Genomic DNA, 122,637 nt, shown 5'->3' with positions numbered 1-122,637 from the left:
CAGAACTATTTGATCTTCATCCCTCAGCAATAATCCATGCATGTGTTGAATCATTTGCAATGATTTATTTTAAACTTATTACACACAAATAATCACCGTCGTGGATTGTCCCCTCAGTGGGACCCGTGTGAACTGCTGCAGTTCCGGCTGAGGGGGGCGCACCAAGCCAAAGGATTGTGCCGGGGACCCTCAGAGGTCACCACGGGTCAGGGCGCAGCGCCTGACAACACGCAGCCCTCCGCTGCTGCTGCGGCGCGTTTTCAGCGACTTGTTTATGTTTTCTGTAACAAACTTGTGCTGTTTTTTAAAAAGGTGCTACTGAATATTTCAATTAAGCATGTTCACCAGTTGTAACACTGTTAATTGCTGCCCATGACAAAAAAATAAATAAAAAGAAAGTGCATCGGAATGATTCAAACAAGTTGGAAGAATGGAATTGCAAATTATGCAAATATTTGCACAATGTTAGTTTTAGGACACAATATTGATTTTCTGAGAACAGTGAGAGTCTGTGCAGCATGAAAGTCTTGAATATCATGGATAGTATTTGAATGTTTTCATGTACAAAACAGACTGGAGTGGTTTAACCACCTAATTTATTGATGTTTGTTTGTTGTTGTTGTTTTTTTCTTTCTTTTTCTTTTGGAATTTTCCACCTTTGTACGCCAAGAATGTAACATCGTATTGTTACAGAGCTTATTGTTCATTAAAGTTATATCTTTCATTCGGTCATATATTTTCTGTACATAAGGTGTATTTACAGGTCATTACAGTCAATATGAGGGAGCTGTTTTAATTCCATTGCGTTGCCAGGAATATTTACATTTGTGCTGCACCTTGCTCACCTATATTCAGCTTCAACACCCATAAATGGCATGCAAAGCAATGCAGTTTTATTCGTTTGATTTTTATTCAGCATTTTGACATCCAGTTATAAATATTACACTGATTTCAGTAATATTCATTTTTTTTGTTAGTATGGCCACCAGTAATTCATCATTCCTTCATAAAAGTAATTCATGAAACGTCAAGTTTTAAAACTCTTCAGATATACTGGGAGTTAAAGCCATGCGCCTGTGCACACGGCTTATGGATATTTTGGATAATACTGAGAACATTAACTATCTCCCTAAGTTTTGAACTTTATTGATGAAGATATCTTTATAACTACCTAAAATGTACATCCAAATTATTACAATAATGTCATCGAGGCTGTAAAAGTTGTGCAGTCATTGTGCGGTAAATGTACCCAAAAAGTGATTTGATAGATATTTTAACGAGGAGTGTCCCGTGATGCATTACAGTGTTTATTTGTGGAATCAGATGGATGTCAGATCATTTTCCAAAGATGATTTGAGCATTTTTTTCCCCATATCGAGCAGTTAAATAACTATTGTGCACAAACATCCTGACTCATTGGCTTCGTTTTGCGCACATTTGGCGTTACGTTATGTCAGCAAAAACTTCCACTGTGTAATTCAGGTTTTTAAAAAAAAAAAAAAAAAACTACAACACTATGGTCCCTCGATATTTCAAAGAAAGAACACATGCAAAAGTTTTTAAAACTCCACACTCAAGTAATTGGATTTTATGCCCCCGTCCGCTCGCTCGCGCCTTTCTCTCCATGGTGCTCTGAAAACTCTCCAAAAAGCTTCAGATGTCTTGTGAGCTTTTCTTTCTCAATCTCCGCTGCTTTTAATGCTTCGACATCGCTCACAGGATCAAATACACCCGAGCACAGTGAAAGTTTTGAGATTAAAACGTTCTCAGTGGCAAAAAGAAAAGAAAAGAATCGGTGCAAAGTGTTGTGGCGCATGAGAGCAGTGTGAATCTGTGAGAAGGAGCGCACACAATAAACCTGTTGTTAACCTTGCTGTGAAAATATGTTTGAAGAAAACAGCCAATTGTTGTACGAAATGTATTCAAGTATAAAATAATGCCCTTTGTTTGGGGGGAAAAACTTGAGCAATGTGAGGGTACAAAAGTCCCCTGTGGCATTTACTAGCACCCTTTGTGCTGTTTGCGCTTTGGCGTCTCCACTTGGCGCATTACCCAGGCCCCTTTAAACGCGATTGTTTCTTTCTTTCTAATGACATTTACCGGATCAAAACATGCTGTTAATTCGATCAGAAAGCTTCACCCTTCATAACAATGGCAGTATAATTTCTCCCAAAGTTTGTTAAGTTGACCGAAATTAGGCAAATGAATAGGGGTCTCCAGGCTACCCATCTTGCAGGTGACGGGGAATAATGTGCGTTCACACCAGCTGCATTCTTCTTTATTTCTCCCTTTCTTTCACAGCATTATTAAAATTTAGGCCAATGAAACTATTCATTCGAGTGAATAGACATTTTCTTATAGGATAATAGGATACAAATTGAGCCTCTCCAAAGAGTCTCCAGTGGTGGGTAACCCTCGTGTGCCAGAGGCTGCTGGAGACGCTGGCCTTGACGCAGACGACGCTCGTGTGCCAGGGCTAATCACACACCTGCCGAGGAGTCCAACAAAATAAAGAATGTAAACAAAAAGCTTGCCATCTCTCATAAAAGATGGACGTGTCACCAAGTCGTGTGAGAAACGCCGAGAACAAACGGGGGGACTCCGTCTCCAAAAGATCTCCCCTGAACTTGGCGGAACAGCCTATTAAAGGCTTACTTAATTACTCTAATGACACTGGACAGGCCTTAAAACTCGGACCGGGCTTGGATGAGAGTTAAGATCGCTTGCTGGGATTTGTAAACAGGCGATCGTGTGAGAAACGCGAGCTGGAAGAAAAAGGGGTTCTTTTTACGCCGGCTTTGTTTTCAGTGCGCACAGTGCGCCCCGCCGGATCAGGCGAGCCTAACGCTCAGTTCTTATTTCCCGCCTGGGTTGTTACTATGCAAATAATATTCCAAAAGTAATCACGTGTCCTTTGAACAGCCACGTGGATTAACAAAGCAGGTTTGCCCCCCTGCTAGCCCATGGCTTTGGATTTTTTACTATTTCTTTAACTGATCCTAAATGCACACATTTACCCAACGCATGGTTCTAATCCCATGGAATAATTTACGCCATGAATGCCAGAGTCTCTTGGTCGGTGCCTTTATAAAGACCAGCTTTCCCCTCAGACCTCAGTCTGCTTCATCTCTGACCAGATCAACACATCCGTCCAACTTCTAACTGAATCCATTTTTAAGACGTTTGCGAGGAACCCATCGATGGCATCAAAAATGAAAGACAGGAAGGTATGCACTCCGTGTGCGCACTGCATTTTGAGGACTTAAATATTTTGGGATCAATGCTCTTTGAAGTGACTTGATTCATATTTTGGAATTTAGTGACTTAGTATTTTCATCTACCACTGTTGAACTGATACTTTATGGAGTTATTTTTGAACTGTCGGGATCTAAATCTGTGGTGCTCCAGCCTGTTGCGCGCGTTACAGGATGACTGTGGCGCACCATCGATAAAAGAAGGAACTTGCAATTTACGCAAATTCTGATTAGAACACTTTACATCACAAACTTTTTGTGTTATGGTAGCAACGCCGAGCACTACATCATCAACTTCCAAAGTGGCATTAGGTCGATATTAAGTAAACCAAGCGCTGACGTCTGCTGCGCGCTCTGGAGCATGCATGGCGCGCCGCGCGCAAAAGTTGCGCGACTGGAATCAACTGTTTGCAGTTGATTCATCGTTTCATAGAATGCCGGTTGTTTTTATTTTTATTTGCTGTTACTATGAGTCTAAGCATGTTCACGTCCTCAACCAAACATTTTTCTGGTTTCACAGAGAACTCCGATTTCTCACAAAGTCATTGAGAAAAGAAGACGGGACCGCATCAATCGCTGCTTAAACGAGTTGGGAAAAACAGTACCAATGGCACTTGCAAAACAGGTATTGTAAAGATGTAAATTTCTAGTTTATGTTACTAATATTTACTTAAAAAATAGGCGATTTACTAAGTCATATCAAAAACACTAGACAATATTTGTGATGTGAATTGTAATTTATATGCAACATTTTTTGATGTTGGATCCTTTTTTTCTTTTTTTTTGTGTGTTTTGGTAGAACTCTGGAAAACTGGAGAAGGCCGAAATTTTGGAGATGACTGTTCAGTACCTGCGAGCGCTCCACTCAGCTGATTTCCCCCGTGGGAGAGAAAAAGGTCAGAAAACTCTTCACACAGTTCGGACACTTTACGCATTACATCACCATGATGCTGCCTGCGAAGTTAAATGTTTTTCATGTGTTGATCGTTTTAGTTGTGATTCAGGCCAGCCTCAGAGTACCATTTTACCGCAATTCCAACTTTACGCACGAGAATCGCAGACCGTGCTCTACGTCATATTTGCTTTTACGCGATTATAAATGCCACTTTCTTTCACATCAGGTGAACTACTCGCTGAATTCGCCAACTACTTCCACTACGGATACCACGAGTGTATGAAGAACTTGGTGCACTACCTCACCACGGAGGACAGAGCTGAAACCAAAGACATCAAGTACGCGCGGATCCTCGCCTTCTTACAGTCCAAATCCCGTGTGGTCACCGAGCCCGTGTTCGGCTCTGTCGGCTCCATGCCAGAGCCATCGGACTACCTCAGCCAGCTGCACTCCTCCCCGGAGCACCAAAGCAACAGCCCGTCCGACTCGCTGTACCAGCAGAGCCCGCCGGGACACTTCTCATGGCACAGCGCGGCGCGCAGCCCGGGCATCACCTACCCGTCGGTGCCGCTCTCTGCGCACACGCAGCAGCACAGTGGATACTTGTCGCCTGTGCAGGGACTCGATCACCACTATTTCAACTTCATCGGGCACACGCACGCAAACACGTTCAGTTTGCACAGTGCGCAACACGCCATGTAAAGACGTTCGCCTTCTGTCAGTGTTTTTTTTGTGTCTTTTTTTTTAATTTATACAATTAGATCATGTACATGTTGTGAATAAAAACTGTATTTCTAACCAGATTTAATCAGTTTTGTCATCATTTGGAAGTGTTTTTATGAGCGGCAATCTAACAGGTTGGGGATACTTTCTGTAGTCTTAAAAATGTAAGCAAGCAAAGGTTTTACAGACTTTTTAACTTGGAAGGAAACGATACAAACAAGAGTGATTAATACTAATACTACTACTACTACTACAATAAGTAATATTACTAATATCACAAGAATATATAAAAAATAATAAAACAATGTTTTGATTGAGTCGGATTTCCATCATATTATTTTTAAGAACAAATATTGAAAAACACCAGTTATACACTTATCTTTGATGATGTTTATAACTTTACACAAGCAAAGTTTGAAATTCTTCATTTTTAATGTAAAGTGAATGACCTGTAGAAAGCAGGGAGTGCAGATAAACTAACCTTTTTTGTTTAATTGAAAAAAGCTGTTTAAAGGCTGATCTGTGAGTTTAATGGGCAAAACGCTTACAGGGGGCAGACATGAGCCTGCTGGCCCACCCGCCCAGAGCAGACTTAACCAAGTCTGCACTTAACAAAACCAAACAATCCCCCTTCCTTCAGACTCAATTGTGGCATCCTGGTTTAAGTTGGTAGAAGTTTTCCAAAAGTAATCGCAACATGCTTTGTGTTAAAAGTTGCAGTGGTTGATTTTGAAAAAGGATAAAACTTACTTTCGGAACTTTAGCCAAGTTTTTTATTTCCATATATTTAGGAAAATCAAGCTCACCAGAATTAAAAAGAGGTGCTTTGCAAGAAAGAAAACCAAATGAGGTCAGAGATGGACTCATTTCAACAGTAGAGAAGCAGCACAGCATTTCAACAAAATCTACAAAATCTGTGTTCAAACATATTTACTTTCAAGCTTATTTGTCCCATTTGTGAAGCATCATCAACTAGGATTTCGTCACATTTGGAAAGAAGTCTCATGCCTCTGAGACAGAGATCTGATTTGGATTGAATGGGATTGTTTTTTGGCGAGCTTATATCAAGACCACGGCCTCCAAATAAATGAAATAAGGTTCCAGGCCCTATATGTCTTTATTTCAGTATGCTGAATTGTAAAAAAGAAGAATTGGTTCAGAAAGACGGGAAGGAGAAACTATGTTGTTTTTAACCCAAGGAGCTCCTTTGTAGTGCATCTGAAAGGAGAACAATCTGCGAGTCCTTGTGCTTCATCCTTGAGTGATTACGAAGAAAAATAATCAACACCATGAAATCAAAGTTTCTCTGTGAGAAGAAAAGCAAGAAAACACTCTCCACCCTTTTCCCCTCTCTTTTAGCTGAAACTGAAACAATTCCACACATCACTCTGTTATTTCAGGCCTGTCTGGACATTGCATTATAGGAATAAGAGATGCCCTCATATACATGCTGACAGATAAAGAAAATGCAAGTATCATGGATGTGTGGAGGATGGATGGATGGACGGATAAGCCCACATTAATCGCCTGGATGGCTGGATAAACCCACATTAACCGGCGCCTGACCAAAAAAAGACGAGCAACAAGAGAGCAAATGAAAGAACTGAAAGACAGTGTGGCCACAGATGGAAAAGTGACAATGCGATAAAAGAGGAAAGGCTTTTGAGGGAATACTTGGATCCCTGCAGCCTCAATATTGGTTTAAATCCTGACTCCAAACAGGAAAAAAGAGCCATGTTCAATCAGATGAGAAAGATTTAACCACAGCACATCACATGAATAATAATAAATTGAGCAGGAATAAAAAAACAGTCTTCAAAACATTTATTGTCATGTAAAATGAGCCACAGTGCCAGGGCTCCAGTTGAAGAATGTTTATCTTTTGCATTAATATCACATGCTGAACATTAACAATCACCTCTTTCAAGAAATTATTCATCACTGAAACGTCAAAGAAAAACACAACCCCACTCAGATGTGACGGTATGACTTTGATCAGACTGATATCGGCCAGTTCATAAAAAGAAAAAGTTATGATTTCATGAGAAAATGAACTGTGAAGAGACTAAAGACATTTAATCTCAGAATAAATTACAAATAACTGTTGACCAATTAAGCCACACACAAACTTTCACAACCAAAACAGTCCTATGAGCACAATTTCTTTTTTCTTCTCTTTTTTATATCATCTTTGCTATGAAAATAGAACTTTTCTGATTCAGATTCTTGTAGGTCCAACAAATATAAAGAAAGTTATTAAATAATCACATTCTTCAATATTACAAAAGAATTCTGAATGACCTCAATTATTTTTAAACAGTGCCAACGTGTGCAATACACTTTTTTTTTTAGAGTGTAATACATTACTGTTTTTCTTAAATGCTTATTTTCTTTAGATATTTATCATTTGTGATATTCATATTGTATATTTCTGATAATAGCTGTGTCTCTCCAATCTCATTGTACTCTTGATTCTGATTCTGCCTTTTTTGTCACAATGCTTGTTTATAATGTGACTTTCCAGGCCATTTCTGCCACCTCTCACAATATGGATTAAAAAAACAATAGCATGCTCACACTGCAGCATTTCGCTTCAGTCAGTGATCCCACATGAATAAATGGCTGTGATGAGTTCAGTACCTTTACTACAAACACTTGAAAAAAATGCAAGCAGCTGTTACTTTAATTGGAAGAAATTGCCATCGATGTCTTCCTCATAACTTTTATGCTACACAAGGTCATCTGAAGGTCCGTGGTGCACCCTTCACTCTGCCAGGTTTTGACTGTGGGCCATACACGTGACACCCCTGGATTAGAAGAACCATGAGAAGCGCATTTTGCATGCTTTGGTTTTACTCCTAAAAGAGCCTCAGCTGTATTTAAAGTAGCTCCACGTCAGGCCGCTCCAGCGAGATGCTGTGCCAAGCGCCCGATTTCACTCCCCAGCATGATCTTGATAGAGATAAAATCAATGTTGCTGTTGGTTTTCAGACACATTTGAGGAATATACATTTATCACTTAGAATTCCCTTTAAGACACACACTGTATATGATAATCTGATGCCTCTGCTGATACAGCTGTAATGCTGTAGTGCTTGAAAATACAGAAATAAAACTATAAGACTGCAGAAAATAAAATGTTTCATGAAGACTTTTGAATTGCTGGCACAGAAATAACCTTCACTAAATGAGTTCACTGGTTATGAAAAAAAAAATTCAATGTTTTTCCTAACAATTAGATTATCATATATAAATAAACAAATAAATCCATAAGGTTTTGGCTCCCTTGTGGATTAATATTCTTTTATTTCCTTTTTGTTTGTTTTAAATGCCGTTGTATGCATGTCACTGTGCTGCAACAAGTCCTCCAACTCAAACAACCACATTGATCTTTTGTTCATGGCCCAAATTACTATCAACACGTTTTAAAATCAAACGACTCCTAGTGGCTTTAATGGATGCATCAATCAAGTGTTTTTCCCCTTTCTTTCATTTTTTTTTTAAATTGTAGATCAGTTCCTCTTAAAATAGTTAGTCCATTGAATGACTTCAGTCTGATTTTCAAAATGTAACAAATTCTTTAAAACGTTTTATGAAACAGATCAAAAGATCAACCACATTACAAACTATACAATGTTACAATGTAGCAATCTCTGTATTGTAGTTTCCAAAGTAACCAATATATGCTTCATAGTATCCTCTCAGTTTACACATGCAATCAGGAGTTTATGCATTTTGATGTACATCCTTTCAATTTTCTCAACAAAGTGTCTCTATGCCAGTTGCTATGAATGCTGGGAAAAGGGAAGCATCACAGATCGATTTTTTTTTTTTTAACGGACAGAATTGTTGCTCTGAAACTGACTGCATTTCTCCAAAAATACACTTGTGTCCATTAAATAACAATTTCTTTTTGATTTTCAAATCAATATTAATTCACTTTTTTAATTATTATTTCTATAAATATAGTGCTCTAACATTTTTGTTCCTTTTCTGGGGTCAGTCAATCAATCGATAAATCAATCTGTCTGTCTGACTACATTTATTTACATTACAACATTGAGATCATAGCTTTTTAATGTTTTAGTTATATTTCTGAAAATTATTAAAAAAAAGAAATTTTAATTAAAGGAAAAGGACAGCAGATATGTTCGCAATTTATGCAATTTGGGTTGAATAATGAGTGTGTGAGTGTGTGTGCGTGTGCGTGTGCGTTCTCGTATTTCTATCCTTGTTGGGGCCAAATGTCCCCACAAGGATAGCAAAACGTGGAACGACGTGCCTTGTGGGGACCTTTTTCCGGTCCTAAGTAGGAGAAACAGTGTTTTCTTGACCATGTTGTTGTTACTGAAAAAAGTAAAAGTGCAAAAACATTTCTTTAGGGTTAGGCTTTGTTGTGGTGTGGGTTAGGGTTAGGGTAAGGGTCAGGGTTAGGGGCTAGACATGAATGGGAGTCAATGGAAGGTCCCCACAAGGATAGAAATACGAGACTGTGCGTGTGTGTGTGTGTGTGTGTGTGTGTGTGTGTGTGTGTGTGTGTGTGTGTGTGCGTGCATGTCATGAAGCCACCAAGCTGTGAGAAATCCACCAGCCAGGCCTGGTTCATAATCAAAGTGCTCCAGTGGCATCGGATCTCTGCCAGCTCACCTCGGGATGGTCGTCTGATCTGCAGCATGAAAAGACGAGAGGCTGAGAGCAGGGAGGGGAGCAGGGGACGGAGAGGAGGGAAGAGAGGAAGAGACACTGAGAGAGCGAGAAAGAAAGAAAGAAAGAAGAAAGTGAGAAAGAGGGGGAGAGAGAGAGAGAGAAAAGGGGGAAAGGGGATGAAGATCATTCCCACAACAGATAGGAGTATCTCACAGGGTTTAAAGGGCCCCCTTTCTGTACAACCCCCGACCCCTCTCGTCCCCCTCCCCTCCCTCACCAATAATGCCAAAACTTGGCAGCCAACCCAACATATGAGCAACAGTTTCCCATCAGAGAGGAGCAGCCATCCTACCGCCTTGGCACCGGGGACGTCTGAAGAATGACGGGCACTGTAAGACGACGGCAGACACTGAATGGGGTCTGCTTGGTGAAAAAACAGCCCCTATCAATGCCTTTTGATTGTCTTGGAGTGATTCTGGTGAGAGCACAACAATGGCACAGAGTGTAAAAATGAACCCCGTGCGATCAGATGGTGCCGGTTTTCTCAAATAAGCGGATGATCCAAAGACAGTTTTCCAGAAAAATAATACATGTGTGTATAAAAATGATATCAGGGCAAAGATTTCAGCTCTGAAATGCGGCTGGTGAGCTGCTGCAGGAAGATTTTGTTATAGCTGTCGTCGCCCCCTGCCAAGGGATGAGGGCTTCACCTTGTTACACTTGGCACAACCCTCAGTGTGCTCGCCAGCAATGCCATCAGATTATGCAAATCCATCTGGATTTTCTATTCAACAGTACTACCATTTAGAACTAAGATATTTCAGCCAAAAATGAATAGAGTGATAAAAGAGGCAGTGTTTTAAGGAGGGAGAGCACATGAGGGTCAAAGACATTGCCGATATAAATTGAAACATAATGAATACTGTACAAAATATCCCACTGTGGACCATCATTTTAGTCACGCCCTCGCTTTTCAACGCTCCGTGTGCTTTTCTTGTTGTTTTATTTTAAAGTTTTTCTCATGTCGTACGCGGTCTCCCGAGACCACAATGAGATATGAAGCCGCCGAGCAGCATGGGAACAGTCCAACAAGCATCCAGGAACCCTCTGTTGGAGACACAATGCACAAAAAAAAAAAAAAAAAAGAAACAAACTTTTGTTATTCATGAGAAAAAAAAGGGTGAGCTTGTTAACTTGCACAATTAAGGCATCATTTGCCAAGTGAAAGTGCACGTCTTTGTTTTTGGGGGGACAAAAGGTTGAGAGGGAGCGCGTTTTGGATGTTTCACGAGGGTGGGTTTGGTTATCGGGTGTGCCACAACAAGGGGCACTTTTGTCACGAGCACAGACAGTGTGACATTGCAAAGTGCTGGAGATAAATCAGGTAATTTTGCATGGTAGTTACACAAAGAGGAGCACACATTCCAGTTCCTGCGTGTGTGTCTGTGGAGGGAGTTCTGTGTAAAAGACAAGGCGAATATCACACCGTGTGAGTAATTCCACGAGGCGTCTCCAACGGAGCGCCACTGTTTGTAGTTGAATCCCTTTTTTGTTCAAGATTAATGGCATTAAGTTTAACAACATCAATAAATTATTCATATTTCAAAGAATATGATGAATATATTAAAAAACAAATAAAGATATATCAGCTCTTTAAAATATTTCAGAACATATTTAAATGATATATTTCATTTTACTAAGATTGTTTTTTTTTTAAATTTGGTGGATTGAATTAATTTCATTAATATAAATCAATGTGAAACAAAGTTGCCTGTATTCACTGATACAGTGTAGATATAATCAAGTAAAGCAATAGCAGCAACACAATAATCATCATCCATCCATTCATCCAGTCGAGGATCCCGGCACACTGAACTAATCCACATTTATGAAGCATGTTACTTCATAAATTCGTTTTTCTCATGCAACTATTGTTTATCACTGTTTTCTTAAAAAAGATGCCACCTCTTAGAGAATTTAAAAAGAAAGGTGCAATCAGTATTGACTCTGAGCAACTATACCACGAAAAGCAAAAAACTTCAAAATTTGTCTATTCAAATAGGGTAAACAAGTTTAAAATTACAGCAAATGACTTTTGTAAGCTGGTTTTTCATTTTCAGTGTTTTATCAGTGTTGAGCTTCAGATATCTTTGAGAGCCAACACATTTAACACGTCTCTCTTCTCCTCTGCAAGTTGGGTTTCAGACCTCAGTTCTCAATGAGGGGAGCCGTCCTTTCAGCTTCAATCACGCCTGCGCCTGAGAGGCTGCATTCACGTGTGAAGGTTTCTCTAAGGAAGCCTTTAAGTTGAAACCGACGCCGGTACATTCCTGCCAGAAATCTTTCTCCAACATAACGCTTCAGTGGCGTGTGGAAGATATGAAAACCGACAACGTGAATCAGGAGAATTCAACAGGAGGCTCTCTGGGAATCTGAAAGGGTGTGTGTGTGTGTGTGTGTGTGTGTGTGTGTGTGTGTGTGTGTGATGTGGTCAGACGGTCACAGCAGAGGCACCTGACAAACTTGACGCCCCAGTCGACTCTTTGCAGGAATAAAAAAACAAAAAAGAAAGGGGTAAATAAAACCCAGAGGTCCTAATGTGCTCCCTGTGCGCTTGGCTGGACTCATGAGGGGCGAGCATGGTATGTTCGCCCCTTTTGTCCGGCAGGATGACGGCCGCTGCCCTGTGTTTAGCTGCTCCTGGGGGCCAGCGTAGGGCCAGCGAGGGGGGACCTCGGGGCGCCGCAGGTCACCCTCTGAGGTCACGATCCGGGCAACCAATCAACAGAAGGAACTAAAGCGGAGACGAGGCCGGCAGCCGGAGAGGGTCGAAGACCTCATCTCAAGTGACGGCATGTGCTCAGACTGAATGAGAACCAACAGAGAAATGTTCTCATGAGAATGTTTCAGTGAGACCAAACTGAAGGAGGGGTTTTTTTTTTGTTTTTTTTTTCAGAGGAAGCATCTTTTAAATAATCTGAGCTTTTTCTAAGTGACGACAATCTCACACTGAGAAAACATCTGACTTATGAAAGGTATTTTCAAATAAAAACGCACGTTTTGCATATTTAAAAGGGAACCTCTTCAGTCTGTATGTGACCTACAGCGGCGTGACTGGTCAAAAATCAGTGGTCATCCTGGCTGCGGGTGATGCAGTCATAACCTCTCTGACCCCAGCGTGACCTTCACAGCAGGACGCCGTGTCGGACACCGAGAACATGAGGCAGAATCACAACACAGAGGGACTGTCAACAACAACCACACGCAGCAGCCAACAAAAGGATGGCTCAGATTGGCGAGGCAGCCCGCGCTGCCAGACAGCTTCCTGGATAAATCTGAGTAAATCTGAGTAGGGCTGATGTTTCTAACATATCATTATTAACCACAGCCACATGCTCGACGAGTGTAATTGAACAGTGTGTGTTATTTCTGCACCGAGAACACATACATGCGAAGGAGTGAAGCACTTTTTAAACCATAATTATGATAACTGTGGTTTACACAGACATACATACATACAGGTGTAGGTTTTTTTTTTCCTTGACACTAAAATTTCGTTCTGATTTTGATTCTTTTGTATTTCCTTACATATATTAACAGAGTCAACAAAGCTTGAAATATTCTATTTTATGTGGTAAACATAAAATATCATGCATTTTTTTACTCTTTGAATTCAATCACTAAAGATAATAATGCTCTGATTGCATTAAGTTTTTGAGATGCATCTGTGTTTAATGATTGCAAAGTGATTGCAAATGTAATGATTGGCTTCTGTTAAGAAAGAAAGAAAGAAAGAAAGAAAGAAAGAAAGAAAGAAAGAAAGACAGAAAGAAAGAAAGAAAGAAAGAAAGAAAGAAAGAAAGAAAGAAAGAAAATAGTTTTATTTTTATTTTTTAAAATAATTTCAGCTGTAGTTAGAGACTTTATTTGAAAATATTTAAATCTCTAACCTCAAACATATATTCTTTAACTAACGCTGTTTGCGTCACACCCGGCTGCTAAGATCGTTTACTTTTATTGTCTTCTGTTCATTTCTGTCTGGTTGCTGCTCTGAATTGGCAGCAGTGTGGAACCAACAGCTCACAAAGGAGTGTTTTTATACCCGACATTAGCAGCCATTAAGAAAACAAACAAGGCCCTGAGAGTGCATCATTCAGAGGTATCTGCTGCTCTCAGACTTGGCAGCTCTCCCTGCCAACATGCCAAAAACAGGGATGACTCTCAGGCTCCCCAATGTAAGGCACGATCTATTCAAAGCACCAACCAAACTGATTCTGTTGATGGAAACAAGCCTGGTTTGGTACCAGAGTCTGATCCCAACGGAACAAATCTTTAAACTTTGTTAATGTTTATTTGAAATGAAACTGAGGCAATTTATGTTTTACTTGATAAACTGCACAAGAAATCTAAGCATGAAAATGCAAAAGAAATTTTTTTTTGATAGCTTACTTGTTTCCCCATATTGTTTTATTCATAAAAGAGTGAGCACAAAGAGAGCTGTTAACGTATTTGGACAATATGCTAAACCTTCTTTCGGAGAAATTTATAAACATGCATCTTTTTAAAAACTTTATCTCCGCCGAGCTGAAATGTCTGAGGACGGCTGAGAAAAACCCAAAATCCAGCGACAGAGAGAAAAAACAGAGAGGATTAAAACAGCCACAGAACAAGCCAGCGTTTGTGAGGAGAAGACACCCACAGATAACTTTCTGAATGGCCGCTTACGCTTCTCCTTTTCTTTCTTCATCCCGAGATAGGAGAGGAGAGAAAAAGGACTAACAAGATGCACATTTTACATTGAAAACTGTTATTGTTCCCTCCTAATCTGGCCCACCATCTGAGAAGAGGGTTGTGCTAAAGAGCGTATAGGGCTTTAATGGGAGGACGACAGCCAACTCAGAGACAGAGGAGGACAGGGGAGGAGGGGAGATGGCGGTGGCGGGGGCTGGTCTTTGGCTTTAAGGAGGGGATCAGTTGGGAAGTGTAGAATGGATGTTTCTTTTACGCCAAAGGGGGGAACTTTGTATTTGACTGTTGTTTGTATCTGTCTTTCAGTGGCCTGATCCCCGTGGGCCGGGACAGGGAGATGCCTCTATATGTGTTTGCATGCGTGCATGTCTATATGTGTGTGCTCGTGTGTGTGTGTGTGAATGTGTGTGCGTGCGTGTGTGATGCAGAGAGAGAGAGAGAGAGAGAGACTGATGGTGGGATCTACCCTCTTCTTTCCTACAGCTGCAGCTCAGCGGATTAGCCGTCATCCACAAGGCAACATTACACAAGTAGCCTTTGAACAAAAGTCATGGATACTATTAATGATATGGTAATCCGTAATGGAGCTACCTCCCAGTAGTGATTATACTGACATGGGAAGAATGTCCAAGAGTCCTGGACGCAACTACCCAAACAACACTGTGGCTATTGTTGGCAGGCCTGGTCTGAGGCCTGCACCTACATCGACTGGCATTGGCCGACTAACAATCCTTTCCTCCTCACACACACACGCGCACACACACACACACACACACACACACACACTGCCCCCTGCTTTCTTGACACCCTTCCCTCCACCCCGATCACCCTATGAATAAAAATGAAAACACAAAAATGGATGGACAGAAAGAGAGGGAGGGAAGGGGTGGGAGCGGAGGGAAGAAAAACAAAGTGTCTTGGCCAGGATCAGCCAGGGATTTCTCCCTATGTGGTTCCCACACACTGACTGGAGCTCGCCCGCTTGTCTCTGACGCTCTTCCTCTTTCTCTCTCCCCGGTGCATCTTCTCCCCCCGCGGCCGGAGCAGACCACACAAACACTAAATGATTTCATGATTTAATCTGGGACGCTGGTGGAGAGGATGAGCGTTGAGTCAGTGTTCCCTTCTCGGGCGCTACAGGCCAATGCGGCGGGCGGGTGGTGGGGGGACGAGCCACTGTTTGCCCGGGTAAGTGTTCGCTGTTGGACTGGCTGCGTCACAGCGGGGGTGATTAACCCTAAAATAATTGTTTCTTTTAGATACAATTACCAATTTCTCTGTGCAGTCCCGACACTAATCCAGCCTCACGTTCATCAGCTTTACACAGTCAGGACAGCTTGAGTGGGCTCAACGTCGTGCACGTAGGACGAGATTTATCCATCAGGTGAATAAATCAAAAGCACGGTGAGAAACTAAACTAATAACAACAACAAACTAAACAAATATGACTCTTGATATTTCACTTGTGTAACCTCAGGGATTCACTCTGTTTATTTCATGTAAAACAGAAGCTTTTGAATATGATTGTTTTTTTCATGTTTGCAATATTGTCCAATTTGAAACACTGTAAATAGCCCTAGAAATGTATTTTAGACTTTAAATAAAGTTTTGTAAAAATTGTTTGTTAGTAAGTAGGTATTAAGATAAAAAAAAAAAAGCTCAGAATATGACCGAGAAGATTTTAAGAAAGAGTTAAAACAGTCACAGGAAAAGGGAAATGGAATTACAAAACCCGACTGAACTGATGGTACTAATTTTAAGAAAAATACTAAACACAAAAATACAATCTTATATTTACATAATTTTTCATTTTTACATTTGCATTTTACTATATGTTCACTGTCTGATTTAAGTGACTAAAATAATTTCCCAGCATGCATTAGGGGGAGATAATTGTAAGCAGATAGTTAGTTTCAGGAGGATTGTATGTTGTGTCTCAGACAGACAAGCTCTAAGATAAACAGCTGTTTTTGCTCTGTTTGGAAAAATAATAAAGATTCAGGAGTGTTAAAAGGTTAAAACATGTCAGCTTTGACTTAAAAAGTGCTAACAGGGATCAGAATGGAAATCTGACGTTGTACTTTCCTCAGTGTGGGAAGAGACCGTGCATTCTAAAGGTGAGGAATATTTGTTGTGCATGTTCTCTGCAGCTTTATCAGACTTACTGGAGTCGATCACAACTGAGTGTATGAGTGAAGGCAGACTGCACCCTGGACGGTTCACCAGTCCACCAGAGAGAAAACACAGCCTCTCACACACTCACATTCAAACCGTTTGGACTGTGTGATGAAACTGCAGTAGCAATATAATTTACCACTGCCGGATATTAACAGGAGCCACTGAGGATGATGATAATTTATATCATCGGTATATTAACTTTGCAGACAATGCAGGAATCCATTATTCCCAAAGTCAAAAAAATGGAAATTCAAATCTGGAATCAAACAGCACAAATCACCAAATAACCTATTCTCAGGCACCAACAGAAAGTTTTTCAAAGATGGATTGATTTAAATCAAGCCAAAAACAGTTTTTTCAAAGGCGTGAAATAAACTAAAGGCTGAACTAACTTTTAAAACTTCATCTGCCTGCACAACCTTAAAAAACATCCAGTATTTCTATTTGTAGAGTGAAACTGTGGAACAGTTAGTTAAAAACACAATGTTGGAAAAATTCAAAGAGATCCATAAAAATTATTTATGAAATGAAAGAAGGAAATCTTTTCACCGGTTCATTTCAGCATATTTCTGCAAATTAAATCCTGGTTTGTTTTTATATTTGAGGCCTGAACCTGAATCTGTAATGATTTAATGAAAATGACATACAGTAAGTCTTTTCAAGCATTTGATTAACTCTGTCCAGCTAGGTTACACGGACAAGTAAAGCGACCCTTGCGAAAGTAAATAAACAAAAAACATCTGTGTGATCTACTGTTCGATTTGGAAGTCAGTCTGAAAAAGGGTGCAGACGTTTTATATTTCTTGCCTAGAAGACATTACAGTTAGAATATGACTAATCTGCTGCCAAAAGATGATCATGGGCAAATATGCATGTGCAGATTTCAAAAGTTGACAATAGATTAGATATTTGTGATCTAATCTCATCTGAGTTATGTCAGTGATTTGTATTTGACCTTTAACTCTTTAATTACCTTTCCCATATTTTTTGGTATGAGTGACATTTTGCTCCATATGGCGCTGATTGAAAGCACTTCACTGTAGATCACTGTGAAGGGCCGTGCTTTCGTTCTGCCACATTTAGCTTGAAATGTTCTGAATATCAGGCAACAAGTGGTTTGTTTCAAGAGGGCTGTTAATTTATGCAAATTTGCAAACAATATTAAAATGCCACTTGGTAACCATTAGGCAGCCTCCGGTTCAGTCCTTTTTGTAACGGCGCTGTCCTTGCTTGACTGATATGTCAAAGTTGAGGACACAACGGAAAAGAAGAGAATGAGAATACCACACAGGCACTGACACAGGGATCAATCCTATTGGAATGATTTAGCATTTCTACATTTTGAATAAAAATGAGAGCGCTAGACGGTGGAGCAGTTTGATTAGAGAGATCCCTAAGTCCCCCGAAGCCTTCAGGGCCCTTTCTCTCTTCCTTCACTCCAAGAAGAAAAGTCTTTTTTCTCTCCTTTCAGAGGTCCCTTGGTACCCCAGCTTTTTCCTCACTGTTGGTATTACAAAATCCCCATTCACAACAACCCTTGTCACCTGTCAGCTAAGCCAGGCTGGTTTGCTAGGTCTTTATCCCCAGCACATACACTCACACGTACGCAGAGAATGACTCCCAGCCCCCACCTATTAATGCACATATCCCCTACATTCATACAGATACATAGACACAGACACAACTGCAAATCCCAACCGCACACACACACACACACACACACACACAAACACACACACACACACACGCCCACCCACTCACCCATGCTCGCACACTAAAAGCACATGTCTGAGAGCTGTTACTATAGCAGTTTAAAATTCATTACCCTGTTCGCAGTGACAAACCTCCACACTGGGACGGGCGACTTTCAGCTGGAGAATCAAGCCTGTTGCACCAAATCTGCCGCGCAGGAAATACGAAATACAAATAGAAAGACTTATTTTATGCTGAAAAGTCAAATGCAAATAGGAGTCAGGTAAACTAAAGGAAAATAAAATACAAGTTGATTTAGAGACAGGCAGACAAGCATTATGACACAAATCATATTGGGTATCAAACCTGCAGCTCATCAGTTTTTGTGTTTTTTTGTGTGTGTGTGTGTGTGTGTGTGTGTGTGTGTGATCAAAGCATGTATCTGTATCAGATTTTCAGTGATTTCAAATGCAATTAGAAAATGTGCGGCCGTCTCAGAGGACATTTCCTCTGCTGAGCCGTGAAAGCTGCTGCAGCAGCTGTGCAAACCTGAGCCTGAGTGGGGGAGGAAGGGCGGGCGACCGTTCGGAGGTGGCGTGGAACCCTCGGCTAACAGAGGGCCGCGGGAGTCAAAGCAGAGGGTGGTCATCCGGTGCGGTCAGTCGGCGTGCCCCGAGCAGCCGTCGCTCATTAACCCGCCGGCAGTGACAGGAGCTCCGGACACCGAGGAGCGCCGCCCCGCACCGGAAGGTCAAAGGGTCAATCGGCCCTCTCTCCGGCCATCACATCCAGCGACTTATCCCCCAAATCAAAGGGTCAGTGATGCATTGTCAGTCACACTAACTCACTCTCACACGGGAAGGCACATGAAAACAAATTGATTTATCAAAGGCCTTGAAGCTCAGGCTCCTCTAAACTGATCTACTTTTAAGGTTTTCAGACTTTCTAAAACAGCATCTCAGTGGGACAGAGCAGTATGAAGACGCTGTGTTCCACTAAACTATGGTGACATTTAGTGGATTTTTAGCTTTGAAGTCATGCATTAGGAGAATAAACCACAATGAAAGCTTAAAATCAAATTTAAAATACCTCAAAAATGTATCAAAAGCCCATTTGAAGAGTATATTTATCAGAAAAATGAACCAAACTCGGGAATGACATGAAACTGTCTGTAAGACTGTGACCCATGTCAAAGTTCTAGTTTTCAAATATAACTGATAATTGCAAAGTGCTTCTGGCAATTGTACAAAAGTGCTGCAAGAAACAAACATTTAAACAAGGAAATGCAGTAATTAAAGACATAAACACTGAATTAAACACCAGGGGAAATCAAACATTCAATTATCCACTTCATAACCAAATTACGACATCCTATATGGCAAAACGTGAAATTATGAACTCCATTGTTTTTTTCTCCAGTCCAGCATATTGTCACATCATGCCGTCATCCCCAGTGGGACTTCACAGAGATTTTGCTCCCATCAAATGCATTTTTTTTAATTGTCAAATATGAATTTTAACTTCAGAATATCTTTTTTAAATCCTTAAACAGTTGTTTTCCTTTTGCAAGAGAACAGCTATTGAAAAGCTGCCGCTGTAGCGCTCACTGTGCCTTCAAAGATTAAGAGGCAGATTCATTAAATCAAAACCCTTCAACAGAAGAAGATTGTGAAAGCATGGGGCTTGATTAGTCTTTCCTTGAAGAGATTAATGCTAAATATCTATCAAAACAAAGTCATGATGTTACACTGACACTGTATCCACTGCTGTACCCCATTGAAATGATTTTCCAAACGATTATATATAAGAAAAACATTTAAAAGTTTGCACCTACTTATTCTTTTGTGGATTTTTATGTTTTTGAAGGTAAAAATATGAACAAACGTATGAGGAAAAAGTGATGAGTGGTATTTGTTGTAACTTTATTTGAGAAGTAGGAAACAAATTCCTGAGAAACATCCATTTGCAATGAAGAAAACACACATCGACCAAAGTAGTTTTGATGTTAGATATCCCACTCTGTGTCTTATTTTCTTTCTTGTGCTCCAGTGTGGCTTCAAGGAGAAACAGGCCTCTACATACTCAATCTTTTTTTTTTCTTTTTTTTTTGAACAAAGTACCTTCAAAGGATTTATTGAATACTTAACACCTCAGAAGGAGGCTTATTTACAATCTCCAAAGGCTTCCTGTGCATAATTAGATGAAATAATCTCTTTTTTTCTTCTTTAAAAGTTTAGTTTTTTCTGAATGCAAGCTGTGTATAATAGACGTGATCGCAGTAAAGGATAAAAACCAATACATTTTAAATACATACCAGCATAATCGCACAATGGAGAATTTATCCTCGAGAAGTTATTTGACAAAGTCTTCCTCATTAAACTCTCTAATTCTAGATGAGATTATTTCACAGCGAAAATGACCCCACTAATTTGGGACTAGGGGCTGCTGAGAGGGCACTGAAGTTTGAAGAGGTAGTTGTCTTTCTGAGATAAAAAGAAGAATGGATGAATGCCGTTCACACACTTACGTGAGAGGGACCATCATCTTGAGGGTCCTACAAGTATATTACGGCTCTGAATACATTAGTTTGTCTTGAGCGACCACCGGTTCAAGTGGAATTCTTTTATACGGAGCGAGAGATGAGTGCCACTGTTTGAAAATTTTCAACACTTCATCGCAAAGAAAACAAAAGAGACTTAAACGTCAGAGGAAAGAAATGAGAGGTTTTGTTCTGGCCTCATGTGGTTTGTATTTATACGGCCTTCTTTAGCGAGATGCGTAGGATTACACCAAAATTACTTTTTCCAATCAATAGAAGTGACCATTTATTTTATAGGACATGTGCAGACTTTAGCCAGGATTGCAAGACTTTTGTTTGAAATGGTCATGAATTGAGAATTTTTAATGTAAAACTGCTGAAACATTCTCCATGAACAGCAAAGTCACGGAGGAGCAGATAACGCTGAATAAAGACTGAAGTGAATCTTCATGTGTACACAACGCTTGCTTTCTCTCTCTCGCTCTCTTACTTTCTCAAACGCTCACATATTTTGAGTGATCCAGTTAAAGCTCATCCAGTGATAGAGCCTCCCTAAATCCTGAAAATAGACTGTGGACAAAGTTTGCTAAAGCCTAATTTATCCAATTTGGGGAACTTAATCTGGGGAAAAAAGGTTTCCTGCACTGTTGCTCCAGAGTCCCAGTTTCTCAGCTGAAGTATAAACAGCGTGACCCTGCTGAACCCCGAAAACTCACAGATCTCTGCAGCAAAAAGCATAAGGATTTGTTTTTTTTTTAGTCTTTACATAAAGAGCATACACATAGTCAAAGTTAAAGTTATAACTTTTTCACTAGTTAAGTGATAAAAGTGAGTAAAAATATATTTAGCTTGTTTAAAAAGAATATTTTCCTCACTGATTGTAAATATGACCAAATAATTTTCTGCCCACATGTCACACACTTCATAAAACACATCAGACAAATCAGGTAAAAACTTACTGAGATGATCTGCTACTCAAGAATGAGTGAAACATGGTGAACAAATTTTATTAATGCCGAGAGACGACCAGAGCTAGTGTTTGGAATATGTCTTCATAATTCCTTGTTATCACAGCAAACATACTGATGCAGAGTGAAAATCACTCATCATTAGGTCACTCAGTGTTGCTCAGTGTTTAATGCCAGCAGTTTTACATTTAATTTATGATTCCTCCCGTGCTGAGGAGTGATGCTGGCCTTATGTTGTGCTATGGCTCTTTGACTTTGCTTTTCAGCTGATATAAAAAAAGTTTCCCTTCTGCTCCAGGATCAAATAAAGCACAGCAGAAAAGAATCTGAGTCTTAATTCTCCTCATCCTATAGACATGCATTTACCTTGAGATGAGACAAATTACTGATGTCATCAGAGCTGTCCAGTTTGGTATCGTCCCAGATTAATTTGACCTCTGTTATTCAGAGATTGTCATAGCTGAGCAGCAATCAGCACAATCAGCCAAAAGCTTTATATTTACTTCACCATCCTCAACATCACTGACTTCCTCCTCTTAGCACTCCTCTCTCTTTACCAGTTTTATGCTCATATTCATTGTCTTCTGATCCTGATGTTCATCTCACTCCTCTTTCTCATCAACCTCTTTTCATTCAGTCACTCTCCCTCATCTGAGAGTCTCTCACCCTTCTGGCCCACTGCCCTGTCCATCCCTCCGTCCCCCACTGACTGTGTGTCTCCAGGTCTTCCTGATTGGTCATGGGGATTTCTACTTCTTCCCCACTGTGTGTGTGTGTGTGTGTGTGTGTGTGTGTGTGTGTGTGTGTGTGTGTGTGTGTGTGTGTGTGTGTGTGTGTGTGTTTATCCACCTTGGGCGTCATGGGTACTGCCCTGACTGCAGGAGTGTAAAACATCAGCAGTCGGACACTTTGTGTGTGTGTGTGTGTGTGTGTGTGTGTGTGTGTGTGTGTGTGTGTGTGTGCGTGCGTGCGTGCGTGCGTGCGTGCGTGCGCGCTAGCTCATGATTCTGATACATTTCATCCCAGTCAGTCTCTCTTGATGAAAACATGCTGAAAGCCACCGGGGAAAAGTGAAACACTTGAGTAATCTCCTGAGCTTCAGCTCTCTGTCTGCTCAGTGTGGATCCCAGTCGGCTCCACTTAAAGCTTGAGGGTTTTATTAACATGGCGACTTGCAGCGGATGCTCACAGAATTGAGTATTGTTAGGGAGTGAACAGCCAACACGATTTACTTTCGAAAGGCAGGTCAACATTTTTCATTTTAGGCCCTTATCTTTTAGTAAGAAATCGTCTGTGTAAAGCTGCTTGTAATCCAATCCAGTACAACTATGCTGATAATGCAGGTTTGCTTGGATGTTATCAGAATTTATTGGTTGCATAATGAAGGTAAAGTAAAGATTTTATGTTGGGCTGGATCAGATGTGAAGTCAAATGCAGTGCCTGGACAGCATATATCCCAAATATAAGCTGAATTTAAAGTATTACATCACTCTGGAAATGAATGTTTGGTTGTTAGTTTAAGTGCTGTCTCTTCTGAAGAATGATTTTAAGCTGTAATGATTTGTAGTTTAGAGCTCAACTAAAGTCCCATCATTTGCAGATGTTTATGAGTTCTTTCTTTCCAGCAAACATGACCCCTTGTGCACAATGCTTGTCATTTCTATCTTAAAAACAGTGCAATAAAGTGCCATAAAATTGTATCTGCTCTTGATAACAGAAAAAAAAGCATTTTGGACAAAACTTACTGATTTTTTTTTTCCAAATGGTCAGAAGGTACTGTGACATGTAGAGTATTTAGGCAATATCATCATAGGATATCAACTACTTTTATGTTGTGTACAATAGTGGATTTTGATTAACCTTTTGTCATCTTTTTAGACAGTCAGGTCATTTAGTATATTTGTATAGTGAGAAAAGCAACAGAAACATTTCACCATATATTTCAGTCCAGCAGGAACACTATATCTGAAAAATAGAAGCACCAGGATCAGCTTGAACAAAAAAATCTTCACTTTAGGAGTAATAAAAGTTGCAGTAAAATAATGTGTGATTGTTGGAATTCTGCGTTATGATTATTTATATTGTCCCAAAAAACTGTTGCAGTTAAACGAATACAGTCCTGACCATGGCCTACAGTGAGCGCTCATTATGCTCATTAATCGCTGTGACTAAACTCTTTTATTCAAACCTTGAATTATGCTGGATCGACGTGAAAATCACAGAGTCAGAAGCAGCCAATGGTCTCATGCTGCTGAGTTCAGACCCTAATATCAGCGGTTTTAACCCTGTCTGACATTCATAATCTCCATTCTCTTTGAGCCTCTGCTTGTCTGACCGAGACAGCGGGGGACCCCAGGAATAAAAAGATCCCGGTGACAGTTGCTTCTGAACTGATAAAATCAGCGACTGTATAGATGCTGGAGTGGTGCGTAACAGACATGTGTATGTGAAGGGAGGGGAGGGGGGGGCTCACTGTCTGACACCTGCAGCTCTTCATACTCAAAATGCAAATCCAAGCTCAGCCCCTCTCGTGACCCCTCCCTCGGTCTCTGCAATCCAAGGTTACTGAGCAACGACTTTTGCAGATCTTCAATCAGATTCAAACAATGGTACAAAAAGACATCTGATGAATGTAAGTGCAGTGTTAAATGTCACTCTGTTATTTACAGATGATTTACAAACCAGAAAAACCTAATGTTATCATCAGGTGTTTATTTTAATAATTGATAAACATGAAGGAGTGTTTAGTCTCCAGTATTCTGAAGGGGATTTGGAAAACTTCTAATGTTATGTTAGAAAACATCTTCAGAGTCTTTAACCACATATTAGTCATTTTATGAATTACATCCATAAAAACTGTCACACCACTTCACAGCAAAAAATGTAAATGTTTCTTAATTTGAATGAAAGTCAGCTTCTGCTTCAATAACAATAAACAGAAGCAATGACATAAACTGAAGAACATCAGAAAGGTGTGAAGAGTTTTTAAACAGAAAGTGTTTACTGGGAAAGCAAACACTGCATAAAGCCTGTGGGCTTGAAATCGCCAAAGTACAACTTTTTGTCCACCCAAAAGCAGTTCCACGCCCTGACGTCAGCAAGCATCTGCTTTACTGAAGTGCCGAAACGAACAAGATGCTGAATCCCTAACTAGTTCTAAGGTTGAAGCCCTGCAGCAGAGCCTGACCTCTGACCTGGCTGGTGGGAGCTCCTCAGAAGTGTTTCCCTGTGGGGAACAAGTAAAGTGCTGCATTATTTTTATTCTTGTGTGAGAAGTAAATGAGGAGAAGCACCTGTTTTTTACTGGGCTCCACAATAACACTCTGACAAGGATAGTGATGCTCTTCATGAAAGTAAGCTCTTTAGTGCCACCCACTGACTCTGTGCAGCAGAACACCGCAGCAGGTGGATGGAGAGGCTCCACATCCGAGATGCCCTCTGGATCCCAAGATTAGATTCATGAAGGAAAACTGAATTCTAAACACAGGTCTGCAAAAATAACATATTCTACAAATAACATACTAATTATTTAAACTCCAGCAAAATGCAGCTGTTTTATTAACAATAACAATTAACTACATCCTATGCATGATGCTTTCGAGCAAAGGTTTTCCTGTGTAGCAATTATTGATGGACTGAATGAAAATAGAAAAATATTATATACTTGCTACTACTTTGTTTATTGTGAAATTGTATATCCATTGGTCTTCTAGGAAAGCTTTTGGCACTGTGAGATTACTGATGAATCCAAACATCCACGAGCGCCACCGAGTGGCAATGAGTTGGTATTGGGATACATTTCTGCACAGGGAGAACCTTCACATATTATATATGCACATATAAAGGTTTTTATTCGTTTTTTTTAAAGAGCTGTTGAACGTTTTGTAAATGGCAGATTTTTAAATTTTTGTTATGTGTATTTTTCTTAATAGCAAAAACCGGTTTTAGTTCTGAAGTTGATATTGCGCATTTTACGCACAGCCGCTTCAGCAAAGCCGATTTGGATGCGAATTCCAATGTGTTTCTTAAAAAAGGAACTGAAACAGACACACCTCACACCAAAGGCATACTCACGAGGACAATGGAGTGGTTTTTGAGTCCAGCTCAACCCGGGGACGCTGGGGATGCAGTACGTTATGTCCGGAGCGTTTACAGTGGAACAAACTGGAGCCAAGTTGGCAGCTTTTCCACTGGTGACCATATTATATTTCCATGTCTCCTCTTGTGACAAACCACGTCGAAGGTCAGTCAAAATAAAATTTCCGGTAGAAAATTTCAGAACAAAATCAGCCAATGGCGTTGCTTTGACAAAAAATGAAATTGGAACTAGTTGTCTATAATAGACGAGTCCCGAACAAAATTAATGAGTAAAATCAGACTAAAGTCAATCAGTTATAAAATTGTCCACCTTCCATTCAATCTGTGACCCAGGACACCTTGGTATATTTATTTATTTATTTAGATAGATAGATAGATAGATAGATAGTGATGCTCATTTCATATTTCATTTCAATAATTTCTGTCTCTGGTCAAATGTAAGGAACATTAACGTGAGGAATAGACTTTGGGTTGAACGAACACCTGTTCCATAAGGAAATCAAGACACGCTGATGCTCATCACTAATCAAATTATACATATTGTGTCCTTTAAACGTCCCCAGGTTGGCCGACTCTTGACTTAAGAAAAAACATGGCGCACGGCTTGAACTTCAACCTCGGAAATTTATTCAACCTCGCTTATCTGTTTGACAAACTGCAAATCCATCACCCAAAATTCTCGCGATAGATGACCCCCATATATTAGGACGGATGGGGGTGCTCCGTCCACTTGGAGGGGCGTAGGGTTTCCTTGAGGACCTTGGCGAAGTTGGGAGCAGCACAGTGTCTGAAATCCGCACAAGGAACATCCAACCATGTCGGACGCGGTGGTTAGTTTTATGAAGGACTTTCTGGCCGGTGGTATAGCCGCTGCCATCTCCAAAACAGCTGTCGCTCCCATCGAGAGAGTCAAGTTGTTGCTGCAGGTAAAAATATTGCCCACGGCGTGGGCGCATGTGCGCCATTCTGTGCGTAAAGTGTGCGTAATTGTTAAACAACTAATAAAATAATACTAACAAATTAAGTTCGTGTTGTTTTTGTACAAATAAAGTTTAACGATGAACTAAAAGAGTTTATGGAGTGTTGAGCTTTGTGCCAAGGAGCACGTGCAAGGCTCTGTTTCAATGTGGAGTTGGTTTTACGCGCAGGGAAGCGATCTATTGATGCAATGACAGCAGTGATGACATGACCCCCTATAGGTGCTCGATTAAATTCACCTCAGTGCTAGTTTATTTATTATTTGTTGGTGCATTTTTAAAAAAATTAACACTGCTCTACAACAGATGACCGCAGTGATATTTAGTGAAAGTGAACTGCTATATTTAACTTAAAGTATGAAATCTAATCCACGGTGCAGTTTCAAGTGACAGCGTGCCCTTACTCTGCCGGGCCTACACCGGCATGATGCCATCTAAAGCATACTGCATCCTCTAATGCAGTGTAAAAGGCTTAATGTATATTTCTTTTCTTTCTTTCTTTTTTTGAATATTAGGAATTTCATGCAAAATGAATTATTTGTTGGTTGTTTTTTTTCACAAAAATATCTTAATATTACTAATTTATTGACTGTTACTTGAAAATTCAATTTTAGTTTGGGTGAAGTGCAATTTTAACTTTTCCCCTTTGTCTGCAGGTTCAGCATGCCAGCAAACAGATTACAGCAGAGACACAGTACAAGGGGATCATTGACTGTGTGGTGAGAATCCCCAAAGAACAGGGTTTCATTTCCTTCTGGAGAGGTAACCTGGCCAATGTCATCCGTTACTTCCCCACCCAAGCTCTCAACTTTGCCTTCAAAGACAAGTACAAGAAGATCTTCCTTGGTGGAGTGGATCAAAAAACACAGTTCTGGCGTTACTTCGCTGGTAACCTGGCATCCGGTGGCGCCGCAGGTGCGACCTCACTGTGCTTCGTCTATCCCCTCGACTTTGCCAGAACGAGACTGGCCGCCGACATCGGGAAGGGCAACGCCGAGAGAGAGTTCACCGGTCTTGGAAACTGCATCTCCAAGATCTTCAAAACCGACGGCCTCAAGGGTCTGTACCTCGGGTTCAACGTGTCCGTGCAGGGCATCATCATCTACAGAGCAGCCTACTTCGGGTGCTTCGACACAGCTAAAGGTTTGCGCACCTGTTGATTTCAACCATGCTTTTAGCACTGCATTCTGGTATGTAATAGTGACGAGTGGCTCACTGAACTCCTCCATCATGCAGGTATGCTGCCGGATCCCAAGAACACGCACATCGTGGTCAGCTGGATGATCGCCCAGACTGTGACCGCTGTGGCGGGTCTTATTTCATATCCCTTCGACACCGTCAGACGTCGTATGATGATGCAGTCTGGACGCAAAGGAGGTGAGTCCCACTGGTGCACACAGTGGACTTTGTGCATTTATGTATGAACATTATGCGTCACTTTTTGTGTTTCTATTCCCAAAGCTGACATCATGTACAAGGGCACAATTGACTGCTGGAGTAAGATCATCAAGGACGAGGGAGGAAAAGCCTTCTTCAAGGGTGCCTGGTCCAACGTGATCAGAGGCATGGGCGGCGCCTTCGTGTTGGTGCTGTACGACGAGATCAAGAAGTTCACAAAATAAACTTTTTAATCTCCAAGTCTCCAAGGAAACCCTTCACCTTCTTTAAGTCTTATTTCTTGCGATACAGTGATAACAGCCTGGTAACTTACAATGTGGGCATGTGCCACTCCTCTGCCACAGTCTGGTGAAGGTGAGAAGGTGCCGTTGACCCGGGTTAACGTGCCTCTGAGGAACATGTATATATAAGCAATCTATGACATGCCAAAAGGCAGTCCATCAGTAGGACAGAGTCACGCTGGCAGAGATGTTGAGATAACGCTGACCACGACATGACTTCACGTTTATAGGCTCCTCATATTATTCAGTTTGTGAAGCAGTTGCAGTGCTCGTGCCGTATGTTGTGACCACTGTGACCCTTGTATCCAACCTCTCATGCATTATTTTATTAAGAATAAAGATTTCTGTCGAATGTCTTGTTGTCCTGTGAATCCAGCACGTTTTACTTGTCATAGTAAATGGATTTTACTGATATGCCTCCAAAGTGCTCAGACAGTTAATGACATTGATTACTCACACTCATACCTTGTGGTATAGATTTACGTGGCTTTTATCCGTCATCTACAAATTTTGCTCATCCTACTCCCACATAAAGTCCGTGGATGTCGATTAATTCATTTTAAAATATTGATAAAAATTAGAAATGATCTTTATTAGTTTGTCATTTGAACAAAATAAATCAGAAAATAGTGAAAGAATCAGAATATATACACTCTTTATTTTCTACACTTTAACCTTTATTATTAATTCTGTCATAATTCATTAATAGACTCATTTTGCTCTTTGCAATGCATTGCTGACACAGATTTAAAGTTTAAAAAACACTGGAAACTAGTATTTGTTGTGAACAACCAAAGCAAAATGAAAATAAACTTGTCAGTAACAACATCTGAAACAGTCAATTCATGAATGCATATCAAAACATTATCTGAAGCTGCAAAATAGCACTTTTTAAAATTGTTTAACAAGCATCTTTATCATACAAAGACCAGAATAAACATATTACAAAAATATATACAGCTACTTAATTGATTTAAAAAAAAGTGAAATCTATCTTGAGCAATGGAAATCATAAAAATATGAAAAAAGAAACATTTGATTTAAAAAATCCCCTTGAAAATAAAAAAAAGGCATAAACTTCACAATTTCAACAGAGACACTGCTGTGTGAGCAATAATTGGTGCAAATGTAATATAAGCAGACTCTTATCTTCAGAAGATATATTTAACTGTTGGAATAATTGTGACTCCTTGATATTTAATCTATACTAAGCAGAAAAAAGTTTGCATTCTAAATAAGCTGAGGAGCAGATTCTCTGAAACCACTGAGCCCTGTACCTTCAGAACCCAACTTTCTGTGATCAAAGTGGAACAGCAGACAAAAGTGAAAGACCCCAGTCGAGTGCTTCATTGTAGATGGAATGTCATCAGTAAAGGGCCGCGTTTTCAGCACCAGGCCGGCCGGGCTGCGCTCATTTTCTTTTTCCTGGGTGCGGGTGTAGTGCTGGAGTCAGAGGTGGTGGAAGCGGCTCTGGAGCCTGCTGGCCTCGGTCCTCCTGCTGTGGACACAGACACCTTCTGATGAAGAATTCATGCTTATATTCAAATAAAAAAATTTGTATTGTTTGAATTTCCCTTATGTGTAATCAACACATCTCCATCTAAACAAGTCAAAAGATGACAAACTGAAATTTAAAGCATCAACCGATCATCATACTGAGCTTGCATTTCAAGAGGTGCTAATAAACTAGACATCATAACAACATAAGGCGGCTTAGACTAGAGTAATGAGAGAAGACCGAGTGAAGTGTGACTATACTGACCTTTACAATAAGAAGTGATTATCACGTGTCCTCAGCTGCTCTACACTGTCTGCACATCAGCTCTTTCTCAGAATCAAATCCCTGCAGCAACTTCAGCCGGACATGTGATCAATCTGCAGCCTTCAACCCTGAGAGCGTGGCGCCACAGGCCGATTCTCATTGAGCACCTTGATTAAATCAACATTGGCTGCTTCAAAATAGCAAGGTGCACTGCTGCTGTTGTCAAACTGTTTTCATGGAATCAAAACACTAAGTGGAAGTCAATCTACACCACCGAGTCAATGTGCAGGGGTACAGAAACAAGCTTAGTTATGATGGAGCCTGTGTGTGGTTGTTATTTAAACTGCTGTTTGGCTATGGGCGGGAAGCACAGTGGAATCAAGCAGTTCGAACTGCTGAGATGTTTATAGAGAAGTGTTAGAGACATTGGATGTCTGGGTAGAAACACCCACCTGAGGACGTCCTGCTCCTCGGCCTCTCTTTCCTGCTGGTGGACGTACAGACGGGATACAGTGGAGCTCCCAGGTAACTGGCGTGACGCTGGTAATCTGCCAGTTGTTCCGAGCGCCTGAGACCCGGCGTAGGCTTGACTGACTCAAGCCTCTTCAGAAAAGCCTGTAAGAAAATCAAACCGATGACATTTAAATCCATCCATCTTCTGCACAAACTCCATCCTGAGAAAAACAAAAGCCCATATCAGCCTATGCTGGGCAACAAGTAGTGGCACCACTGTGGCCGTGCTTATTCTCATGAAGCAAAAGCGCATCATCTTCTAAAGGAAAATTGTAATATTCAAAATGGGTGTGAATCGAGCACACATCTTTACTTCCTGACAAAGCAAATACACATGCAGCAAAAACAAGTCTTTAAATCAATAAATTTAGGTTAAATAGTAAATTCTGACTTTTGTTTGTTCTGCATGTGTGCATGTGCTGTCAGGAAGTAAAAATGTGTGCAAACAAGACAAGAGCATGAGGATAAAGAGTGTCAGCAAGATGCGAAATATTATACGTGCAATCGCAATCCAACACGCAGATTCTGTAGAAATCTGTCACGTTTCATGAATAAAAATCAAATAAAGTACAAGTTTTAGGAGATTGTTGTCTTTAGGTTAAAAAATCCTTCAGAGATCCTAAAATGCACGATCTGTCTAAATGTAGTCAGATTTGTCACATACTGGATTCCAATGTATATTTTAAATTAATCTCCCTGCGTAATACTATCCAACCAAAACAAAAGTAAGTAACTGACCAATCTTGAAAAGCACAAAAGTGGCAGGAATGGTTTTACGCATGTGTGACGAATACAGTGTGCGATGTGCAGGGGGAAAATACACTGATCACACGGGAGATTCAATTACTTCTCTAAGAATAGAAAAGGCAAAAAGAACCCCTGACAGAGGAGTGAAATGGACTCATGAGAGGGAACAGTGTGTCCTGTGAATGGCTGAAACACATTTTCTCAGAAAACAGCCGCTGAAGGGATTATAGGAAGACCTGCAATCTGTAATAATATGAAACATTAACAATAAAAATGAAGGAATTACCACAAATTTTCACGTAGGAAGTGTAATAGTTGGCATGAGCTCAATATTCTCATTACTTAATCACATTTTTACAACACTGCCACTTGTGTGTTTTCACTTCTGAGTGGTCAAGCAGAGTTAATATATGTGGTGGGCAGCTAAAGCCTGAACTGTCCTCCAGTGTCAGTCTTCGACACTGCCGCTGGCCTCCCACCTGCTGCCATCCGTCCAAACCCATCAGTGTCTGTTTTCAGGAGCGTTACTCCCAGACTGACACATACTTCACCCAACTAATTGGCAATATTCAAACCACTAATACATATTTGCTCAGAGAATAGGGTAATATCTATTAAATTGTTAGGTAACACAACGGCAAAAACCTGTTGACCATGTTAAACATGTTGACAGTTTGTATAAGATCTTAAAATGATTTATCTTTTTTTTTTTTCAAAAATGTGTTTTTTATTTGCTTATAGAAGTGAATGAAACCTAACTAAATACATTTTTTTCTGAAAGCGCAATCAACATGTAGGACATATCCATATATATCATCAGTATGCAAACCTAGGGAAGTACACACTGGTGGATGAAGTAAACTGAAAAAATATTCCTTTTGAACAATGTTCCTAGAAACATATGCTTAATATAATATATATAATATAAAGATATTTGTAAAGGTGGCTGCAAAGACTGATGGGAAACAAATGAGAACAGAGGCGGAGCGTGGGTCTCAGTACAGAGGGGGCGGAGCATTCTCAATGGGCCCTTATGATAGTAATTTCACCATTCAAACAATCCCTCATCCTACCATCAAACAACACACTAATGCTCACTTTTATTAAGCCAAGCAAACCTATATGCCTCAGAAAGCAGAATAAAGTCACAAACCAGTTCACAAACTTGTTCTGAAGAACAAATACACATACGCACGCACACACACACACACATACACATACACACGCAGCCTGACAGCTGTCAATCTCCGAGCGTCCGCTGTCCATGGTGCTGAAAGCTAAGATTATAAACTCACGGGCTACATCTGTACCATCTTTGATACAGCTTAAATATAAAATGAACACAGCTGGTCTAAAATTACACAATCTATTCAGATAGATATAGTAGACACAGCTATCTATATCTTTTGGAATTCACGTATGTTAGAAAAAAAAATAGACTCGGCGGTCTCTTATAGTTGAGAGCAACACAAGGCACATTCAAATAGGCAGGTGTTTAAAGCGATACTTCAACATTTTGGCAAATTGGCCCATTTAGCGCAATTCCTTAGTCATTTCGAACAGCATACTTATTTTTTTTGTGAGGGTGAGCTGTTGTTTATTCAGAGGTGAGTCAGGGAAGGTTTTCGGGACGGACACAATGGAGGTGGATGGTATTTTTGTTTCCCCTCGTCAAACTCGTCAAATACAAAATCCAACAACCCCAAAACACTTTGGTGGACACGTAATAATCCACACATTCACTACACTGTGAAATATTAATGCAAAATTACCAGATTGAGTTGTTTATGCAAAGATTGCTAAGATGGAACTACTTACTAAACATGGCGTCTGGGCGTAGTGATTTCAAAAGAAAAAGTAGTTCCCAGTATTTGCTTCAGTGTCGTAACGCTACAATATCATTTGGTGGTGTTCCACAGCGTACTTGAATGTGCGGATTATAACGTGTCCACCAAAGTGTTTTGGGGTTGTTGGATTTTGTACTTGATGAGTTTGACGAGGGGGAACAAAAATACCATCCACTTCCATTGTGTCCATCCTGAAAACCTTCATCTCTTGCCCTCAAGCCATCAGCTCTTTGCCAACATATTTCCTCCATATAGAATCCTGCTGTGTGTCAAAGATCCTTTTTGATTACACAGTTTGACACAACAGCACACTGCTTGAGAACTGGAGAAACAACACTGTTTCAAAGTAAACTATGCCCACATTCTGCAGAGTTTCACACTGGCCAGACTGGATATCAATGAGAATTAAACAAAAGAATCAATTTAAAAACTGTAATGATTCAGTCCCAGATTTTTATTTTCAGAGTTTTGTGGATAAATGTGTGAGTGTTAACAAAAATGCTTGAAGAGAACAGAATTCACTGATAAATTATGTTACCATGAGTAAAGATCCTTAAAGAGTGATGAATGTTGAAAAACATCTAAACCAATAACTGAGTTTTAAGCTGAGAAGCTAAACTCACCAGGTTCTCTCTCTCGATTCGTTGCTGGTCCCGCTGCCTGTTCAGAGCGGAGTGAGACAGGCGGACGAGAGGAGAGGTGGTGGCCACATGGGATTTCTTCGTCATTGCGCTTCCTGATCGCGGCCCTGGGGAAAGGCGCGACAGCTCCCGGAGAAGTCGCTGGTTCTCTCGATCTATTCGCCGGACCTCATCGTTGGTGAAGGAGTAGTTCTTCCTGTTCCTTCCTCCTGGATAGTGGATGACCAGTTTGTCTCTAAGCTCACTTTCTAAACTGAAAGAACCTGTTTGATGAAAAGGACACTTATTACAATACAATCTACTGCTTTTTAAGTTCTTCAGTTATATGGGAGTTGTTTTTTCGTGTTTGAAAATAATCTATAAAACAAGTTTAAAAAAGAAGAAAGCATAGTCCTGAGCCATTTAACTGCGCTGCCATTATTGACATTTCTGCAAAACTAAGATAAACTCCTTACTTTGCAAATGAAATCATTACCATTCACAGCTCATGCAGTACAATCTCCAATACATTCTGTATGTAAAAACCAAAATAAAATAGGTGGTTTGTTGCTACACAATTCTAAAAGTTGAATATTAATATAATCACACAAAAACTACAGTGTGGTGTCTTTTGTGCAAGCAATATGAAAATATAATGTGAAAATTGCAACAAACTTGATATCTATGAAACAGATGTTATTTATCTGGTTTTGGACAATAAACAGCTTTGTGGACTCACACTCGTCCATGTCCCGATCTGAATCCCCTTCATGAATGTTGCTGAGTCCACTGGAGGGCACGCTCTCCTGGCGCTGCTCTTTTTGCTGAGTCTCTTCAGCTTCTCCCTGGTTAGGATCCAATGACTGTCGAGGGCTGGAGTGAGGAGAGGGGAGAGGGCTCACGTCGGTCACCGTATAGTCCGATTCGTCTGTAGGGGTCGTCTGTGCTTGCTGTGACACTGCTGATCCCACTCTGGTCCTTCTTACTTCAGGACATAGAGAAGCCTTGCTGGGTTTAGGGAGGGTGGGGGACTCCAAGCTGCTCCGCTGGCTGGTACTACTGCAAGAGCTGTCCAAGTCCGCATCTGCACTGTTTTCAGTGGACGAGGGCAACGGACTCTGTGTGTGTCGACATCTTGCACGCTTTCTAGTGGAATGTTTAGTTCTCCTTTTCGAGCTCTCATTGAATGTTCTTGTTTCTTCTTCAGTCTCATTTCGACTCTTGCTGGAGACATCGTTATCTTCCACGTCTCTGGTTTCAGCAAGTAAAGCCAACAAAGATCCTTTGGGTCTTTCGTGATGCGCATTCAAATTGTTTTCACCATCACTGCTATCAGTGCTGACTTCATGCGATGTACAAGAAGTGGATGACCCGCTGGGCCGCCGACTGCTCTCTCTCCTCCTGGCTCTGCTGTTGGTGTTGTTATTGATGTTGTTCTCCACTCCATTCAGGTGCTTTCCACTTTTATTGTTGTTTGGAGAGAGACCGTCCTTTGCAGTTGCAGTGTACTTTACATTTGGCTTTTCAGGAGACGCTGGGTTCTCTTTTTCAGCCTTCAAACCTTCCTCCACTTTCTTCCTTCTGTGTACGCTGCTACTATCACAATCACTGTCAAAAAAAGCGTGATCCACTTCACCTTCTAGTTCACTGGGGTTGAACATGGTGGTTTTCCACAACACATGAAACCTGTAATCAGAATCAGAATCTTCACTTAATGCATGCATCTGTATAGGCACATTAAAAAACATATGCAAAAATAACATAATTACAATTTTAAACTATATGGACATTTTTTTTTTCCGTCCTGTCTAAAGGAGGCAGGATGTCTACAGGACTTTGTCTGAGAAAGGGGGCTGCTGTAGTGTTTGGTAGACCTGACAGAGACAGTCTGGAGCCTGTTTCTGGACGGAGTGATACTAGAGACCTCTCTTCAACCACTGTCCTTGTGAGCTTGGTCTGCTATATCAGAAAGAGAGACCTCTGTCACTTCTGTATTTCTTTAATTATTCTCAGCAGAGCTTTGGAGTGAAGGGTTGCAATGTGATAGGTTTTACCCAAGTTCTTTATAAAATCAAGTCACAGAGAAAAAAAACATCAGATCATGCTGCACAGCATGCTTTCAGAAACTGGATAAAAGTATTCGTGATCATGTTCGAGTAAGTCTACAAGGCTGGTAAAACACCAGCTAAGTCATTTCAAAATGCAACTACAGCATTAATTCGGGCATCATTCATCTCAAGCAGATTATAAGAATTTGATAGAATGTGTTTTTAACATGGAACAAGTTTTTACATGGACAAAATTGAATTTTAAATCTTTGAGTTGCAGTCAAATTCAGCCAGTGATTTGAAGAGACGAAGCAGCAGGGAATCGCTAAATATATATATCCCAAAAATGAGGTGATCGTGAACCAAATCTTGTGAACGCCATGGAGAAAAGACAAAGCTTATAAACACTGGTTTGAAGCATAATTGTTGACAAACGACAATGATCACGTTTACAACCCTTCAGCTAAGCTAACATTAGCCGTGAAGAACTGTTATCTTACCTGTCGAATTAAAGTGCAAGTAGCTTGGATGACGTCAGCGTTCTATTTATGTCTTCACAAAAGATTCGAATAATCACAAAAACGCTCCAACGGACCTCGAACTTGCGTTAAATGAATGTTTTCATGAGCAGACTGCATTCTGACAGCTGCGTGGTGCCTATAGCAACTAAGTGACGTCACTTCCTGGCAACGGTTGCGACGAATGAGACAGGAGAGCGTTTTTCAAGCCCGGAATTACGTCACTACGATTTTACAATCACTAAACATGCAATAAATAATTGCATGTTGAATAAAACTACCAAAAATCTGGTTGAAAAATAAAAAAACAAAACAAAAACAAAAACAAAAACACAAAACCATCCTGAAGCTTAAGTCTAATGATACAGCTTTTTTGAATGTTTTTCTCAAAACATTAAAAAGCGAGTCTTCATTTTATTCTTTAATAAAGTAAAAACATCCGTCATAGCAGTACATTTTTTTTAATGAAATTCAGGACCTCAATGCCACCCATTAATGGACTGAAAGGAGGGGAAACTGAGACTATAAAGGGATAGAAGGATGACGTTTTATTGTTGTTTTTATGTATGTTGTTGATTATACAGTATAATACATTTTCAAAATCAAAATAGGTATAACACTCCTTTATGACTGAGTGATTGACTAGAATAATAGACAGGTGAATGGATGTATAAATGAAACTGACCCCTCTTATCAACTGCTTATTGAGTTCACATGGTTTATTTGTTTATTTAATTATTTTACAAACAACTCTTGATTTTACTATCAATTGTTTGAAGATCATTTCAAATTCAAATACCTCAAAAAATGGACACCTGTTTAAAAAGAGAGAAGCATTATAGGTTTATACTTTGGTAAATAGACAAAAAAATGTCAATTTTAGAGATGCTCTACTGTTAGCCATCACAGTATTATATTACATATTGTAATGTATGATTTATATTATCCATAAATTTCATTGCTTGCACAGTCCTCATCTTTATGTTCTCAGATGTGAATGAATTAAAACACAGCAAAAACAGTTCAGGCAATGATCTATTTGTCTATTTTAAAGTACAACACATCAAGGAGCACAACTGTTATCGGAACAGAGGGGAGGTCATTTAGTCCTTCATTGAGTATCTATTATGCCAAAGTAACTGCTCCCTCTAGTGCATCTCCATTAACAAGAAAGAGGATTATCTGGAGGCGCGTCCCCTGAAATTACAATTTGTCATGGTTTTGCTCTTAATAACATAGTTAGACCTAGAAGTGACACACACTAATGAAATGCCGATGTCCTAGGACAATAGCTCGAGGGTGAATCTATCGTATAAACCTGTGTCTGGTCACTATCGTAGAATTTACATGTCAATGCAGGATGGGTAAAGATAGGGATAGAATAGGGCCTTTTTTGTGTCCGCTCCATACTCACACAATCAAGCCATAGATAAGAAATCACAACTAAGGCATGCAAAAGCCAGATTTGTGATTTGCTAAAGCTATAAAATGACCTAACAGTGTACACATTTTTGACAAAATTTACATTTTCTGCACATCTGCTAGTGGGAGGAGAAAAGCCTTTATTTTACTGTGACAGCTGACTGGCTGTGAAACCTAAATTGCAGGGAATAACCGGCTTCCAAGAATGTGTGCGTCAGAGGGATCAGTGCAGATCAGGCTGCATTCAGATGCTGCCTTTTTCTTTTTTTTCTTTTTTTAAAACCCAACGAGCACTGAGAATGGGGCCAAGGATGCCCCAGTGCCTGTTTAGTGTTTGTAGCAGTTTAACAGAAAAAATAAGACACTGATCACATAAACCATGATTCTCAGCAATTTCACATAAGACAAAAAATAAATACAATTAAAACAACAATTGATCCGGCTTCAGTCCACATTTACGGTGATGAAATGTTGTTTTCTATTGGAATTCTATTCCAGGTGATTCTTTCCCACAGAATAGCAGAAAATAAGACACAATATAACCATAGGAATTCCATGTGATTCTTGTTTTTAACTACAACACAAAGGCCCATCTATCAGTCCCTCCTCTTCTATAAAACTTTACCCTGATCAGGGTCACAGAGAATCCTGGCTGACTAAGGGTGAAGGCAAAGAGACAGACAACCACATTCTCATTATTCTCATTACAAGCTTTAAGAAGATTCTTCTGTTTCTCCCTAAAACAACATGTGGAACTCTCTACCAGCTAAATTCAACCAGATCACCTTAAGTCAGCGGTTTCTAACGTATTTCCATTCAGGGGTCAAGAACATCCCATCATCCCATTAAAAAAGTAGAAATAACTTCTCTTTTTTTGAGTTCTAAAAAGTTTGAGAACATTATATAAATATTAGTTTAATGTCTAATACACAAAACTCACAAACAACTTAGCTGGAAACAAAAAATTTTCTCGTAACTCTTCTGTTCTATGCTGTAAGATCTTGCTGTGATTATCTTTCCCCTCTAGATCTCTGAGTTGTGCTATGTTGGACAATTTAAGTAGAACCAGCAAGAGAAGATAATACTTCTGCATGTAGCGTGTTCAGTATTTAACATGTGTTAGGATCATATGACTAACAGTAATTTAAAAAAAATTATGAAGACATTAAAAAAATAATTTCAATTCTTTTGAAAATGACACAAGCACAGTCAATATATTTCACTGCTCTTTATTAAAGTTGCAAATGTGAAGCACAGAGAGAAACGTGCATACTGGATTTCTATTTTCAGTTCAAATATTTCTGCTGTCATGATCGCAACCAATTAATTTGTGTGGGACTGAAGCAAATTACAAGATTTAACATCATGAAACAAGAAACATACATTTCAAAACTCCATTGCATTTACACAAAACAAGAAGATAATCATTTTCACCTGCATTTTTTAAAAGCTTAAAGCGCTACTTTGGGAGATCTCAGATGACCTTCGGCCTCTGAGGCAGACACAAGTTATAATATGCCGTCTGATCCCAAAACTCCGGTCCTTTCCATCCACACCACCCCTGAAAAACAAACAACAAACCCACTGAAGTCAGAACTGTGCATAAACCTTTGTTCACAGTTCACAGCTGGTGAAGTGGTTTTTCTGCAGTCACCTTGTCTGTAATGAACTGTAAGTCCTCTGCTCCTGTGTAATGAGGATCCAGGATGAGGTAGCGGATCTGCCCTGTGGTCTCACTCCATGCAACACCAAGGATTGTGTGAGCTAACACCCCCCCTCCTGCAACACAGAGGTCCTTCACTTCAAACTCTCACCAAACTCTGAACAAGCAGGAAAATCTGAGTTTTTTTATAACATCTTTTAATGAATACATTATAGGTTCAAGGGTTGAAAAGCAAATCTCTTGACAAATTAAATACATGTAAATTTAAATGTATGGACTAAAATTAAACAATCTTGCATCACATCTCCAGAATATCAAATCAGTATTTCAAGCAATATCGAAAAGAAGAGCTGTTTGCTCTTGTGCTTACAAAGGTTGCTAGAAAGGTATGAGATTAAGGTAATTTCTAAAGTACTAAAAATGACTGTTTTTCAAGTATTGCTTAAGTTCAAGCATATAAAATTCAATTTGAATCAAAGTCGCCAGAAATGGTCAACTGTATATAAATACTATTGGCACTCAACTCACCGATCATGATGGGAGTTCCTTCAGTAAGAAAGTGGTTTGCCAGCTCTCTGCCTTTTGATGCCAGCTCAGATCCCTGACTGATAAAGAACACAAAGATTAGAATTCAAATAACACTTGGTCACTAACAAAATGTTTCATACTGTAAAACTAACAGGATTCAAGCCACACCTCACAAACATGATCTTGGAAGTGACGTTGAGGAGCTGGTTCAGAACAGCCTGAACCTCAATGGACCCAATCCACTGACGCGACCCGACAAAGGAGGGCTGCTTGTCTCCAACATCCACCAAAGCCTGGAGAACAGAAGTCATTATAGAAACGGGAATCCAGAATGCAGAAGATTCAAAACTTCAAAAAACAAAAATGTTTATGTCATAATTACAGTGGACTACCTGTTGGATTTCCTTATGCGTCGGCACAGAGCGCTCTATATACCCCTGCTGCTGGAACCAGGAGCAGATGGTCTGCAGGGAGCGATACGCGCAGCCCCAGCCATTGTCATCAATACGATCCTGCATGTAGTGGTGATAGCTGTAGATCCCCTGGACCAAGAACACCTTTGAACAAAGACCCACGATAAAAATGTGATTATATAAAAAACGATATTCAAGTTAAGAGATGACATTTGTTCTCACAAGAGAGAGCTGACTTCAGATAATGAGACACACCTTTCCGTTGTCCAGAGTTGGATGCGTCAGACTCAGATGAGGGTTTCGGAGATAACCATCTCTGTAGGGTTCATTGGGGAAGTGGTGAGCATTGGCTCTTCTGAAGTAAGGCCTGTCTTCTAGCAGCTCATACTGCTGATGCAACTCCTACACAAACGAAAACAAATATGTTGAGCAGACAAAAGAAAACACATTTTCAAATCTACATAAAGCATTCAATGACAGTCATTTTAGAAGATTTTACAGTTTTAAATCAGCAAATCGGTGGATGAACTGAAGTGCGGCTCACTTTCTACACTTCAGCCCAATAATGCTGCTGACAATGAGATCATCCAGGTTTGGGATTTTTAAAAGTTCAATTTAAAGTTCTTACCCTACGTTTTGTTTCTAGCTGGCTGTCAGGCATTCCTGCTGGGAAAATCACAGTGACCAGTCCATTGGGCTCCGGGAGGAGGAAGTGGAGTGGCTCAGGGACCAGTACTGTCGTCCCATTCATGTGCTGCAGGATCACTTTCTCCATTTCACCCAGTTGGTTTATTAGCGCCTCCATCAGTTTCTCACAGGCACTGCAAAATAGAGGCAAGCTCTGTTCAGTGCCTGCGAATCAATAGAAAGTCTGATGATTTCAAAAGACTGGAATGACACCATGTTGATTTGAATGACAGGACATACTCTCTGAGCGTGTCACTGCAGCTGGTATGGACAACACAGTCCATGGGAAGAGTCGCAGTCAGGAAGTGGGATTTCGTCACGGTTTTGCTGAGAATCGGGGCTGACAGTGGGCCAGGCCTGGTCACTTCCATCATCAGGTGAAAGTTGAGGACACTCTGAATGAACAGCAGGAATTTACATTAAACAAAAGCACACAGACAACATGAAGACAAAATAAACCTAAAACAGTTGGTCAGAAGAGCAGCTGAAAATATATTTGCACATACTTCAATATTGAAGCCATTATTTGTTTAATATTTTAAATACTGTGAGTTTACATTTTTGCTGTTTTATCTGTCAAAACTGATGTAGCAGCATTCTTGATTCTTGAAGTGTCCCAGTTTCTTAATGGATAATGCACTGGCCCAGTACACTAGGTGGGTTTAATTCCCATGTGGGGTGGATAAGAAATTGATGAAGGATAAACTGAATGCGAGAGCAGCAATTTTTACTCACTATCACTGGGTTTTGGACAGCGGAAGAAAAGGAATAAAGACTGGTGAAAATGTGGACTTAAATGCTGCAGAGAAGTATGAAAGGCTTTTCACCCCATTTTTCTGACATTACTAAATAATTCATCTACCAAGTAAGCCATGAGCCATGAATAAAATCAGGCTGGCACACAAAGAAAGAAATGAAATAAAATGTCATCCCTCAGCTGTAATGGTCCGCTAACTGAAGGCTCATCCCAATCCATTTATCTATTTTATGTAACATGTGAATTGTGCACTTTTACATTTTATTTATTCTCTTGTGCAGCACTTTGGTTCTCTGTGGTTATTTTAAAGTGCTTTATAAATAAAGTTAATGGTATGTTATCCATCCTGCTCCATCCTGCGCAGGGTCATGGGTGCTGGAGTCGATTCCAGCTATGGGCAAGGGCAGGGCACATTTTGACTTTTTTTTCCCCCACTTATACATCAGTGATTCAAATCCCAGATGGTGTGAATGTAATGTAGTGTAGAAAAGCATTATTGCAAAAACACAATTTTATATTATTAAACTATAGTTTCTGTTTGAAATTAGGACAAATAACAGTAAACTCTTGAGAAGATGACTGGGCTCCAAAAAGTAACAAAAAGGCAGATTAGCTGTTGACAAAAACAAAAGCTCCTAAAAAAAAGAAAAAAGTGCTTTATCCAATTGCCTTGTCAATAACAACCATCCACCCACCTTTTATACCACTGTATCAACCTTAGAGCCACTGATTGCAGCTGACTGTGCAAACACAGGATGCACTGGACAGGTTGCCAGTGCATCAGAGGGCGAACACACAGAGGGATTGGCACAACACACACTCACACAAGAGCGCAATTTAAGAGTCAACACTGAAATTAAAAATGCATAACTTTCTACTTTGGTGAAAAAAAAAAGGGGTACCTGAAGAAATCCACAAATGCAAAAGCAGACTATGCAAACTCTGCACAGACAGGTCCCTGTGGATGTGAACCCTCTCTCTGTATTTTCTCTGTGCTGGATCTGGATTACAACCTGTTCAGCTGTACCTTGCCTTCATCCACAGTCAGCTGGAATCAGCTCCAACAACCCATGAGTACAGGTTGAACAAAGCAGGTGATGCAAAACAGGCCGACGACACTTTGGCAGGTCACTAGTATCATGCTATAAAGTTCTGTTTTATGATTTGATGTTGCCTTATTACCACCGCTGGCTTCCCCCCCAAAAAAAACAAAAAAATCATAATATAGCTGTGATCATAAAGTGAGTGTGTACATACTGGTGACAAGCTTTTTTTGATTTTCTTTTTTGCAGATCTCTTTCCAGCACTCTCTTGTTCATCTGTCCTGCAATAAATAATAAATAACAAAATAAATTACAATTTAGCCAAGCAAAAGGCAAGCATATTTCATGTACATCAACTTTCAGTGTACATAAACACACATGAGGAAAAAGTGAACTGATGAAGATAATGAAGATGAAAGTAACTACACAGAAAACCTCACAACTCCAACTGAACAAGTGATTCCAACAGGCATAGAAAACTCTGATCCTAGTGCAGCTTATGAACACATGCATTTACAGTTCTAGGTAACTAACAAAATGCAGGCGAATAAAGAACATTTTAAGTTGTCACTTCAGGACAAGAGGTATAGCAGATATCACTTTCTCAGGAATCATGGAGATTTAATATAATAGTCGGAGTTTTGCATCAAGTTGCCAGAGACACATGCACTGCTTTAATTCATTTTTTGGATAAAGACTCAATAAATCCACATTAAACCGCCTTTATTTTCTTTTTTTTGAGACAGAACTTACTGTATCCACGGGTATAGATCCTCACACGATGTATCTGGAGTAATTTCATCAGGTGTTGCATGAACACATTTGTTCGGCCAAATGAAAACTGGACTGTCACAGATGGCGAAAACACAGGACTCGGATTTCACCTGTGAACGAAGGCTCTCAAATGTTCTTGAGATTACCTTTCGCATCAGTGCTGTAAGAGAAGAAAAAAAAAGTCAGTTACTTTCACTGCCCTGAAACTGTTATATACTGTTAAATCAAATTTCTAAGCATTTTATCTGACACTCTGCTATTGTCATGGTTTCCTTGACACAGACGATTAGCTCATGTATTTTTTTCACAGGACAACAAAAAATCATGTGCAACAACTATTTCATGAAAGATTGTTACATTAGCTGGTCAGCTGGATCAAAAGGTTGGTGCTAAAGGACATAACATTACAAAACATGGATAGGAGTGCAGTTGTGTTAATGAACATCCAATTGGACTAAAACTGTAACTTCAAAATACACTATATTGCCCAAAGTATTTGCTCAGCCAATGAAATCATTGAATTCAGGTGTTCGGATAACCTCAATGGCCACAGGTGCATAAAATGAAGCACCTAGGCATGCAGACTAATTCTACAAATATTTTTGAAAGAGTGGGTCGTTCTCAGGAACTCAGTGATTTACAGGATGGTTCAGTGACTGAAAGCCACCTGTGCAGTAAGTCAAGCCATGAAATGTCCTCTCCACTAAATGGTCCACCATGATGAATTAGGGTGGAGACTGTGAGTCAGGCCTTTTCCTCCCACATCAGTGTCGGACCTCACAAATGCCTTTCTAGAAGAATGGGCAAAACCCCCATAAACACAATCCTAAACCTTGTAAAAAGCTTTCCTAGAAGAATTGAAGCTGTTATAGATGCAAACGGTGGAACGACAATCTATTACATCCTATGGTTTATGGCAGTGGTTGCCAAAATGGGGGTACTTTAAGTTATGCCAGGGGGTTCAAAAATCCTTTATAAAATGTTAATGTAACATCATATACTAATTTCATATCTAGTCAGCACTTCCATTTCATTACAATAAACCTAGAGTTTCCCTCACACCAGGACGGTTTGACCTGACCTGGCATGTGCCACATGTTCATAATTAAGATCATGAATCCATATGGTTTATAATCCCAAAAGAGGGCACTTTACAGTGATGATTACTTCTATGAGTGGAAATCTTTATTTAAATGAATCATTATTTGACTTAGTTATTTTTATATCTTTTTCCAAAGACCCCTATAAATGATCAATTAATTTGCACTGTCATAAAATTTAATAAATCATAAACTGATTATAGTGCTGTATTTTATGTCTTCATCTCTTTAGCAAAAATGCTTTTCCCTGGTGAGAGGGTACTTAAATTACAATTTTATTTATGGGGGGTATATCACTGAAAAAAGGCTGAGAACCACTGGTTTATGGGATGTCACTCAAGTTCATATGCACGTGAAGGCAGAGGACCAAACACTTTCGGCAAAATTGTGTAAAATCGTAGTTATGCTTGAGAATTACTGAGACTGCTGCAGAGTTTGAACTACATCCCCTGAATTCCTGCTGACATCTACAATCCTGAAATAAGTACTGTGACTTCAGGACAGTTCAGCTTAACTTTAGCTGAAATCCTGTGAGACTGTGGAGGCATTCAACTTCAATACCTTCACGTTCAAAGATGTTAAAGAAAGGGTCCGTGAACGTACCATCTGTGTTATCCAGCTGACATCTCAACTCCAGAGGACCTTTAAGGCGAATAATGGTCGCAGTGTTCGAGTCAACAACAACCTGGTTCAACACAGTAAAAACCCGGCAGGTTATAAAACAAGCAGTTTCCAGATTAGGACGCAAAACTTTAAATAACTGACTGGAAAAGAGGAACTGTGCGAGGCAGCTGTTATTGATACCAGGACAAAGCAGGATATCATGTCACGCAGAGCGGAGAGGGACGTGACAGCTTGTTTTTGTTACCTTTTCTCTGAATACGTACCATTGTGGAGTTTAGTCTGTGTCCAAGTCACGTAAACTCAAATATTTATCCGTAGCTGTCTATGCACAGGAGGCTGACATATCTGCTGCGTCCACTCTTCAACGTGTCTCTCTCTGCTGCATCCTATTGGACAATACTGGCTCCGCCTACCCGTGTTGCCTTCACTGTGCCTCGTAATTCTAGAAAACCCAGCTAGAGAGCAAAACATGCCTGTCTTGAAAGATTTGACTTGATTTTTCTTTTATTGTTCTTTCTCAGCCGAACAGTATCTCTGAATTGTTGTACCACAAATGGAAGTGGTATTAAAGGGTGAAAATGTTGATTATACCGACAAAGAGCGTATTGTAAATGCACTTGGTGATTATTTCATGTTTGTATGATTTCACTGAGTGAATGGGGCATACAACATCTAATTATTCCAGCTTCAGTGCCCATGCCATCCTTATTATGCAACATCTGACAACATGCATCCACATTGCTGTTTTTATCCTCTTTTGCAAAACTTGTCTTTATGATGCTGATTTGTATAGTTAAATTGGAAGGATTAAAAAAGACAAGCGTGTGGAGGGGTTGTAATTGTTAGAATTATGTGTTTCTCATTGTTTTTGCCTTTTGGCCTCAGGACAGTCCTGGATACTCATGCATGCAAAACTGGCCATGGCCAGTGCAAACAGGGTTAATGATACTGTATGTTGTTATTATGCACTCACAAATGAGGTCTTTTGAACTTTCATCTGTCGTCTCACGATCATTTGTAGCAGAAATCATCAATACAAATCAGCTGGCCGAATAGTAATGATACCATTTCTAACATAATAAATCAGATGAGCAATTAGCTGTTCCTTAACTTGCTGTGACATCCAAAAGGCATTTCAGTAATATTAAGCAAAATATTTTTTTTCTCTCATCACAAAAGCAGGTCTAGGTCAATGCTACATGACCCCAGAATCCAGAAATTATGGGTTTATCAGGATTATGGGAAAGAGGGGTATGAGTGGCCCTTTTGTTGAAAGAATTTAATAAAAACACAGAGGACTACAATGCACTATGCTGTAATATCAACTTGATGAACCAGTTTATTGCTTGAATAATCAGCTACAGATGTATAGCCTATGCTAATGTACATATAGATATATTATTTACACATCAGATGTAATTCTTGTATCTTTTAAAAGCCTCAATGAATCAGAATGTTGCAATCCTCTTCACAAGGATGAACTATACAAACAGCCAAAAATCATGTCTGTGAAGTTCCCGTTCACTGAGTGTACTTGGCTTGATTTGTGATGAGATTAGTATCTTTGCAAATGTTTGCTGGACCTTGACAAACGGCAGGCACTGTGGAAACTCTTATTGCGAATGCACATTCATCATATAGCCATAAGAAAAGTTTATCTTTGAGTTCTTTTGCTTGCATGACACAATGACAGATTTGGCAGGATGAGGCAGTGCTAATGCAGAAAAAGTAGCTTGAATATATACAAATATTTTATGTGCTGCTGTAAGTTTTTCCATGGACAACTCATTTCAAGTCATTCAGAAGTTTGATGTGCGCTATTTTGGTCTTTTTTTTTTTTTTTTTTGCTCATTAAGAAAAAAAACATTTTTAATATTTAAAGATTTTTAGGCTGCTGAAAACAAGATTGAACTTTTCAAAAAATACAAATTGTTTCATAACCATTTTGAACTCAGACGCACACATGAACTCTGAAAAAGAAGGAAATATTGCTGTTTTAAAAATCACCATGAAACAGTTTTATGTCAACACTGGACTGTCTTTGACAGTTTTGTTCACAATAAATCATCGGGTAGAATATACAAAAACATATTTATTAGAACATCTGTAAAGGATGTTTTTAAGCCATGTTTAATCACGACGGAAGATTACAGGAAGACAATCATATTTCACTGAGTACTTCAGCATTAAACAGTTGTTGTAACCACATTTTTTTTCAACAAAATCCTGTAACCTAGAAGCATGATGAAAAAAAAAAGTAGAATTATTCATACAAAGGGTTTATGCCAAGAAGCAGGATTAGAGACAGGGTTATAAGCATTAAACAAAACCCATCCATCCATTATACCACCTTATCCTGTTTATTGTCATTGCACACTGGAGTCAATCCCAGCTGGCTGAGTGGGGAGGCAGGCAGGGTACATCCCGGACGCACAGACAGACACTCACAGACACTTCCACTGATATGCAGCTCCTGGCTCTCCAGTTAACCTCGCATACCTGTTTTTGAACTGTGGGAGGAGACCGGAGCATCTGGACAAAACCCTTGCACACAAAGTGAGAAAATCCAAACTTCACACACTCAAGTCTGGCCCAGAGGTGAACCCAGGACCTTCTCACTGTGAAGACATAGCACTGAACACTATATTATCAATTAAAAGAAAAAAAAAAAAGAAAACAACAGAAGAAGAGGTCTGATCTGAATGACCCCCCCAAGCCTGGACTTTCACCTGGGATAATCTCACTGTAATGCAAAAGTGGTGAGATTGGTAAGAACCCATGTAACAGTGATGTTTATGATCAATAATGAGGCTTTGCCAGATAATTTACATTGTAAACCTAAAGAATACTGGGCTAACATATCAAGAAGCAAAGACATTATGTTTTTAGTCGAGCACCTGTCCTTACTGTGGATTCAGACCAGTGATGAGAAAGTGAGAAACAGCCTCAGACTATTGCTGCATGGCTCCTCTGGGTCCCAGTGGGACGTGACCTGATGGAAGCCCCAAGAAAGCAGGTTCAGCTTCACAAGGTCCCTCTCCTCGCTCCCACGACTCACAAATAAAAAAAAAGAACATAAAAATAAAAGTATTCTCTCCTGGCATTTTACTTTGATCTTACTCATTATCATTATCAGCGGAGATCTTCAACAGTGAGTGCAGAAGAGCTGAGATGTGAATCTGAAAAGTCTTCAGAAGCTCACCTCCACTTGCTGGAAGCAAATAGAAAGATTAACCATAAAAACATCTGGTACATTAATGCATCATTGTGCCAAGACAGTTTTTTCTTTTTGATTTGCAGCCAGAAAGGAAAGTGTGTGAAATGTTTTCAAGCTTTTATTAGTTCAGGATTTGGCCCCTAAATGCATTCCTGTTTGACGGGCCCATATTTTGGATAAAGAGGGTTTAAAGCTCGCTCTCTCAAACAAGTTAAATTATCCCAGGAACTTAAGAGGGAAGTTTTTCTTGATTGGGTGAAAATGTGTGTGTGTGTGTGTGTGTGTGTGTGTGTGTGTTCTCGTATTTCTATCCTTGTCGGGGCCAAATGTCCCCACAAGGATAGCAAAACGTGGAACGACGTGCCTTGTGGGGACCTTTTTCCGGTCCTAAGTAGGAGAAACAGTGTTTTCTTGACCATGTTGTTGTTACTGAAAAAAGTAAAAGTGCAAAAACATTTCTTTAGGGTTAGGCTTTGTTGTGGTGTGGGTTAGGGTTAGGGTAAGGGTCAGGGTTAGGGGCTAGACATGAATGGGAGTCAATGGACGGTCCCCACGAGGATAGAAATACGAGACTGGGCATGTGTGTGTGTGTGTGTGTGTGTGTGTGTGTGAGCGTGTTTGTGTGTGTGTTTGTGTGTATGTTTTAAAGATTTCTTACTATTGTTATCATCAATCTATGATTCCATCCATTATTAATATAGTGCTTTATTACAATTAACATTGTCTTAACAGCAAGGTGCACCCTGGACAGGTCACACTCCATCACAGGGCTGATGCAGAAAGACAGAACAGTTCTGTTCTGAACAGTCCTGCACAGACAGTTTGGGTCACACCAGAGGGTCTCAGTACAGAGGGGGGCGGAGCATTCTCGACTGGCCCTTACCATAGTAATTTCACCATTCAAACAATCCCTCATCCTACCGTCAAACAACACACTAATGCTCACTTTTATTGAGCCAAGCAAACTGATATGCCTCAGAAAGCAGAATAAAGTCACAAACCAGTTCACAAACTTGTTCTTAAGAACAAATACACATACGCGCGCACGCACACACACACACACACACACACACACACACACACACACACACACACACACACACACACACAAATGCAGCCTGAGTGACAGCTGTCTATCTCAGAGCGTCCGCTGTCCATGGTGCTGAAATATCAGATTGAAAAGTCACTGGCTAAATCTGTACCATCTTTGATACAGCTTAAGATAAAACGAACACAGCTGGTCTAAAATTACACAATCTATTCAGATAGATATAGACACAGCTATCTATATCTTTTGGAATTCACGTATATTAGAAAAACAAATAGACTCGGTGGTCTCTTATAGTTGAGAGCAACACAAGGCACATTCAAATAGGCAGGTGTTTAAGACCACAGCATTCTGATTAAGACAATATTTTTGAAGGTTTCACTGACTCACCAATGGCTCCGATGTTAGGTTTTGGGTAGTACCGCTAGCGGCTAGCATAGTGTTTAGCATACTGTTTAACTTCCCTCCAAAGTTCAGATCAAGTGCAAAAGAAAAAAGTCGTTCATGCCGCACAGCCAATCAGCGCTGGCTTACAGCTCTGATGCATTCATGGACAGTCGTAATGTAAGAATTGGCAAATTGGAGCCCACAATCATATGCGTATACCTTCTCGCACACACTGCACATTTTATCATAATAATTTATTTCTCATTAAATGTAAACACATCACATGAAACGGGGCCCTATGACCTTGTGGGCCCTGGGGCAACCGCCCCCTTGCCCCCACTCTGGCTCCGCTACAGGGTCACACCTCAGGGTTAGATGTCTTTTGGATTTTGGGAAGGAGTCTGAGTGTCCTGAAAACCAAATGTGATGACAAACCTGCATGATTATAAATGATGTTACTAAAAGGTGTTTTAGTAAAACTGTTTTGACTTCTTCAATTTGTTTGTTGGGATGAAGTAAATGATAAATTTTAATATGAAAATTCTTTTTATGCTTTACACATCTGGTGCACCATCCACAAAAAATAACACTGATGCCTCAATGTCCCAGAAACAGCGGTGATACTGCGGAGAACCCACAAGTACCACCTTAGAACGGTGAGAGGGTGAGTTTAATCTATGGATATACTGTTTAAGGGGCCAAAGCAGCTCCCACAAGCCATATATCAGTATTGACCACATCCTCATCACTGTAATTAATGCAACATTAAAGTGTTACAGATAAATTATGACACACATTTCAACCTTCAAAGAAAACCACAATCTGATGGACTACTTTGAAGGTTGCAGCTATCCTAAAGCCTTATGGAATATTCCTCCTTTAATCTTTAACCTATAAACCCAGGATTTTTACATTCAGCCACTATATTCTGCCTTTTGCTGCTGAAGGGAGAGCATAGGAGTTATATAACAGAGTAAGGATATGCAAGAGAGCAGAACACACTTAGGTATGAAGGAGTTCAAGATATTAAATCTGAAAAGAAATCTAACATCCCAAAGAACAGTGCAGCAGTCTCATCAAGGCCAGTGAAATCTTTTTTTGCTATGAATTTAATAGATTGTCATCCAATGTGCCAAATCATTCCTGAACCATTTCCCGAACCTTCCAGAATAAACAAAAATATTTCTCAATGGAATAATTAATAATTGAAGTCAACTTTTTTTTCTGTTGACATAAGAATCTGTTTTAATGATGCTATGTTTTACTCCTGCATGAACCAAAATCATATATTTAATGTAGCAGTGTTTGAGGTTATGTGCTATTTCAAGCCAGAGTGGAATGCAGGGCAACAAAAAGCAGTATTGCACAGGGAGCAGGAGAAAATAATTACAACTGTTCAGGAGAGAAAACTAAGCCGCTCAAAATAATTGAATGGATTTAATTCTTTAACACAAAAGCTGTTTTGTGCAACTTTCTGAAAGTGTTCAAATGTATTGCCACACACCAAATTTGTTGTGAACACGCTGGTGCACCCTTTGGGGGATATTTATGAGGATATGCATGTGCATTTTACCTGTCTATGAAAGGTTCGTATAATTATACTTGAAATTATAAGTATGAATATTATTATTACTGCTTAATGCAGTGATACATTATAAAATAGAGGCATCCTATGTTTAATGATTTATATTTAAGATGTCTGTCAGTCCTTTAAAAGGGTTTGTCCTTAATTATTTTTTTTATTTCTGATTAAAAAAAAAACAGTGGATAGTTACATGATGGACGTCCAGGTTGTCCAAGTGTAATTGGCTTTTGAGATGTGAGCAAAACAGAACACCACTAAGCTGTGCATGTTTTACGTAGATGATTATCTGCTTTTAAAGTTCCCACTTTCACGTGATGACACACGGCCCAAATGATGATCTGGAGGAATAAATAAATAAATAAATAAATAAGAGACCATTGCATGTTAAGAGTCGTCTGGAAATAATTTCCTCTTGCTGATAGGTTGATCGGCTACACCAGCCCCACTTGCTCATGGATTGGCCTATTGCTCTTTTTCCCCCAGTTTCTCATTGGCTTTTGGCGGTGATAGTTCTCTGCCATCATTTGCCCGTGCAGTTTTCAATGAATATTGTATGTGGTCTGTGGTTTTTGGTGCTGATGATTTGAATCGGCTGCCGTGGAGCGAGAAGCTGCGTCCTGGATGCGCGCACCAGATGATGGAATTTCTTCTCCCGGAGACCGCAGCTGCTCGACCACCGCCGTCTCCCCCCGACATGAGATAAAAGAGGAGCGGAGCCAGGAGATCGCAGCCGGGAAGATGTTCTGCGCCAAGCTGACGGACCTGAAGATATCCGGAGAGTGTCCCTTCTCCAGCGGCGCCAAAAACACCGAGGATGAGGAGCTCGGAGACTTCGAGGAGCGTTCCTCTGACGCCGCGGATTTGCTGCCCGTTTCTAAGGACGTGCACGGGAAAGCAGGTGAGGACCTGCCTCGACAGAAGACCAGCAGAGCCAAAGTTAACCTGCACACGCTCGGAGAGAGCATCCGAAAATTGGCATGTCCCGAGGTGAGTTGCAGACGCATATCATAACAAATCATTTGACTTCTGTAAAAAAAAAAAAAAAAAAAAGAAAGGTTCGCGCGTAACTGCAAATATTGATAATGAATTACAACAGGATCACTTATTACGCCTACAGTTGTCGTTAATGGTTCATTCCCTGGAAATGAAGGAGTCCTAATCCTATTTGGTTTGAACATCAGAGCCTCGGTAATTTGTGATGACCTTTAACTTGATGCACACTTTGTGATCCAGTTAGAAAGGCTGCATGCTGCCCTCCAACGAATGGTGTCGGTGTCAGACCACAGCAGAGACTCTGAGAGGTAACTTGTGTGTGTGTGTGTGTGTGTGTGTGTGTGTGTGTGTGTGTGTGTGTGTGTGTGTGTGTGTGTGTGTGTGTGTGTGTTTTAAATACATCTGCCTCAGAGACATCAGCAACAACACCGCTGCCCCCTGTAAATCACAGCTGCAATTACTACTACTGCTGTGGAAAAAAAAAAAAGAATACTGATCATGATGCTACAGTCTCATCTGTCTCTCTGTTTTTCCATAAATCCCCCCTGTCAGCCTTTCTACAGACTGATACTGACGAGGATAACAACAATGGGGTGTGATGCAGACTCAGGCTGCTATGGATACGTGCAGAGAAAAAACAGAAATCCCTTCACAAACCTGATGTTAGACACATGACCTGAAAATGGCAAACAGACAATGACATATTCTCCCTGGATTTAGTGAATATGGTTGACTGGAGCAAATAACTGATCAGTACGTTGGCCAATTAATTGAAAAATTATATGCAGCTCATAATGTCTTTAATAATTTTCCAGTGAATGTGTTATTTTTCTCTCAAATGAGACACTGCTGGATTATATTTGAGCTATTTTCTTGCTCATCAGCCAAAACATGTCTGAAAATGTCACTAAGGGCTCAAGGACATGCAGAATAATTGAGAGGGAACAGATTTCGCTGCTGATTTCAGCTCATGTCAGATGGTTTTCAGTGATGCAGCTGCAAACTAAGATGCCCTGAGCTCTGGTTTCTCTGTCTGACTTTGATGCTCGTTGAATTTCCAGTTCTGCAATTTGCTGCACACACTATCAGAGTGGCAGTGATGACCCAGAGCGTTTAGTTGAGATGATGAACAATTACTCTACCAAAACAGGTAAATGCAGATCTGAAACATTATACAAATCATGTCTGGGACTTTTGCTTGTGGATTAAATTGTCCTTCTTTGTCTTTGTTTGTGACCAACAGCAATACCAATGGAAGCGTTACAAGTCGCTCTGGGAGAAGAGATCTTCAACATGTGCTATGAAGAGGACAGACACATCTTGAGAGTGGTGGGGGGAGCTCTCCACGATTTCCTGAACAGCTTCAACGTCTTGTTGAAGCAGAGCAGCATGCCGCCCAACCCCGATAGAGAGGGTTGTTTAAACGAACCCTCGGTGCTGTGCTTAGACAAGGATCCGGATCTGCTTACTGTCTATTTCTTCAACCCCCGCCCAACCACCGAGCTCTTCTTCCCCGGAGTCATCAAAGCCGCTGCTCGCCTGCTCTACCACACCAGTGTGGACGTACTGAAAGACCCCCCCAATGCTAAAGACAGCATCCTGCAGTCCAGCCCGCAGCCCAGTCTGCTGTACACCGTCATAGTCAAGGATGCTAAAAATCTGAGCCCCAGTCCGCTGCGGGCCACCTCAGCTGGGACCCTTCCTACCTCTCTGTTCTCCACCATCTTCCCTTTCCACCTGATACTGGACCAGGACCTGGTTCTGGTCCAGATAGGACACGCGCTCAGAAAGAGACTGACCCGGAAGGATGGACTCAGACGGCCTGCCACCTTCCAAGATCACTTCACGATTGTCTCCCCACAGATCAAATGTACTTTTCAAGGTATTCTGACCATGCTGAATGCACAGTTTATCATTCGGATCACGCATGGCGTCTCCACCGCAGAAAACACAGGGAAGGTATGTCGACATGTGAGATAAGTTCAAAAGTGATGTAATTGATGAAAGTTTGGAAAGGTTTCTAGGCATTAAATTTAGAGATAGAAGGGGGGGAAGATAACAATCTAGTTGCTTTTAAACAGTCAGGCTTATTAGTGGCACACTTGGGTGTACTTGGCCTGAGGTAGAGATCAACATTATACCCCCAGTGGAGATCAGAAGCAAATGTCAAACCATTTTATCCATCAAAGGCACAGCCATGCTCGTGCTATTTCTGTAAGGGTGCACAGCGATCGGTCGCACAAGAAAGAAGTATCAGTGAGTAGACGTGACAGTGGTACAGTGACTAATGACGTTCAGTCAGAGGAGCTTCCAGTTCTCATCCCACTTATCCTTCAGTAGTAGATCTACTATCAGGAAGGGATGAAATGAAAACAGTGGGATGTTGCTGAGTGTGTGAACAGGTCCCGTCCACCTGGGGTTGAGGATTCGTTCTTGAAGGTTCACCGTGCACAAACAAGACTAAAATGTCAGTGGATGAGACATGTTTAACATTCATTATGTTACACTTTCAAAGCACTCCTGTGGCTATTTATAAAAAAACTAGAGCACACAGTCACAATACTGTGAAGCTAAAATAAGAAAATGAGAATATTAGAAAGGCAGATAGTTGTTTTTGATCTTCAGAGACACAATTACATGAATTCAGTGATTAAAACAAAACATCAAAACAAAAAGCAGCTTGATAACAATAACTAAACATCTGTTAATGTACAAATAGGTCAGCATTTATGTATAATAGGCATAATAGATAAACAGTATATAAACAATTTCAAAATAGTTTGGGGGTTCGTGAAATCTTACGTATGAGCATATCGACCTGTTATTTTTATTGTTTTGTCCCTTTTTCGCATGAAAACACTGATGCTCATGGTCGCCCAATGTCAACATCTGACCCGACAGTATTTGAACTCTTAAAAATATGACGGTAAATCATGCGATATTGGTTGAGATGCTTTAGTCTGGACGATAGCCCTGGCTTGTCTGACCTGCGGACTTGACCCATTCCCATGGAGCCATGCTGCTATGGATATAAATATCTTTGTGTGCTTGATCTCCCAGAATTTAATTTTGGCTCAATAAGCAAACATTTTCTGGCTTGTGGCTGATAGAAAGATGCGTACAGCTGCTTTTTGACATATCGCAAATCTTTGTTTTCTGCTCATGTTCAAATTTCAAAATCAGGAATCTATGTTAATCCTGAATTACTTTAAAATTGGTTCTGACTTTCACGAAAACCAACTTTCATCTCTCCTTTTGTTCCTTGTTTCAGGTCATGGACCTTAAAGGTCAGATGATTTACGTTTCCGAGTCGAACGCCATCTTGTTTTTGGGCTCGCCCTGTGTGGACAAGCTGGAGGAGCTCACGGGTCGCGGCCTCTACCTGTCGGACATCCCCATCCACAACGCGCTGCGTGACGTGGTCCTGGTCGGCGAACAGGCCAAAGCCCAGGACGGCTTGAAGAAGCGTCTGGGGAAGGCGAAGGCGGCCTTGGAGCATGCGCACCAGGCACTGGAGGAGGAGAAGAAGAAGACCGTGGACCTCCTGTTCTCCATCTTCCCGGGCACGGTTGCGCAGCAGCTGTGGCAGGGCGAAACCGTCCAAGCCAAGAAGTTCGACCGGGTTACGATGCTCTTCTCGGACATTGTGGGCTTCACGGCCGTCTGCTCCAGCTGCACGCCCATGCAAGTGATCACCATGCTCAACGAGCTCTACACCAGGTTTGATCACCACTGTGGAGAGCTCGATGTTTATAAGGTGGGTTATGGGAGAGCACCCTTTACATGAAAAGCCAAAAGACAGAAATGGAAAATACTCCAGGAACAAGTCATACAATAACATCTGTGCCAGCAGGCACAGGATCAGTAAAACATAAACAAATGCTGAGATTTCTGTATTAAATGTTGTTATTTTCAGTGAAACTTAACACCATGTTGAATTATTATGCTTCAAATGGCTCAAACTCAATGACGTTTTTTGTTTATTTTTAACTGATAAAAAGAAAGTTTAGTCTTTAATCTTCTATGTTGTTGAACACATGAGTTTTATTAATCTTAAAATGCAGGAGGTTTTTCTAGGCACAGACGATAACATTTCAGATTTTATTCATTATTTTGAAGTACAGTTATGTCTTTTAATTTGTTGCAAGAGGCTCTTTAAAGTCATCCCAGTGCACCACCAGTGTTGCAGCAGAATCTTAAATGTGGCTTATTTACATTATTTCCCCCTTTAAAGTTTCTGACATTTAATTGCTTAAAATGCACTTTAAGCATGATTTACCTTGTCCTTTAATTCATGAAGGACCTGAATTTTTCAGACGTGTTAATCTTACTTCAATGTTCATGCTGGCAGCTTTGGACCGGCTCATTAAGAATTAGTAGCTGGTTAAAATGCTGACGATGACCTGAAGTAACATGTTTAATTACTGAGGAGCTGACATTTTCTTTCTTGAGAGAGAAACTGTTTTACAGGAAAATAGCACCAGAGGTTGTATACATAGAAGGTTAAGAAATGCCTTAAATGCTCTTGCATCTTTGCGAGCTTTGACAACAAATTGTGCCGCTTCGCATTGAGAAAATGGAGCTCGGCCGTAATTCACCAACAACTTTGATGTCTGCCAAAGGCTGCTAATCTGCAGGGAGGTTAGATAATGTAATCAAAGTGTCATGGAAGCAAAACAGAAAGCGAAGCATGTTTGAGAAATATCTCGTAAAATGCTCTGAAGTCTGGGGACCCTGTTTCCACTCCACATGTATAAACCTAAAAATAGATTCACTTTGTCTCACTCACGTAGCCACTGAGTGCTCCCCCAGCCCCGACTTACACAAACAAAGACAAGGGTGAAGAAAAAGCAGAAGACTTTTTAATGTGGCCCGGGATCAAGTGCTATTAGAGTTTAAGTTTTATTGTTTCACTTTTTTGACCTTTTTGTCTTATATACCGCTCTGGTGATGACAGATTGTAAAAAAAGAAAAAAGAATTTGATGAAAATCCAGTTCACATTCATCCTGTTGTGGTACATAGCTTAATTAACAGTCTCACATCACATTATTAGAAGATAATGCTTGATAAATTAAGTAAAATCTGGCTCCTAAAAACTGTCACTCTGTTTTATGCTTCTTTGATTTCACTGTATTTAGGTGGAGACCATCGGAGACGCGTACTGTGTAGCTGGTGGCTTACACAAGGAGAGTGAGACTCACGCCGTCCAAATTGCTCTCATGGCTTTGAAAATGATGGAGCTCTCAGACGATGTCATGACACCAACTGGAGAAGTAATACAGGTGAGGGTCGAACACTTACTTACAGGAAAACCACTGATTAATTGTGCTTTAATAAAACCAACCAAGAACATTTTTTATTTGGGTATTTTTTGTCAGAAGAACCCCCAAAAATCTGCTTTGTTGCTGCCACAAAAAACATTGATATGACATGACTGTTGAGCATAAAGCAAAGCCTATATGGTTGATATAGCTATATCGTAATCTAAAGTAAGGGTTTATTATTTCATTTTTGCTGAAACTAAACTGAGCAGTGTTAATTTCTTGCTTCTATATGGAGAAAAACAGCCATCATTATCACACCAAAGAAAACCATTGACATCTTTTATGTGCTTGGGATACTGAGCTAAACAAATGCAACGAATAAAAGATGAAAAAATTATTTAAAAAAAAATAATAAAAATACTTAGGTCTGTTAAATATCTGGGAAACCAGGTCACTTTTTGTTGGATGTTGTGATCTTGTCTGTGTCATTTTCCATCTTTAATATGCTCTGGAAACTGAGAATCAGAATCAGAGAAAAAAAAAAACCTAATTTATCCCAGAGGGGCTGTAGCTGTTCATGCAAGTGAAAAGAATAAACAGGTTATAGAGACTTCAGATGTTTAGATTGCTATTCATTATGCAATACCACCGCAGAGGCTTCTGATAGATTACAAATTCATTTGACAGCACATTGCCTCCACGGAGTCGGGATCTGAGCGTCACTCAGTTGGTCCAAGACTCATAATAGCCAGAATAGTTCTTGGGTTTAAAGGAAAGCCTGGACAGTCACCATGAGTGAATCACAGGGAATTATGAACATGCTGAAGGAGAGATTTTTTTTCTTTTTTGTTATTTAAAGAAGTTTCTTGATGTAATGATCATTGTGTTTATGGTGGCATTTTTTACCATTTCTAGTTGTTTCACTTCATGTTATCATTTTGCAAGGGCTAATATTTTCCCAGTGTCCTTTGCAAGGTTTTCTTGGACTTCCTGTTAAACCACATATTGGAATACATACAGATGGACATAAAAACAACAAAAACAATAAATCTTTGCTTTTCAAAACAGACATTAGGGGGTATTTTACACTGTAGATGAGATGCGCTGCTCGTCTTGATGATCTGTTCCTTGCCGTGCTTGTTTGCACATTGCTATGTTTGTCCAGACCAAACCGCGCCAACTGCTGCTGAGCATAATCACATGAAAACAAAGCCAGGGAAGTGTATTCCACTGCCCACAAGCTTCTGTCCATTTATGTGGGTTCTCAAGCATAAACATGAAACAAATCAAGTAAATTATTGCTCCTTTTGTTGTTTTTCAGATGCGCATCGGCCTCCACAGTGGATCAGTACTGGCTGGTGTCGTTGGGGTGAAGATGCCACGTTACTGCCTTTTTGGGAACAATGTCACATTGGCTAATAAGTTTGAATCCTGCAGCCAACCTAGAAAAATCAACATCAGCCCTACAACCCACAGGTGAGGCAGCTTTAAAGAAATGTTCTCATTACTGTGACGAAGGCAGCAGATTGCATTTCACTCCGGTATCATTTGTTTCTGCTAGTCTGTTGCAGACACCAAAAAAAAAAAGAAAAACAAAACAGTGCTTAGGACAGGAAACTTAACTTTTAGCAGAGTGCTGTGCTTCCTCTTGTGTCAAATAATTTGCCACATTGTGTTTAGACTCGTGCTTTATCTGTGTGCTCTGTGTCCCAGATTGCTGCAGGGTCGCCCAGAGTTTGTCTTCGTTCCCAGGAGCAGACAGGAGCTTCCGGCCAACTTCCCAGAAGACATCCCTGGTGTTTGTTACTTTTTGGAGGCGTCCTTCAAGACTTAAAAAAAAAAGAAAAAAAACATGGCTGTGAAATTAATGCAACCTATGACAGAATGCGCACACGTGGGATATGAAAAACATAAACGTGAATACAGTGTGGCTAATTGTATATTTTGATCGGGGTTGTTGGTTGGTTATTGATGACTTTGTCAACCAAACTCCTGCAGCTGCTTCGTGACAGAAATGCCAGTTTGCTCTTAAACTTGAGTGTTGTGTCCGTACAATTATCCATTTGTACAATTGTAGTAGAGGGAAACTCACTCCATCTTTCTTCCAGAATGAGTCATCTCTGCTTTATTGATATGATTTATTAAAAAGTAGCGTGCATTTGTAGCTTCCTTCGGAGATTCAACCAGACTGTCAAAGAAAGACTTTAGGACTGTTTCGTTCTTCTTTATCAGTTTTTCATCTACAAGGTACAATAAAGGCAAAACAAATGTGGCCAAAACGTGCACAAGTTTCAGAAACAAACCACTTAATGTATACTCTGACTTGTGTTGATATGTTTCATATGTACATTTTGGATGAAAAGTTGCTGAACAGATTACATTCTGTTAATGTTACATAGCTGTCAGGCTGTGTATCTTCTAACGCACCTTTGTCAGAAGAACGCAAGACAAAAACTCAATTGACTTTAAGTGTTTTAGTTAAGAATTTTTAATGACAATTGAATATTTTACAGAAAAAAGATGTCTAATCAAGTTTTAGCAATGCAAAAGCAGAATCAGGTGCCTTATATGTACTCTATCAGGAGGATCATAAATCTTGAAAAATGGATAAATTGTTAAATAATATCAGTATTTTTCTTCATTAATTAAGAGTAACATGCCAAGATTTCCTTCCACAAGCAAATAGCCAGAGGCACTGTTTTGAGGGGTGTGGTGTGTGTGTTGACATAATGTGTTTCCTGACACTTTCCTAACATAAAGTGCATTTTTACTTTTTCCACAGAACACATTTATACTATATTTATTACATCAAATTCATAGTACTCCTTTCCTACACAAAGATATAGAACACAGAAAGAATACAATGAATGTTTTACTATTGTCACTCATTATGATGTGCTTTAATCATTATTGTAATGTAATCAAAGTGCAATAAATATTAGCATTAATAGATTTAAGTGACTGATTTTATTATATGACATAATGGTTATATGTGCATCTGTGAATGATAATGTGTCCAGTCAAGAGTCTTGACCCGAAACCAAATTTGAAATTATGGGAAACAAGAAGAAGTAGGTAATGTTTCTCATTGTGTTTACTATTTAATTTTATGTACATTTATCATCCCTGCTTCCAATTGGTCACCTCTAAGTTTGAACAGGTTGTTGTGAAAAAAGTCTAACCAGCTTGAATAAAGTAAATTAAACATTGGATAGGCTTGAAATTGAAACTAACCATCCCTAAGAATCAATGCCACAGGTGAAATTATGTGCAGAGATGAATGTCTTCATGATGATAAATTAATAATATAGACACTGGTACTGTGTGCAACTACAGAGAGGGATTGGGACAACTCAGAGGCCTCTGATGATACTGCCTCGTGAATAAGCATAAGTACATCTTTTGCACAGTACACACAGATGGATTCTGTGCTGGGGTTTTTTTCCAGTTTGATCCAATCAAATCCAATTTAGGATTCTCGAATTCTTCTCCCATGTAAATTAAAAAATAAAACTAAAAATTAATAAAAACATCATGAGCCAAGAAAGTGATTCCTTAAATTTTTTTTGTCATCACTTAATTTGCTAGATTACAAAATTGTTTATTTAATTTACTGGTTATGTTTACCCACTTGGATGTACAATTGATTGGCTGGAGAAGTGATTGAGAATTACTTGAATATACAAAAACGATTTCTCTCCAATAAGACTATTAAAATTCATGCGTGAAACAGGCTGTGCAGAAACTTTATGTGCGGAGCCTCCAGGTTGGTCAGCATCACTTGGAACGGCAGCAGCTTCGTTCCTATTGGACACGGATGTGTTACGTAAGACGCTTCGCGGCTTCCCATTGGCCAGCTCGGCTGTCAATCACAACCTGACGGACTGCGAGGGATGGACACAGAGACGCTGAGCATCTGTACCAAACGATGAAGGTTTTTCTCACATTTAACGGATTTTATTGAAAAAAAATATAAAGAATCCCGAGCCGCCATGGTACGTATACGCTTTTCTTGAATTTACCTTTGTCTTAAATGTCAGTGCGCGAGCCTGATTCTAGCGCGACGCGGTGTATGTGACATTTCCTGCTGGCTGACTACTCCAAACAGCGCATTTCCTATGATTTCCATGATTTTCATACCATTCCTTATAATATTCCCCCATCCTGTAATGTTGCATTAACAGGTGGACGGGGTGTGCACGTGTTTTCAGCTCACGTGAAGTCTAAAAACCATGTATTTGTATATAAAAGAAAACATGAGTGCATGAAGGACAATTTTCTCCTTCCATAAAATAATTATGCCAACGATGCTCGTCTGTTCCCTGCATTTACAGTACGGGTTTGTGAATCACGCCTTGGAGCTCCTGGTTTTGAGGAATTATGGCCCGGAAGTGTGGGAAGACATCAAGTGAGTTTGCGATTGTATTTGCTTTTCAAGTTCGTTTTTTTTTTTTTTAGAGGTGGTTACATTGTGGCCAGTGACCACAGCGCGCAGGGCCTGCTGTGCAGGCACTGTGTGGCCTGGACAGCAGGACATTTGCTTTTACAGTAATCATTAACCTTCACACAGGCAAAAATAGAAATCTCTCTCATTAATACCAAGTCGAACAACGCATCACATTTTTACTCGAAACTGTTGACTTGCCTTATTCATGGGAAAGTGAAAGAACCACTAACTTGCTGAATATAAACACACCAGGATCTGACTTTAGTAAATTCTCACTATTTTGTTTAGCAGAAATGTAGTTCCTAAGTAACTATTGAACTTATTTGATGGATTTAAAGTTAGAATTAAAGCTAAAGTGTTTATTTTAGGGGAAGTTTTTCCTTGTAACTGTTTAATACAATTAATTGTTATTTAAGCTTTTTTTTGGGCCTCTCCATTGTGTTTTTCAATAGTCACTTTATTCAACATTAAATTTGAGATCGGTTTTTACTCCACATGGACTAATTAAGCTACTAAATTTGAAGTTTTGACAGTCAAATAATAACAGGACAGAAGCTTTAAATATGATAGTTGATAAGTAGTTTGTTCTTTGATGAACTGGAATCCTCCATGGTTAAAAACTGTATGGTTTCCTCCATTGCTGTTGTTTTTGATCTATATTTACAGAAAAACTGTTGACTGTAAACTGACTAAGGTCTACTCTGCTTTTGCAAATGGATAAAGAAGTAGATAAGATGGATTGCTGGCTGCTAGTGACAGTTCAATTCATTGATGCTTAACCCTGGGCGGGAGACTTTCCTTTTGAAATTGTAGCAAAATCTCTCCCTGAAGAATAAATTAATATAAAATATTGTATGTAACTGTATATAGCCTTGGTTTGTACTGCAATTCTGTAAGGTTTTCTGTTTTTCATGCAGAAGATGGGTTGCACTGCACTTCATAAATTAATTGCAGCAGTCAGGCCGTATGTCTCATCTCTAAAAGAACTTCATTCGTCATCGTAATGGTGCATTTCTTTTTGAGTATGTTGACATATCTTTCAAAAACTATGTTTATTTTACATTTGTGCTCTAAACTGCCCACGGCTTGACCCAGCCTAAAAAGAGAGAAAGGGAAGAGACAGCTGCAGCTGCCTTGTGTAAATGTTTTCCAAAGTGGTCATTTTCCATGCTACCACAGAAAAAGTACTGCGGGGCAGGGTTATGTGTAGTGTCTCCAAAAGTAACTGGTTGTTATTACATGCTCAATTTATCAAGTTTGTCCTTTTGCTCTTTTGAGGTTTGCATTAGGCAGAGTAATTTAAAGCAGAATTCCTGTTTTGCAAAACTTTTCAGGCTTGGTATGTTTTTCCAGCTGTACCACAGAACGAAGAAACAGCGGCTGCCGCTCGGGCCTGTAAATCAAGTGTGTTTTCTCAGTTAAACATTCTTAATCAGAATCTCATTAGGTTTTCGTACAATGCGGTAAAACTCGTGCTATCAGATGGATGAGTGTTTATTAAACAGGCTGCAGTCGATTGAAAGCTGATTATTTGTGTATTCTCGCAACCACACAGTCACTTCAAAGTAATGCTGAAACTTTTTCTTATATGTGTGTGGAAGACATATCAGGACACTGAGAGGCCACACAGGAGGCCCCAGAGCTGCTGCTGAGCTGTTCATGTAAACACAACTCCGAACATGATTTAAACAACAACAGATAGGCAATTTCAAAAAAGCAAAGCTATTGGTTGCTCGTGCGAGTGTCCTCCGATTACTGTTTACTGCTGCTGTGACATTTTGCTGTGGTCGAAGAGTAACTGCTTCCCTTTGTTTTCAGGAGGGAGGCTCAGCTTGATATTGAGGGTCAGTTCCTTGTTCGAATCATATATGAAGATGGAAAAACATATGATCTAGTTGCGGCTGCAAGTAAAGTTCTCAGTAAGTAACAGCACACTTAGAGGCATATGCAAGATGATACACAAAACTGACGAGTTTCTAAAATAGCCAGCATTTCAAGCTGGGAAATGAAGTGTTTTTTTTTTTTTTTATTTCAGAGATCGATGCAGGAGACATCTTACAGATGTTTGGAAAGATGTTTTTTTGAGTTTTGCAGGAATCGGGATATGACACCATCTACGGTGTGTTGGGCTCAAATGTTCGTGAATTCCTGCAGGTAGGACCTTTGCTTTTAAGAGGTAATACTAATTGAAGTTGGTGAGAAAAGGTTGAATAGATGTTCTATGTTTGCATAATGCCATCTGAGGCTTGGATGGAGTTGATTTATCAAGCTTATCATTTCAACCTTGAGGCTTCATCATGAAAAACCTGAATTACATATGATTGGTTTCGGGGTTGGAAGACAGGAGTGTTGGAAGAGTTATTGAGAACCACCTCATAGTAAGATTTGAGGATTTTTGAAGGTTAAAGCCCAATAGATACTATAGCTAAACAAAAACAATTGGTTTTATGCAGAAAAACTTTCTTCTCAGAATTTTCCATTTGATACTGGACCAAACTGGTTCTGGTTCAAGTGTAACTCACAAATCAGATTTAAATAGAACTTGAAAACAGTCCACCGGCATGCTTCAAGAGAACGCGAGAGACTAGATTTCAGCATATTGTTGGCTACAGTGGGTGAAACAGTGCTTCATACTATGAGCATGCAGCCACATGAAGCCATTTTACTGTCACTTCAGGTCCATCAGTTAGCTGTGGGGGAATTTCACGATTCAATTTGGCTGGTTGATTATATAATTTGCATTAGATTTGTATGTTTATGTATAGATGGGAGTGTCTGGAGCCAAGTCCAGCACCGACAGGAGAACACTCTGTTCATTCCATGAACAGATCTGGACCACTTGTGAATTTCTTTCATAGTGAAACTTCACAATGTATCACAAAGTTGATGAAAGCCATGAATCAACTGATGCTGCATTAGTGAAGAACACGTTTGTTTGAACAGCTGGTTCCAGCAGAAGGTCCAACATCTGATTTTCCACAAAACAAACTCCTGAAAAGAAGTCAAAGTAGAGACAAATCTGGGTTTTAGGGAGATGAAGTTTCCTCAGCAGGGTGATTTCTTACAGGTTTGTGTCCAAAAAATGCTTCATTCTTAAATGAAAATGTATTGCTGTTATTTATGGCTGTGGCCAAGGCATCATGTTCAACTCAACAAAGACACACCTGTTGTTTTTCACTGCCTCTGTCACCTCACCTTTTAAATCTCCTTCGTTTCTGTTTGAGGTATAATTATGCAGAAACAATATACAACCTCTGACATGCCAGCCAGCATTTAATTAGCTTGCTTTCATTTCCTTGTTGCATATTTCATTTTTAATCTGCATTTTCAGAATTTGGATGCCTTGCACGACCACCTGGGCACCATTTATCCGGGAATGAGGGCTCCCTCGTTTCGCTGCACCGATGCAGAGAAAGGAAACAACCTGATTCTGCACTACTATTCAGAGAGAGAAGGCCTGCAAGACATTGTGATCGGCATCATTAAAACCGTCGCCCAGCAGATCCATGGAACTGAGATAGAGATGAAGGTTTGCTTTGTCGTTTCGGCTCTTTTTGCGCCCTGATAGTGAAGATGACTGAACAGTGAGAGTTCCTCTTTAATTCAAACCCCCGTTTCCCTGTGATGCTGGAATCTAAGAGCTTGTGTCTCAGGATTTAATTGAAGAGGTTATATCGTCGTTAACAAACAACAGAAACTTTCTAACCACCCTGATGGGAGGGCTGTAGCAGCCGCAGTTGAGCGTGAGTTTTTGGCAAACGTCTGTGAGTCAGAGTGTATTTTTAGATCCAAGTTATAGAGTCTGTTGCTGAGATGTTGAGAGTCTTTCAGGGATTTAAACCTGCTCCTCAATTTTAATTTAACGTTGTATCCATGGACTGCATATTTATTAGTGAGCAGAGGACAGTGCTGTGTCCTTTTTGCCTCTACCTTAATAAGATTTTGAATAAACCTCGAATGGAATGATTAATTAAAGACCTGGTGCCCTAAAGTATTTAATGTTAGTAGCAATTATATGTTAAAGCTAAGCTCAGAAATTAGAATCAATAATCGAAGCATGCTTGGATGGAGTACTCTCCTCATTTCATCGGTGACATTTTCACCCAAACCTTATCATATTGTTCAGACAAAATAGTATTTTTTTCTGCAATTGTGTGTATGAAGAAAAGAAGAGAAATGGCAGACGCTCAAAACGTGACACCCAATTTCTGGAAATATAGCCGGCGTTGCTGTGGCAACAGGGTGCAGAGACAGCAACTTGACGTCAGCAAGTCATTTGCCCATAAACCCACAGGATAATGCCATTTGTTTTTTTGTTTTTTTCTAATGCTGTCATTGAATAATGATCATGAAAGTCGTAATGCAAAATCAAGACATTTATTTATGTCCATTTGCAGCAATTTTGTGCAAAAGTATAATGACATCCTAATATTGGGTTGTTTTATAGCTCTGTCATCTATTTCACATCCTTTATTCAATTTCACTTGATGCAGATGATCCAACCAAAAAGTGAAGAGTGTGACCACATCAAGTTCCTCATTGAGGAAAAGGACTCGGAGGAGGAGGCGTTCTATGAAGACCTCGATGGTTTTGAGGAAAACGGCACACAGGAGACTCGGATCAGCCCCTACACATTTTGCAAGGCCTTCCCATTTCACCTCATGTTTGACAAGGACCTGATGCTCACGCAGTGTGGAAATGCCATTTACAGAGTCCTGCCACAGGTGTGCCCTCAAATCCAATCACCGTCATTTCTGGACACACAGTCTAATTAAGTCCAGACGCTTTATCAGCCCTGCAGGGCATGCTGTTTTTTTTTTTCTTCTGGATATTATATTCATATTCGTTTTTCAATTTAACTGATTTTTTTTTTCATATATGTCTTTTTCTTATATGCCAGCTTCAACCGGGTATGTGTATCCTCCCTTCAGTTTTTTCTTTGGTCCGTCCTCACATTGACTTCAGCTTTCATGGCATCCTTTCCCACATCAACACCGTCTTTGTTCTGCGAAGCAAGGTAGATATTATATTTAACTCTCCTCTTCTGTCCTTGTCACAAGTCCATTGCTTGAATTGATGTTCATGTAGATTTGCAGCACATTTAAATTGGTACAATCATTGTAGTTGACAGAATGCCTTTACGGTGTTGTACTGTATATTATGATGGGTGAGCTTGGTGATATTTTAGAAGCTGTCTAAATTGAGTTCAGTGTGGGGTTTTTTTTTTAGACAGAATGAAGAGAGAGTACACGACTGTTATGCAATGAGTGGAGCACAATAGCCGAAGGGTCCCAATGTCAAGGGGGCTCTTAAGCTTTTTTTGAAACAATAGCCAAATTCAGTGAGATATCGAATGATAACTTTCAAGGTAAATGTTCACCCAAAATAGAACATTTCTGGTAACTGGATTGCATATCAGGGCTAAAAAAGTATAAGACCTTAAAGATAAATCTTGCTCTTCGTTTTATGAGCACTGAAAAGATGTTTGTTAATTCCGCCCATCTATCTTCTTTACTGCTTCATCCTGTTCAGAGCTGTGGATTTCCCGGGGCCAATTAAGCAAAGGCACGGTGCATCTGGGCAGGTCGCCAATCAGTTTATCTTAAAAAAAATAACATTTGTACATTAGTAACTATCACCATAGACCTGCCGAGTTTGTGCGGCAGCTTTCCTTCCTGCCACACGTGCGAATTGAACCCAGATCTCCACAACCAAGTTCAAGACAACCCAATGAACTGCCATAGGGAGAGTCAAACAATCCTGAGAAAACTAAATGGAACTGATTAAGAAGATACTTTTATACTTTGCTTTATCACATTGTATATCAGCTTGCTTTGTGGTAAAAATAGATTGTATATAGTGAAGAGACTGATTCTCTCATGAAATCTAAAATAAGTCTGTCCTACAAGGAGGGTGATACATTCACCCAATCCAAAGGAAAAAAAAATCAGGTTTAAAAATACAAGTGAGCTGAACTGGTGCCCAGTTTTGAGGCAGATTAGAGAAGAACATGCGAATGAAATATTCATCAGTGTGATGTAATCCTGACAGGAGGGCCTGCTGAATGTGGAGACGGTGGAGAATGAGGACGAGCTGACGGGGGTGGAGATCAGCTGTCTGAGATTGAAAGGACAGATGATTTACTTGCCAGAGCAAGAGAACCATCCTTTTCTTTGCTCACCCAGGTAGGCCCACAGTGTAGTCTGTCCTGAAAGAAGCGCTGAATGAGTATGTACACCACTGTTCCGACGCGCCTTAAATCCACTGAATTAGAAACATGCATTTTCTGGAAAAAAATGAAAGCTAAAAAAAACAACAAATCTGAATTCTCTACATATATGAAGGTTCATAGAGATGGATGCAATCACTGCTACACAAAATAGTACTGCATTGAGGAAATTCATTTTAAAAATGGTTTTGAAAATGCTGTTAAAAATCCTGAATTCACATTTTCCTATATCCACCCGTCTTCTGTTTAGATCCCCGTCCGTCACATAAAAAGACCGGATAAACCTGTGAGCCAGTACTTACTGTTCACATCCGTGGCCCTTATGTAACCAATTACGCATTTAGTGAAATACTGGATTCAGGCAGGGTTCAGGAGATCTCGTCCTCTGAGTCTCAAGGCACTTAACAGATGACAAGATCAGTGTTTTCACAAAATGTTGCGGCCTGAAAGGAAGTGAGCGATAGGGGTTAGAGTTAGAAACACTATTCATGATCTGACGACAGAGAACCTGTGGAGCACGGCGGTGACCTCTTCTCACCAGAGGCACATTTAGCAGGAGACAGTCGGCTCTGGCCCAACGGGAGGAAGGTGATCTCATCGCTCCCCCGCTCATCGTTTATACTCACTTGATTTAGATCCCTACTTAATGTGAGCAAGAGCACCAAGTCGCTTTTGTAATTTTCTGTTTTAAGGAAATGTTATTAATGCGTCGCCTCGAGATGATCCGTCTTGTTTTTCGGAGATCCAGCATGAAACATGCAGTCACAGTACCGTACACCACAACAATAAAAGAAAAGATGTGATCATATATGAAAAGAGTATGAGCAAAATGTTGAGAGACTGTTCTCTGCTGTGTGATCAGTGTCATGAATCTGGACGATCTCACGCGGAGAGGGCTGTACTGAGTGACATCCCACTTCATGACGCCACGCGTGACCTGGTGCTGCTGGGTGAGCAGTTCCGCGAGGAGTACAAGCTGACCCAAGAGCTGGAGATCTTGACGGATCGCCTCCAGCACACGCTGCGGGCCTAGAGGACGAGAAGAAGAAGACGGACAGGTTGGACTAATTGTGTTAATTTTTTAGCCTAAACTCAGGGAAAATGCTGGCATTGATTTTTAGTGGATGACAAAGTATTGATATAGCTCATCAAGGGTAAACTTATTTAATATGCTTTATTAACCAGGCGTCTTTGTCCCAGTGCAGGGAGGATATGCATCCCTCATCATTCGCCTGCTCAAAATAATAGCTTACTCATTTACTCTGTAATTTGCAAAGTTTTACAAGCTTCTCTCCCTGAGTCTTTGTAAACAACTTTTGAAATCATGTATAATACTTGCCACAGCCATCTGTAATGTCAGCTTTAAACTAATTATGATAAATGTACAGTTATAATGCTGTGATTTAATTCTGTCTTCCTTTGTCCAAAGATAATTTTAAGGAAAAGGCAAAAAAAAAAAAAAAATCCTTTCAAGAGACACAGAGGATGCAGTAGAATACAGACTCATCAACCGGTTACACTGACCATGGCAGCATGTTCTGCCTGGGCTCCGTCTCTGTTGACTGACCTGATATATGCCTAAGTTTGTCTTTCGGCTGTTGTGTGGTGCGGACACTCGGGCTTGACTCACGGTTTCAGAAACGGACCCTTCATTGTAATCTGGCACAGCAGCGGTGGCGACAGCTGGAGATGAGCAACAGGGGTGGAGCGCGGTCTTTATTAAGACGCTGTGGCTGTCCTGTGTCTTCTGGTAGGAGGACTTCTCCTCTCCCTGTATTATTATTCGAACCGTTCTCTGGTCTTAAAGCGCCTCGGGCCACAAACATTGATTAGAATTCATGGCTCCTCTCTAAATATTTAAGGGAACTGCTGCTGCACTGCTGAGAGTGTTTATGAGACTATAGTTTTTTTCACAATAGCAACATATTTTCATGCTCGTTTGGCTTCTTTACATGCACTGAAAAAAAGGACTTTCCTATATGTAAAAACATTTAAATCTGTATACTTGTTGAAGATGTAAACACACTCTATTTGCATATGGTGAGACTCAGGGTTGTTGGCCATATGTAGCATGTATTTTGGTTTTACGGTGCATCATGGAAGGTGTTTGGTATTTTGCTCGTACCAGGCAGCCATAATCTGACCTGTTACCATAGAAACACCACCCTCCGCTCTGAGAGCAGTTTGCATAGCAAGATGACCAAAAAGGTGGTGGGTGAGCAAATAAATCTCCGGGACAGACCAGCGTCTGCCAGCCCCGGCCTGAGAGAGCCGCCGCTTTGCTCCGGCCTCAGAGAGGCGAGTCATTTGTTTCCCCTCTCCTCCTCAGGTGCTCTATTCCGTCCTGCCGCCATCTGTTGCCAATGAGCTGCGGCACAAACGGCCAGTCCCGGCGAAGCGCTACGACAACGTGACCCATTCTCTTCAGTGGCATCGTGGGATTCAACGCTTTCTGCAGCAAGCACGCCTCGGCCGAGGGCGCCATCAAGATAGTCAACCTGCTCAACGATGTTTTATACGCGCTTCGACATCTTGACGGACTCACGGAAGAACCCTTATGTATACAAGGTTGGAAGCTAGGAACATTTCAATTCCTGTATACCACTCAACAGAGGAAAAACCTCTCTAAAAACTCTCTAAAAAAAATAATCATGAGATTGGAGAAAAAAACAAATCACTTGTGATTTGGAGTGCTTCTAACTTCCATCCTCTTCCTGTTCTAGTTGAGAGGCACCACTCTTTTGAAACTGGAATAAAGTTACACAATTAAGCAAATGCAACTTAGAAGAGAGTATTTCTATCAGTTGGCTTGAGTTTTTTCCCCCCTGGGGGGTTTTGCTAACTTCTAAACAAAGTGCAGTTTTACAGAGAGACTCCAGTATTTTATAGGCCTTGTGCAGCAGATTTACACTCCGGGCTTTCAGATAAGAATGCACTTTAAGAAGTCAAACAGACCTTGGCACTTCAAGGGGATCGGCCTCAGGCACTGGGTCACCAAAAGAAGTAATATTTACTCTATGAGCTGAATGGCTAGGTGGTCCCGGGGCTTTGGCTGGACTCAGAGAGGCCCTGAATGTCTTAAAGCTGATGTAAGTGTTTAACTGTTTATCTGTGGGTGTTTCAGTTTATTTCTGGCTCTATCGTATATTTAAAAAAAGAAAAAAAAACTCCTTCTGTTATTTGGTTTTGAACGGATAATCCTTCATGAAGCAAAAGTGAAGCAAAAGCAATGGTGAGGTTAGGAATTCACATGCACAAATACGTGTGTGTTGTGTGTGTGTGTGTGGTGTGTGTGTGTGTGTGTGTGTGTGTGTGTGTGTGTGTGTGTGTGTGTCTTTAAAGGTGGAGACTGTTGGCGATAAGTACATGACAGTGAGCGGGCTGCCGGAGCCGTGCACTCACCACGCCAAGTCGATCTGCCACCTCGCTCTCGACATGCGGAGATCGCCCGGGCAAGTGAAGGGGGATGACGAACCTGTGCAGGTGTGGTTAAATCTGTGGTAAAGAAAAGTGAAATTGTTCAAATCCAGAAGAAAATTACGTGCATCCATATGGTGAAATGAGGTTTGAAGGCTTTACTGTGGACAACAGTACAAGAAATGGTCAGTGAGAAATTCAATTGGTTGAAAGAAAAAGGTTTTTTCTTTTTGGAAAAAAAAAACCTTAAAGAAAAGCGATAATAGTCAGACCGAAATAGTGTAATAAAAGATTACTGTAGTTGCATATTGTTCAATATATTCTAGTTCCGATCATAAGAATTTGATGCATTTTGGACAGTATTTTTTGAAATAACATTGTTTGTGTGTTTTGTGTCCCTGTTGGACAGTGTCTGGTTGATTTGTCTGTGTTTGCCTCTTGGCATGAATTTCTGCCTGTGTCTCATATTTATTAATTTAACAGCTTTTGTTGAAATCCATCTGTTCTTTTTTCCAATTAATTAGACTTTTTCAAATTCTGGCATTCAATTCCGTTTTCATTCATTCATTCATTTATTTTTTCTATTATCATCAATTACATCAAGCTGTCTCATAGTATCTTACATTTAAATCTATATTTTATTATTAAACGTGTTTGGTTTTCTTTTGAGTGCAGTATTTACAATTGTATGAAGCAGTTGCACTAAATATCTGCTGAGGAGTCTAATTCCAAATGTTTTCTAAAGTACAGACACAATTATGTATCAGTGAATTAGAACGGGAATGTTTTTCCGGCTGAAGTAATGAGCATCGAAAAGTTGGATGAAAAAACTGAAACCCTTGTTTGACTGGCTCTCCAGGATTGTTATTGTGTCATTGACTTCGGAAATCGCGTCTGGTTAACAAAAGCAGTGTTTATTTCATGACATGGCACCAGCTGAAGAGGAGTCGGGCTTTGCCGCAGCACAGGCTCATATCATCTCATGATCCCGGAGACGAAATAGATTCTCATTTGTCTGAGACCACTCACGGCATGTTCATGTTCTGAAAACAACAAGGCTGAAGTGCCTACGAGTTGGAGTGTAAATATTAGTCTCAAGATTGCAGAAGACTACTTTTAGAACTGTTTATTGCAAAACCCTGAGAAAATCATTTGTGTTTATGAAAACACTCCTGGCAGCCCGTCTCGTATCCACCCACCCACTGTTGCACCTTTTCAGTCCAAAGAATCAAGAATTTGTGTCAACAGACTATAGAAACAATTTGTCCGTGTGTAGAGCACAAATATTCATCAAATCTTTTATTTTATGTTCAAACTGGATATTTGAAGTTTTGTCTTTGGCTTTAACTGTCTCGTTTTTTTTTTTTATTCATCAGTGTAATGTCATGGACTAATATCCGGTTTAATCAGTGGCCATTATGGCAATATTGAACTGTTTGTTAAACTGTTTCTTTTACGTGTTTCCTTATATTTTAGATACCATTGGGATTCACACAGGAGAAGTGGTGACTGGGGTCACTCGGCCAAAGGATGCCCAGATACTGCCCTTTTTGGAATACAGTCAACCTCACAAGCGTACCGAGACAACTGGAGAAAAGGGAAAAATAAATGTCTCTGAATATACTTACGGTGAGAAACAGCCACACCTTTACTTCTATTTATTTTTTTGTTTCATGGAAAAAATACATCATTTCAATACAAACGAGGACCCTCGGGTTGGTCTGTGCTGGAGCTGCCAGTGAGCACAGTGACGACATGTGTGATTTGTGACCGTGCTGCAGGTGTTGCAGTCTGCCGAGAACGCCGACCCTCAGTTTCAGCTGGAGTATCGGGGCCCCATCACCATGAAAGGAAAGAAGGACCCGATGAAGGTGTGGTTTCTCTCCAGGACGCCCACCGACGGCACGGAGGCCGCCGCAGCTAAAGCTTGAAGGATAATCGCTGAAACGCCCTCGCTTTGCTTCTGTGGAGGGATATTTGAAGGCAGAGCCCAAGAGAATCAACGAAATGGACTATCCAGAGACGTAGAGATATTTTTTAGTATGATGGAACGTTGCTTCAGCGTGTATGTGAAATTAGTATGACCCTCCCTCCTTTTCAGTTTGCCTTCTCCTCACTAGATTTAATATTTTGTGCAGTATTCATGGATAGTCTAGTGAAATAGTATGTGGTACCTTAAAGTTGATACATTTTGTTTAGAAAAAGTCGCTTATTATATAGAACAGGATATCCTCTTTCAAAAATTTGATATACAAAGCCTTTTCCATCTATTGTGAAATTTTATTCAAATATACAAAGAATAATATGTCTCAGCTTAGCCAAAATAAAACATTGCAATATATATAGTACGGTTTATTTACAATGCATTACTACACGCTTTTAGCTGTGATAATTTTTCCATCTTGTGAGTGAAAATGTAACTTAGGAACAGGAATATTGTACAATGTGTGGATCGCTGTGAATTTAGATCCCATTTTCATTACTGTTCTACTTCCTACCACTTAAATATGAGGAATATTTAGTTTCTACACTGAACTTTAGACACTGGCACTGTAAAGAGAGAAATGAGAATCTAGATTTTTCGAGCTAGGTATTTAACTATATTATTTCACTGCGTCCAACAGTTATAAAGTAGTGTATTATGACTACATTTCTATGCTGCGTTGCCATATAGATTTGCTATTTTATGAACCATTTCGAAACATCACAATTAATACATCTGAGCCAATCAGTGAAACTTCTGTAGTTACGCATCTTCTATTAACTCATTGAAATATCCCCATGGTTAAACATGTCTCCTCCATTCTGCTTTATTCATGTACTTATTACGCATCTGTAATCAACTGCACAGTCACCATTAGGTGTAAACAAGATTTTTAGTTATCTACACAGTGTTGTGATATTCAATGTTTTTTTTTCACATTACTTTGTCTTTATTCTTTTATCCTGAAATAAACCTCTGTTGATTGAAATATATTGATTTTTTTCCAAACAGACCACCATTGAACTCTTTTATGGATCAACTTCTGTATGTGCCTCCATGATATTATCAGTAAAATAATCTTAATCTATAGTTTGTTGTGTTTCATTTTTTCTAATTAATCACTGTTACACTTACAGTTTTTGTGCTTTTTATGTAAAAATATAAGTTGCCTCATGTGATTGCAGAATATATTTTTTGTTTTTTATGTAATGTCCTGTGAGAGGAGACACTGAGTCTGGAATGGTGTGGATCTTTTAGGTTGTAGAGGTCAGAGAAACCCAATATCAGGATCTTTTTACATAGTTTGCAAAAAAGTTGAATTAGTAGCATTAATAAAGAGAGAATAACTTCATTGCTAATTTCTTGTAATATGCTCCCTCTAGTGGTGCAATATTAAATTACCTCGGGAGGATTGAAGCGTTTCAAACTTACTATAACAAACAGAATATTATGTATTTTTTTTCAAATAGGAAACTTAGTGAATGAGTTAGGTTTGTGAGTAAGTTAAATAGAATGATATTTTTAATACTATATGTTCTTACACTTCTTTCTGTCTTATCATTGTTTTGTTACATTGTTGTTGTGTTTCACAGTATAAGTGGCCTTAGAAAAAGGGGATTATAATGTTCTGATTTGCAAATACTTTATCCTAAAAAAATGTAGGTTTTCCAGAATGGGGCACTATTGGTGAGATTTTTGCTGCACATTGAGATCACTATCCATGGTTTGAGTTCAGTCCAGTTCAGTGGACTGGTGCTGGAGCTGATCGCAGCTACACACCGTTTTGCCTCAATTTTTAACTTTTATGCTGAGGCATTTCTTTCTGACAGCATTGATATGCACATGCTGGTGATGTAACCACGAAAACCCATGGGATACAGCTTTTAAAATCCTGGCAGTGATCAATAGGATTTCATTAATGAGTCCACAGTGTAGTACAGGCAGAGGCTGAGCGTGGGTCTCAGCACAGAGGGGGCGGAGCATCTTCAACAGCCCTCATGATAGTAATTTTACCATTCAAACAATCCCTCATCCTACCGTCAAACAACGCACTAATGCTCACTTTTATTGAGCCAAGCAAACCTATATGCCTCAGAAAGCAGAATAAAGTCACAAACCAGTTCACAAACTTGTTCTGACGACAAATACACATAAGCGCACACAGGCACACACAAATGCAGCCTGACAGCTGTCAATCTCAGAGCGTCCGCTGTCCATGGTGCTGAAAACTCAGATAAAAAGTTACGGGATACATCTGGACCATCTTTGATACAGCTTAAATATAAAATGAACACAGCTGGTCTAAAATTACACAATCTATTCCGATAGATGTACAGCTATCTATATCTTTTGGAATTCATGTATATTAGAAAAAAAATAGACTTGGTCTCTTGTAGTTGAAAGCAACACAAGGCACATTCAAATAGGCAGGTGTTTAAGACCACAGCATTCTGATAAAGATAATATTTTTGAAGGTTTCACTGACTCACCAGTGGCTCCGATGTTAGGTTTTGGGTAGTACCGCTAGCGGCTAGCATAGTGTTTAGCATACTGTTTAACTTCCCTCCAAAGAGTTCAGATCAAGTGCAAAAGAAAAAACTTGTTAATGCCGCACAGCCAATCAGCGCTGGCTTACAGCTCTGATGCATTCATGGACAGTCGTAATGTAAGAATTGACAAATTAGCCCACAATCATATGCGTATACCTTCTAGCACACACTGCACATTTTATTATAATAATTTATTTTGAGTAAATGTGAAACACATCACATGAAACGGGGCCCTATGACCCTGTGGGCCCTGGGCGACCGCCCCCCTTGCCCCACTCCTGGCTCCACTACAGAATACAGGAGAATAACAGCCTGTTCAACACACTACAGCCACTGAGCATCACTCAACAGAAGTAGCAGGTTTATTCACAGGCCTTTCAAATGCCCCTAAAAATGAGGAGAAAAATCAAGTTATCGGCATTCTACATTACTTTCCAGCTCAGTGATCAGGGTCACAGCCTCCTCCTGCTAACAAGTATCACACAGCCTTTCTATCCAACTCATTGCATTTTTTTTTTTTTTTTTTTTTTTGCTTAATCCACAAATGTTATCTTTGGTATGTGCTGATACAATTGATACTACAAATCTGATAAACCCCATGGATGGCTCTACGTTGAAGATAACACTTCAGAGGACTCCATCTCGTATGTTCCAACACAAGCTGCCAGTTGGAGTCCATAGTGGCAAGGTCTTTCGTCTGATAAGAGGAAGATTCATTAAGGTGGAAATGGGGGTCAGGCAAAGGTCTGTTGGAACTTTGTAGGATGATGAGCTAAGAGAGATAAGAAGCAGATCTGATATGCTGTCCATATCTTATTTATCCCTTTTTCCGATATGGAAAAACTGTTTTATAATATGCACTATTACAATAATGCAGTTAGAAATGTGTGTCTACATCATGCATTCATCTTTCAATAAATAGGCACCGCTACATCAACTCAAGATCAAAGAAAAACACCCCACGCATGAGACAAATACCGACTGTGCAAAGTAGTGTTTGCTTAACCTGTTCACCGTGGAGGTCCCCGTTCCACTCCAGACCTCCACCGTCATAAAAGTGACTGCAATTGCTTGCAGCTTTAAAAACGGTAGATAAGAGTGTCACCTTCAGTGTGGAACGGAACATCGCATGAGTGAAAGCATGCAGCAAGTATTTTTGTTCCTAGTTCCCATCCAGTAAGTGGATTCAGTTTAAAATGCTAATATTTCTAAGAGGAAAATACTGACAGTATTACTAACTTCTTGTTGTTTATAGTCAGAAATACACATTTGATGAGGTTTAACTTTTACTAATGCTGGCAGTGCTTTAATTCAATGCCTTTTGATGAGGAATATAAAACTTACTGCTTGTTTTGTGAAAAACACTTCACTGCATAGCCTTTGCATCCTTTATCAAATCTGTGTTGTACAGTTCTCAGCTAAGAAAGACAGAGTGTAGGGGTTTTTCTCTGGTGAAAATTTCCCAAAATACTAAGGACATAACTGTTAATATTAACTTCAAATATCAAAGGTCTTGTTTATCAGTAATCACTAGATTAAGGTCAAAGGTATCACTAGTAACACATTATCAACCTCAAAGATCGTTATGTACAAGCAAAGCAGAGACATCTGACATCATGGACCCTCTGATAAGATTTTTTACGCAATGTTTATGCAGTAAATTTGTAGTAATGTACAATTTCTTCTTTTTCTTTTTTTTGCATGTGCTTCAGCAGATTTATATTACTTTGACTGCTCAGCTTAAAATGCAGTCAACAGAAATGACACAGAAGTCTCTTTTGCATAAAAGACATCTACTCAGTGTTTGGGAATTTCAAACATACAGGAACATAATTACTGCAGGCTGGTACTGAATGGAGTTAATGCTGTGCAACAGACTGACACCCTCTGCAAACAGAGACACAGGTTTAACAGGTTGTGCAGCTATTGAAAAGCACACACTACGGATCTTGCCCTGTGAAAATGAGCTTTAAACTTCCACATCAGCAATCACATTGATGTGGAGATAAGGGGACGTGCGGTTTTAAAAGGCGCAGCGGACCCTGATTGAGACACTGCTCTCCGCAGAGTCGTCCAGCTCAGCTCGCACCGCCACCATGACTTCAACGGCACCTGGAAGGTTGATCGCAGTGAGAACTATGAGAAGTTCATGGAACAAATGGGTGAGTACTGCCTTACACTGTCGGCATGCTTTTGTGTTTGTTTGTTTTTGTTTTTTGAATAAAGATGCAGAGTTTCGAGTAGTGAAGTGAACCTTAACCTGTAGCGGCTCCCTGTGCAGACAGAGGCCTGTGATGTAATCTGAACCTGGATAAGATTTACTACACAACCACTGACAGGCAGTCTGCCAAAATACATATGCATACATCTCTTATTCATGCAAATTCAATCTAATTTAACACTTGCATAATTCTAATTAAATATAATGAAGCAAGTATAAGAATTTTTTTTGTGAGGATCTCTGTGATCTGACTTTGGCATCCTCTACAGCTCTACAGATACAAAGGTTTCTGTCAGTGTACACTTAAAAGATGGAATTCGTACAAATTTCTGCCATGTTCAAATTCGGTTCTTGTTCTCGACAGGCGTTAACATGGTGAAGAGAAAGCTGGCCCGCTCACGACAACCCTCAAACTCACCATTGAACAGACCGGAGAAAAATATTCACGTCAGGAGAGCAGCAACCTTCCGCACATCGAAATAGATTTCACCCCGGAGTCACGTTTCGACTACAGCCTGCAGATGGAACAGAAATCTCAGTAAGCAAAAGAGCATTCAGTGATAACACTGAACTCGCTCCCAAACGATTCAGTAAAATACTCAGTTGTGACATGAAAACACTGCTCTACTTCTGAGTTCCTCCTGTTACTCATAGCTCCTTGACACTCAGGCAGTCATCACTGTTATTAGCTGGACAAGCGTTCTGCCAGGAACTTGGCTTAGTTGTGGTAATTCTGGTTCAGCCGATTTCAGCTCACAGCTGCTAATGGACACAGCCTCCTTCAGACTTTAGCAGAATGCCTCCCGGATGCTATTCTTCTCGACGTTTTCTGTTTGAACTGTGCAGGGCGCCTGGAACATGGAGGGAGACACCCTGAGGGGTTTTTCACCAGAAGGACAACGGGAAAACATTGACAACAACCAGAATCATCGAAGGGGCGAACTCGTACAGGTACGGCTGAAATCAGGACAAAAAAAAAAAATCTAAATTCAAAGTTCCCATTGTTAAAACCTGGAGCTCTGTGTTAGATGGATTTTCTATGTTGGCGTTTTTTTGTGCTTTGTAAACCCTTTTTTCAGAGTGTAAAATTACATGACTGAACCTGACATAATCTTTCCCCCCACAGAGCTACAGCTACGAAGGCGTGGACGCAAAGAGGATTTTCAAGAAATGAAGCCAACCGACTGAGAGAGACGTGCTTGACATCAGGATTACTTATAGTATTGTGTTGAATTCTCAACTACTCACATGGGCTAACTTGAAACAAGTGCATTAGATGGAATGCATCAGCTTTGATACTTGCATTAAAAAAAAAGTTACGAGTGCGCTGTGACTTTCATTTGTCATTTTTTGCTGAAAAAACAAAAAACAAACAGTATTTTGTGTGAATTAAACCAACACAGTGAGGGGACCGGTTTGAGAGTGATACAGTAATTGAAACTTTATTCAACAATGAATAAATAAATATATATTATCTACAAACAATATAAAAGTGTAGACACGATTTCATGTTTCTTTAAATTGATCTGTTCTTACACAAGTCATGAAGCATTCACTGAAACGTCAACACTCAACTCGGCATTAACGTCAGGCCACATTCACAGACCGGACCACACAGAGGTATGACGACAGGGTTCAGTGAGCATACGAGTCCGACACTACAGGCCGCCAGCCCGGAACGCAATGAATATAATCGGTGCACACTTTGAGAGTTTCTCTTTGTTTCTCAAGTGTTGAAGCAATACAGTGTAATTATACTCCTGTGGGATCATATACGGATCGATGCAATTGCCAACTGTGATGTTATGCAGCACAACAGGGGAATCCCTCGTTTCTCTGCGGCCTCTTTGATATAAACCTATAAAATGAAGATCGTGCAACACACTGAGGTTTTTACATACATGCAATAACCCAAGGAGAGTTTTTAGAATAAGACACAAGGGTTTGCTGCTCTTGCTACATGAAAAAGCTCAGGTTTTCTTAGTTTCTCTTGATATATTTTAACATGTCAAACATTGTAAGTTGCACCTGAAAGCAAAGAAAACTGCTTAGACTGCTGCTTGGAGAGTAGAATTGGAGATTCCAGGTGTGAAAGGGTTTTTTTTAAGGATCACTTGGCCTGGAAAAGTCCACAGTACTCCTAATTTTACAAATCCTCTCCATCCATACCATTAAAATTCATCAATAAATCGATGAGCCTGATAACACTCCTTGATGAATTTGCTCCGACTCATGTATTTATATGAAGAATTACAAGAGTGGTACACACACAGTTAGCACTGCATACTGAAAAGGTTTATCATGATATCCACATGTTCACTGTCAGTCACTTCCTTCAGTTGATATATACTGTATATGGTTCACTCAAAAAAAAGGTTAACACTGAAAATTTCAAGGCACTATCGATACAACTGAAGACACAACGCTTAAGAGTGTAGGGCAGAAACTGAGTTCCAAGTGAAATAAAACCAAAAAAAAATATCGGAAACATAATAATGATGTAACTGTGTTATATAGTCTGCAGGGGGACGACATGAAGGTCATTAATAAACTGGAACAGAGTTCATCCAATACTGATTAGTGTCATATCCAGTGAGCATACCTATACGTTAAACAACATTAATTTATCATAACAGTACAATCAGGTGGATTAAATTAAGCCTTATGTGTGTTTTGTGTACATATCGGTGAGATCTGAGCCTGCTCCATAAGAAAACCCAAGTTGCCTGTGTTTCATATTGTGCCCACTTCTTACTATATGCTTAGTCAATGAACAAATGCCGGCAAAGTTTAAGTGTTTTTCAGTGTTTAGTTGAAGGGCAGGACACACGTGCACAGCGGCTCAGAGTGAGCATGTGTTTCAGTGAAAAAGAGTTGAAAAGTAACAGTAAAAGGTGACTGACAAGATAAATGTGACAAATGAGGTGGTTCAGGATCTTAGCATTAAAAGAAAGCTGAGTTCTATGTGTTCTTGGGAATGTTGGACGCTCACAATACAAAACAGAAAAAGGTGCATGTAAAACTTCAAAGTAGAGAATGCATAGTGCCTCTTGGGACAATTGTTTGTTTTTCCAGCTCATTGTTTGCATCATACATATATATATACTTTTTTTGTTAGACAGATGCATAAAATCGTATATTCTTGAGTGAACAAGAGAACAACATTCAAGTATTTTAAAAAAAGTATTCAAATCAACCGTGGTTACAAACTGCTATTTGCTAAATTCGCTTTATTACACCGAAATCAAATCCACTAGGATGTTATGCTTGTTGGACTCGCGGTCCAGTGTCCATGCTCATGCTTATGCTGTACACAGCTAGTAAGATTTCGTAAAGGCCACATGCAGGTTTCAGAACATCATCGTATGAAAGAGAATACTTGTCCGTCACGTCGTAAAGTCAATAGTAATGACGATTTCAGAGATATATCAATTACACTGTCGTCATTATGAAAATACCGCAAATACAGAACCTGTTTAAATTGTCTACTTCAACAGGACGACTGGAAAAAATACATTTTGACATCACTTAGAAGTACAAAAAAATGGTTACAGAACCAGCACGATTGAAGGTAGAACCAATAAGGTGGTTTGCAGTGACCGACCGACCCAGGCGTCGCAGATACCTCTCTTTCTTTTAGACTGCTGGGACTGAACGCAAGTAGAGCACAATCATGTTCAGATACACATGGACATAAAAAAAAGCATATCAACGTTAAACAAATCAGGATTTCCGTTTTCCTCATTTTAACAGCAGAGGTGGTTGACGGACACTGGGCAGCCCGCAGTTAGTCATTAACACATAAATGCTGTAAAATAACTGATACGGGTAAACCGTTTCAAACAAATCAGTAACTAAACACGAGTAATTGTTGCAGCATTTTTTGTTCCCCCCGGTGAGCTAAAGCCTTCAATGTGCATAAAGTCAGTGAGCTGCCCAGATATGAACGTAAAACATTTTCAATCTTACTCTTTGACCTATTTAATCTGATGAACTACCTTCAACCTGCTCTTCGTGAGGCAAACCTTCCGCGTCACTGTGGGTAGAACGACATCGGGATCACATAAAGTACATTTAAATGAGCGTTTCAAGTCAACATGCTGGTGATTTTACATCACAATTCATTCATTTTCATAGCTGCTGTACCGACCGCAGCAGCATCCGTCTCACTCTCATGCCCGACCCTTAATATATATCTATTTTTTTTATTCTGTAGTACTTCTGCAAAAAAAAAAAAAAAAAAAAAAATCCCCAAAAATCTTTGTGCAAACTGAAAACAAATCTTCTTGCAGCCTTGCACTGCAGGAGCGTGGAAGATAGAAGGGAGAGTTCATAATCCATCAAACAACTCAAAACAGTATTTAGAAACAGCTTCTACGTATGTGACAAGCTTGCATAAATAAGCTCCCTCCGTTTGGAGACGTCCCGGCTTCTCAACCTATTTCCATTCTGTAAACTCTTTGGCATCCAGTTAATACTGTCCGACCATGTAAACAAAACTTACCAAGTCACACTCATAAAAAACCTCGCTCATCCAGTCCTTTGGCTGTCACTGGGTTCCATTTGCAGTGGGTTTATTGCTATTATGGCCTGTAAAGAAAAAAGAAGAGAGCGATCTTGTTAAAAGAGACTTTAAGATGCCACTCTGTGTGTCACATTGACACACCATCAAAGAAGACAACTGGGTATTGTCTTTTTAGTCCTTTCCAATACTTTTCTACAGAGGCTTACTTGTTTCAGGTCTGGCTTTTGGCACGTCTTGTGAGTGTGTGTCAGTGGGGAGTGTGTGGCTGTTGTCTCTCCGCTCACTCACAACCGCGGTCCGTGGCACGGTGGCGGAGGAGGACAAGAGGCCTCTGGTTGTGGTACTTGAGACGGTACGTCTCCGTCATGCAGTTGTCACGTTAAAGTACGTGGTGAGGGAAACCTCTTGGGCGGGCGCCGCCTGCTCCGCCCTGCAACCCGTCAGCCTCTCCTCGCTGTCGCACGACGACGGGGGTGCTCCTCTCCGGGTCCGAGCCCGACTTGGGAGCTTGCATCTGAGAAGGTCCGGAGGGCCGACATGTCGGGCTTCCGGTGAGGGCTGACGTAGGACGCGGACGGGAGGCGGGGGCTGGACGAGAAGGATTCCTGAAGCTCCGGAAGGAAGCAGCGTGGCCGGCCTCGCCAGGTGTGGGCGGTAGTCCCGCTGGTTCGTCCGAGTGAGGCGACCCCTGTCGTACCGAGCTGGCTCTGGCTGTTCTGCTGGAGAGCTCTGCGGTCACGTTGGCGGGCGGGTGGTGGGGCGGGGTGGCGTGAGGACAGTGGGAGTCGGAGGCGACGGCCTCGCTGTTGCTAGAGAGGTAAGTGCTTTCTCTGTCCCTCGGGCTCAGAAAGCGCAAGATCGTCGGAGCTGTTCCACTCGGAGCTACTGGTTTTTTTATGTGCCTCAGGGCTGCGCTCTCTCCGGTGTGCCCTCTACAGTTTGTCAGCTCCTGCTGCTCAGCTGGTCTGTTATCTGAGCCAGCACAGCCTCCTCTCTGAAGGACACTGCTTTCCTGGAGGTAACAAGAAGTGTACTTGGACTTCCGTCTACAAAAAAAGAAAGTGACGAAAATGATTATCATGAAAATGGAACGGAAAAATATCATGGAATCTCTGTAAGTCGGTCATGTTATTTTCCTAAAATATGAGTGAGTCTCATCTGCAGTCCGCCCTCTGTTGCACGTTTTTGTCAATATCTTTACTACAGTAGTGAATATTTAATGGAGCCAGCTATTTAATCTGGTTTGTGAAGTTTGATCAAAAGTGGGCAATCATGCAAAAATACTCCAGTCATTACAACACTGAATTCCTCCTATTTGCAGACAAGTCAGGAATGAGTGAGTCCGATTCTATGCAGCAAAGCTTACCTGTGGAGAGAAACGACCGCAGGAGCGCCAGCATCTCCCGGGACTGACCGTGGACTCTCTGTCTCCGGCCCTCGTGTCCTCCTCTTCCTTTGGATTTAGTTCCACGTTGAGCCCACATCAGTTGGATAAACTGATTTACCATAAAAAAACAACGACTCATTCTTGGACAGTTCACAGAGCGTTTGCTGATAGTTAGCTCAGTGTATGAACTTTATGAGATATTATAACGAGTCACCCCTAAGACCACAAATAAGCTGGTGATTACAGATAACTGTAGGATAACATGGAGCTGGCACAGGGCTCAGAATTACCATCTATTGCACAAAACTGAAATTCTGAACAGAAAAGAAGAACCGGCACCTTGAACTTGGACTGCTGCGTCAGATGTGAATGTGAAACTTGGTCATGGTTCTTTCCCTGAGGCTTGGTTGATGTGTACCTATTGAAAACAACAAACGAATGGGGTCCATGAATGAGACAAAGCTGTCAATTCAGTTTGTTTAAGCAGCATTTTATCGTTAACACCACAAAGTTGACATTGAAAAATACCATAACTATGTTGGAGGGTAAAAACTCTGGATCACAAAATTCATCCTCCAAAGGTAGAAAGAGGGAAAAAAAAATCTAATGACGACAAATAAAAAAAGAGAAAAACTTTAAATACAGAGATTAATCTCAGAGGATGTTTTTTTCTCAGAATTTAGCAATTTAATTACTCTGAATCCTGAGAATAAAGTCCGAATTCGGCTGAAACGGAAATGTCAGCATTTAATCGGATAATTCAGTCTGATTTCCTTTCTCTGAACTCCGAGATTATTTTCAGTCTGATCTCCTTCCCTAATTATGACAGACAACACACACACACACACACACACACACACACACACACACACACACACACACACACACACAGACATAGAGGAGCTGTGTCGTCATCACTCCATCAGACTTACTCTAGCTTCAGTCACAACTACAGAACAACAACAACAAAAAAAAAAATTTCCAGATGTAGCTTTAACTTTTCCTCTTACAAGTGTATGTAAATCCAACATAAACATAAAAATAAACTAAAAACTGAGAGATAGACAAAACCAGCTGCAACATGTCTGACCGAGATGATGTTTTGCTCTCAGGACACTAGGGAGCAGCAGCTGAAACCTATTTCACTGCACTTTCTCACAGCTGATAAATCAGTCAGCGATCTCAGTTTGAGCACCAGTGTGCTGCTGAATTCTTCCCTTTATAAATAGATGTGTGTTGTTGTTTTTTTTATTTCTTTTGCTGTGCCTTGGAGAGGTCCGTGCAGGGATGAAGCTCTGGCTGTGTTTGGTAACACCGGCTCTGGATCACACAGACCAGATAGAGTATCAGAGCCGGACTCACCACAGAGAACTGCATGCAGCAGAAAATATTTATTACAATGCCATCACCCTGTCCAGCTGTGCTCCCTGAACGAGCTTTGTGGGATTATCATCAGATTAATGCCTGAGCACGGCTGACTGGGTGAAGAGGTTAAATAACCAGCCCAAAAGCTCAGAATCAACGCTGACATTAATTGATCTTCCTGTTACTTTTACATTGCGGGTACCAAAGTATCAAATTACAGACACACAATCAAATAAAGAACACCAAAAAACGAATTAACATAAAACACTTGTGTAAAGCCTCTTCCCCACGAGGAATTGTGTAGAAAATAAATGTTTTAAAACAGCATATTTTTCAGTTAAGCAGGAGATGTTAAATTCAGCACTTCATTTTTTGAAAATACTCACTGTAACTAAATCCTGTTGAGCAGCTTCTTTTCTTTTCAAATGTATATTACCTAAGTGCAGTCCGACATTATGTAATGTACGTTTCTACCCTTAAATCACTGTTTGCTGAGAATATCCAAAATTTAAAAAATAATATTCAGACATTATCTTACAAGTAATTCTTTCAACAGAGAAAAGTCATGTTGTTGTCAATCAAAAAAAAAAAAAAAATAGCCAGTTTGATACATTTCTTTATATGTATCACGTGAGGACTGAGCTTTAAGCAAGGACCCATAGAAACATTTCCATACTCACCATTGTGTGAGGGTGAGGATGTTACACTTGATTTTGCGTCGCCTCCCTTTTGAAGAAGCTGGCTGAAAAATTAAAAAACCGCAAACACAACATGTTCAGATATATAACAGTCGCTGGATATTGTTGTTTTAAAATGCCTCATTAGAACCACGGCTTTATTTGATGAAGCAAACAGGAAATGAAACAGTAAGCCTTTAAATAAATTAGAGGTAGAGTGTCTGTACTTTAGTGACACCTAGTGGTGAGGTTGCAGATTACAGCTCGTGGATACAGATCTTTCTACCTTCGCCAGGAAACTATAACAGCTTTGAAACATTTTAGAGACAGACACAAACAACCTCAGCTGAAAGACTGAAACATGAAAGAACAATGCTGAAAGGCCCTCAGGTCTGTGCAGATCAATACATTTCAGGATCATTTGTTTCATACAGCACTGTGATTTGAATGTCAAACTAAAATGCTTTCTATAATAAACTACTTACATGTACTCTTTCCAATCTGGGTTTTAGAGATATTGACAGTCACAGAGGAAATTCTGTCCTGACACCAAATATGGACTTCAGATCACATTATGACCCACTGTGAGCCCTGACCACATTCCTACAGTGTGACACTTGATATTACTTGCATTTAAAAGATAAGCACTCCAAGTAAACACAAAGAATGTAATCATGAAAAAGGTCTTAGTACCATTTAGAAATAAATAATAAAAAAAAATAACATTTTCATTTTTTTACTTGCAACAATGTTCCCATTGCTGACTCCAACAGTTTATTCCCACTAAAACCTATTTTCTTTTACTTGACCTTTTAACAGTACGTTTATGCTGTTAGACTCTATTTACACAGTTAAAAAATATTGCTATCTCCAATCAGACATTGCAGCTTAGAGTTTTTTTTTCCAAGCATCAGTGTTTATCACTACTACAATGCTACAATGTGTCTGTCCCACATTCTGCCACGCAGTCAGTGACAACTTCTACTGAGAATACACAGCTAACAGAGTATAAAAACCTCATTACAGCCATCCAAAACAGAGCCATTTACACTAAATTTCAAGACTGCTGCTTCTGCAAAGCCTGGAAACACTTTAAAGCATTTTCAAGATGAGTTATCCTTTATAACCACCAAAAACAATCATCGATATCACTATGAAATCATTAAAAAAGTATTAAACTGCTTTGTACAATTCAAGTTTTTGTCAATATCGCAGTTTCAGCTGCCCTTCTGATGAACTGATACTATATATGAGCAAGCTGTTTAACAGTAATGTCAGGGGAACAAGCAGTGTGACATTTCTGGTCCAGTTTTACCCCAGTTTTCCAAAGAAATTAAAGGTATTTGTGAGTGATGAAGCCAGTACGTACAGTAGCATCATCAAACCTCAGAAGCTCAAAATAGCAAACTAAAGGAAACTAAAATAAAAGAAAAGCTCGGCTGCAGCAGACCATCAGCTGCTGTCCTAGTAATGTGTAATTATATGGTATATATATGGGGATCGTGTCTTGTTACTGATTTTGTCTTAAAACTGTATTGTAGGGCTTTCATTATAAATATATATAAGACAGAAAATTAAAAATCAAGGAAAAGATGAAAAAAAACCAAGTCAACAAACTTCCCCTCTTCTGAAACTGAGCTGTAATCGATGTACTGATATTTGTACAAGTCTGAATCAACAGAATCCAATCACAGTTGTTGTTTCTACTTGCAAATCAACAATATTTCAATCAACAAGAACAACACTGCATATCATATGTGAAGACTTTACTGTGGTGGGAAAGTCACTTTTATGGTTTATAACAAAAAGGAGCGAAAGACAGAGAAGGAAGAGTTTGTTTCCGTCATGCACGCTTGATGACCTGCACATGAACTCACCTCTGCAGCTGAGCCTCTGGCGTTGATCTCTGGTCTTTAACAGCGAAGCCATCAACCCCAGGCGAGTCAGGATTGGTGGAGCCGCTGCTGAGTCTGTCGCTGCTCTCATAGCCGGACTCCGTCCTCTGGATGGTCCAGGTGTCCGCTGCGCAGCAGGGTCTTGGCCCCCCTTTGAGCCTGCTGCTCCTCTGCTGGCTGGGCCGCTCTCGGACTCCACGGAGCGGTGACTCTCGGTCTCGTGCCAGCTGCTCGTCCTCGTAAATCGTCATTAAACACTTCTGTTTCCGTCCTCCCTGACTCGCCGGCGTGCTCCCGCTCCCCGCTCGCGGGTCTCGGCTCTGTTCGGCGTGCGCTCCTTTCCTGGGCCGAGGGCTTGCTGCACCCGCGGCTGTCATGCTGCTGCTGCCGCCGCTGCTTCCAGCTCGTTCAGCACGGTGTCCACGTTTAAGACTTCCCGAATGGGTCTCCAGGTGGACTTGGGCTTATTGCGGCCTCCGCCGCTCCCGCCTTTTCCCCACTGCTCGTGGCTGCCGTCCTGGTCATAGCGACCCGGGGACGTGTTGGTTCTTCGACTATGTCCACTCTGTCCATGTGACTCCTGAGGCGCTCTGCTTTGAGTGGTGGATGACTTCTCGGGACGTGGATGACCTTTAGTTTTCCACAGGAGGCTTTGGCCATTCTCTGGTGAAGATGAAGACTTTCCATGTGCCATGTCTACAAGACAAAACAATTATTTGCATTACAACTTTTTTTTAAAATTTTTCACCAGAAATACAGTAAAGGAAGAAAATTGGTAATACAAAATGATTCCCCTTTGGGTAGCAAAGACAATCCTCCAGATTTTCAATTTTATTTGATTTATAGCACTAAACCCAAATACATCTTATTTCTTTGTGTTTATCTTATCTGAAGGTAACATTCCCTCTTAACTTCCACAGAACGGTGATTTTCTAACCTTTTTGCTGTGACTGCTCAGTTCTCCGATGTCCTCTGTCCTTTTTTGATGTTTCCGCCAGTCCTCTGGATATTCTCCATGAAAGGTTCCTGAAGTTTCTTTGGACTGCCCATGGGATGTTTCCCGGCGGAACAACATGCAGTAGATGAGTAGTGGCTCAAATCTTCAGAAAACAACAGTGAAGCTAAGGCAAACAACTGTTTTTTGTTTCTAAATCCCATTCACTGATTGTGGGAAACCAAGAATTAATAACTGCAAATGTATGTAAATTTACACATATTGCTATAGTGTACTCAGCTCTCTTGGAAACATCCATAAGAGAAAGTAGTTGCAATGAATCCGCAAATGGGACGAGAGAGACAACAACACGAAAACCTCACCAACAGAACAGATGTTGCATCATTAATTTTGGCGAAACGCGCTACACTGCTGCCACGTCTGTCAACCCCGTGGTGCGCTGCTCTGATCCTAAAGCAGGCGGTTCACTGTGAGAACAGCGAGGAAGGGAAGGGGCAAAACATCTGCCTTTTAAATGAGCAAAAACCTAAAGGCTTAGACAGAGGTGCCTCAACACTTCTGTTAATGAGGCCACGTTCAGCATCGCTTCCTCCTGTGAGTGAAATCTAGTTCAGTTATTACTGCGGTCGGAAGGGAAAACTACAACTACAATAATTTAAAGAGATGTATGAAAGGCTCTCCAAGCTTCCCTGAAAACAAACAGCAGCATGCATGTGCTAAACCGCCGGATGTTGCAGCAGCCACGAGTGACAGCAGCGAGGTAAACGGCAGTATTAAAGATTTTCAGATCTACTCATCCAGTCTAATGCCGTCGTTTAAGCAGTATCACAAAAAAAAAAAAAAAAAAAAGATGTGGCTTTGGATAAAGTACGCCTTATACATCTGCCAAGTAAATTAAGTAATGTACACTTCATCATGCTGCCTGAAGTTACGCAGAGACCTTGTACTGCTACAGCCCACCGCCAGGCAGCTGTCTCATCCTGCTGCAGCTGCAGGCGTGAACATAAGGAGACTGCAGATCCTTTGATTTAACAAAGGAGAAAAGCGCGCCAACAATGCTCGTGGTCCTTAACAGGTTAAGACAACTGAGCGGACGCGTCAGGTACTTACTCCGAATGTCATAAAAACAAGAATCCCGTCCCATGCCAAGGTATCAGGGACGCCACATTAAAGCACAACAATCCCTCTAAAGAGGCAAGACGCCACTGCCAAAAGCCAAGCCGATAATTAATGGAGGCAAACATCGGAAACGTCTAGGGGAGGAGTGAGAACTGTGGAGCCAGAGCATGAGAGCGCGCTTGGCCACAGAAGCGGGGATTAGGCAGGGAGGCGTGGGTGGTAATCTGCGTGCAACAGAGGCATCATCCTCATGTCAAGTTCAAGCCAGCACACAGGGCAGGACAATCTCTCTGCCCGCGGTTTAACAGCACAATCCCAACGCAAACCATATCTGCGATCCGCGGAAAATCACCATTGACACGGTTTATTTCCACCGAATGACATGTTCATCAAGACACAGCAGCAGATTGTTCTGTCAGATGAAATTGAGGAGTCTTTATCCATAATGAAGCAGTTTCATCTCACCTCAAGTTTTCTGACAGGTCGAAGGATAATCTCAGTGATTGATGTCTGACAGCAACCTACTTTCACCATCAGAATCAGTGTGACGGTGACGCACACGTCTCACTGGACAAGTCGGCCACTTACGACATAAGATAAATATTAAATTCATGCAAACTGAGATCAGACTCCATGACCACAGCATTTTTGACATGAATCCACAGTGGGAGTAACCGCTTGAGGCGAGAGCGTACAGATTCAATTACAGATACCTTATTATTTAGTGAATGTGGCCACAAAAGTGGAGCCATACTCAAGAATAGAGAAATGGGGTTGTTTTCGTGAGGTGGAAAAAGCGAGAACAATGTTAGTTCTGCCCAAAACATTTCACACTTGTCGACAAAAAATGCTTTTTTTTCCTTTCAGTGCATTAAGAGAATGCATTGCTCTTTACTTACAGAGTATGTGTTCATCTTTAAAATGATATTACCAACTTAAAAATATTTTTCCAGTTTTGAAAGTCTGTTTATACAAAGTAACATAAAAATAATCTCAATCATTAGGCGACCTTGAAACAAGGTAACACAATATATAATGTAAATGTATAATGAAGAAATCAATACAGTCTGTTAGAATCTGCATGATTCCACCATAGAGCACTGGATCAGATATTGAAAAGTCATCATAAAAGAAGTTATGTTTGTAAAATATATCTGAATACAGTGTTACATACTGATGACTCTCTCCTGAAAGATGTGCCTCACAAATTTACATTTCTGCTGATTACAATCAATAACAGTGATATCAACCAGATAAACCGCTCTGTTGTGAGTGTTATGAAAAAGCCTTACATGGGATTTTTATTGTTTTCGCGTCTGCACAGCTCATTGTAGATTATCCCTAACCTGATCCAGCTGAAGCAGCAAGGTCATTCATTCATTCTCTGCTTGACTCAGTGACTCTCTGACAGCATTTGCACATAATCCAAAGCTTCCAAAACAACAAAAAACATAACCGCTTTAGTAATTTTCTTAGTTATCAAACAGAGGTGATTAATTAGGTTTGTGTTGATAAATCAGTACGAATTGTACAAAAAATAAAACTACATTTAAGAATTTAAGCCCAACCAAGACAATGTCACTATGAGATCAATCGATAGTCAATTGAACTTTTCTTTTGCATAATTCTCTGTGTTTAAAGCTTGTAATTAAAATAAATTTCTAAATAACTATCTTGTTAATGTAATCAGGGGTGAGTTGTACAAATACGTGGAGGAAAATCTTACCGGCTGTGTCACCATTAACTTGAGCTTTGTACCGCGGACACATGCTGGTTTGTCTCGGCGCATCTTCATTAGACACCGGACTCCCTTCAGGATTGGTGTAAAACAAAAGAAGTGGCTGAAAATGTCCCCTGATGCATTTGGACGCAACGTCTTTCCACTTGGATCCAATCTGGTGAGAACGAGAAAAGGTGAGTTGAGCACATACCAGCATGTAGAGGATTCATAAAATGTGGTAAAACAAATTAACTTGCGAACCTCCTTTACTGTGGCGTCGTCAAAAAACATCCATTTTGAAGATTTGGTGTGATAGGCAAACGCTGAGTAATGTTTACTGGAAAAACAGATCATTCCCACCAGAAGAAGCTCACTCCGTTTGGCGTTTTCATCGGTGACTCGGTTGAAAAGCTGAAAGACAGAAAACCGATGTCTTTATTCCACATTAAATCCTACGAGAATACAATCTCTGCATGTGGGTCACTGTGATTTTACAGACGTGCAAATTTGTTTTTAACACAGCTGACAAATCTCCCAGTGTGTCCCGAGACCACGAAATGAAATGTTTCCTTTAGTTATCTGGCGCTCGCAAGCAGCGGATAAGGAAACGCCGTCTTCACAGCTCTCACCCCACACAGGTTCAGCCGGGGGCCGACGGACCGAATCACATCGTCTGTCAGGTCGGACTGCTCGGCGTCCCACACGAACCCAATGGTGACGATCTCTGGACAGTTCATGAGAACCCGGCGGATCTTAATGCTCTGACCACAGTCACTCTGCAAAAGTGAGAACAAAAACACACATACACGCACACACACACACACACCCATTGTTGTTGTGATACTACAATCAGAATAACACCAGAGACATCAGAATAATTGTTAGTAAATGGATCATAACTCGTCTTGTCCTGAAGTTCTGAGTCAGTAACAGTTTCTTCAAATTGACAAAAAAAAAAGAAAAAAAAAGGACCAATTTCTACTACAACTACGTATTTTAATTATAAATGTTCTTTAGAATAAGAAAAAAAAATCTATTTTTATATAACTTTTTAAATCCTTTGCTTTGACAGTAACAATGATATTGCTGATTATTTAAAATAAAGGCACTGACAGAGAAACAAAGCTAAAATATCTAAACCAGGCAGATTTTAAAAATCTTACGTCAAAGCAGGAATAAACGATGTCAGTGTGTTAGGAAAAAAAAACAAAGTTCCAGAGATATAAAGTTAATAAAGAGTGAAATTCCTTGTTCAGATACTGTCTGAGGCTTTCTGTTCCACTTATATAACAATCCCTGAAACAGGCTCACTAAAATCTCAGAGATAAAAAGAAAACTTGTTTTTTTTTCTTTTTAAGTTAAAGTCATAAATAAATGAGCATATTTCAGAGGAGTAAGTCGCAGCTTTGTCTCTCTCCCATTTTTAAAGGATTACGAGTAAATGGAAGTAATACAGCGAATTAAAACTCAAGTGCCTTTTTGCTTTTTAAAGTATCGTCACTAGTGATGTTTGGAAAGTGGACAAGAGGCTGGGAGTCATCATTATCCGGAGAGTCAGGCCTGAAGCTTGACAATTCTGGAAGAAGAGGAGTGAGTTTCACCAAACTGGCGCACAGTGAAAAAGAATTCAGCAGCAGCAAATACAGATGAGAGAAAAACAGTGGATAAGCCCTTACTGCTATTTATATCCTAACACTAGTCTGGCACTGTCTCCTTCCGGCCGCTTCAAGAGCAGTGTCACAGCAGAAAGCACAGAGTGTACTCCACACAATCACGGGAATCATCTTTCTGTCCACTTTGCTGTTAAACTGTTAACCGAACAGCTGAATTATTCATTCAAGGCCCGCGCTGACGAGTAACCGTCACTCTGACAGATGTTTTCATTGAGCCAGTGAAACAAACTGAGCCTGCGCTGTGTGGTGAGATTACAAAAAAAAAAAGAAACTTTGCATTGGAAATAAGAGGACGGATGAAACGTGACATACCGGGCAGCTCCGCAGGTCGCCCGTGTTGTTTGCTGCCTGCAGCAGTTCTCCGAACATGTCTGACCTCAGCCGCTCGCTCTTCCCCAGCATGCGGTCAACCTGTTGGCTGTGAGGAAATGCGCGCATCAACAACATGGATAAAGAAGTTTGGCACTTTTAACCAAACGTTTTCTAACTTAGCATCGTTCATGTATTTGATGCTGTTGTGAAATCCAGTGGTTTTATGTAAAATATCTAAAACAAAATGAAGCAAACAAATGTAGCCTTTCATAACTTGAAGAGACATGTGTCTCTTCAGATGATAAATCAGGTGTGAAATACAACTGCTTGTCAGTTAAATTAAGTTTTTTCAACACACTGGTAAAAATGACCGAAGGAGCAAAACCTAGAGCTAAATGTCATTATGATGATACATAAAACTTATGCTTTCCTGACAGAAAAGTCACTTTTGAATAAAGTAATATAGAAGATGCATTGAAAAGCCAGGTGGTTTTCTAAATCAGTGCCTTTTTTTATATTAATTCCTGACTAAGAGATGTGAGGTGTAAAGAAACAGGTAAAAAAAGAAAAAAATACAAATACATTCTGATGTAAACTGAAACTCTACACTAACAGCCACAAAAAAAGACATTTACCAAGCATAATTTTGCACAATGAAGATCACAAATATCAAAATAAATAAAAATGTCAATCACACTGTTTTTGATGGAGGGAGGCTTTCAGCTGAATTCTATTCGATGCTATCAATAACATTTCCAAAGAGCAATTGCATAAAATAAATCAGTTTGATCAGGAGCATCTGTGATACCATGAAGACTACTAATTTTAGCAAAAAGTATCTGATGACTGAATTTCACACAAAACATGCTGCATACAATACGTTTAAATCATAAAAAAAATGCAGCCGCAATCAGCAAACCTCAATAAATATCAAGTAATATAAAAGACGAATCAGTGACACTAATACTTTTAGACGGCAGGCGACTTCACCTTAATTCCATCTGAATTCATCAATAACCAGTGAACAGTGTCAGAGTGGCTGACAGCATACGAACAGTTTAATCCATTAACTGACTGAATTCTATTCAGTAATATGTCAAATCATCTAAAATGCCACCAATCAGATACTTGGATAAAACTTGTATGAGAACCAATAACACGACCCACTAGAGTTTGATCCAGAATGTGTGTGCAGGAAGTCAGCGCAGCATAAATAAACTGCATACTTGTGACATTAAGGAGTAAAATTAACAATGAACATTTGACACTGTTCCACTTTGGCGACTTTACATTGCAAATTAATACAGTAGATAACCAGTTGTGAGTGTTTTCAATGTTTCAGTGCAGAGGAAAGCAACATGACAATAAAGTGTTGAAGGATGAAAGACCAGCGAGACGTTAAAAGAATGAAAGTAAGTGAAAACACATTAGCATGCTTACAGTACATGTTCGCAGCACAGCAGTGGCGAACTGCAGGTCGGAAACTGATCTAAGATGCTTGGGATCACAGGCAAAAATGTGTTCCTCGTAACCTTATTTAATACTTTGACTTTTAAATCAGGATTAGCACTCTGGCCTGATTTTTGTATCCTGTTTTTAAAGCCGTGGCAGTCGTTCAAGTACTCACCATAAAGCAGTGGTGGAGACATAATGTACGAACTCTGTGAAAGGGTGTGGGTCTGAAGATGCTCCACAGCAGCGGCACACAAACTACAAAATGAAAAATGTGCGTTAAATAACTGCAAAAAGTTAGATATTCTTACAACAACAAAAAAAAAACCAAACAAAACAGAAGTGTGCATTTGTGATTCTCTAACACTTACATTCAGTTAATGCTACATGGTTTGAACTGTACAACTCAATACTCATAAACTGGTGTGTTTGACAATAGAGTGAAAAACACACATTACCTGCTCATAAAGCATCATTGCAAACTTCTGGTGGGTGATGCAGGATTTGGATGAGCAGGCGTCGGTTGCTGTGTCCGAAACTATGTGTAAATGTATTCGCTCCAGGATGTTCTCCTAATGCAATGAGAGAAAATGCAACAATCAACACGTGCGCACAAGCATGACATGATGGCAACACGGCAGAGCTGCACAAGCACAAGTGAGAAAACAGAGATTCTGAGTTAAATTGTGATTTCAGATTATTGTGTCTCACCAGTCTCAACTCATCAAGTCAAATACGATCCACATGCATGTATGTAAAGCAGTTTAAATCTCTCTCAGTGGTGACACCACATATGCTATCAAAAACATAGTTATAAAACCTTTACATAAAGATGTCTCCATACTATCATAGATAAATAATGTAGCTTAATTAAGCAAACCCCAGGAGCCTAAATCATCTTAACAGGCAGAAGACACCTCCACTTTAAGTTGTTGTAGCTGTGACACACAGCAAATCCATTAAGCAGCATTACAACAATGGCCTCTGCTTCTTCTCTTTGCCCCTCAGAGGAAGAATCATAACGTTATTTAGTGCATGGCAGCAACGTACAAAGCACTCAGCAGCGTCATCCATCAGGCCCAGCTGGAAGCGCTGCTCATCCTTAAAAGTTTCGGCGAGGGCGTTACGCAGGCTGTCGGACGGAAGCACTCGTTCTCTGCTCTGCTGAAACTGGCTGAATATGCTCTGAAACAGAAGCATCGACAGTTAGCAGCCTAAACTTTTGCGATCTATCTGGTCACACCATGAACGGTTTTGATGAGCACATGCTGCAGAAAGTACCTTCAAAGCACAGAAAATGCAGGCGTCACCGAGACAGAAGTGACCTGAGAGCTGCCTTAAACTTCTCCTGAAAATATCCAGCTGCCAGAGCACCTGAGGGAGAACAAGCGCACACACACCGAAACACTGACGAGAGGCGATTTTAAATGTGGATGAATCATAAATAAAAACAGCTGATAAGACAAGTAACACTAAGCTGCTAAACACTAAACACGCGCATACTAAACACTGCAACTTTTTGTATTAATAATATTTAGTTTGAATCAAGGGGTTACCTGGACAGCGCTGTTCAAGAAGCAGCTGTTTTGCCCGGGTTCGTTCAGCAGGCCTTTGGTGAGGGCGAGAGACAGCATACTGCCAGGCTGGTAGGACTTCTTCAGGCCTCCTCCGGGTTTTTTAAACATCTTCACCCATGCCATGGAGTTAGAGCCTGCAGCTGGAGCCACATTGTTTCAACGTGTATCAGAGGAGACTTGTTTCAGTCAGTGAGTTCAAATGTATAAACACCTTGTAAATACAGTCAGAAAATGAATTTTACTTTAAATAAATGAACTCTTGGAGGTTAGAATGGCTTGAGAATGTTTGTACGAACACAACAACTCTGTGATGAAAAGCTACAGGCACATTTGTGACTCACCATGAACCAAACAAAAACACAAATTACAATAAGGACATCATATTTTTAGAAATCTTACTGCATCAGTTCTTTATCAAAACACATATATTCGTACTAATTTCAACATCTATCATCACATACTAATGATAACATGTTTTCACAGCGCAGGAGACCCGCTGCATTAAAATTCAGCCCGTCTTGGACAGTGTTCATTGCATCACTAATCCAAATGGCTGCTTTGGTGGAGCGCCAGATGAATCCTATCATCGTCTACCTTCTCCAGAGTTGGGGGGAGACTTGCTGCGGCTGGACATGCCGGGACGCGGGAGCTGGTGTGGCGGTCTGGCCATGGGCTCCATCCATTTCATCCCCACGCACCTCCGCAGCGGTTCGTTGAAAGCATTGTTGGGATCAGCCACAGGGCAGCCTCAGCCATGTGCCACTGGACATTGAACAGCAACTGGACAAAACGCAAAGAATGAGGCAAACCATAAAGAAAATTCTGAATACTAACTTTAAAAGATAAAACTTAGACATCAGTAAATTAAAGGTAAATAGTCATGTTGTAATATATTCATATTTTCTTCTAACTGAAGCAGTAATTGCCATACTGGTGGTGGGAACAGAACATCTGCACGAATACAAAGGTAGAGGAACAAAACATTGGACTATTTTTAGATTCTAATAAAATGTGCCATTGCTGTTTCATAAACCATCCGCAATTCTTTGTTTTAGATCACTTCTTGTGAATAGGGAAGTATGTCATTTCAAGGAAATATGCATTATTGAGAAAAGAAAGATAACAGTAAAAATTACATAACGTCAAATGTTGTTGTACAGATGTCAGTCGACTGAAGCAGAGGCTCATCCAAAGCACCACTAAAGGATCAAAACAGAGTTATGACTATGAAATCTGCAACTCAGCCACTGTTTTTCATCTGATGTTCTGGTATTTGTAATGGTTATGAATGTGCATGCAGCTTACTGATTACTGTAAAAGTACATGAACTGTGTGTTTATAGGCTGGGTGAATGCTGATTTAAGGCCCGCGATGTCAAACGTCAAGTCAATCCGGGTGTGATGTGATGAGTCTGGTAAACAATGCGAGCCCTTCGACCTGCAGATTCACACCTAAAGCCTCGTCTTCATGTCAGCGGCCACATGTGTTTGTGCGCCAGCCTCGCCGCTGACACCACGGCGCGGTGCCCTTATAGGCCTATACGGTCTGACACAGCGCCAGTCACTGCGGTCGGGTTCATGAGGAGGGCACGCATGATGCATCCCGCATTGACGAGCGCATCTTTTTTTATTTTTATGCCTTTTAAACACCCGCAAAATAAAGCCTCGACAGGCGCGCTGGCAGCGTGTGAGAGCCGCTCCGCCGGCCCCGCGGCGCTGCTGCGTGCGGGGACAGTCCGCTCCAGAGCCACAGATATGCCGCAACTTGCAATTCATGTGTGCTAAGGGGAGGGAAAAAAAAAAAAAAAAAAACAAAAAAACAAGTGCGCCTCGCACTCACCTTAAAGGGAAGCGCCGAGCGGTCCGGGCTCCGCTGGAGGCGCGCGGCGGTCCAGCTGTCAGCGCGCAAATCCCACCGCTTCCCGGAGAGAGCCGCGAGTCGCACCGGGCGGGAATGACCGCAGATATGTCCAGCCGCATGTAGCGCGCTGCCCGTGCAGCAGTGCCAGCCCTCTTCTCCGACACACGCACGCACACACAGGCTGCAGCTCGAGCCTCTGCTGGAGAGCGCACGCACGCACGCACGCACGCACGCGCTCACGCTCCGGGCAGGACGGCGCTTCACTGGGAGAATCCTCTCTATATATTTTTTTTCTTTTTGTTTTCTGTTTTTGCAACGAACGCGGCCGTTGATGGCCTGCACCAGAATGTCCGACGCGGATTAGTGATGTGTTGATACTTGAGAGGTCAAACTCCGCCCCTAGTGTAGCCCCGAGTGCACTGCTACTGCTGCTGTATCGCAATCCTCCATCCCTGCATGGCAAACTGTGTGTGTGTGTGTGTGTGTGTGTGTGTGTGTGTGTGTGTGTGTGTGTGTGTGTGTGTGTGTGTGTGTGTGTGTGTGCTGGCGGAAGGTCAGACTTCCAACTTGTCATGATGATGATGAGAGAAGACATCACATGACTGCACAGGTTTCATAATCATGCAGCGCAGTGGGGACTAACCCCTGCCTGCTTTTCGTAAAAGCACTCACTTAAATGTCAAATACCGCAAAGGAATAATATTTTATGCTCAAGCCGAGAGGGCCAAGTGAAACGTCAAATATCCCCAATACATCTATAAATCACACTAAAGCAAAGGGATAATGTATTTTTAACCTTCTTTCTTATTATTTGTTCCTCTAATGCTTGGTGCACTTCATATAAAGAAATTTTTTCTGCCACCCAACACTTAAAAATACTGTACATGTATGTCATGCTGTGTGTGGCTCTCATGCTGCAGTAAACAGGACACTGAGTTGCAGGGATCGGGGCAGATGGAGGGCCTGGCAGGGGAAAGCCCGCAGAGCCGAGCAGGTTCTAAGTGTAGACAGGAAGACTAAAAGAGGCTGATGGTGCATCCAAGCCGGAGTCAGCAAAAGTGACACTTAAGTAATTGGCGCGTCTCCCCTACAGAGCTTTTAGTGGGTCTGTCCAAATCCAGACGCAGTTTAATGCAACGATAGCTCCGCTGATATTCCAGGGAGTTTAGAAATGAAGCAGCAAGACAAGAAAAGCTGAGACACCCATGCCAAGTGCTCAGCAGCTGCTGTTGTTCTCACTGTCTTTGAAGACAGTGTGACAGAGAATCGTGTGTGTGTGTGTGTGTGTGTGTGTGTGTGTGTGTGTGTGTGTGTGTGTGTGTGTGTGTGTGTGTGTGTGTGTGTGTGTGTGTGCCTCCATAGCCACAGCATGTGGGCCAGCATGTGACGAGCTTGACTAAAAACACTGTTTGTGAGTTGTTACACTGAGAAGTCCTCTCTGAGTTTGAGTCCAAGAATAAAATCTGTTCGGGAATATTAAGCAGGCACTTTGTACTGTCAATCACACACACACACACACACACACACACACACACACACACACACACACACACACACACACACACACACCACACACACACACACACACACACACACACACACACACACACACACACACACACTCGTCACTGCTCCAGAAACACACTGCGACTCCATGTTGTACGAACCGTTGCCTTTTAGGAGTAATATTTTAACCAGGATAATGAGATTTTTTTTTTAAATCTGGCCATGGTGTCATTTATATCTTCATTTGTAGAGAGACGATGTGTTTTCAACATGAATATTTCATGCAGTTAAATGGAACCCAGGCCTGTACAAGTGAATGTGAGTGTGTGATTGTCTGTTTCCTCTGCTCTGAAATGTGCAGAGTGTGATCCTCCTCCAGCCCCATGCGGTCGGCTTCATCAGCTGTGAATGCAGGTTGGATTATAGAGTATAATTTACGCTCTGTAATGGTAGCTGTACTTGACCAAAAGTTTTTTTTTACATGTTTTAGCTCTGTTTTAACTTCTATGTACATGACCCACAGTGTCGTTTAAAATACTGCTCTGACCGGACCTTAAGGACACTGCATGCATTTTTTTCTCCAGGGTAATACATTGTGGTGTTGCTCCAGCAATAGCACTGAATCCTCCCCAGGGACACATGAAGGGTTCTTGGAGATTTATTTATTTTTCTAAATCTGAAATAAAAAAAAGAAAAAAGAAAAAGAAGCTTCGTGTTTCTCCTGCTGAATGTGGTGCAGCTGAGTTTTGTTCAGACGAGATGTCGAGCTCGGCTCAAACGTTCTTCAGGTTATTTTTGGAGCTGGATGTATCTGTTTTCTTTCTATTCCAGCTTCCTGCAGCTGTAACTCTCTCTCGCTCTCTTTTTGTCACCGTAATCATCAGTTATAGGTCAGAGTTACTTTCATACAGCCGTTTATTGACTCGGAGTTTGATCACACTTTGTATCCAACATGTAAGATCAGAGTATTTATCTTCACGTGTGACGAGAAGAAAACAAATTCTTCCAAATATAGCTTGTGTTTCCTATTTTGTCTGTAATGAAGCAGTAAAAGAAGCCACGTCCTCTGCGGCTCAAGTATCATTCACTGGAGGCCACAGAGAATGAGCGGCATGCACATTCTCTGGAGTGCTGAGGTTTGAGAGAAATGATGGTCTCTGCATTATGTTTCTTCATGAGTTTCCTCCAGCCTCGAACTCGATCCTGTGGGAGTTTTCTCTCCGCTGATTCTCCTTCCCCTTGGTGTTTCATATCTGAAAGGAAAACATCCTTCATACCGTTTCTAACACATGATCACATGTGACATGAAAGCACAGTCAATGCCATCCTCTGAAGACGACAAACAACTACAGTGATTTCATATAATTAGCATTTGAATCCACATTTTCGAGAAAAAAAAAATCCGTATATATTAAGAGGCTTTGAATTTACACTTTTTCAGATGTGAAAGCTTCCGCCGCTGTGGTACAGCTGCATGCTGTCAGGAGCAGCAGGTCATCTGAGTTCGGGAGTCTCTCTGTGATTATCCCAAGTGAAATCTGACTCCTCAACACTCGAACTGTGAATTATGTTTTCGAGATGTTTTACTTTGACGCATTGGCAACCTTCTGCTTTCAGGAAGTCTTTAAGGAAAATCAGAAAGAAATAATTTACCTGAATTTATTTAATCTGTTAATCTAGAAATTAAAATTCACATTTTTTTCCATTTTACTGTCCATTTATAACACAGTCTAAATAAAAACAATCTGAGCTTTAGTTATCACAAGATCTGACTATATTTTGGTCCTAATGAACGAAATGGAAATTAGAAACTGCTCAAACCTTCTATCTTCCTGTGTGTTCTGCTTTTATACTACTAATCAAAGATGGAACCCTCAACTTCTGATTTATTTTCTAAGAATCTTGTATGTAGATTTATTGATTCTTACTATTATAACTTCTATTTCTTTATTTTTTTCCCCATTTATTGTTGAAAATATTTTGTGCTTTATTTTTGTGTGAGTCTACCTCTCCAATGTCATCAGAATTAATGAATTTTCTGATATACTTGTATGTCTGTTAGAATATTGTATTTAAACCTGGTCAAACATTTGTTTTTGTTTACACCGTCTCTATAGCAGACTGGGTCTCCTTATAAAACTCTGAAAAACATTTTTTGGGGTAACTCTAATTATTCTCTATACAAATTACACTGCTCATAGCACCAATAAATCAAGTTGCACTCTTTATTTACATTACATATTTGTCCGTTCCTTTGATAATAACACAACACAAGTAAGCAAATCCTTCTAAAATAACGTTCTGGATCACACATTCAATTTGCTATTTACATGATGTTTCTTGTAGTCTTTGCACTTTTCTTTTCCAATGTGTGGCAAAACAAATTAACTCAACACCAAACGTGAAACATTTTATGTCCACTACATTGGAAATGTTAAGATATTGATGAGATATTGCAACTAAGTTACTAACTGACTGATCTGATGTAATGGAGTCAAAATACAACAAGCATCGACGTTAACGTGATCTACAGATCATCAGATTCAGGGATTTTGATGGGCTCCAGTGTGATGGTGGGGAGAATCAGATGGGTGCCCTCCGATATCCATCCCTGAGCCGTCCTGTTGAAGGTGGGCCGCTTCACCCCCTGCTCCTGGAGTTCGGGGTACCTCGGGGGGTTCAGGTCGATCTCGGGGAGTTTGAATGTAATTCCCCTGGGAGCTTTGTCAAAGCCTCCATAAGGAGTGGCAACCCTGAAATTCAGATCAGTCATTACAGTTACTCTCTGTCTCTGGTTTGAGCCGGTTCACTGAAATCTGATTTGGTGGTTTTCTCACCGGTTGAAGCACTTGTACTCAGGGAGATCTGGCCGTGGGTCGAGCTCGGGCATTTTCAGTTTGACAGTCTCAGCCAGTTCAGGGTCATTGAGCATGGCCTCATCCCATGGAGAGTGATAGGATTTGTGCAAAGTTGAGGTCTGCTGCTGATCTGCTGCCGTCTCTGAAAGGGAGCGCACAAAACAAAAGTCAGCACGAGCTCTCCGGTGTGAACAATTGTCTGTACACTGCAGCAGGGGTTGCTGTTCAGAGTTTACGGGTTAATGCTGAGCTGTTTTCTTTATCCCTTATACGTCAAAGCGGAGCTGTTTTCTTCTACCTTTTTTCGAAGCTAAAGTCTTAAAGTGGGCAGGATTATGAATAGACACTGTGCTTTGAGAACACTTAACGCAGGCAGACTTAGATGTCCATCATTGCGATCTCAGGCCTTAAAATAGCACATAGTTGGAGTGTGTACTCATCATATAATATATCTACTTGGGACGATTCCCCACCGAGGCATATTAGAGTGATCACAGCTCTGCGTGTCCCTGTTAAAACAACATAATTTACAAAGTTACTAAAACTGTGAAATTGTCCATAGTTACATTCAGTACATAGTTTGACTGAAATCCCAGCTGTCAGTATTATGGCATTGTTACATAACCACCACCTTTTATTTGACTGTGCAGCATTAACAGTTCGATTATCGGACTGAAAGAGAGTAAAATAAACCATAGCTTTTGAAGCAAAATTTACACATATTCGCACTTTTATTTGTTTTTGTATTTATATGTTTCACAGTTTTTGGCAGTGAATTACACAAGAACTGTATTGTGGATTACATTCATACCTGAAACAACATTTTCTGCGTTGGTGGTCTCTCCGTCCGCTGGCCCCTCCACTTTAATTTCCACAATTTGTGTATTGTCATTTAAAATGTTGTTCTGAAAAAAAAAAAAAAAAAAAAAAAAAACAATAAGTATTTTCAAAGTCAAATACTGTAGTTACATCATGTACTTACTCCTGATTCAGAGACACATAAAGACGGGTGACAGTAAAACACTCGTCAACATGCACTGATAAACATGGAAGCAGCTCCTCAACAAAGTGCCTGAGCAGCCTCTCAGAGGATTCAGTGGCAGGAAGTCGGAGCACGAGGCACATGTCTCTGTTATCATCCATGTGCCTCAACACATTTTTTTCAAGATCACAAATTCTTTGTCAGTGATAAATCCAAAGATCTTCAACACAGCTTATTGCTTAAAGTCATTATTGTGGAAGGAAATGATCATGTGGATAACTTTAAATAACAAGTAAGTTGACTTACATTCAGCAGAACGTTTGCTTCATTCTGAATACTTTCAAACGTGTATTTCTCAGATCTCTTCTGTCGCATTTTGAATAGCCGGGAACCTCTGTTGGAAAGCAGCGATAACTCCTCCAGCATGATGTCTTTGGGAGTGCACAGCTTCTTTCCTAGATCCATAACGGCGCCTGTCAGGAAACCAGGATGGCAGAAAAATGTAGACATGAGCAAACAAGTGTAAAAATCTGTTAGATGAAGATGTGTTGTCACATAAATCACTGAAAACACTTTAATCATTAATTTTGTGTTCAGTGTTATTGAAAATTAGTGAGCATGAGTAGAAATCTACTATTTTTATTCTTGCCTAATCCTTTCTCTTGAAGGGTTTATTTAAAAATCTGAAGAAGTTTTGGTGCTGCATATCCCTGTAAAATGTGTGTAATCACAAAATAATTTGCATTGTAAATCATGTGATGTAAATCATCATGGAGAGTGATTTGTCATTGTACTTGAGAATCCCGTATGGGCGTGCACAGTATTTCTTCATCCACGTGTGCAGACAGAATGTACACCAGCTGTCACAGACCTTCACCCAAACAGCTACACAGTTGTCCTGACTGACTTTTCCTCCCCTCTCCCACCCACCCAGAAATAGACTTTTGAAAAGGACAACGACAAAGGATTCATCGCCATCGGCACTAAATCATCTGTTTATCTTATTTATGGCAAGTGTCGCAGAGTAGCCCTGATATTTTGAACCCTCGTCGGAATAGAACATCTTTTTTGCAGCGCTGTGTTTGTCCGCCCAGCCCTCAGCTTTAGCATCATACCGCTGGTACCATGGACCTCTCGGCAAATAGCTGCTGCACACTTCTTCCGCTCTCCAGTTGGCATTGTACAGAACTGTGACATTGTGGCTTGGGCGAGGTTGGCAGACCTCAGGAGGACTGGAAACACATACAGGACACAGGATGTAGTCGCACTTGCCAAGTTGTAAAGAAGTAACTTGTGCTCCTCACATCGCCCAACAGTGTTGGTTATATAGTGCCAGTTCATATGGCGCTTGTTGGATTTAAATGTACGGCCATATTTTATGATCTGACGGAAAAAAAATACGGATTTGTAAATGCACAAAGTCCATCACTAATGGAAAACAAAGACGGGATAGAGATTTATGGTCTCATTCTGGAGTGTTACATAATACACTTGCACATGATACAGTTTTTTAGTCTTAAGTCTGTCTCCGGCTTGGTGTCAGCATAAAATGAAACCACATTTAATGATCTGGATTGAGCCTTATGAAAAATATAAACGAACTGCCAAGTCAGCATTTTTCATTTTATGATAATCTTTGCAGACATCACATTGAGTGATTACAGCACATTGCATAATCCTTAAATCCCTATTGTACTTGCATTGTTACAACACACATACACACAAGTAATTCTTAAATCTCATCCTACGTCACTGCGCTGGTTTTCGAGTCTGTGATCTAATGTTGGTGGCATCCCCCTTCACTGTTGTCACAAATATCGCCCGAGTAAAGGTCAAGGATGAATGCTGCCCTAAGTTTAAATCCTCAGGTGGAGGACAGAACAAATGCTCAGAGGTGCTTCTACGGAGCTCAAGCATACCTTCGAAAATAGCTTTCAGACGGGCGACTGACATTGTGTTTTTGATTTTTATCTATTCATTTTTTTGTGAAATTGAGGAAACAATGTAGGATGACACATCTCTGGATATACTTCTCAAATGCTTGTAAAACCTTAATTTGCCATGCACTGTTAAACTTGGCAGGAGTTGCATTCAGGGTTAAAGTTCAAATAATTAAAATGTATATAGTAAAGAAAAGCAAAGCAATACACTGAAAAAATATACTTCATAAACAGATAAACCAGTAAAACCATTTAAAATGCGCTGTTGTTTCAGGATTTCCCAAATTTAGGATGCAAACCAATTTGTCGCAACTTTATCGAAAGCTCTCTCATCAAATTCAGCATAATTTAAATGTAATTCTACACACAAAACACACATCGCAGTGGTTCCTCCATACCTGGGAAGTCGTCCCTTAGTGTGCAACCTGTATCCTTGACAGCGAGACACAGAGGCTCAGGGGTCAACCTACAGTAGGTAGTTTGATCTTCGCTGATCTTCACACTCCTGGACACTAAAGCCAAACTGTGAGTGTGCCTCTGTGTCTGTTGTGTGAGTGGAATGCAGCTTACATCAATAGGCTAAAATTAACCTGCCAAACACTCAAAACCCCTCTCAAACACCATGGGGCCAGGATAGCTGCCCGGCAGACAGAGGAGAGAGAAAGGGGAGAGGATGGACAGCGCATGCATGCAGACGCCCATTGGTGTTCTTGGTGTGAAGGATTTCCCTCCGGAGAAACGCTCCTTCCACTTGTTTCTGAATCCTGAAAGTCAACATGTCCGTGAGGGCTGACATGACCTCTGAGGGGCTGCGCCTTCCTGCAGGAGAGGTCACTGATACAGGACGCAGCTGCTGCACCGTGACTTTTTTTTGCTAACCGAGTCAAGCCTCTGTTATCGCGTACAATTACTGACTTGGGATAATGATCGACAGTGAAGTGAGGAGGGTTTTAAAAGGGGATGGTGTTTCCCCGAGAAGATTTACTGTGGCAGCATTGAGGATTTTCTTCTGTTAGTTTACGAGCTGAGACGCCTCAAACATACGACACAGTTTCAACATAGAAACAAATAACAAGCTGACCCATAATTATATGCATTTGTTTTTTTTCATCCATTCATCTTCAGTGATACTTTATCTTAATATAAGTTAAGGGTTGTGAAGTGCTGCAGCTGATCTCAGCTAAAAATGGGTGAAGGTCGGGTTCATCCCGGACATTTCAGCAGTTCATCACAGGGTAAACAGAGAGACGGACAGACAAACACACACACAATCAGTCCCACAGCAAACTCACTCACACAAATTAACTTCAAGTGTGTGTTTTTGTATTGTGGAGAAAGGCCCTCAATCTTTGACTCAAACCACAATGTTCACTGTCAAAAGAATAAAATGTATTACTGAAGGATATGACTACACTTTCAAAGGATTTGAATTCTGTAAAAGCTAAAGATATCACAAGACATCCCTGACTATTTCACTGTGATAAGTAACATAATATAATATAATATAATATAATATAATATAATATAATATAATATAATATAAAACAAGACAACAAATTGTTTGTGAAATTCTGACTCCTTGCATTGAGAAAATAACACATATCTTTTTAAATATATATTTTAATGTTTGTGTTTAAAAAGTGAAGAAAAAAATCTACAGCACGATCTCAAGAAAAACCACAGTATGGATTGGTTACATGCGAACAACACACAGTGTCACCAAAGTGCCATTATCAAAAGGTTAAATGTCTTTACACATGGAACAGTCAAACATCCTAAAGCAAAAATATGTTTATGACAATGCCACAACACCTTTAATGATTTCAGACTTCCACATGCTGCTCTTCACTTCGAATAACAACTTCACGGTTGAAATGTGTGCCAGTGATATTATAATACAACATCAGTCATGGAATATGCTGTATGTGTCACTGCTGCTGCAAAAATAGGTGAAGAAAAATTAAATTCATGACATGATAAGTGAAATCTGTACAGCTGAGCTGATTGTTTAAATGTGAAAGAAATCACCGAATGATCATTCAGCAACCAGGATCGTTCTCTGTCCCATAATGATTTGTTCATCATAATATAAAACTAATTAACTTTTCTTCAGTTAAAAAAAAACACTTCTCCATTTACTTGACATTTCCTTCTCTTGTAACACTTCCACGTGCGCTCACATAACACATGTTAATGCAGTTTATCCACAATGTCTCTCACATCACTGTGACGCCTCCCATTGAAACTGTGTCACAACCACAGCTACACTGTGCTGGTATTCCTCAGATCAAATCACCATTCAAACTTCAAAATAATCTAAAATGTGCCAAAAAAAACTACAAATAAAATATTTGTACAGTGAGCCAGGTACTTATTGAATCAATTCTATGACGCAGATCAACCACAACAAACCTCATTTTCCATTTGCACAGAGTGACTCTTTTCTGTTATTCTGTTTATTTTCCACTAATACTACATACACCCATTAAATAAATATGGCTGTGGATAACCCTTGGTGTGATGGCTATATATACATATCTGAGTGGTTTTTAACTTTACTGGACTGCACTGTACAGAGAATACTTTGCTGGACTGAGGCCTTGTGCCATGTAGCCGGCGCCGGCCCTGCTGCCCAGCCTGAGAGGCTGGGCGGGTTTGAAGGGAGGCCCATAGAAGGCTGGTTTCTCAGGTGAAAATGTCCTGCTTATGGACAAAGCCTGAAAAGCTGGTGCTGCACGGGGATGATGACCCCTGCCGACAGCTGCAGGATCAAGAGACACCCGGCGCTTCCATTCATCTGGAGGCTCAGGCAGAGACCTGCGGTGCCCTGCAGCTTTGACACCCGAGGCAACAGATGACGTGAGGCCCCGAACCAAAAAGGCCTCGTCCACTGAGCCAATGGGGCTCCGGGACGCCGCCTCCCATGGCGTCGGTGGCTTGAAGGCCGTTTCTTGAAAGGATGCTTGCCTCTGCAGAGGTGTGCTTCCGGGAGCAGGACGTCCAGGCGGATGCAGTGAGTTCAGACGTCTGGGCAGACTCAGAGAGCGGCTTCGACCGAATGCCTGGAAGAAAAGCAGCTCTGTTGATGGAACAGCAGTATTATAGGCTTTGCTGCCACCCTCTGGCTTCATCACAGCATACATAACTCACAATTGTTGCCAAATCACAGGTGATGAATGTGAAAGCTAGCATCCTTTTTTTCTTTTTTAGAGAAGACTGCCCTCAAGATAATTCGCTATTGGTGTCAACTAGTTTACATTGGTTCTGGTTCTAATAGAATGTTTGAAATAAATACGACATACAGTGAAAGTCTAATGTGTGAAAGTCTAAATAGGCATCTCTTACCATTGAAAAAAAAATTAATTAAAACAATTTCTCAACTTACCTGATTTTGGTGCAGCTTACAATAGTTACAGTGGAGCATCACGGCAAATTACTAACACAATTTAACATTTTAATTAAAATCTCAAAAAAATGGGAATATACCCATTCCACACTGAGGGACGTTGTGAGGCTGATGCCAAATTACTGTAACATCAATCAAACACAGTCACTAGATGATGGCTCAGCTGTGATGAGGCCCTCGAGAGATGCAGTAATTAATGATTGTGATGTTTGATGACTATTTTTAAATGTTCAGTATGATGAATAATGAAATCCATCTAGTGTTATCAAACCATTGTCTGAAGTCATACAGAATTTGACTTTAAAAGCAAATGCAGGGTTTTGTGTAGGTTTTGATACTATTCATATAAATCATTCACCCATCAAAGCAATAAAATGCAAATACCTACTACTTCTGGGTGAATTTCATTTTCATATAAAATATTTTTAAGAGAGAGCTTATTGTTCCAAACTTGCCACATTCAGAGCTGAAGAGGATCTGCGTGAAAGTGTGAGGCAGAGAGAAAATATAGAGATGAAACCAAAGAAGAGACAGTTCCTCAGAAAAGACTTGGTGAGTTCACAACACTCATAAAACACACACGGGAGGAGGAAAGAGAAATTTAATAGCCTGGTTGTGCTGAGTACAAGTAGTGCAAACAGTGATATGACAGAAAGACAGGGTGTGAAGTAAAACAAGACAGGTATTCACGTTTCCATTTTCAGCTGCTGCTAATGATGCAAGCAAGAAGGAGAACATTAAAATCACAAAGAAATGTTGCTCATATCATCAAGGCTGACACATGAAATCAGATGACTTCGGCTGAGTGACTGGCCATAAATGGTGATTGCAGACATTTTAAAGTCATCTGGATAAATAATCACAACCAACATGAATGCTTTGAGCTGTTGTGATACCATTAAAGTCTGGAATGAGACTGAAGGAATTGAAAATTCTGTTCACCCAAATGAAGTGCAAAGGGTTTTTTTTTTTTTTTGCCCCCTCCCCCCAAACACATTAAATCATTACAGGTATTTAGTAATATGATAGTACACATGAGTCACTGTAATCCCAGATGCCAGAATCAATACAAATGTGTTTGATTTATTTGTAATCAAGGAATATACTTGTTTTTGCATTGTTTTGGTTTCCAGTGGTTTTTCTGCAACATACACATTTCTTACAAAAGAGTACAACACTAAAAACTACAGGACTTAATTGTTTCAGGCTTTTTGCTCATAGTATTGCACATTCTGTAGCACTTCCTGAGAATATTTCAACATTACATTGTCTCACTTTTCCTTGATTTTTTTCTTTTTTTAAATCTTCCAAGTAAGTACTTGAAGTAAATACTGTGTGCTATTATTAATATTATTATTGGTTGTTGTTTTTCTACAATTGATTTTCTTTACATTCACCTTTATTATTCACATCAATGTGTATCTGTAGCACCATCCTTCAAATCATTTTGGATGAGGCCAATGTTTAGTGCAAAGGACTTTTCTTTCTGTCTGTTAAATATAAGACATAGAATGTGCTACCAGGTTACAGATGTGATCATCTGCTGCAGCTGCACCAGACTGTCACCACTAACGCAGCACAGCAACAGACTTCCTCTGTTTACTTGTCATCACTGGCTTCTTAGCGGAGAACTTTGGCCGAGGAGCCATTTGACGTACGCCCCGAGCAATGAGAGACGCCGGAGAGAAAGCTAAAGCTATGCTGTCAGCGGCAGAGGAGGACTGCGAGGTGGTGCTTGCCGGACGGGAGCCTGGCGCCTGCTTGTTGCTTAGGTGATGAGCTGCAAGTGTTTCAGCAAGCTTTTCATCCAAGTGTTTGTCAGCCACAGGAGGCTCAGCTGATCTTGTGCTCTGGCCAGAAAAACTTGGGGGACTTACCGATCCAGCAGACTTAGCATGGGCATCTGCGGCACTCTGAACTGAAGGCCCAGAGGCTTTATAAGGAGAATAAGAGGGGGAAGATTTTTGTTTGAGGTTTTTGATAACTTCAAACTTAGACACTTGGGTGGGTTTAGGGCTGGGACTTTTGGCATCTGGGATTGCACCGTACTTGAAGAGTGCCGAGTCCAACTGATAAGGCTGATGTTTCATAATATCTAAGGTGTTGAGATGCTTGGGGACAGATCTAGACTTCTCTTTGGTCTTGGGCTTGATTTTGGGGCTTGTGGAGGTGTGCTGCTTGGCCGCCGAGGGAGGGTAGAAAGGAGCAAGAATGGGATTGTATGATAATGGAGGTGGAGCACGGATATTGGATGAATATCTCCATGAGTTGGGGAGAGAAGAGGTTGGAGAAGGGGACCTGGGTTTGCTAACTTGTACTGAGTCTGAATCAACAACAAACTTCTCCATACGGGACTGTCTTTTGGCAAACAGTGCAGCACCTTTCCCCGCCAAAGTTGAACCATCACTACCCCGATTAATTCCTCTGTTTGCCACCGGAGACACCGGCAATGCTTTTGATGAACTGGCGTATGACTTCCCTGCTTGTGGTGGGAAAGAGGCAATGGAGTTCGGAGTGCTGTCAAACTTATTTCTTGAGGGCGACGGAGGGTAATATGGGCTCTGAGTTGGACTGCAGGCCTGCATACTCACTGGGGATCGCGGTTGCTGTTGACTCCAGCTATTTGTGGAAGGCTGAAGATGAAGCTGAGAGGCGGTGTTGACTGGAGCCCAGGTATTGGCAGGTGTTTGAAGTGCTGCCGGAGTTTGATCTGGTGCCCAACGACCGGCCATCTGTTGAGGCTGGGCCCAGTCATCCTGCTGTAAGTAATGTGAACTATTGTGCCCCACTGGACTCTGGGCAGGTAGTGAAATCGGACTTCTTGGAGGAATGTAGGGTTCACAAGAAGGACTTCTCCTTATCCAGGGTGGGCATAATGGGTTGATAACAGGTTTCGGAGCAACTGGAGGGGGATTCTTCAGTTTGATTGTTCTGGGTTGCATAAAATTACAAGCTTCAGCACCTAGACTAAAACAGTCCTCCTCAGACTCAATAAAAGATTTCCTTTCCCCTCTGTTTTGAAGATGAAGCTGTGATTCTTTCGCCAGCATTGATGCCTGCTTGTTTGAGTGTTTCCGTTTTGGCTCTGGCAGGATGCCGGTCTTGATGGCTGGCACCGATATCCGCTCATCTCTGGAGGCAATGATGTCGCCAGTTGGAGACCAAACCTGAGGGTTAGTGGTGATAGGTACCGGCACTTTAAATCTGGCATCGTACTTCCTTGTTGCTGGAACGTCATTGGTGGCCATAACTGGAGCAGTTGAGCGTTTCTGAAATCCTAAGAAAGGCTTTGCAGTTCTGTTCGGCACCAAGGGCTTCTGGACATTGGACAGGTGATTCAGCTGTTGAATTTCTTCTTGGTAGTCCAAATGCTGCTTGAGATTTACATCCATGTAGTTAGCCTGACCACCTTGTGCGTACATTTCCTTACTGTCATAAATATTAGGCACTTCTGCACATTCAGGACCCACGAACACCTGCGCAGGCAATCCTTTACTTCTCATTTCTTCGTGTTCTGACACAATTTCGTCGATCCGTTTGCGCCGTTGTGCAAACATCAACACGCCCTTGCCCTTTGTGTCTGGCAGTGCTTCCATTTCTCGAACACTTCTCCAATTCAGACTCAAGTTTTGCTGCTGGTGATAAAGGGAATACTGCTCCTCGAGCTCAGAATCACTTGTAGCCACGAAGTTGTACCCAGCAGATCGAACTTCTTCAGTTTCTTCTTCGATGTGGTCTTCACTGTCAAGCTTGTTGTCACCAGTTCCGTAACTCACAAGCGTGTACTTCTTCACCCTCTGGCGCCGTTTTTTGAATAGCAGGGCTCCCTTATTTTGAGGATTGGGCGCGTCAGTCAGAAGTCGAGCAATTCGCTTACATTTAGACTTTGTTTCCTTGACATGCCTTTCTGATTGGCTCTCGTTGTGAGTGAGCCCTGGGACAAACGAGAAGGCAGAGAGGGAGGGAGAGGGGAGAGAGGGACGGGGTGAGCCACATGGAAACATAAATCACAATTCAAACCCAAATAAACCTTTTTTTTTTCTTTTTTGTTAAGAGTGAATGTGAAAGAATTTACTACAAAGTATAATGCTGTATTTTCAGATCTCATCAGAATCAACATTTATTTCTTCAAGCAAGTTTGACAAGTAAGAAATTTTTAAAGCCAGTTCTGCTGAAGCAAGCATACTAATAAAAGCATCCTATTTACTTACAGCTAACCTGGGGAGGGGGGTCCATGAGGCAAGGAAAGTGAGGAGCTCACTTTTCCATTGCAGTCTTACGATTGGAAAAGAGATCGGGTGACAGGCCAGGGTGACATATGCTGGTGTCTGTCAAATTTGTTTCTGCCACCCTCATCATATGGTCATATTTTATTCTTATCCTGGTCTGACTATTAAAGCCAAGGGAATTCTCCCTGTAAGTCCACCTCAAATAGACTACATGTTACAACATGGAAATAGCAGTACTCATAATGCCTTATACAAACTTTATATTTGTTGAAATAGATGTTTTACTTCAGTTAACTAGTACACGTGCAAAGCTTAAAAATAACCCGCATTCATTTCAACAGTGAATTCAATCTTATCCACACATTTAAATAGATCAACTCAATAAAATCAGAAGAAAATAAACAGCATCGTTGAGATGTGCAGTTTGCATGACTAGCTTGGGTAAATTCTAATGAAGGTAGAAGACAGATACTTACGTGTGTACCTTACCCCGTGGCGGTCCGGTCTGCACAGATCTGTGTCAGACTCTGAGTTCCACTTGTCTGCCTGCTCAGCACCCTCATCTGAAATTCCAAAGAAGACAGAAACAGGAGGTGCTTCACTGCTCCCTCCTTCCTCTGAAGATTCAACCCTCCTGTTTTCAGTCGCTGGGTCCTGCCTATTACTGGCTCCCTGCGGTTCTTCAGCGGTCAGGGTCAAGGCCAGGGTCATACCAGTGGTGGAACCAAGGGCGGAGGAGGAGGACTGGGAATGCGGCCTCGATATCTGCCCCGGGCGAGGCTCGGAGTCTGGACGCTCTGGTTGCAAGGACAGGGGTGTTTGTGAGGTCTGGATGTCGGGAGATTCTCTGTTCGACTCTCTTGAATCACTTAAGTACATGTCATCCTCTTCTCGATACGAAGCTTCCTCTTCACTTCCACTAAATTCGGGTTGTTCACCATCAGATTGCCACCCATCAGGCTGAAAGCGATCCGGGGAGTCAGGGGTGCGAGCTGTCTGTGGTTCCAGAGGATACTCTGCCTCGCTACCATCCTCTTCATTGTAGGACTCTGCCAAAGATTCGGAGACACCAAGTTCCTGGGAACCCTCTGAACCTGACCAGGGGTCCAAGTTGTCATTCTCCAGGTCTTCACCCTCTGGCTCCATCTTCACCGTTGTTTCACCAAAGATACCTTACATAATAAAAGGACAAGAAAGTTTAAGGTCAATAAACCTTGAAGGGCATCTTTAAATAATGACATATTTTATCAAAGTGTCAATATTGTATGTTATCTCCTAAAATATAACGCTCACCTGCAAGTAGTCTCCAAACAAACAGACATGAATACAAACATAATAAAAACACATTTTAAAGTTTCATTGTTAACATTCCTAGACAAACACATTCAAGTTTCGTCCTGTGCAGCTTTCATCTTTGTTTGTTGTTCAAACAAGACATTGCATCGCATTTAGTACCTCTGTGGCATTAGAGGCTACCCTGTAATTCCCCAAATTATTCCTATCCCCAATAGGAAGTGCAGCTTTGCTTTGGCAGATTCATCAGGGCTGCCGCTGCTGTAAATGGAATGGTATGTAATATCATGGGGGGAAACAGCATCCACATCCAAGAGCATGAGCAAAACAATCGGGTGGCTGTTTTCCGAAGTCCTGTTTATAGTGAGGTTTCTCCCCCCAGCCCTGTTCTCATCCGTCACCGCAACAAGTATCTGTGCTGTTTGGGCAGTCAGCCTTTCCATTTAAGAACTAAAGCAGAGACCCTCTTTTTTTTTTTTTTTTTTTTTTTTTTACATGACAATTCCCCCTCTTCAATATTGGGAAGGCTTACTGTCAATGAGGAAAGCCCTCTTTAAATATTTTCTTCCCAAACTTTGCCCAAAATATAAATATTCTTAAAGACTATGAAACTGAGAAAAATTTACAGAAAAACTATTGAAACCTTCCACTGCCTCCTGAACTAAAAGAAATGAACCTGGTGTATCTCATGAATTGTGAAGACTGAACATTTGGTTTAAACATTCCAGTGGACTTTTTGAAAAATTAAATTGAAAATGTTTGTGTATGGCTTTGATCTCAGAAAATATGACTGGATATTTTCATTTTAGTTTTTTAAGAAATAAACAAATAAAAAGCATATTTTGGGGTTCACAGTCAATATTTGGATTGTTTTTTGTTTGTTTTTTTTCAAATCCATGAATGAAAGTTTTTAATGACATGTTTTGTTTATGATTTGTTAATGATTTGTTTATATAGTATGTATGTATGTATGTATGTATGTATGTATGTATGTATGTATGTATGGTCCTGTATTTACTTATCTGACATGCTCCACCTTTTTCATTTATCTCATTGACTGTTTTCAGGGTAACAGCTTTGTTGTTTTTCAATTTGATTGTTCTTCATGTGGATATACTAGTATATGTTTTTTTTTTTTTTTTTTTAATTCTTCTGTCACACATCTACCACGAGATGGTGCCATAGCACTGCAACGCAGAATCCATTTCCTTCACGAACAGATGAACAGACTCACTGAGGAGATGAACCAGAGAGACAAAGAAGATGACATTACAGTTTGGAATCAAACAGACACAGCTGTTTGTGTCTCTGTCTTTGTGGTCTCTTGTCATAAAGCTCTTGATGTAGCTCTTATTCATCACAGCCAAGTGACTCTGACCAAGTTGTGACTTAATTTATAAAGCGATAATACAGCTTAACTTTTAACAAAACAGTGTGGGACACTTCATCAGAGTCCAGGTGGGGTGGAGGTCCTGACTGCACACAGAATTTAGGACCTGCAAAGTAATAAATACAACAGAAAACAAACTTATGTTTGATGAATCCAGCAGACTGATGGCAACCTTTTCCTCCCAGATTCTAAACTCATGCACACTACAGATCCGTCAAGGACAGTACATTTGTATTTTAATAGATGGATAAGAAATATTCCCTTTGTTTATTTTTTTCCTCCATCATTTGTTTCCATCAACAGCAGAATCATTGAGGCAGCATTTCTTTACACACATCACTTCATGTCTGAGAAACTAAGATATTTCACAGACTGAAAGAAACATGGAGACATAGTTTAATGAACAAAAATACACTTATTTCAGTTTGAATGTCCTTTTGCAATGTTTTTTGAGTTAATTAAATTTGATTTTAAATGTGTAATTTTAATCTTAGCTTCACTTTTGCCTATATTTTACATGAACAAGATTACAATTATGTATTGTGCTTTCATACAGAAAAATTGATTACTTAGTCCATATGCATGACTCTGCATGCAGGCATTAGAAACTACCTGCGGCTTTGATTTCAGCAGGATGCATTGCTGCACACGCAGTACACATTTCTGAATGCAGCTTGTGACAATTTTATAAACCTCTGAGTAGAAATAAAACAGTTTTTAAAGCTTCACGTAATTGATGAATATGTCTATACAGACACCCTGTGACACTCGCTGCAGCTGCAGGGTTACTTAATGCTGAGGCCAAATCAACACGATCCCAGACCAGGCTTTTCCCTTCACACTTGGTTCCACTTCGTTTTAACCCATAACCTTCTTCAAACCGGACTTCGGTGCTGAAGGAGCTTCTCTCTCCTAGTATGGCAGTAACTTCAGCATGTTGACTCGTTGTCATGGAAACCAGGAGTCAGTCCCCCTGACAGAAGGGCGAACTCTTGGTCCAGTGGGTTGACCTCTCTGTGGACTGAGCTCCAGGGGATTAGATGTTTCCATAATGAGAAACAAGCTGGTTTACCTCATCTGATGAAGTACATGTTTCAGACTCATGCGTGGAGAATTATGCAAAGACAAAAATCAGCCAAGCACACTGCTGTCACATGTAACTCTGAACCCACCTAGTTAAAAAAGATTCATTCATTAATGGAAACCGCTACAGAAGCATCATGGGAAAGCTCTAGAGTTCTTTGTGCATGAAAGACTTAAAAATGAAAAACATGAATGATGACACTAAAGTCGTATCACAGCCAACTAAGGTTACATTGATACTGATAACACACACAAATCCACGAAAGACAAAGGCTGACAGTAAAGACAGAGGCTATATCCAACAAAGAAATACGGTTTCTTCTGATTGAAATATTACTGTAAGCAGAAATTGACATATACTGAAGGTATTACTTTCCAAATATCCTTGACTTACTTCATTAATCTCCAAAGAAAGTAGAAAATTGGGGGAAAAAAAGTCCTGGAGCAAAGATATCCACCACTGTTGACTTCACATCCTCCACTGTCTGACCATAAAAGCCAGACTGTGAGCCGTCGCTATGAATGGCAGATGGTAATGTTACCTACAAATGACTCATTGTGTATGGTTGGCCATTCATGTGTGCTACAGTATTTAAAGGGAGAGAAGAAGAGGTGTTCCTGTTCAGACACAGCTGACTTGGCATCATGAAGCAGCAGCCACCAGCTGACATGATGAACTTGTCCTTAGAGAGTCGTGCAGATATTTTTAGGTACATCAGTTTTACCTTCAGCTGAGTCAATTTGTCTTTCGGTAAAAATATGAAACAGTGATTTTACAAATAAAAATTATGAAATATCTGAATTTTTGCAAGAACATATATTTTCTATGGTTTTCAACCACTAAATTTGCAAGCCTGGTGTATTATTTCCTAATTGCATTCCAAACAGCCTATAAAAGAGAGTGTGTTAAATTGTGGATACAGAACAGTGAACAGGTGAGGTGACGCCACTGTGCCTTTTGATAAGATGGAACTATATCAGGGTTTGTTGTTGTAATGTATGAAGGTTTGACAAAGTAGAAACACAAATCTCCTGAACCTTAAATCACTTCAGCTTTAGTTAGTGCCATGCTGGGCGTACAACCTGTAGCGGAGCCAGAGTGGGGGCAAGGGAGCGGTCGCCCCAGGGCCCACAAGGTCATAGGGCCCCGTTTCATGTGATGTGTTCATATTTACTCGGAAATAAATTCTTATGTGCAGTGTGCGCGAGAAGGTATACATATGAGTGTGGGCTCCAATTTGCCAATTCTTACATTACGACTGTCCATGAATGCATCAGAGCTGTAAGCCAGCGCTGATTGGCTGTGCGGCATGAACGAGTTTTTTCTTTTGCACTTGATCTGAACTCTTTGGAGGGAAGTTAAACAGTATGCTAAACACTATGCTAGCCGCTAGCGGTACTACCCAAAACCTACTGCGGTAAAGCCATCCCTCCGTGAAAAAAACGAAGTGCCGCGGTGCGCACTTACACTAGGCATTACGGTAAGAGCGCAGGCAGGCACATGTCACTGTATAACTGGATTTGTAAATATAAAAAATCCCTCTGATATCCACAAACCCTTTCACCTCAGGCTGGCAGTAGACCTTCCCACGATGTAACTCACCAAACTTCAGAGCAATCTGATGTGGCTTTTTAAAACTAAAAGCCCTCCAAAAACACCACTTCAAGGATAATACTTACCCTCATTTCAAAAAAATCACATAAAAAAATCCCTCTGATATCCACAAACCCTTTCACCTCAGGATCACAGTAGACCATCCCACGATGTCACTCCACAAATTTCAGAGCAATCTGATGTTGCATTTCAAAGTAAGAGTCCTCCAAAAACATCACTTCTGGGATTATACCTACCCTCATTTCAAAAAATCATATAAAAAAATCCCTCTGATATCCACGAACCATTTCACCTCAGGCTGACAGTAGACCATCCCACGATGTCACTCACCAAACTTCAGAGCAATCTGATGTTGCATTTCAAAGTAAGAGCCCTCCAAAAACATCCATTCTGCGATTTTTTCTCACTAACTTCAAAAAATCATATAAAAAAATCCCTCTGATATCCACAAACCGTTTCACCTCAGGATGACAGTAGACCATCCTATGATATCAGTTACTACACTTTAGAGCAATCTGATGTGGTATTTCAAAATAAGAGACCTCCAAAAACATCCATTCTGCGATTTTTTCTCACTAATTTCAAAAAATCATTTAAAAAAATCCCTCTGATATCCACGAACCATTTCACCTCAGGCTGACAGTAGACCATCCCACGATGTCACTCACCAAACTTCAGAGCAATCTGATGTTGCATTTCAAAGTAAGAGCCCTCCAAAAACATCCATTCTGCGATTTTTTCTCACTAACTTCAAAAAATCATATAAAAAAATCCCTCTGATATCCACAAACCATTTCACCTCAGGCTGACAGCAGACCATCCCTGGAGGTCACTCACCTATTTTCAAAACAATCTGATGTGGCATTTCAAAATAAGAGCCCCCCAAAAATGTCATACCTGGGATTAAATTTACCCTAAATTAAAAAATTCATATAAAAAAATCCTTTTGATATCTACAAACCATTTCACCTCAGGATGACAGTAGACCTTCCCAGCATGTCACCCACCTAATATCAGAGTAATCTGATGTGGCATTTCAAAATAAGAGGCCTTCTAAAATAGCTATTCCGGGATTATACTTACCCTCATTTGAAAAATTATGAAAAAAAATCCCTGTGATATCCACAAACCATTTCACTTTCAGTTGATGGTAGGCCAGCCCAGGATGTCACTCACAAATTTTCAGAACAGTCTGATGTGACATTTAAATTAAATGTGTTGTCAACACAGCTTTTATTTTTAACATGTGTCAAACACAAAACTGATTTTACAGTACAGGACCACATCCTTTGGAGGTCCTTCAGGCACGTCAAGCAGCAATTACACATAAACTGGAGAGATAGAATGGATGGATGGAGTACCACCACAAAATCTTTTGTACTGCAGCTAACGCTGAGTGTATTTTCTTTCTTTTGCCATACAGATCTAATGGGACACCTGTGACAGATGGTTCCGCTACAATTTTTATGATTACTTTTGTAATCGGTTTTGTGTTTGACACATGTGGAAAAATTGAAGTTGTGTTGACAACACATGAAAAGTTGTGTTATTTATGGGGCTCTTATTTTGAAGTGCCACATCAGACTGTTCTGAAAATTTGTGAGTGACATCCTGGGCTGGCCTACCATCAACTGAAAGTGAAATGGTTTGTGGATATCACAGGGATTTTTTTCATAATTTTTCAAATGAGGGTAAGTATAATCCCGGAATAGCTATTTTAGAAGGCCTCTTATTTTGAAATGCCACATCAGATTACTCTGATATTAGGTGGGTGACATGCTGGGAAGGTCTACTGTCATCCTGAGGTGAAATGGTTTGTAGATATCAAAAGGATTTTTTTATATGAATTTTTTAATTTAGGGTAAATTTAATCCCAGGTATGACATTTTTGGAGGGCTCTTATTTTGAAATGCCACATCAGATTGTTTTGAAAATAGGTGAGTGACCTCCAGGGATGGTCTGCTGTCAGCCTGAGGTGAAAAGGTTTGTGGATATCAGAGGAATTTTTTTAGATGATTTTTTACATTCAGGATAAGTATAATCCCAGATATGACATTTTTGGAGGGCTCTTATTTTGAAATACTACATGGGATTGCTCTGAGATTAGCTGAGTGACATCCTGGGGTGGTCTACTGTCAGCCTGAGGTGAAATGGTTTGTGGATATCAGAAGGATTTTTTTATATGAATTTTTTAACTTAGGGTAAATTTAATCCCAGGTATGACATTTTTGGGGGGCTCTTATTTTGAAATGCCACATCAGATTGTTTTGAAAATAGGTGAGTGACCTCCAGGGATGGTCTGCTGTCAGCCTGAGGTGAAATGGTTTGTGGATATCAGAGGGATTTTTTTATATGATTTTTTGAAGTTAGTGAGAAAAAATCGCAGAATGGATGTTTTTGGAGGGCTCTTACTTTGAAATGCAACATCAGATTGCTCTGAAGTTTGGTGAGTGACATCGTGGGATGGTCTACTGTCAGCCTGAGGTGAAATGGTTCGTGGATATCAGAGGGATTTTTTTAAATGATTTTTTGAAATTAGTGAGAAAAAATCGCAGAATGGATGTTTTTGGAGGTCTCTTATTTTGAAATACCACATCAGATTGCTCTAAAGTGTAGTAACTGATATCATAGGATGGTCTACTGTCATCCTGAGGTGAAACGGTTTGTGGATATCAGAGGGATTTTTTTATATGATTTTTTGAAGTTAGTGAGAAAAAATCGCAGAATGGATGTTTTTGGAGGGCTCTTACTTTGAAATGCAACATCAGATTGCTCTGAAGTTTGGTGAGTGACATCGTGGGATGGTCTACTGTCAGCCTGAGGTGAAATGGTTCGTGGATATCAGAGGGATTTTTTTATATGATTTTTTGAAATGAGGGTAGGTATAATCCCAGAAGTGATGTTTTTGGAGGACTCTTACTTTGAAATGCAACATCAGATTGCTCTGAAATTTGTGGAGTGACATCGTGGGATGGTCTACTGTGATCCTGAGGTGAAATGGTTTGTGGATA

At 40.5% G+C, this 122,637-nt stretch overlaps 7 protein-coding genes and 2 pseudogenes across 10 annotated transcripts; 4 read left to right on the top strand and 5 right to left on the bottom strand.

Moving 5' to 3' along the window:
* The first annotated feature begins 3,059 nt into the window (after positions 1-3,059).
* On the top strand, positions 3,060-4,852 carry LOC115390060 (hairy and enhancer of split-related protein helt-like). The gene is made up of 4 exons (XM_030093721.1): positions 3,060-3,227; positions 3,775-3,879; positions 4,054-4,150; positions 4,376-4,852. The coding sequence occupies exons 1-4, from the start codon at positions 3,060-3,062 to the stop codon at positions 4,849-4,851; spliced, it is 846 nt and encodes a 281-aa protein (XP_029949581.1). The 3' UTR covers position 4,852.
* Positions 4,853-26,472: 21,620 nt separating this feature from the next.
* Positions 26,473-28,751, top strand: LOC115390055 (ADP/ATP translocase 1). The gene is made up of 4 exons (XM_030093714.1): positions 26,473-26,669; positions 27,377-27,863; positions 27,957-28,097; positions 28,182-28,751. The coding sequence occupies exons 1-4, from the start codon at positions 26,559-26,561 to the stop codon at positions 28,340-28,342; spliced, it is 900 nt and encodes a 299-aa protein (XP_029949574.1). The 5' UTR covers positions 26,473-26,558; the 3' UTR covers positions 28,343-28,751.
* Positions 28,752-29,057: 306 nt separating this feature from the next.
* On the bottom strand, positions 29,058-36,589 carry LOC115390035 (cilia- and flagella-associated protein 97-like). Of its 3 annotated transcripts, none has more exons than XM_030093692.1 (5): positions 36,437-36,589; positions 34,628-35,574; positions 33,892-34,172; positions 30,614-30,776; positions 29,058-29,897 (listed from the first exon to the last, which is right to left on the bottom strand). In XM_030093692.1, the coding sequence occupies exons 2-5, from the start codon at positions 35,547-35,549 to the stop codon at positions 29,785-29,787; spliced, it is 1,479 nt and encodes a 492-aa protein (XP_029949552.1). In that variant the 5' UTR covers positions 35,550-35,574; positions 36,437-36,589; the 3' UTR covers positions 29,058-29,784. The 3 variants fall into 3 exon arrangements, with proteins under 3 accessions (XP_029949552.1, XP_029949554.1, XP_029949553.1); XM_030093694.1 differs by having other exon boundaries at positions 29,058-29,894; XM_030093693.1 differs by lacking the exon at positions 36,437-36,589 and adding an exon at positions 35,763-35,784.
* A 2,500-nt stretch (positions 36,590-39,089) lies between these two features.
* Positions 39,090-45,832, bottom strand: LOC115390044 (ufm1-specific protease 2-like). Its single transcript, XM_030093702.1, has 12 exons — positions 45,729-45,832; positions 45,445-45,526; positions 43,721-43,901; positions 43,182-43,248; positions 41,408-41,562; positions 41,109-41,301; positions 40,736-40,882; positions 40,460-40,624; positions 40,236-40,360; positions 40,068-40,144; positions 39,531-39,655; positions 39,090-39,437 (listed from the first exon to the last, which is right to left on the bottom strand). The coding sequence occupies exons 1-12, from the start codon at positions 45,729-45,731 to the stop codon at positions 39,351-39,353; spliced, it is 1,407 nt and encodes a 468-aa protein (XP_029949562.1). The 5' UTR covers positions 45,732-45,832; the 3' UTR covers positions 39,090-39,350.
* Positions 45,833-52,210: 6,378 nt separating this feature from the next.
* Positions 52,211-60,906, top strand: LOC115390018 (guanylate cyclase soluble subunit alpha-1-like). The gene is made up of 8 exons (XM_030093668.1): positions 52,211-52,689; positions 52,936-53,003; positions 53,757-53,845; positions 53,939-54,654; positions 55,967-56,452; positions 57,835-57,978; positions 59,282-59,436; positions 59,674-60,906. The coding sequence occupies exons 1-8, from the start codon at positions 52,324-52,326 to the stop codon at positions 59,792-59,794; spliced, it is 2,145 nt and encodes a 714-aa protein (XP_029949528.1). The 5' UTR covers positions 52,211-52,323; the 3' UTR covers positions 59,795-60,906.
* A 16,407-nt stretch (positions 60,907-77,313) lies between these two features.
* LOC115389769 (fatty acid-binding protein, intestinal-like) lies at positions 77,314-79,981 on the top strand (annotated as a pseudogene).
* A 3,239-nt stretch (positions 79,982-83,220) lies between these two features.
* LOC115390007 (inactive ubiquitin carboxyl-terminal hydrolase 53-like) lies at positions 83,221-98,240 on the bottom strand (annotated as a pseudogene).
* Positions 98,241-103,047: 4,807 nt separating this feature from the next.
* Positions 103,048-107,176, bottom strand: LOC115390067 (myozenin-2-like). Of its 2 annotated transcripts, XM_030093728.1 has the most exons (6): positions 107,009-107,176; positions 105,786-105,902; positions 104,977-105,143; positions 104,500-104,593; positions 103,668-103,830; positions 103,048-103,583 (listed from the first exon to the last, which is right to left on the bottom strand). In XM_030093728.1, the coding sequence occupies exons 2-6, from the start codon at positions 105,865-105,867 to the stop codon at positions 103,358-103,360; spliced, it is 732 nt and encodes a 243-aa protein (XP_029949588.1). In that variant the 5' UTR covers positions 105,868-105,902; positions 107,009-107,176; the 3' UTR covers positions 103,048-103,357. The 2 variants fall into 2 exon arrangements, with proteins under 2 accessions (XP_029949588.1, XP_029949589.1); XM_030093729.1 differs by lacking the exon at positions 105,786-105,902 and having other exon boundaries at positions 107,009-107,152.
* Positions 107,177-111,408: 4,232 nt separating this feature from the next.
* Positions 111,409-115,402, bottom strand: LOC115390009 (synaptopodin-2-like). Its single transcript, XM_030093658.1, has 2 exons — positions 114,722-115,402; positions 111,409-113,950 (listed from the first exon to the last, which is right to left on the bottom strand). Exons 1-2 carry the CDS (start codon positions 115,389-115,391, stop codon positions 111,585-111,587), a joined length of 3,036 nt encoding a protein of 1,011 aa, XP_029949518.1. The 5' UTR covers positions 115,392-115,402; the 3' UTR covers positions 111,409-111,584.
* Positions 115,403-122,637: the final 7,235 nt, after the last annotated feature.

This window comes from Salarias fasciatus, chromosome 6, assembly GCF_902148845.1.
Source record: "Salarias fasciatus chromosome 6, fSalaFa1.1, whole genome shotgun sequence".
NCBI classification, from domain to species: domain Eukaryota; kingdom Metazoa; phylum Chordata; class Actinopteri; order Blenniiformes; family Blenniidae; genus Salarias; species Salarias fasciatus.
This window is presented reverse-complemented; position numbering and strand designations above follow the sequence as displayed.

What these genes read in the sequence shown, in the direction of transcription:
- LOC115390009 (XM_030093658.1), bottom strand. Translation starts at nt 115,391, where the DNA reads ATGGAGCCAGAGGGTGAAGACCTGGAGAATGACAACTTGGACCCCTGG. An exon ending in CCACGGGGTAAGGTACACAC is followed by an intron (nt 113,951 to 114,721) that starts GTAAGTATCTGT and finishes CGTTTGTCCCAG; the next exon opens with GGCTCACTCACAACGAGAGC.
- LOC115390018 (XM_030093668.1), top strand. Translation starts at nt 52,324, where the DNA reads ATGCGCGCACCAGATGATGGAATTTCTTCTCCCGGAGACCGCAGCTGC. An exon ending in CACAGCAGAGACTCTGAGAG is followed by an intron (nt 53,004 to 53,756) that starts GTAACTTGTGTG and finishes TTGAATTTCCAG; the next exon opens with TTCTGCAATTTGCTGCACAC. An exon ending in GAGAGCTCGATGTTTATAAG is followed by an intron (nt 56,453 to 57,834) that starts GTGGGTTATGGG and finishes CACTGTATTTAG; the next exon opens with GTGGAGACCATCGGAGACGC.
- LOC115390044 (XM_030093702.1), bottom strand. An exon ending in CAACTCTGGACAACGGAAAG is followed by an intron (nt 40,625 to 40,735) that starts GTGTGTCTCATT and finishes CTTTGTTCAAAG; the next exon opens with GTGTTCTTGGTCCAGGGGAT. An exon ending in AGGAACTCCCATCATGATCG is followed by an intron (nt 39,656 to 40,067) that starts GTGAGTTGAGTG and finishes TCTGTGTTGCAG; the next exon opens with GAGGGGGGGTGTTAGCTCAC.
- LOC115390060 (XM_030093721.1), top strand. Translation starts at nt 3,060, where the DNA reads ATGCCAGAGTCTCTTGGTCGGTGCCTTTATAAAGACCAGCTTTCCCCT. An exon ending in CAAAAATGAAAGACAGGAAG is followed by an intron (nt 3,228 to 3,774) that starts GTATGCACTCCG and finishes CTGGTTTCACAG; the next exon opens with AGAACTCCGATTTCTCACAA. An exon ending in CAATGGCACTTGCAAAACAG is followed by an intron (nt 3,880 to 4,053) that starts GTATTGTAAAGA and finishes GTGTTTTGGTAG; the next exon opens with AACTCTGGAAAACTGGAGAA.
- LOC115390055 (XM_030093714.1), top strand. Translation starts at nt 26,559, where the DNA reads ATGTCGGACGCGGTGGTTAGTTTTATGAAGGACTTTCTGGCCGGTGGT. An exon ending in GTGCTTCGACACAGCTAAAG is followed by an intron (nt 27,864 to 27,956) that starts GTTTGCGCACCT and finishes TCCATCATGCAG; the next exon opens with GTATGCTGCCGGATCCCAAG. An exon ending in GCAGTCTGGACGCAAAGGAG is followed by an intron (nt 28,098 to 28,181) that starts GTGAGTCCCACT and finishes CTATTCCCAAAG; the next exon opens with CTGACATCATGTACAAGGGC.
- LOC115390035 (XM_030093692.1), bottom strand. Translation starts at nt 35,549, where the DNA reads ATGTTCAACCCCAGTGAACTAGAAGGTGAAGTGGATCACGCTTTTTTT. An exon ending in GAATCGAGAGAGAGAACCTG is followed by an intron (nt 30,777 to 33,891) that starts GTGAGTTTAGCT and finishes ATTTTCTTACAG; the next exon opens with GCTTTTCTGAAGAGGCTTGA. An exon ending in GAGGAGCAGGACGTCCTCAG is followed by an intron (nt 29,898 to 30,613) that starts GTGGGTGTTTCT and finishes CTGTGTCCACAG; the next exon opens with CAGGAGGACCGAGGCCAGCA.
- LOC115390067 (XM_030093728.1), bottom strand. Translation starts at nt 105,867, where the DNA reads ATGTCACAGTTCTGTACAATGCCAACTGGAGAGCGGAAGAAGTGTGCA. An exon ending in AGAGGTCCATGGTACCAGCG is followed by an intron (nt 105,144 to 105,785) that starts GTATGATGCTAA and finishes GTTTCCTGACAG; the next exon opens with GCGCCGTTATGGATCTAGGA. An exon ending in CGCAGAAAATGTTGTTTCAG is followed by an intron (nt 103,831 to 104,499) that starts GTATGAATGTAA and finishes GCTCCCTTTCAG; the next exon opens with AGACGGCAGCAGATCAGCAG.